Source organism: Dysidea avara, chromosome 4 (genome assembly GCF_963678975.1).
Source record: "Dysidea avara chromosome 4, odDysAvar1.4, whole genome shotgun sequence".
Lineage (NCBI taxonomy): Eukaryota > Metazoa > Porifera > Demospongiae > Dictyoceratida > Dysideidae > Dysidea > Dysidea avara.
The window spans coordinates 22,800,829-22,945,007 of record NC_089275.1 but is presented as its reverse complement, the minus strand read 5'-3'; the positions used below and the strand labels follow the sequence as shown (position 1 = coordinate 22,945,007).

The window sequence follows — 144,179 nt, the reverse complement described above, 5'->3', positions numbered from 1 at the left end:
CATGATCGCAGTAGCTAAGCTAACTAGGCAACTGTAGTAATGTGCTATGCTTATATGTTTATCACACAGGTGTAAACGATGTGCATGGTTCTAGTAGTACCTGTCCTATTATGCCAACTACTCTAATGGAGTACACTATAGCTCTAAAGGATGATCATTTTGAAAGCAAGAATTTCAAAAAAAAAAAAAGATTGCCGGGTAGACATTTTATTTCAGTGACCCATTGTGTTTCCTCACTTTCCTACATCAATTCCAGACATAATTTCAGTACTACACAGACTATTCAGTATATAACACTTGCAGTGTAGGGGCTATGTTAGAGGATGTATTGCAATATTTTACAATTTATAAGTAGATGCTACTATCAGTATCCTATCTCACAGTGATATGGAAGTGAATGCATTTGATCTGATTCAGTTTGCAGTGTGGTTGTAAACAAAGATGTACAGAAGTCCTTTCCACTCTTAAGGCTTATGACAATATGGCTAAAATGAAATGAATTGGTTGAACAGTATCCATTGGCCAAGTAACTACTGAGTGTAACTACAACATACCACTGCAATTCAAAACACATCTACACATTACATAATACGGTACTGCCCAAGCACAACTTTGCACTTGCAATTTTGCTCGAGATTTCAAAATCGCTAATTAAAAGGCGTGACAACTGTTTTTCTCGCAATTCTCGTGAGCAAAACAGCTGCCACGCTATCTCGCGAGCGAAACAGTTGCCACACCCCTAAATAGCGAATTTTAAAATCTCGAGCAAAGTTGTGCATGCGAGCGAGTGCGATGTTGCTCTTGGGCAGTACCGTATACATACAGCTTTTAATATGTCAAGCAAACCTCCATCCAAAAGTGTAAGCATGTTCAGAGTCAATACTGAACAGTCCACTAGAAACTGATCCACTAAATAGTCCCACACCACTGGAAATATAATTAGCCAGTCCTAAATTTCCTCTAATATGACTAGGTGACATCTCTGAGACATAAACTGGTCCAATAACTGAATACAATCCTATGTATGCATGTACAACATATTACATAACTGACACACAGTGTACTGTTGGCTAGCCAAGGCAGCGTAATTATTGAAGTGGCATAGTATAATTATGGTACAGTCAAGATGAACTATCGAATGGTGCAAACCGTTAATTGTTGTGGTTAGAGTTATAAAGTGTTATTGAAAGTGATGGGTTCAAATTATTGCCCCACCATCTCCAGTATAGCCTCTGGAGCACTTCATCAATGGAAACTACTGAAGTGAAATATTGTTCTTACTTTTAAGAAGAAACATAACTTATATCACTCGAGGTATATACATAAGTATGAATCATGTGATATTCTACTAATGAGCAATAAGCATATTGGAATGCACTGGTGTTTGCACTTAATATTCATAGCACTGTGCACTAGGATGCAACCATACACATTAGGAATTGATCAGCTTACCATTGGGTAATCAAGCAGCAAATCATGTGATTTATTAATTACACAATGGAGGTCAGGTCCTAAGTGGTTGTAATTCACTTTCAGTTGCTTAATTGTGATGATGGGTGATTAAGTACTCTATACACAATGTGAGTTACATGCAGTGTTGGGAGTAACGCGTTACGTAATATTATTACTTTTGTGGTAACAAAGTAATATAACGAAATACGCTATGAAAACAGGTAATAAAACGCAAGATACTTTACTTACAAACGTAACACGTTACCTAAGTAATATAATTACTGTAACGAGTCTAATATGATGTAATATTATTACTAAAAGTAACGAAGTCACTAATCTCGTTAGTAATCCTCTGAGTAATGCCTAACCACAACGAAGTAACGAGGCCTACTGAATGAAGCTTATTCACCAGCTTCTTACTTATAACCAAGATTTGCACATTGTCCAACAACGCAATCATGTCACATGATAAGGTGGTAGTTTCACACGTGACAGCTTAAGGCTGTGGACACAAAGTAATATAATATGTAATATTATACAGTTACTTTATTTTATGGGTAATATGTAACTAGTTACTTTTACAAAGTAACTTGCCCAACACTGGTTACATGCATGCACTAATTTTCTGGGCAGCACTGAAACAATGATATTAATTGACCTTTATACTAGAGTGGGTCTATGGCAACCATATTGGCTACTTTGTTTTGAGTATAGTCAGGTTTGTGTTGAGCCAGGGATGTTATGTTGGACATAGGCGTGGCTGCTTCAAGTTGTAACAAGACTCTGCAAAGATTGAATTGAAGATGATCGTAATAGTAATAGCTATATAAATTAAGATTTTACACAATCACATTTAGCGTAGTTAGCTGGAGAGATAGAATTTACTGTGGAAACAACAGTATACATACACGTAGCTGGCTGCTAGCTAGTATACTAATATAGTCATGCAGCCCATGCTTAGTGTAGGATATTCTTTACACAAGTATAGAAATGTATATTATGTATAGCCCTACATGTGGATATGTATACTTGAAATGACAAGGAGAAAACATCCTGACCACCTGGCAGACTCCTGTAAGCGTTCGAGCGTTAATCAGATGGCTGCAGGTTCAAGGCTTCCCAGGTCCAGTCATGGATTTTTTCACCTTTTCAAACACACTTTATGTAACAACTTTAAAGAGGCTGTAGGACCAGGTGTCCTACAGACCTTGCCTTAATCAATACAATACATAATGCCTACAACAACAAGGGCTTTGGCTTAACAGGTTGCTATCCGGTAGTTGGATATCTGATTGGATTTACTCACACTTATTAGTTATTACCCATACATTTAATTCCTCCTCAGTCATACATAGCCAAGTCTGAAGGTGGGGATTAAATGTCCACTAGTAGCTATAGCTATAGGTGTAGATAACCCCCCTTGTTTCATTGCTTTTGATTTGTACATGTGCAAAAAATCAATACCCAGGAAAACAGATATCATTGTGACACCAGCTTAGTAAAACTTCCCTTTAATTTTTGATCTGCATGAAACAGCTAATGATGTAGTCTACAACACTATACTAAACACATACCGAGTGCCAGTCCAGCGATGGCTCGTCCAACCACCAGACAGAACTTAGAGAATGATGTTGCCATTATGATGGCTCCCACTCCATACAACACAGCAGTACACATCATCATTTTCCAACGACCAAACTTGTCACTCAACCATCCAGCAATGGCTGCTCCAATGGTAGCTCCTCCCAGTAGCATACTAACAATAATCTCATGCCATAACACATTCAGGTCATAGTGATCATCAATTAGTAACATTGCTCCAGCCATAATGGAGATATGATATCCCCACAGTAAGCAGCCCAAGGAGGCACTGGCCACAATTGCACCAATGTATTTAGTCTGAAGTGTCGTAATTGACGTTGAGTTTCTAGATGAAAAATCTTTGGACCGGACTAAATCACGAATGTCTGCGTCTACAGGTGGTAGCGGCATTTCTGCGGAGTTCTCAGACTTCTCAAGGTATTCAACTAACGAAGTTTCTTCCTCATTTGCTGTAATATCAGAATATCACTAGTCCATCAAATGACATTCAGTTGGCTGATGCTCGGGCTGATGGCTAGTACCTAGTTAGTCTCGCGCAAGGCCTCGCGTGCCAGACGGTTTGTTTGCCGCCCCCACACAAACCGTCTGGCACGCGAGACTAGTACCTAGTCTCGTGCCTAGCCGGGCTCGCGCTAATGTACAAGCACGAGACAATTTCGAGGTGGAAAATTTTCGCTGATTTCGCAGTTTTGGGGGTTACCAGGGAAATTTTTAATTAGACCTCCATAATTATACATTTTGGTGGCATGGGGCCCGCTGCTACAACAGTTTTTAGGAAGCTTGCTTCAATGTTGGCTGAGAAGCGCAGCATTAATTACAGCAAATGCTTATTCTGGCTGCGATGTAGGGCGAGATGTAGGGTTTGTTTTTCATTGTTAAGATCTGCAGTGATGTGTTTGAGGCGTCATCGCTCTTGAATTGGCCGTCCATCAACAACTAATTATATATAATATTGATCTGGCCTACTCCGAGGGTCGCTTGGAGTCTGGCGGCCTTGTTTGATTGCTGGTATTTCCAGCTGTCCAGCACTTTAACACCTAGTGCTGGGGGTGGTGGCAAGGACAGTCCATCTAGCCCGGGAAAAAAAAAATTATACATTTTGGGAGTGTTTGCAAATTCATAACTTTGACCCCCTAAATCCTCATACACTGCACTACCTCTGTCCCTGTAGTCGGTGTGTTACTGACCATTTCTCGATTAGCTAACTACACACTGTTTTTACAATTTATCGTGTGATCTTTTTTTAATCATCTTACAATTACTACTTTTGGCTGTAGGCACAAGCCTACAGACCTTTAGTACACCATATGTATTGTCATCTTGTATCTGTGTTTGTACCTGAGCTCATACTTGTGTGTGTGTGTGTACTATAAAGCATTAAATAAATTATACTACTGAAAAATCTGCGAAAATCTTATTTTTAGTAAACATTGCTCAAAAAATTTGCCCCTTGAAATATTTAGGCTATAACGGTAACTCCATAGATAAGTTCATACTATCATAAGTTTATACTATCATAAGTTCATCCTCCGTGTGGTGAAGTCTGATGTTTTGGAGGCTGCAGGCTGTCGCAGCTTTGTGCTGGTCACAGTGTAGCCGTATAATGCTTAGATTTCATCTAACCAACAACAAGTTTGTACCTTGATTATCATGGGCATGCCGGGATTTTTCCGGTGCTGATGTCAGGGCCTAATTACATAGCTAGTACCATAGCTAAAATTATGTATAGAAATGACTTTTATTTACATGTGAGGGATGACAGTAGCTATATACATGTGAGGGATGACAGTAGCTATAGGATGATAGCGGTGAGGGATGACAGTGGCTATAGGTAGATAATCTATAAGTTGAGCTGGATCCTGAAAAACACAGCTAAAAATGAAAAGTGATTTTTTTCTCGTGAGAATTAACATTTCAGCTAACAGATGATTAAAGGTGATAGTAAAGGTGTTGATAACAGATACATGTGGTTTGGCTCATTACAAGTTCAGGAGAGGGCCGTAATATACACTGTACTATAATGGCTTCCCTATAGGAGATGTATTGTGAATATTTAGATCGACTGTAAATATTGTGTCAGACATTTGAACAAAATATTTAGAATTTTTTTTAGTGGGTCAAGCAGTACTACAGATTAGCCAAATTTCAAGATCATGTGTAATTTCATCAGGAGCTTATAAACATTGAATTCAGCACTGTTGGGTTCCTGATTGAAATCATGAGTTATTAAATGTTTTGAGGATCCAGCTGTCACCCGGCCTATTATTATCAGTGACTGCTCTATTAGAGTATCTTAATTCTTAATCTAGCTTGACCAGTTTGGAAACCTTAGTAACCGCAACTGATTATCACACTGGATTTTATCCCACCTTAAACAGAAGAAACACAAGGCATGCACTGACACAACAATTGGCTGATTGAATGTGTCATTCTTAAGTATAATGACATTAGCAAATGTATCAAATACACAGGCTTATTAAGCAGTAGTGTGACTTTTCTTCATAATAATAATTATAATGCATGTGTATACCTATTGGTATCATCACCAAAATAATATTGGAAGCTATCAAATAATAAGATGGTTGAATAGTATTGGTGCATTATTTTCATAATAGTAAAGAAAATTCTGTAAACTGTCATCAACACATTGTGCAAACTAATGTTATGTGTTTATCAATGATCATGTGACATCATACAACATCACAATGTGTCAGAAGGCAGAGAAGTAATGTCTAGTGAGGAAGTTCTAATGGAGGCTAATACAACTATGTCTAATAGACCAGAGGGGAAGCTGGACATTACAATGTCATAATTATACCCTTCGTTTGCAGTCTACCAGAAGATGTTCTTGCTCTTGGTAATAGCCTCTTTGATGGTTGTTTCATCTTCAATGGTCATCTTTGCCATACTAAAAGATAAGAAGCTGAGGCTACTGGATTGTTAGTCTCAGACCTGTTGTTAATTAGCTCAATTCAGTTTCACTATGTACCTAGCTAGTATGTACATGATAAACCTTGAGGTGTGGGTGTACCAGTAGTGTTGTTATTGTCAAGGATTACTACACTGATGGCTGTCTCACTGATTGTCTATATTGCGTGGTGAGTATTGTACGTCCATTTTCTTACAAGACAAAGAAGATAATAGCAATGATAGTAGCGCTATGGGTAGTAGCTTGCTGTGAACCATCATCTGATCATCTCTGGCAGCCTTTATTGCTGCACTTGGCATTCATACAGTATCCATCTTCAGCTTTGTTGATGTGGTATCCTTTGTACTACTTCTGTCGGTATCTGCCTATTGGCGCCACAAGATCATCAAATCAAACCAGTTTATCCATGGTGCTAAAGAGTGGCTTCAGATAGGAAGAAGGCTGTGACTGGCCGTCAGAGCAGGTAGCATTAATGGAGCAGGTAAAGCCTCTGTGCTAATTACTGGGGAAATTGATGGATTATTTTGATCATCACTCTTGGTGTTGTGAATATAATATAGTACATCTTCACCAGTAACACAATTTCTTTGTCCAACAAATAGCTGGTCTTGGTCTGGTGTACTGTCAAGTGCTTTGGGTTGTACAATAAGGAAATACGAGAAAAGATACCTGCTTGTTATCCTAAGTAATTATTGTATTAAATGCAAGACCATGACTTGGACAGTATATGTCCCTGTATCATATCCATGTGTTCAACATTAATATATATGTATGGTTGTTCATTTATTTAATTGATGTATTATATAGAACAAAAAAAATTAAAGTGGAAGCTGAGAATATGGAATAGCAGAGTAATGTCTTCGACTGAATTTATGCAAGCTACTGAAGTACATCTACTTATAGCATTTACCCTCTTTGACTTGTAAAAATTCTACTATAGAGTATATGCTAAACACTGGTACAGAAACTATTCAATCACACTGCAAGCTAACTGGTCTACTAGTATAAATACACCCACACCATTTTCTAAGTTAGTTAGAGACCACTCACTCAGATCTTTGTGATTTTAAAAAGCCCCGGCTTTAAAATCATGAAGATCCTCATGGTAGGTCTGCAGAGTAATTACTTAGAAGGGTTTGGCAAGGAGAGGTGCACCAGATTAGTATAGGTACAATAAAGCAGGAGATCTGAGGGCTACCAAAGGTGGTATTTTTGATGTCCAGTAGATCAATGAAAAATTACTATCTAATGCTTTATAATGAGCCTAATGAAAGCTGTCACATAAAGGACCATGCATGCATGTACATTTTATTAGCAAAAAAATAAAAACCCTAGCTTATGATAAAAGAGGGCACAGCATACTGGTACCTCTCCTATTACCAGATAGCACACAATGAACAGTGTATTAGTACAACAATGTTATGATGAAAAAGACTTTCATGAATTATTTGATCACCAACTGACACGACTATTATATACACAAATGCAGGTAGTACACAAATGAACAAATGAACTGCTACAAAAATGAAACCAAAAAAATCTGTATAATCTTTTGCTGTATAGAAGTGAAAAAAGTAGCACAGAATGTATTAATTATATAATTCATGAAATCAGTGCTAAGAATCTGCGGAAGTACTTGTAGTTATCATACCAGCATGAATGAGTTCACTATGCTTTCTAGCTTGCTCTAGGATTGCAGAAGTGGAAAGACTATTAGAGTCATTACTACTACTACTGCTGGCACTATTCAGTGTATCTAAGTCACAGGCAGCACCCTGAGGTGTTGCTACATTATAATTTTTCTTTTTACATTGCTCTTCTCTAAATTGTCTATTTCTATCTTCTACAACCATTCCCTGTAATCTGTTACTGGTGGGACCTTCTTGCTGATAGCGGCTGGACTTGAGTACTGGAGGTTGCCAGCTCTCTGGCTCGCCATCTTGTTTTCCGAATAGTTCTGGTCTTGGGAAATGTGTATACCCCATGTAAACATGTCTCATTGGTACGCCACCTTGTACGCTATTGTTATTATTCTGGTTGGATGATAGTCTAAACAATGAGTCCTGTGGTTTTGCTGCTGCTCCGACTTGAGCACCACCAAACAATGTTGACTTGCCAAACTGTGATGGTTGTTGAAGATGATGATGTGTTGGCCAGAGACTGGCATGACCTAATGGATGAGTAGGAGCTCCAAGCTGCTGTGCTGGGTTAGCATGGATGCCATGTGGTAAGCCAGTAGAATATTGCTGCTTCTGATGTTGCTGCTGCTGTTGTTGCCAGAACTGCAACGCCTGCTGTTGATTCTGATCATACCCATACGCAGCCTGTGCCAGGTAATGCTCATGGGACATCATAGCTGGTCCACCCATCATGTACTGCTGTAGATGTGCAGGGCTGACATGTTGAGTGGCATGGGCATGCATAAGTGGGGAAGCCCCAGCTGTTAGACCACTGTGGCCATGACTGAGATGGTGTCCTGCTGCTCCAGGCATTGTATCACTTCTCTGACCAAGATGAGATGAGCTTAAACCAGCTGCAGCAGCAGCTACAGCAGCAGACTGTCTGTCTTGTTGATTCTTCTGTAGGGGGTTAGTGGATTGGCTGGAACCACCACTAGGAGAAAAGTATGGATAGTGACTAGGCCAAGGATAGTGTGGTGGATACTTGTATGAAGAGGCTGGCTGTTGCTGGGGCTGCTGAGGTGTGGGTAGTGATGGCAGATAAGACTGGTATGGATTAGGATAAGCATATGATTTTTCTGCTTCCTTTTGCTGTGCTTGGTGTTGCTGCTGTTGATTGGAAAACTGCTGCAAAAATCGTGCATCATACGTAGACGATGGCTGGTTAGCTGAAGCAGGCAAAGTGCCTGTAGGTGGTGGTGGAGGTAAATGGTGTAATGTCTGGTGTTTAGGGGCTTGCTTATGTAATAATTCACTCTCTTGTGGTGGCTGCTGCGGTTGAGGGTTGGCTGTTCGCATTGACAAATCAGACAATGTTGGTGTATGGGGAGTAGCAGGTTGTGACTGATTAGCAGTTGGCTGGAACTGTGATGAACTAGACATTCCCCTGAGATGATCTTGAATAGAAAAAGGCTGTGTGCCAGTGGATGGATTATCGTCTACTTCTTCTTCCTCTTGTTGCAAGTGTCCAGGTGGTTTCATGAAAGCATCAGTGGAAACAGCAGGGGTTTGATGTGGGGAAGACAACAATTGTGTGACATCAGTGGGAGAGCCAACATCAATGGCAGAGGAGAGATTTCGGCGTCTAGCCGATTGTGGTTCATTTATGGGACTCCTAAATGATGGCTGCTCATCAAAAGTGGTAGACCGATCAGTGATTTGTTGATTACTATTACTACCTGGTGAACTAAACACCTCTTGATTTTGGTGACTCTGGTTCAACTCTTTGCTCCAGTTATCTTGATCAGACTTTTCCTGCATGTCAAAAGATCTTAGCTCACCTTGCTGAGCCATTTCGGCAGCTCGCAGTAGCTCTTCAGTACGTGAAAACAAACTTTTAGATGGGGCTTCCCATCTTGGCCTATTGTGAGGTGGTGGAACCATGTTGTGCACTTCTGGGGAAGTGGGGGGCGATGTGTGACTGTCAATACGATTTCGACTTTGATCATGACTGTCTTGTTCAGAACTTGCACTAAAGTGTCTCAGGTTCTTATTAGTAGCTTGACTGCTTGAACTATTAGAGTCACTATCACTGTCTGAATTGTCACTGGAAGAACTCTGCTCTTCTTCTTCTTCACGAATATTGTCTTCACGAAAATCAACATCGTCTCGATTTCTTGTTTGTTGTCTTGATCTAGTTTTACTTGCTGTTACGCCTGCTTTAGAAGTCTTGGCTGTCGATTTTACATCCTTTGATGGACTATTGGGAGAATTGAAATTCATGAGTCTCTTATGTTGTGGTAATTTGTGTAAGTAGCCAGCTTTGCTGGCAAACTGTTCATGATAGCGGATGATAGACTTATGTGTTTTGGTCATAACAGCTTTAGATGCTTCATTGGCGAGATGAGTGGAGAACACATACACAGCTTTACACTTGGCATTGCGAGTAAACCTTCCACCCTTCTGTGAGGCAGACTGCCACAGTGGCTCTACAGAAAGAAATCCGATAACATTAAATAAACATCTGTTCCACTAGTATTAATAAACTCTTACAATAACACACCCAGCCCCAATATACAGAAGACTTGTGACATGAATGGCAGTACTATAAGACTTGAGATTATTATCACTACAGACTGTTCTAGTATAACATGCATCACAATGTGGTGGCAGGTATGGCATTACAGTAAACTATCTATATGTATGTGTAATGTGTGTTAGTCAGAAAATTCCCATTGGCTTGGTAACCCTTACATATACAGAGAACATATTGCTCCAACTGCTATGCACACAATTACAATGGAACCTCAATCATCAAAATCACCATGCAGGAACCACCTAGTGTTGGGACAAACGAAGTCCTTAACTTAACAGCAAAAATTTAAGGTACTATAATAATGATGTACAAAAAAATGTGCAAAGCATTCAACTATCATTCTTATAGAAAATTCTAATAGAACAACCACGTTCCATTGTAATTATAAGAGTACAATACTGAAACTTAATAATATTATCAAACCTTCTCTTTTTCTTCTATGTCTTCGAGATCTTGAAGAAGAAAATGGGAACCGATTCTTCTTTGGTGCTGGTTTAGAGACAGGCAAAATAGCAGCAATGTCATCATCATCCACGGGTGCACTTGCTGTTGGTTGAGGTGTTCGCTTCTTTCGACCTGACGTGGCGTTGGCAGCCTTCTGATTAGCCATCTGGGCCTTCTCCAACATCTGGTGCAACTTAGTAACTCTCTCTCTCACAGCAACACACTTTCGCTTCTGCCGTGAAGTGGTATCTGGTGATTTCTCTTCCTGAAATTCTTCACCAGTGATTTCATTTAGGACAGAAAAGTCAAGTGCCTCAGGGTTTATGCCACTCAATTCATCAATATCCAGTTTAGGATCTTTGCATGTCTTGTGTGCAGCTAATAAGGCTGCCTTTGCCTTACGTGACATGGATCCTTGTAATGAATGGTCTTCATTTGGTAGCTTGCGCTTCCTACCTGACTTGTTCTGTTCCTACAAGCAGTAAAAAACGCATGACATTACTACATGAAATTACACATAATTGGGAATACATATTACTTTTTGAAACACTGTTACACATGCATTACTATGTGACTTCATCATAAGGAACAACACTTGTACCAAACAACAACACAAAAATTAAGAAAACTATATGTTCTGTACACAATAACTACCTAGATGTGGTACAATGCACACACTGAGTTATGCATAACACAGACTACGCATGCACGCACACATGCACGTACTCACACAAGCAGGTACACACACTAAGGACTCACTTCATCTAATTCTTGTGGTGATGGCACATCAGCTAAAGCCTCTAATGAGATGCTGACAACAGCTGATTTGAGTGCCCCCTTTGCCGTTTCATTTGTTGCCTTTCCTTTCTTGCCTCTTTGAGTTGCTGGTGTTTTAGTTGGTTTACTCTCTTCCTCTGTTCCAAGTGACTCATCAGCAGCTGCAGATTTCTTCTTGTTTGGTCCTCTTTTTCTTTTTGCAGCTTGGGTCACTTCCTGTTCACCTTCTTCTTCTTTGGCTCCTTTTCTTTTCCGAGTTACAGCCGTTGGTGGTTTAGCGGATGTATCATTAGCTGATGTCATTGTCTTGTCCACAGTAGGCTCAGTTCCATCTGCTTGTACAGGTTTCTTTGCACGGCTTCTCTTTTTTGTAGCTGGTTTGGTGGTCTCATCTTTGTGTTCCACAGTCTGTTGCATTGCAGTGGTTGTTTCATCACCAGTATTGGGTAGCTGATCCACTAAACCTTTGTGTGATGCTGATAAAAGTGTTTTGTCTTCTTTACCACCTGATTCAGTAGACAAAGAAGTATCATTCTCAGTTCTTGTAATAAGTGCAGTCTGCAAGTCCATCTTGACAATCTTGTGTTCATATTTTTCGGTCAAATTTTTCACTGATGCAGGGTCGATATCTGCTAGTGATGAGGCCTTCACTTCATACACACCAGACGGGCCTTGCGCTACAGCACGAAGCATCATCTGTTGCATGTGTGGTGCACCTGATGCTGCAGTCCCCCCAGCTGCATTCAACAGCATGCCAGTTCTGCCAGCTACAGCTAACCCACCATACATAGCTGGAACAGTCATTTTTGACTGTGAAGTACTAGTGGTACTACTTCCAGTAGAGCTAATGGTTGTTGTTGCTGATGTTGTTGTGGCCTGTTTATGCTGTTGGATCACTCCATGTTGTTCTTTAGCATACTGCGACTGTTGTACCAATTGTATTGGAACAAGACTGCTTGCACCAACCTCCTCTGTTTCCTTAGTTTTCTCCAGTGTAGTAGTAGAAGTGATGGTGGTAGCAGTAACAGATGTGGTGGTTGTATCAGACGATGACTGCTGTGTGCCCATTGCTGCAGCAGCTGAAGCTTGTGCAGCTGCTACTCGGTATGCATGCGCCCCTCGTGGAATATACAACGGGGAAGAGTATTTGAATCCAGCTGCTGATGTAGGTGTTGTGGAATGATGTTTCATATGATGTTGATCTTTGCTCCCCTTTTGGAAATCCTCACTCACACTGCTACTGCTAGATCTCTTTCCTTTTGAACTCTTGGTAGTCAGTGGCTTGTTTAATTCATACTGTTGCATTGCTGGCATGGGAACATGTACTTGTTGCATTGCTGGCATGGGAACATGTACTTGTTGTTGCTTTTGTGATGTGCTGGTGCTACTGGTTGTGTCACTTTCTTTTGTCTTTTCATCGGTATTTTCTGCAGATGTTGTTGTTGTTTTCGGTTGTTGTTGTTGCTGTATGGCAACCGCTCCACCACTCAATGCTGCAAGTTGCTGCGGAGCAATCGCAACCTGAGTAGAGCCTCCTGGTTGGACAACAGTCTGTGCTGGAATAGCAACCATCATTCCGTTGGGCTGCTGAAAGAACAGGTAGCCAGTCTGAATTTGAGCACCACTTGGCATGGCATACAACTGCTGTTGACCACCTGCGTTCACAACAGCATATTGCATTTGTTGCGTAGACATAGCCGTTGGAGTTGCAACAGATGACTGAACAGTCGTAGACACTGAAGAAGTTGCTGCTGACTTGGACGAGGCAGTGGCAGTAGAAGTAATAATCTTTTCTTTGGTATTACTAGGTGTAGAGGTGGATGCCATAGAAGATGCAGCAGTAGCTGCAATAGCATAATACTGGTAAGGGTTCATTATTACACTGCCTGAAGCAGTAGTCGATGCTACAGGAGTTGATGCAGAAGAGGACACCATACTTGTGGAGACACTAGCAATAGAAGTGACTGATGAATGTCTTGACTTCTCAACTGATACTGTCGGCGTAGCTTGTATAACAGAATGAGTTGTTACAGAAGATGGTGTACTTCTTTTAATACTCTCTTCGTCTTTAATAGCAGCAGACAAGTTAGACACTAATGGAGATTCACGGTCAGTTTTTGGTTGTTCAGAATTAGTAGTTGTAGTTGTTATCGGTGTGCTACTTTGGCTATTTGTCTTGGAGGGGTCAACTTGAGGCATCGGCCCAGGAATGATAGCTCCTAACTGACCGAGTCCCATACTATACAAGGCTTGTTGCGGTTGATGTTGGATTATGTATTGCTGTTGTTGATATGGGACGGTGACTTGTGGTGATGCGGATCGACTTGAGTTGGCACTTGAGATCTGCTTCACTACTTTAGTAGGAGCCTGCGTAACAACAGTAGCAACGGCTGATGTAGAAACCACAGTGGTAGCTGCTGTAGTAATTTCTGTGGCGGCAACAGCAGCAGCAAGCTGCTTCTGGATGTTACCGGTGAAGTTCTGTATTGCTGCTGATGATGTATAGGACATTTGATGTTGAGACTGTTTCATTGCCGCATCACCAGAGATTTTACTTCTCCGTCTCTGCAATAACAATAGTATAAACATGAGTTATTTCAATGGCAAACATATGACAATATAGAATATCAAGCGCCCAAATTTTAATTAAGAAAACCCTTGATCTGACTGTTCTATTAGAGTATTTGGTCAATAGGTGTACGTTCTATTAACCAAACACTATTGTAACTGGCACACATATGTTTAGATAATGGACATCCTACTGTATAAATAAACATATTCAATTGTTCATGGTCAATATAGGAACAACACATAATTATGTATGCAGGTGTGCATCTATTAGAAACACAACTCTTACCTGTACAGCTTGGTGTACTCGATGTATGTAGTGCTCCTTGATGTGCTTCACTAACTCGAGATCATCATCTGAACCACTGGACCGTAGGCTTCTAAAATAAATGATATGTATTAGTTATACCATGTGCCATCATGATTTTCCTGATATGTACCCCCATACCCTCAGGCTACAACTGATATGTACCATGCTTTTGCAGGCTAATAGCCCATGGTGGTGACAAATCACCCAGGGAAACCACTGGATTTATTATATAGACATCCTTATAAAATTCAATTATGGGTTAGCAGCAAGCAAGCTGAAGTAACGTTGCAATTATGTTGTTAACAAGAATCGGAAAATCCTACAGATATCATGGAAAAAGTTCAATTAAACGATTGCACTAGTGCTGAAACAATTATTCGGTTATTTGACTAATCGGTCGGTATGACACTATTCGATTTGTTAAGACACTATTTGAATATTCGTTAGCACTTTATACACTGTGATCAGATGGATAAAGCCAGTCTTGAAACTTTAGATTCTGAAAAAGTGGCATATTTATGCTGTAAAGTTTCTGTTTTAGAAGAAATGGAAATACCTCTTAGACTTTACCTTGCTCCCTAACAAAGGTTTCAGCACTTATTGGGCACAAATACATGTTTAAAGAATAATCGAATATTCGGTCGTTTTGTTCACAACTATTCAAATGGTAAAAATTGCTATTCGTTTCAGTACTAGATTGCACAAGTGCTTCAAAGGTGCTGCATTGTTGAAAGAAGCTTAATCAACATTTAGAGGTATGGTATGCTTCGCTGTAGAGTGGCTATCTTGTGCTGCTTAAAAGTGGATGTGGTCTATACTACAAAATGCAGTGAATGTACATGAATAGGCTAACATTTCTGAACTTATAGGGTGGCAAGCGTGACAAATTACCTCCGTTTGATAGCTATAGGATGCAAAATCAGATGCATGGTTATGGTTTTCATCACTTGAGTGACCGGTCTCACATCAAGGCCATGGTACATTTGATACGTACCCTGAACTTTGAAGTAAGGTGGCTTCATGGTAAGTTATGACCTGCTTGTGGTTGCTATATATTGCAAGTGTGATATGCAGGTACAAGCAAGTCTTCTCATGTCTGGACTGACTGAAACAACATAATACAGATAGGCAGGCAGACAGACACACCACCACATGTACATGTAGGGGGGATCACTTAGTCAAATACACCAGACTAATATGACAACATGCACCAACACACACAAGATACCAACACACACCAAAAACATAGACCACACAAATATGAATGTACTCACTTTAATTTGGCTAACCACTTGTTCATAGAGTTGCATATTGGAGCCAAGGAAGCCATACTACAACAAGAATAACAGTATGATGATACCACAATGTGGTACACACTGACTATGGCCACTAAGTGTATAATAACCATATACTAACTTTCCCACACAGTATACTGCTGCACCCTTAACTTCCAGATTTATTATCTAGAAGTCTTCCTTTGATGCATATTCAGCACTGAACTACACTATATAACGAAAGAAATGTCTACACCTCCATGTTATATGCTTTTAAGCAAAAATTCCTCTGAGGATAACATACATGTAATGACAAATGCCTATTGATACACTACAGTACTCCTTACTATGCCCATACATATATACATACACTATTGGCTATTGATACATGCAACTGTCATATGTGCCAACACTATAGTACGTTCATGTTGGGCTGAACCCTCAAAAACATTTAATAACTCATGGATGCAATTACACACGATCTTGAAATTTGGCTCATTTGTAGTACTGCTTGACCCGCTAAAAATATTTCTAAATCTTTTTGTTCAAATGTTTGACACAATATTTATGGCCAATCAAAATTTTCACGATACATTTCCTATGGGGAAGCCATATAAGTACAATGTCCATTACAGCCCTTTCCCAAGCTTGTAATGGAGCCAAACCGTACGTATCTGTTGTTGACACCTTTGCTGTTACCAATAATCATCTGCTTGGCTGAAATGTTAACTCTGTTTAGAAAAAATCTACTTTTAATTTTTAGCTGTTTTTCAGGACTCAGCTCAACGTGAACATACTATATAAGAAAATCAGGACTCACTTTTCAGGTGTCACAATAAAGTCAGTGGTGGTCTGATAAAGGTTCTTACCTGTGGAACATAGCAATATGCTGGTACTTGTATGCAAAAAGATGTTAGTTAAGTGATAACAAACTACAATAGTATATTTTAAGGGTGGACTGGACTACTGGACTGACATATTTTTAGTTTTTACACATTCTGAGGTTGGTTTTATGAGTCTTGCTAGCTAAGGGCTTTCAGAAAACTTGTAGTCTGCCACTAAAATGATGAGTGTGAAGAGTGGGGTAAGAAAAAAAACTGACTTCTCACTACTTGTTATGCTCTACAGCATTTATACGCTTCTTAGTATTGTGTTTTGGAGATAGTAATAAATAGCAATACTGAGCTAACCAAAAATCATTTTACTATATTTGTTCTACCTATGATGCACTGTATTCTTGAAGTACATAGCTCAGACCCCTCCTAAGACAATCTATTGTAGCTGAATTTGTTCCTCATGAAATATACTAACTCATTGCACAACTGTCGAGTTTTTCTGCTATCATGATTAGTTCTTACATGTGCTGGTTGGCGTACTATAATATGTGACCAAATTCATTAGCATTGTACAAGCTTCCTACTATCTCCAAGACATTATCGTTGGTTAACCATAACTAGTACATTCCCTACAGCATATTGATAAGGAGTATAGGTATATGTACTGTAGAAGAACATATAAATAGAGGTAAGGTCAGTTTTTACTTACTCCACTCCTCACACTCATCATTTTAATAGCAGACTGGAAGGCCCTTGGCTAGCAGGACTCAATAAAACCAACCTCAGAATGTGTAAAAGCCAAAAATATGTCAGTCCAGTAGTCCAGTCCAGTGATTAGTTACACCCATATTTTAAGCTACTACTATACTTCTCCAATTCATATTCTGTGGATATTATTTCTGGGAAGCCCATCAAATGCAATAACTTCACACTTATCAACAACTGGTTTAGTGATGCAGATGTTTATCACATGATCATAATGATTGGGGATGATTTCAACAATGAGCCTTATCTGAAATTACGTCACAGACATAAAAATGGCTGCTACGGTGTGGGGAAGTTTGTAAAATTTGTATGGGCGGCTATGGGAAGAAAATTTTTGAATGGCAATATCTCAGCCAAGAAGGAAGATATCAAACTCTAACTAGCAGGTATGGCTACAAGACATTACAATAAATATGTTAAAGCGATTTTTGGTTGATTTTCAAAATAACGCTAGATTCCTATTGTTTCAGCTAATTTATAACTATACCTGCTAGGTTAGAACTCGATATCTTCCATCTTGGCTGAGATATTGCAGTTCAAAAAATTTCTTCTTGTAGTCGCCCATACAAATTTTATGAACGTCCCCACACCACATCGGCCATTTTTATGTCTGTGACATAATTTCGGATAAGGCTCATGTTCTAACAGCACCAGAAGTGTTGAGTGAATGTCAGGTCTATTCTGTGTGTGTGCGCGTGCATGCGGTATACATGTTTGTATAGTGTGTGTGTGTTCTGTATGTGCTACCAATCTCCTAGTGGTGGACCTGTTAGCACACCACATGTTAGTGGTGTAGCTAATGGCAGCATCACCGTCTCTAACTGTGTGGTGAAAACAGAGAGTATCTGCACTATCATCAAGCAAATAGGGCTTACATCATGTATGCACAAAGGCTCATAATTGGGTAACTCAGTGTTCTTCTGGTTCCACAAATATTTGGGGGTGCATATGAATAGGTATGTGCTCACTATGTACTACATGCATGCATGTGTGTATTGTGTATGTGCGTGCACCTTTGAGCAGTGTAGCTTAGTGTCTATATGTGTGCATGAGCACACACACCTGCATGAACTGGTATGCCAAAGGGACAGTCTTCAGCATGATAGATAATAAATTTGATCAGCCCACTGGTGGTCAATGTGGTGGAAGCATAACATTACCACAAAGGAAACTGTATACCACAATTGAAAATTACATACCATATACAGGTTTTAAATACATTTTCAAAACCTTACAGGATGGAAGCTTAGCCAAGCTGTTACTTCGGCGTCAGTTATTTGAAACAAAATAAAAACACAAAACCTTACCAAAAAAAATAATAAATACTGAAAACAAAATAAAAATTATAAAAATCTAGAAAAATAAAATAAAAATTATAAAATCACAGAATAAAATACAAACACCAAAACTAAATAACAGCTGGTGCAGTCTTCCTTTTATATTACTTGGTGGTATTCAAAGATTTGATGGATTTACTGTCTCTACTCACACGTGCAGCTAGTGCTTTCATCACTTTTACTCAATAGTACACATTTAACAAGCAGCTACTTCACTTAATGGTAAACCAAGACAAGGTGTCCACATTATGTAACACATCTAGGACTCAATAAAGTTTGCATAGCCTAATCTTTGATTTATCCATGTACAGTACATTACAATAATGACACTACACGCCAAGCTTACCTCCATCATACCAGTAGACATTACCATGAGAATCTCCACCAACTCTCTCCAACGAAAACTAATGGGACAGCAAAAACATAACATTACCATCTCTGTATGTATATGAGTACCACATGGACCTATCCATACATCACACGAACACATACACACACTACAATGCAATCTCTGATATAACATTCGTCCAGACAAGTACATCACAAGAAGTAATTTACAATTATGCAACAAGAATTGGCTAACATAAAATACACAACACTTTTTAATAAAATAAGCAAATCTCAACTACTACTATATCTGTCCGCTCAATTGTTTTGTCTACTGTTAGCACTTTTATTGTGTGGACTCCTACGCAATTAGTGGATAAATGAAAGAGCTCTGTGATGTTCTGGATAACATATAAAGTTTCAGAAGCCATTACATGTACCACAAAAATGTACACACTATTTGATTAAATCTTGAAATTAATCCCTAGACCACATCATAAGACACAAAACACTGGTTGGAATAGTACTTGCAAATACTGAACAACATGTCCAGCTTCCGAGATCTATTGGTATATTCCATATAAAAATACAGTGAGCAATGGGAAGACTTGGAAAACACACACACACACACGCACACGCACGCACACACACCTACCTTATCCTTTGTCAATCCTTTGTGTAATGGACTATCCAAGTTGTCACCACTAGCACTGCCAGTCTCCATTGAAGTACTAGATGTCCTAAAATCTCCCCCAGGTGTCAACTGTACCAGTCGACCAGCAATCTTCTCTACAGCACCACTAGCCCGAAGGCTCTCTGGCTGCTCATTGCCGGATGACTCACTTGGTACCTTGTTAGCAGTTTCACTGGTGGCAATCACAGGCCTATAATTGGCCATGGTAGTTGCGGTTTGTGCTGAACCAGACATGCTGGGTATGCCGCCGCTGGAGGGATGATACTTGGATAAGTATTGTGCCTTTTCTGATAGGCCTTGAAACTGTAGACTTTGTATCTTCACTGCCTCTGCAACCTTCTGGAGGTCATTTTGGGTAGCAGCTCTCTGAGCTTCTTTGCTACTGAATTCTTGCACAATTTGACTTTTGTATTGCTGTAGATAATGTCCAATGGTGTCTGTTTGACCCACACTAGTGCTGGCAATAACACTTGTGCTCCCCTGGTCAATAGACTTGCTGGTGTTGCTATCATTACCCAATGACCTCCACGTCTCCATTGAATCAGCTGGAATAGGCCTGGGTGGCATCCTGGTTGCTTGTGATTTCGCTGGAGTCTCTTCGGCTTTGTGTGCCTGATCTTCAGTCACCTTTGGCTGTTCTGGCTGGCTCTCCTCTTGTATTACATCTTTATCAAACTGCTGGCCAATTTCAGATACCTCTTGATGCTGCTGCTGCTGCTGCTGCTTGTTAAATTCACTTTCAACCTTGGAGATTGTAACATCTTCACTAATATCTTCACTATGTTCTTTGACTGTACTGGTGTCCTTTTCTGGCTCAGCTGGTAAAGCAGAGTTCACCTCCCCTGTAGAAACCACATTGGTGTTCATTTCAGCAACAACAGTGATCTCTATTCGATCCTCTTGGCTGCTACTGGATGAAGATGATTGATTGTCATCAGAGTCAGAATCAGATGATGAACTATCACTTGATTCATCACTGTCTTCAGATTCACCACCTGTTACAGTGGAAATGTCAGTCATGGGCTGCACTTCTTGTTGTAAACCGCTAGCATCTTCTTCAGCTACACGTTCAACATCTAACTCTTCAGTGGCAGAACTAGCTGTATCAGGATCCCCTTGTCCCACTGTCTCCGCCTCAACAATGCTAGAATGAACTTGGCTAAACTCTACGGCATTGCTAGTGTCTTCTGTAGTCACTGGGCCTGAAGGCTCCACTGCTTCACCTGTGTTACTAGAAATATTATCGTCTTGAATGATCTCCATAGGAACATTGTCTTCAGTGGGAGGAGAGGTGACATTAGCATTTGAAGGGTGAGAATCAAGCAGGACATCACTGTCATTGATAATTTCTGGATTAACACTGTCTGCTGGTTTCTCACTGACTTGGTCATCTTGGATTTCTTCATCACTCAAACTAGAATCTACTGGCTCCTTAAACTTGGATTCCACCTGCTCTAATTCAGATTCTCCTTGTTCCAGATTAGGTTCCATACTGGATTCCCCAGGCTCTAGACCAGATTCCGCAGGCTTGTTACTAGATTCTGCAGGCCCCAGTCCAGATTCTACACTGTTCAAACCAGATTCTTCAGGTTGTAAACTGGATTCTACAGGTTCAATACTGGATTCTTCAGGTTGTAAACTGGATTCTACAGGTTCAAAACTGGATTCTTCAGGCTGTAAACTGGATTCTAAAGGCTCAAAATTGGATTCTTCAGGTTGTAAACTGGATTCTACAGGTTCAATACTGGATTCTTCAGGTTGTAAACTGGATTCTACAGGTTCAAAACTGGATTCTTCAGGCTGTAAACTGGATTCTACAGGCTCAAAATTGGATTCTTCAGGCTGTAAACTGGATTCTACAGGCTCAAAATTGGATTCTTCAGGTTGTAAACTGGATTCTCTATGCTCCAAATTATCAGTAATCTCCGCACAGGATACTTCAGCTGGTGATGATGAACGCCTACCAACATTATCAACAACTGGTTGTTCAACTGTATGCTCTGATGTACTGGCTGCCTCATTACATGTTTGTTCATTATCATCATCACACTTAAAACTTTCACTAACAGTTTCCTGTGGCTCTGTATCTTCCATTGCTTCATTGTCATCCATGCTCACTTCATTTAGTGACTCCTCTTCTTTGGGACTAGTTTCTTCAGCATCCCTTTCATGGCTCACTTCTGGTGCTATGTCAACCATTAAAGGGACAGCTTCATTAGTCATATTATCTTCTGTTTCTGAATGTGGCAAGTTGCCACTTGTTGTGGTTGATTCTACAGGCTCCAATGATTCAGTTTGTGCTTCAGCTGTTAACAGACTGGTGCCGCTTGACTCAGTTACAACACCAGGTGATGTTGTTATAGCATCTTGTGGCTGCATGTCACAGCTTGTTACATTATCAACTGCAATTGGATCCACTTCTTGATTGTGTGTTTCCATTTCAGGGTCAAATGTCACATCACTTGCCTCTGGTAAATCTCTGTTCATTTCATCAGCTGCAGTATTGGTGTCCTCAGACAAGCTCATCTTACTAGTGTCCTTTTGTAGTTCTTCTACCCCTTGTTCTGTCTCCATTTCAGAAATAAGCGGTAAATCACCTCCTTGATCACAAGATACAGCCTCTAGATCATGTGAGTCAGCCTCTTGATTATAAAATCTAGCCTCTTGATTGTAAGATTCAACATCTTGATGGAGACATTCAGCCTCACGATCATAAGATTCATCTTCTTGATCATGTGTTTTAGCATTTTGATTAAAATACTCAGTCACTAAATCCTCTGTTTCAGACTTTTGATAGTTAGACTCAGCTTCTTGATCTTGAGATCCAGCCTCTTGATTTAGAGGTTCAGCATTTCGAGATTGAACCTCTTGATCATCAAATCTAGCCTCTTGATTGTGAGATTCAACATCTTGATGGAGACATTCAGCCTCACGATCATAAGATTCAGCTTCTTGATCATGTGTTTTAGCATTTTGATTAAAAGACTCAGTCACTAAATCCTCTGTTTCAGACTTTTGATAGTTAGATTCAGCTTTTTGATCTTGAGATCCAGCCTCTTGATTTAGAGATTCAGCATTTCGAGATTGAACCTCTTGATCTTCAAATCTAGCTTCTGGATTGTGAGATGCAACACCTTGATCAAGACATTCAGCCCCTTGACCATGAGATTCAGCCGTAAGATCATGAGATTCAGCCTCCTGATTGCAAGGTTCATCCTCTTGATTTAGAGATCCAGCCTCTAGATTTTCAAATCTAGCTTTTTGATCATAAGATTCAGCATCTTGATTGAGACATTGCGTCTCTTGATCAAGAGATATAGCTGCTTGATTGTGTGATGTAGCTTCAACTTTTTGATCACCCAACTCAACCTCATGATTATCAGATTTGGCTACTTGATCGGCCTCTTGATCAACAAATCTAGTTTCTTGATGATGCGCTTCAGCTTCTTCAGACTCAACTATTTGATCACTGAACTCAGCCTCTTGATCATGAGATGCGGTCTCTTGATCAAGAGATTCAGCCTCTTGATATTTAGATTCAATTTCTTGATTATGAAGCCCAGCCTGTTGATTGTGTGGTACAGCTTCAGGTGACTTTTCATCAGACTCCAACTGGTGTGTTGACTCAGGAAGGTCCTGAGATAATAGATGATCACTTGTTTTGACACTGTCAACAACTTGTGAAGACACAGCACCATTAATTCCTCTGTCAGGTGACTTCTGGACTACTACACTTTGGGACACTTCTGAGTCATTCACAGGTTGAAAGTGGCTATCTTCTAGTGGCAGTGATGACACTGAGGCATCCATCTGCTCAGAAGCTTCATGTTCTGGTTGCTCTGCAATAGTAACATCATCTGATACACTTTTAGCTGCTGCGTCATTTTCCAATTCACCAATAACTTCCTCCTCCTTGGTAGTATCCATACTAGCTTCACCTGTTGTAGTCGTAGGTTCTGCTGACATGGAGTCTCTTTCTATTCGCTCAAACGGTTCTATCCCCTCCATTGAAGACAGTTCATCATCAGAATCTGTTAGTTGATCATCATCCTCACCCTGCGCTGCTGCTGTTGATGAGTCTGGCACTTTAGTAGTGATGTTACACTGCATGTCACCACTCATTGTTGACCCTTGTACTACAGTATCTAGAGGTGTGATATCGGATGTACTTTCTTCAATAGTATCACTACTACACTTCATTGTAACATCATCCTCATCCTTCATTTTTACTTCAGGTGGTTGTTCTGTTGGTTCTGACAGTTGTTCAGCTAATTCAGTTTGTGGTTCAGGTTCACAGGGTGTTTGAGGTGATCCAACCTGGAGGTCAGAGGACTCCATCTCCACTACAGGTGATACAACTTGCTCTGACAATTTGGTTTGTGACTCAGATGGTCTAGGCTCAGGTGATATTACTTGTGGCTCAGGTGATCTAACTTGCGGCTCAGGTGATCTTACTCGCGGCTCAGGTGATCTTACTCGCAGCTCAGGCGATCTTACTTGCGGCTCAGGTGATCTTACTTGCGGTTCAGGTGATATTACTTGCGGCTCAGGTGACTTTATTTGTGGCTCGGGTGATTTTATTTGTGGCTCGGGTGATTTTACTTGCAGCTCAGGTGATTTTACTTGCGGCTCAGGTGATCTTACTTGTGGCTCAGGTGATCTTACTTGTGGCTCAGGTGATTTTACTTGCTGCTCAGGTGATCTTACTTGCTGCTCAGATGATCTCACTTGTGGCTCGGGTGATCTCAATTGTGGCTTAGGTGATCTTACTTGCGGCTCCAGTGACGTACTTCTTGTTTGATGTGATTCAACTAGTGGCTCCTTATTAACTTGATCAGGTAGACCCTCCTCAGGTAATGTGTCCACCACATGTTCTTCTAATACAATATCACCAGCAGCAGCAGTCTCATCTGGTAACTCATCCAGGGAACTAAGTGATGCAGAAGATGGAGTACTTGCAGTAGAGACAGCTGGTGAATGTGGGGCAGGTAACAAGTCTTGTACAGTCTCACTAACATCATTATTGGTATCATCACCTTTCTCAGATTCATCTGGTGATCCAGGGTAATCAACTAAGCCTAACTTTGGTAGTTCATGTACCTCACCAGTCTCAGTGTTAACATCAGCATCATTGTTCTTTGTAGACACAACAGGGCTTGATACATCAGTGGGAGAAGTTACAACATCATCACCACTAGGATCATCTTGTCTACTCACTTGTACAGTACCAGTAGTGTCCGGTAATTCAGGCATAGTCTTATCTGCTGATGATTTAGGGCTAGTAGTGACGTTCTCATGAGAGCTAGCTACAGTAGCATCATCATCATCATCTGGATGTGATAAACTCACTGACTCTTCCATAGGTTCTGGTTTATGGGACACTTCAGTTTGACTTGGTGATGTCACATCCATTGATTCAGGCTGCACTGTAGTTTCTATGTCACTCATCTGTTCATAAGATAAACCCACAGATGCATTTTGCAATTCCTCACACTGCAGTTCTGATGTGGTACTCTCACTCTCCATGGGAGTTTCCCCATCGGCTGGCTCACATGATTCACTACAAGAAGACCCTGCAGCTATATTATTATTGGATGATTGTTTTAGTACAGAAGAGTCTTCATGCAATTGAATACTTGTAGGCATTTGTTGGTCTTCGGGAAACATTTCATCTTCAGGCGATTTTACTGCACTGGCCTCTTCTGATGAAGATTCAACTATGTCTTCTTCGTCGTCAAAATGTTGTTGTAATTTAGTAGCAGAAACAGATTCTGTCACTTCCTCTTCAAAGCCTGGGGAATCCGCCTTGTTTTGAACTCTAGAGTTACACACATCCTTAAGTTCTGTTTGATGGTTTATTGAGCCAGTAGTACTATCCACTGTTGTGGCAACATTGTTTGGTGATGATGTATGCACAGATCTTGGTAATGCTTCATTCAGCATACTATCAGCTGTGTTAGTTACTCTATCGTCTTGAGTAGTTTTTAAATCTGGCTGTTCTCCGTCCATGTCACTGGCAATACTACTATGCTCGCCATCCTTGGATAATGCACTTGGCGATGGCATGGCATCGTCTGAAGGTACATCAGATACAGAGCTGACAATCAGTGATTTACTAGCATGAACTTCAATAGATGCTCCACTGGTATCACTGCCAACAAAAGAGTCTTCCTCCACAGCCATCGTTGATTCATTTACAAACTGTTCGTTAGTTGTAGTAATGTCTGTATCATTTCTCATTGTTTGTTCAGTATGACATACAACATCGTGAGATGACTCTAAAGGTTTAGTAGAATAATCCTCACTAGTACTAGAGGATGGTAGTTCATCTAAACTGTGTGATTGTGTTGATGGCAAAACATTGCTGGAAACATGGGGCAGTATTGTAGACTCGCAACTGCTAACTGCATGGTGGGCATTATTTAGAGTTACATAATCTGTATCAGTTTTTTCATTGATTTCATGAGGGGAAGTAGTTTCACTAGGGTCTGTGGTGGTTGTAGGTGCTGTAAGATCCTCACTGTTCGTAGAGTAGTCATGAACAGCAGTGTCTGATGAAGGAGAAACAACATCATGCTGTTCTGTTGAGCTTCCTTGGTCCTCCATAGAAACCACAGGCAAGTTTGAAGGGGATTCTGTTGTAGTAGAAACTTGTCCTACTTGGGGACCCTCAGCAGTAGAAGATTTAGCTGGTGACAATTCTGAAACTTCCATACACTCATCACTCTTATCACTACTTCCCTCTTGTTCACTAGTGTTTGAAGTCTCTTTAACAACCTCAGCTTCAAAGGAACTGTGACTCTCCTCCTCCACAGCTGAAACAGTCTCATCAGCCACATCTGGCTCTTGTTCATGGGAACCACTTGATCTCTCTCCACACCTGTTGTTTGAAAATACCACATCTTCATTGATAGACTCTTCATTGTTATTCACATCATTGGTGTCTTGGCTGGCTTCCATTACACAGCTTGTTGTGGTGCTGGCATCTCCATCAGTGTTAGTGGGCACTTTGGAGGTACCTTAAAAGGCATGTGCTTGTAAGGGTTCACAACGTGAATAGTTTTGGCATACCTGCAGTGAATTTACTGATGAGTCCACCATCAACTTCGTCTGTACTGCCAGCTTGCTCTGGGGCACTTTCCATCACCCCAGAACAATCCTGCACACTTTATGGTCCTAGCACAATATGAAATGATTACATTTTACAAGATCATTCAGTGTTTTTTTTTACATCTACACAGCAACAAACATGAAAACTACACAAAAGTTTTCGGTTGTATACCTTCTAATAAACAGTAGAAGTACTTGGCTATAAAGTACACCCCTTTATTGAAAACATCCACTTACTGTACGACAAAAAACAGTTTCGCGTGAGCGAACAGCCACGTTATCTTTTTTTAAACACTCGATATTTGAAAAGCCTTTAACAAAGATAATATCCTTAATCAAATCTTAATAAGTTGTCTTTAATCAATACGCACAAACACAGATTTAGTTTTCTTATATTTTGGTGAAAAACCGCGCAAGCACGCGGCCTGTTACTTGACCAGGATTTTTCGTACTTTTTCAAGTGTAGAAGAAGAGCGCCGTCAATATTTCGGCCATTACAGTACCAAATAAAGACCCCTATACTCACTCACAATATTTTCCAGAGTTCGGCTAAACTGTAAACGCCATCAACCACAAACTGGTTTCCTGCATCGTCAACCGGTTTCCGCTCGAAAATAATAAAATTGTTAAATTTTTGTGGTTCCGTTTGTACAACAACGCCAATCTTGACAAGGCTAGTGCAGTCTACTAGAGTAGTTTATTCATTGGTTTCGACTTTTCTGGATTGATAAGTTACGCTGTTGATCCTGCAAAGATGCCGAAATTTAATACTAAAACGATTGAGACGATTCTGGACCCCGTCGCACAACAGGTAAGTGTGTTCACGGTCCAGTTAGTATTGTGCAGATTTCTCTGCTCGCCCGAGTAAGATCTGGTGTTCTGCACTCGTGTGCTGGGGCAGTAGCCACGATGCAAGCAAACTATTATCTGAAATATACAGATGTAAGGCATTTTCTTCCCGGTAGTCAATAAATTCAGGCTTATAAAACGTTTCTCCACCACGTACATGCTCTAATTCGCCGTTCACTCCAAGATAAGAATTGTTTAGATATTTACTTGTGAAATTAGGTGGCGTGCGCGTTTGCAGATGATGATCGGCGACGTAGATTGCGCGAGATCTACAGTTTTTGCGCGTGTTTTGGTATTGGCGCATAGTAAGGCATTAAACAGCTCTAGCTACAGGGGAATTGTATTGTTTTCAGTTACAAGGCTTGTTTTGCAATAAATTAGCAAAAGTGCGAAAATTATGTAATTTTTTTCATTTCCATGGTTATTAAAATTAGAGGCTTACAATTGCTAGCTAATTGCTAATTCAGACAAATATATAAATCTAACAAAAATGATCATCTTTTTTAATTGGATAACTAGTTTACTTAACTGTGCCAGCCCAGTTTTGCTGTGGTTAATTATTGAGGTAATGCTGCTACTACAGACAATTATTACTACCCTATGAATGACCTTCAATTAGTGAATGTAATTCTAGCTATTTGAAATATTTACAGTTACGATTAATGGAATTTTGATTGATTTAATTGCTTGTAGCATGCTACATAGCTATACATGGTGTGGAAATATTCAGATTTTTTTTATTGAAACCAGCATTTGCTCCATGGAGAATTTGTAGAAATTAATTTAAAATATAAGAAAATTTGTGTGTATATGTTTATGAAAATGATGATGAAGTGTCCTTATTAGGATTTCAGAGGACAATTAAGCGTCCTGATTATCAAAGTGCCCACCTCTACTGCACCAATGTTTTTGAAAGAGTTCATGGGTGCTTAACTTCTATTTTTTTACAGGTCAGTCAGCTAATGATCCTATATGAGGAGGCGCAAGGTGGAAGAGTGACTGGGGACCTCTCACAACTCCTTGAAGCCGTTGGATTAGCAGTACAGAATCTAGTCCAAGTTAGTATATAGTTTACTAGCTGTAATTATATTGAAAGAGCTGACCATAACATGTTGTCAATCCTGATTGAATTTTGGTGCTATTAATGTGTCAATTACTAATCCATTGTGTTGTAAAACAAGTCTACAACTTGCTCTCTGCTTCATTGCTATATATGGTCATCTCTTCTTTCTAGTATGTAAGCATTATTTGCTCCAGTAGTTTTGTATTTGCTGGTATCCTGGTACTGCTGCTTGACATTTCTGTTGTATGAGGTTGTGTGATATTAAGAGTATTCATGATTGTGGCTTAGCACATGAATATTGTAGTATGGTAGGACCCTAATGACTGGTATGTATGTAACAGATTAGCTAACATATTTGGGGGTTACTATATACATAGTGTTAATGTATGCTGTGCATGCATGTGTGTAGATAGTACACACACACACACACGCACACACACACACGCACACACACACACGCACACACACACGCACACACACACGCAAGCATGCAGAACAGACACACAGATACACACACTCACACAGATGGACAGACGTATACGTACACTACTATATGCTACTGTGTGTAAGATACTGATTGCTCACTAGGTTGGTAAGAGTATGTTACAGAGCAGCAAGGATGAAATTCTCAAGAAAGAGATGCCTCCAGCTATAGACAGAGTGGAGGGTGCTGCTACAGATCTGTCTGAGTCAGGGAAGGGCCTCAAGCTTTCTCCGGAGAGTACTGAACATCAGAAACTATTGTTAAATGGCGCCAGAGGTTAGTGAGATAGCTAATACTGGTAATTGCACTTTATGCTTGATGTGACAAAACAAGTTGATGCTATGCTACCTCTAAAAGCCTGTAAATACTACCCCTTGAATAAATCAACTCCTTATAAATTAATGCACATAACATGCTATTAGTTATTGTAACTTTGTTTTGTAACAATACAGCTGCAATACATGCGCCGCATTAATATTAAACATATTTCGTAATTTATCAGTTTGTTGCTATGCATCGCTAAGGAAGCGTTACTCGAGCAAACCACTTTAAACCACAAATTACGCTCAAAAGTATCTTCTTAACTGTTTCATGTTTTCATGCACAAATTCTCTACACAAAGGCTCATGCATATGGCTGTACTTAATTTTCGTTCGCGTACAAAAGGGACATGCCCCCTTTCAACTTGAAAAGATACCTCATTCCTGATAGCTTACAAGCCTGTTACAGCATGTAGGCTAGCCCCTACTGAACTGTTTTACTTTTCAGTTACCGTCCACATCCCCTTCAAGTAAACATGATGAAAACAGAAAGTTAAGTTTTAATATAGTATGTAAGCAGCCTATATTTATTAAATGAATATTTGTTTTTTGTAGCTAAAAGCCTCTTTGCTCATGTGCTTGTATGTGGACAAACACGCATTCACACAGACACACAGTTTTTGCCATACCAATTTCAGGAAATCAGGCAAGTACCCACAGCCGGCCCGAAGGCCGTGGGTGCACGTCTGGTGTAAAAACATGATAGAAAATATATCATATGATGTATAGACGACAAAAGTGTTTGGTATTTGAGCAACATGTAAGTGGATATTGAGGTAAATATTAAATATGAGTTTAGCACAACATTACGCATGTACTGTATATATGTATTTTAACAAATTTAGGTTTGCTCAATGGTGTTGCTGACATGTTGGTGTCCTATGATGAATCTGAAGTCCGTAAGATCATCAAGAGTTGTCGAGGGGTGCAGGAATACCTGAAGGTTGCTGAGGTAGTACAAAGTATGGAAGACCTGGTGACATTCACAAAGAACCTCACCCCCGGTTGTGCTGCCATGACAAAGGCTGTAGAAGGACGAAGTGAAGATCTCACAAACAGGTAATATTAAAGGAATGTTCGGTATGGCACAAACTTCCAGGTTTTGTCATAGTTTATAAAACATGGTGATATGATCATGTACAAGTTGTGTATAAGGAATGTATCAAAGTTTATATACTGGACAGATGTGGTCATGGATCATACGTTTCAATAAAAAAAAATGGAAGCATCTGAGATTATTTTATTCGGTCACTGACTAGCAAGGTGTGAAGTACTGTCATACAGTATAATATTATCAAGAGTAAACAGTCTCCATTATTTACTCTTGGTATTATCCACAGTTGAATTGATGAGGTCATCGAGGTGTTTACTTGTGAGAGATGTACTCACAGCTGTTTCCAGCACCTAACACTGTTGTTAATTGTATCATGCCATAATTGTGAAGTTTGCTACAGCTAGGTTGGGTTGTTCAGAAGTGCATGCATCTATGCTCCAGCTAATTTGCACATTCACCTACTCAGTGCTTATTTACTTTCTGTCAGGGATCATGCTGCGATGCTTGATGAAGAGGTGGATAGCTTTAAGACACTGACAGCTCTCCTGTTATCCTCGATGAAGTCATTTGTCACTTTCAGGAAGCAGGGACAGAAAGGTGCTGATGAAGCTCAGGAGAATCGTAACTATTATGTACAAGCAATGGTGGACTCCATTGAGGAGATGATCAGAGTATTACAACTGTTGGAAGAGCACGAAGACTTGATTGGTCAGTTTTGTGATCTACACTTGTCACATTACAACATGTATTGCACACAGACACTTGTAGCTACTAGCTAGAAGGTGTACACAAGTCTGTATGTGTGTGTTACTACAGAGTTTTGTACCTACATATCTACGTATGTACATACAAACCCCTTACATGCACATGCATAGATGATATATACATGTGTAGCTGTGTATACATGTGGTGTTGCACACACACGTGCGTGCGTGCGTGCGTACATTCGTGTTCATATTACATGCATACATGCTCAATTATCATGTGGTGAATACACATGAGTACAGTTGAGTAGTTAGATGTGTCTGTGTATAGGTTCCCCTGCTGGTAGGGCACCTGGAGCACTGCCGGGATCATTTGAAGCTAAACTGCAACAGGCTATGAGGGCAGTGGCTGAATATGGTGAGGATATGTATGTGCATGCGAGCATGTGCGTGTTTGAAGCTATTTTGTAATATGTGACCGGATCTGCCAGAACTCCATATGTTAGTGCATTTTTCTAATTCCATTTTATTAAATTTTTGTTTATCCACATAGCCAAAGGAATGGCCAACTGAAGTTTCGGCTCTAGAAGCCAAGAGCTTTTGAAGTTACAGTGCTACAAACAGTGCTGGGAGTAACACGTTACATAAGTAACACATTACGTAATAATATTACTTTTGTGGTAACGAAGTAATATAACGAAATATGCTATAAAAACAGGTAATATAACTCAAGTTACTTTACTTGCAAATGTAGCACGTTACTTAAGTAATGAAGTTACTGTAATGAGTCTAGTATTACGTAATATTATTACTTTAAGTAACGAAGTTACTAATCTTGTTTTGAGTAACGCCTAGCCACTACAAAGTAACGAGGCCTACTGAATGAAGCTTATTCACCAGTTTCTTGCTTATAACCAAGATTTGCACATTGTCCAACAACGCAATCATGTAGGTGGTAGTTTCACACGTGACAGCTTAAGGCTGTGGACACAAAGTAATATAATATGTAATATTATTATAGTTACTTTATTATATGGGTAATATGTAACTGTAACTAAATAGTTCAGTTGTAAATAATATGTAATATATAACGAGTTACATTTTAAAAGTAACTGTCCAACACTGACTACAAAGTGGCAACAGCAGAAAAATTGATTCTACAGTGACGATATGGAAAATAAACTACAGGTGTTTAAATAGACAGTCATTACTTTCGAATGCAGTCCTATACCAAGTTTACCATCGGATTCTCCATTAACAGGCGAATACATTGCTTGGTAAGTTTGCCTTTATTCCTACATGCTGAGTGAAGGCAAAAACGTGAGGAAAAAATGATGACGAACCGCTCATCCAATGTAAAGAAAACTAATGCTCATATTGTCTCTCTCCTTAGGAGTACTGACACGAAACAAAGATTTTCGAACTCCTCTTGCATTGGGGATCACGATGCTACCATGGTTTTTGCTGTTATCACCTTCCTTCATCGTGAAACGAGCACTCAAAATTTTATGAAATTTTTTTCCGATTTTGTAAATATTTTACCCATTGCGTTTATTGCATTCTACTGTAAAATTAGACTTGCACTAACATGGGATTCTTGCAGATCCGGTCACATGGTGATACCCTTCTCTCATGAAATGTTGTGGTGTAAAAATTTGCGATGATATTTGGTAGACTTTAATAGATTAACCCAGCATTATGACTTGTCATTAGGACAGTGCACATGGTGTAACGGCTTGTTTGCGTGCCTCCTGTTACTTCAGTAGCACTTAGAAAATATAGTGTGGTTGTTGTAAAATAAAAATGGAGGACTGCATCTGCTGTTGCTGAGGTAGGTTTGGGGTTTTTCTTAAAGGAAAGTCAAAAGTTACGAAGTAACAGCCTGACTAAGCCTCCAGTGAAATAGAGGTTTCAAAATGTATTTAAAACCTATATGATACCAATAATATTTAATTGTGGTTCTCAGTTTACAGTATATCATTACATGTGTAGCTTATATGGAATGGCATGTTAACCAGTTTGTGTAGCTGAAGTCTTGTATGTGTTAGATGGTGTGAGCCTTGTAGGGATGGAAGTACTGTATGACCTTTACATACTGAGTGTGCATCAGTATTTGATCAATCCCTGTTTGGATTGACACTTAACATTCACTCAGTACAACTTGATAGTTACATATTACTGGAAGACTGGCTGCCCTCATTTCTTGATATTTACAGTGTATACCTACTGTTGGTTTGAGTTCCATTCGAACACTTCTGTCCATGCCGCGAATTATTCCATGTCAGTTTTTAAAGTGTGAAGTCACTGTCACACTACAATAGTAGTAGTACAGCTTAACTGAAGAAGTGTTTTAGCTTTACCTCACATGTAATGTAAAACTTGCAATGCGGACAGAACTATGCATATGGAAATAAAATCAACAGTATGTTGTATCTATATATCTACTTTAGATATGCTTCTCTCAGCATACACCCAGTGTTTTCTATTAAAGCAGTGAGTATGTGAGAAATGAAGGACCGTATTAAACATTTAAGATTTGCTCTGAACAAGTTCCTGAAGGCAGTGTGTGGTAACTGTACTGTTGGCTTCCTAAGATACCTTAAGGTCACATCATTAATATATCGTCATAAAATACAACCTATAATGTATAAAGCTGACTGAGTATCCTGTCATGTTGCTTACTCACCAGAGTTAGCTTGTTTCAATGCATTCCATGCTCAAATGAAGCACTTTGCTGTTTGGACTGGGAGATCATCATTTTGAGCTCACGCATGCTTCCATTTGTTCTCCACAGTGTATTAGAGACCTTGGTGCGTTCTATTATAAACCACACATCCACAAACATCAATACTACAGGTTTTTGCAATTGAATTCGTCGCCTTTGCAATTGAATTCGTCCCGTTTGCAATTGAATTCGTCCCATTTGCAATTGAATTCGTCGGTTTTGCAATTGAATTCGTCGGTTTTGCAGTTGAATTCGTCGGTTTTGCAATTGAATTCGTCGGTTTTGCAGTTGAATTAGTCGGTTTTGCAATAGAATTCGTCGCGTTTGCATTACAATTCGTCATAAACAAAACAGCTCCAAGAAACCAACCCATTCATTAAGAGATGAACTATTTATGCCTTGGAGAGTTACACTTGAGACACTAGAAGGTAATTGAAGAAGCTGATAGCTATCTGACAAGTTAATTAGCTTGCTCGCAAGTGACCACACCCATCGCGAATGGAGCAGTAGAGTTTGGAATGTTGCTGGAGAGGCCGTAGAGGAAGAATTATTGCCTTATAAAGAGTTGTTTACTACTGTTGTACTTGAACAAGTTCTTGTAGCAGCTGCTACATCATGTTTTCGTGTTTGCTCCAGCTGCCATTCTTGTTACTGATGAATTTAACTGCAAAACCAATGAATTCAATTGCAAAACCGACGAATTCAATTGCAAACGGGACGAATTCAATTGCAAAACCGACGAATTCAATTGCAAACGGGACGAATTCAATTGCAAAAGCGACGAACTCAATTGCAAACGGGATGAATTCAATTGCAAAGTCGTCGAATTCAATTGCAAAAACCTGTAACATGGTTTAGCACTGGTATAGAATTCCTTGGGACTCTTAAAGGAGAGTGTTTTGCATATTAGTGAGCAGGTATATGCTAGGGTAAATGAATTTGCATACGTATTTCCATCTGTGTTACTTCATAGTAGTTTACACATTCCAGATTATCTCCACCTGTTTTTAAAGCATAAAGTGCTGGCTTGCAAAACTGCCAAAGTTACAGTACTAGCCATGAGCCTTTTTCATAGCTGAAAGAAATAATGAAGATGTGCAAACTGTATCATACAGTACGCTAGTGCTGGATGGTAGGGATCATGGAGGTTTGGGCTTTCTTGCCTCAAAATATCTAGCATCACTTTTCCCTCACAACAGCTTAGCAGTATTGGTTAATCCCATAAATGTCTTCAGAGTGACCCCAAACCCTTCCTAAAAGTTTCTATGAAATTTTGAAGAAAGTTTATGTAGCTGAATGTTCTAATAACTGTCTGACTGCCTAATATCTTTAGCCAAGCATAATTCAACCAAAGATTCCGTTGCTACTGGATTGATTGCAGAAGCACTTCACTTACTGCTGTTTGTTTGCAATACTGTGCAGCAGGCAGAACGTATTGTTGAAAATGAATTGGAATGGTCCTTCACGTGACACTTCTTGGTAATTAATAGGTGGGGCACATATTCAATTGCTTGTCTGGCATCATTCTTTCCTTTGATGTGGTTCACCAGTAATGAATTATGTGATTGCAAGAGAAAGTAAACAAACAAGCGTTTTGAAATTAGAACCGAGTATATAGGAGGACAAAAAGGCTCTGTCATAGCGTGTATTACATAACTAAGGGAGTCTATGCATCTACTCCCACCACTGGCAGATGTGCATGAGATATTAATCCTGCCAGGCAGAGAAGCGATTCAGGAAAGTGTAACAGTGATACCTTTGTTTAACCCAGCTTTGTAAACAAACCGAACAAATCTTACTTCAGAGAAGCGTAATGAAGTGTGAACTTCGATAGCGTGAAGCACTGCAGGCAACAACTCTGTTCCATCTCAATTACGCACTTCTCTACCTCTATCTGTTATTCAAAAACATCCAAGAAATAAATTTACAGACCTACTTCAACCATGTACTGTTGATATACGGTCCCTTTAACAAGTGTTCTTGAGTGTTATTCACCACAAGACAAATGTAGATTAACCATCTCCCATGGGCTTGTAACTGGCTGCAGTGCAAGTGTTTCAAACTAAATCGAATCTAGCTATACATGGACACTTCTATCCCTTTATGACATCTCATGAGCACTAAAGTTTCTTTGTCTGATGCACAAATGCACTAAAATGTGTTATATCTACAAAACAAAACAAAATCTGACTAAATCACATGCACCAACCTATCCCACTAGTAGCAAGGGTTGATAATAGTCAAAGTGTATTTTACTATTTCAGTGGACCTTTAAATAAGGTCAGTGAACATTAGTACATATGTAAAATAAATTGCAAAGGTGACTACATGTATCTTATATAAAATGCAAAATGGAGGACTGCATCGGCTGTTGCTAAAGTAGGTCGGTTTTTTCTCCACGTGAAAATCAAAGTTACGAAGTAACAGCCTGACTAAGCCTCCAGTAATATAGAGGTTTCAAAATGTATTTAAAACCTATATGACACCAATAATATTTAATTGTGGTTCTCATAGTATATCCATACATCTGTGGCTTATATGGAATGGCATGTTTACCAGTTTGTGTAGCTGTGAAAACAAAGCCTAAGTCACAGTTTGATATTCTATATAGAGGCATGTCCACACGACAAAAATAATGCGAATTGAATCCGCATTGATTCGAATTATTCGCGTCCACACGGAATGCGCATTAGGGTGATTCGAATTGAAAGTGGATTACACGAATCCACCTCCACAGGTGGTTTGAATACAAATTGGCTGCGAATCAGGATTAGCTACGTCATAATAATGCAGCACGTGAGGGCTTGACACATTTGCGCGTGACCTTTGTAAACAACACAGGATAGAAATACAGAAGCGCTCGGTGTGATAAAAGCGCAGGGACGTATGGAAGCAGTGTTTCATCATCGTATCTAGCCCTTAGAGTTTGAAAGAACAACGGTCCCATACCCATCACGCACCATCAGCAGTTTTTCGTATTCTATTCGTAGAAATCCTTCTGGTACGTTATAAACAAAAGTATAAGCATTACTACAAGCTATTCCTTTCAGTCTATCGTTAAACTCACTGCTCTCTTGGTTGGTGCAAATGAGTGTTTTCTCAACCGTTTAATTATCCGTTTATCACACTAGTAAATTCAATAATGCGCATTACGCGATAATGCGTGTGGACACGTTCAATTCGGATTCAATACGCATTGCCTGAATGCGTTTTGCATCTCATTCCTAATTCGAATTCGTGTGGACATGCCTTATAATTCTGAAGGCGTGAATACTTTACCTGACTGGCTTTATAGCATTAACCATAAATCCTACACTACTTGCCTCATAGGAATAGCACATTGCTTTGCACCCTCTACGTGCCTAAAGATTGATCAAGGCTGTACTCTAGAAACTATATGTAAATAATGTTAACCCTTAAACCCGCATAGATTTAACTTTTGATACACAGCAACATTAATTAAATGGTGTAACTTGGCTCTTCACCTTAAAACTACATGTTGATTAAAGGTCTGTTCACTGGGCAACTTGGAGAAGTTTAAATTAGCACTGTAACTACAAAGGCTTACTTGTTATGAAGTGTTGAACGACAGCAACCTGCATTTCCATGATTTAATATTCTTGCCTTAAGTTGCCACATGCTTTATTTTGATTGTGGGTTTAATCACGTGGACAGTTTAACAGCAGGCTCAGGTTTCCAATATATCAACAGTGCAAGGACAAAAAGAATGTGGTTCCTTATATTCTTATTCATGTGTGTCTCCTACATGCAACACTAGTTACTCAGTTTCATGACCACTGGAATATTCATTACGATGCTGCTTTTAGAAGCACACATGTAAATCACCCCTGTAAATTTGGAGGATCAGGAAGGAGTTGAAAAAGTTGATACTGAACACTGTTGTCTGTTGAGTGCATAAAATGCCTGAAGCTAGCATGCAAAATACCACTAATGCCTTGAGATGATCAAGGAAGGCAACTCCCTGTTGGTTTAAATTGCTTGAGTATCAACAGTTAATTAATGGTTCAAGCAAAATGGTGATTCAAAGTTAAAGCGAGTGTGCAACATGTGTGTCCTTTACATCTGAAAGGCAAAATGGAGGACTGCATCTGCTGTTGCTGAGGTAGGTTTAGCTTTTTCTCGGACGAAAATTCAAGGTTACGAAGTAACAGCCTGACAGCCTCCAGTAAAATAGAGGTTTCAGAATGTATTTAATACCTATATGAGACCAATAATATTTAATTGTGGTTCTCAGTTTACAGTATATCCATTACATGTGTAGCTTATATGGAATGGCATGTTAACAAGTTTGTATAGCTGTAAAAAACAAACATTATCTAGTCCACAAATATGGCACAGTTTGATAGCTGTGTGTATTGTATAATTCTGAAGGTGTGAATGCTTTACCTGACTGGCCTTATGGCATTGACCATAAAACCTACACTACTTGCCTCACAGGAATAGCAAATTGCTTTGTACCCTCTGCACGCATAAAAATTAATCAAGACTGTGCTCTAGAAACCACATGTAGAGAATGTTAATCCTTAAACCCACATAGATTTAACTTGTGGGTAATGTGCATTTACACCAAATGGCGTTACTTGGCTCTTCAGCTTAAAACTATCCATTGATTGAAAGTCTGTTCACTGGGAAACTTGGAGAAGATTAAATGAACACTGTTGGATAATTTACTGTTGTACTCCACATTGTCAACAGTACACTCTGTACTTGCCACTCTGTCAATCCTGCTCGGATTGATGCTCAAAACAAAGCACCTGTCAACTATTTTTACTATCAGGTTGTACCTCATTTCTTTATAGTATATTGTTTTTTGGTGTTCATAGAGCATATTTAAATATTTACCCTATTGCCACCCAACACCTTGTTTGAAATACAAGTGTAACAAGTTTCTGAGAATAGTATAAATACTTTTACCAATGAAAACTGTCTTCATAGATACATCATTAATAAATTGTGAAAACCAAATTTATATCCTAATCGTCATTCACCATTTTCCGGTTAAAGAGCAATTTGCTGTTTGTATACACTGTAATTCATACTCGTTTCAGTGTAAATTGGTTGATGAGACCATATAACAATGGCAGTTTTTGCTTTTTGTGATAAAATGTTCGTGGTGTATGTATTAGTGGAAATTCAGGGGGAAAGACGTGCTGAAATGTGGACACTACAGCTGTTTGCAAGTCCCATCTTGTTGGTGTGCATATGATATGTATTGCTCAAACACAACTTTGTCTGAATACTCGTGAGCGAAACAGATGCCGCACCCTTTTATTAGCAAGTTTTTAATTGCTCACACTCTCGCAAGACTATGTTGCATTTGAGCAGTACTGTACATTATGATCCCTAAAAACAGGCTCACTTATAAGGACGCTTCAGCATGGTTCCCATGCTGTAAGAGGCTAAAAATTAATATATGTGACCAGCTGTAGCTAAGTAAATCACTTTGAAAAGTTTACTTTGCTATTGAAACAAACTGAGCAAAAATATGTGTGCCATGTATAAATTTTTAATTGCTTTGGTATGCAGTGAAACGAAGCTCAAATCAACAAAACCTATACGCCATCAGATTTGCCTTTTCATTGAAAACGCCTTTTATTGGAGAGTAAGAAAATCTTTGTTTTGTGCTTGACATGTGAACTATGAATGCTTATTTACAAATAAAATTTATCGTCATCATTTCTTTGTTGGAGTGGCCTTCTTCTTTGTCCACATGGAGAAGTGCAGGGACTTGCCTGTCTGGTCAACAGATTGAGCCCGATCTCACCTTCATAACTTGAGTTATGATTAGTTTCTTGCTGTTCCAACTGTCCAATGCTATATCTCCAAGACTATTATTCATCATAAAAGACTGAGACTTCGGCTATCCACTCCTTTGTTACTATAGATACAGAGAAGCAATAAAATGGAATTTGAGGAATGTGCAAAACCGACTGGTTTTTATTCAGCTGGTTGCATAATTATTTTGCAAAATGGAGGACTGCATCTGCCGTTGCTATTGTTTGCAATTTGTAGGTTCCCTGACGAAAGCTCAAAGTTACGAAGTAACAGCATGACTAAGCCTCCATACATGTAGTGGTTTACAAATGTATTTAAAACCTGTTTGTTGCCAGTAATATTCAATTGTGGTTTTGCAATGTACTCTGTTTACAGTACATTAATCCTTGTATGGAATGGTATGTAAACCATTTTTATGATCTAACATTTCAGTTTTAAAAGTAGGTACAGTATATGGATCCAAGGGTTCTCAATCATGGTGTTGTGTGTGTGTTGTGTGTGCTACCATCCATGCATGTATTAGCATAAAAACATATCCTGTGTGTACAGTTACACCAAGAGTTTGTAATGTTAAGGCTTATTAACGACAAAGATGGTATGTTTATTTAGCCAGGTAAGCTTTCCTCTTATACTCTTTTCACCACACTTTTCAATTAATACCGTAGAGGGTTTAAGAGTCATAGAAAAAAACAAAATAGAGGACTGCATCTGCTGTCGCTAAAGTCTGTGGTTTATCTCAGGATGCCTGACTAAGCCTCCAGTAATATAGAGGTTTCAAAATACCTATATGACACCAGTAATATGTAACTGTGGTTCTCAAAGTATCGGTTTACATGTCATTCCACATGGGATTGTATGGTGACCACAATAATGATTTGTAAGAGCTGTCACTTGAGTATTACAACTTGGTTGGCATACGTTTTACATAACAAGTAAAATAGCCGTACTGCTTTACACACACACAGATTGATTCATAGCTGACAGACACTGTACAAATTGATTTTTCTGTTGCTGCTACTTTGTAACTCCAAACGTTATTGGTATATGAGGCTGAAACTTTGACAGAGCATGCATTTGGCTAAGTAGATGATAAAAATTTAATAAACAGGAATTCGAAAAATACGCGATTGTGTTGATTTTTGCAGATCTGGTCACATTGGTGACTGCTTGTGTTTGCATAATTGAAGTCTACATCTACTGTTGCTTTTAATTTTTTTTAATATCTGAGGATTTTATTACCAGTCCTGCCAACTAATACTATGTGCACACCTTACAGTGAGATTTGTGGCCTCCTCTAAGGTTACAGTCAGAAGACTCTAACTGAACGGTCACTTGTAAAGTTGGATTACTTACTGTGTACGCATGTGTGTAGTGTTTCAACTTACTTGGTGCTACTTGTAGCCTTACTTATGTGACATGTCACAATGTACAACTTTTACTAGCCACAACGATGGTATGCACAATAAAGCTTGGACACATGCAGACGTTCCTGGCAAGTAAAGTGTTTCTCAAGTACCAATTTTACTAATCAGTTACCAAATCATTGATGAATGTCCAAGTTTACTTTCAGTGTTTCTTTCTGCCCTAATTCCTATGTACTTTTCTACCGTGTAATATTTTGTACCTTAAGCATGTTTGTTTAGAGGGAAGGGATTAGAAGTGGGACTATAGATTTTGTCATATCTACTAAAGCTGAAGTTGTTAAGGTTACGGAATAGTTTTAAATGCGTGGGCAGAACAAATTACAAAACCTGCTTTAAACCAAGCAGGGATAAATAATTTCAACAACTGTGTAGTGTTAGCAATACAACTAATTGTGCTTGTTAGTTTTTACCACAGAACAATGACTGTTTTTGGGTGTGTGGTCCACAATAGAGCGATGTTTTATAAAAACGGGCTGCCAAAAACCAGACTAACAGATTACTGAATCCTTATAATTTCAACACAAGTGACTAAACAACTAAAATATCTAGGTCCTGTGGAAGCAATTTTTAAAGTTACTGATTGTATAGACGTTTTGTTGAACTTTTAGTAGTTTTTTCGAGTGAAACAAGCTCTTTGAAGGCTTGTATCTGAGTCACTGGGAAGAAACACGCCAAAAACGCTTCCACAGAACCTAATAAATTTAATACACAGTATCACTATGCCCCAGAAATTCCAATAGAGCCTACAGCTTTTGCTTTTGCTGTATTTGGCGGTGGAAAACATGGTAGTGGCAGCTGGAGCTGAGCGATGTATGGGCTGGCTTACTTGTGTTACTACAACAAATTGTAGTGTTCCACCTGCCTCAAACTACACTGTAGCTACATAAAAACATTAAATATGAAGGGCTTCACCTTCATTTAAAACTTTTCACGCTGCTAGACTGGTTTTATGGGCTTCTCAAAAAGTATTGATAGGTATTCAAAATTTTGAATGATTGCCCGTGACTATACCGTAACCTTAATATTGTGTGACCGTCTCAGCAAAACCCAACTTGTTTGCACAACTTCCGATTTTTTTTCTCAGCATTATCTGCAGTGTCCAAGGAATGGATCACTGAAGTTTCAGTTTCAGCCTTCTGTGGGGAATAGTTTTGGAATTATAGTACTAGAAAATAGAAAGAGAAAGACAATCGATTTGTACAGCAACTATACGTACAGGTGCTGTACATTCACAGCCATAACTTCCGTTAGCATTAGTCTACAACATCGCAATTTAGCTTAAATGTTCACCATGGGTTGGCAAATCATTCAAGGTATAGTGTTCACCCTGTAGTCACTTATGCATATGGTTGTGAAGGCGGTTTAGTTGAAGAAATGATGATGGTCTTGTTTACATTTACTGCATCGTAAACAAACTCATGTGACATGCATACCATTAGGGCTACAGAAACGAAACAAAGATCTTTTTCCATGGGCAGGCGAGTATGTTTTAATTGATTTGAGTGTTTCTTCTCTGAGTAATGGCCCGATAAAAACTTGCATATTTTTTCTTTGTAGCATGCATAATTTTACGATTTAAAAAAATCTTAATATGCATGCTTGTGCGAACAAGTCAGATTTTCGCTGAGACAGTCACATATGTGTTGTGTACATTTTACATTGTGAAAAAAATGTCCCCTGAAAAACACATATAAAAGTATTTCAAATGTATACATCAACAAAATGGAGGACTGCATACAAATTTTGTTGATTCAAACCCAAATTGAAAGACAGAACGAAGGAACAGCATGACTAAACCTCCACTCTTATAGTGGTTTGAAAGTGTATTTGAAACCTGTTGTGTGAACAGTAGGTGGTTTCTAATTCAGCCATGAAATAACTTGGTATGGTTTCAACAATTAACCACTTGAGGTTTCTCTTGCCACAGGCATCATTTTGTGTAAACCAAGGTCTAAATTTTAATTTGGATTAAGGCACTTGTTTGTAAATTGACGTTTTGGTTGGTACCTCCAGTGTTGGGCAAGTTATTTTGTAAAAGTAACTAGTTACATATTACATATTACTTGCAACTGAACTATTTAGTTACAGTTACATATTACCCATAAAATAAAGTAACTGTAATAATATTACATATTATATTACTTTGTGTCCACAGCCTTAAGCTGTCACGTGTGAAACTACCACCTTATCACGTGACATGATTGCGCTGTTGGACAATATGCAAATTTTGGTTATAAGTAAGAAGCTGGTGAATAAGCTTCATTCAGTAGGCCTCGTTACTTCGCTGTGGCTAGGTATTACTCAGAGGATAACTAACGAGATTAGTAACTTCGTTACTTGTAGTAATAATATTACGTAATATTAGATTTGTTACAGTAACTATATTACTTAGGTAACGCGTTACATTTGTAAGTAAAGTAGCTTGCGTTATATTACCTGTTTTTATAGCGTATTTCGTTATATTACTTTGTTACCACAAAAGTAATAATATTACGTAACGCGTTACATAAGTAGCGCGTTACTCCCAACACTGGGTACCTCAGTGTTATACAGGCTCCACTGTACTAGTACTGTTTCTCTATACTAGGGAGGACACCAGAAGGCAACAAGGCTAGTATAATAGCCATCACTAATTTGGTGGAGGAGGCCAGGTCACTAGCTAAGAGTCTCAACCCGAAGGATCGGACAGAGATTGAGAAATTGTGTGATGAAATTGACAAGTTGAAAAATGAATTAGCAAATGAGGTAAACTATAATGATTTTTGAAATGTTGTTGGTGCTTGTTTCTGTGTAAACCGGTGTATCATGTGATACTATCATGATGTATCTTATACAAGTATAAGCAATTTTAAACTAGAATAGGGACAACATAGTACCATGATAAAAAGTACTGAAACAAGCTGGATTGGAGCGGTATGTAATGTCCAATTGCTGTGAACAAAAAGAAGCAAATATCCCTACTGTGCATTTCATCTCCACAGCACAGTAGGGATATTTGCTTCTTATTGCTTTACAGCAATTGGACATTACATACTCATGGTACTACATTGTCTACATTGATACCAATATAAAGTTAGTATGGTGTTTGCGTGGATAGTTAGCTAGAGGGGATGTTTTTATGGTGATGTAACTGATATTGTACAGAGAAGTCATTGTAAATATGTCACTTTTAGTTGTGTTGTACTGTCTCTTGTAAGCAAACAGCTATTGAGTATGTGACATATACAGTATATTTTCATACACAGACTGATGATATGAGGAGGGAGGCACTGAAGATCGAACTGAGTGAAAAACTCAATGAGCTGGAGCACAAGATGAGGAAGGCGATGGCCTGGAAGGTATGCATGTTTGGTACAAATGAAGTATTGTTATGATCTGTCTTGTGTGTTCAGGTTGCCGAAGACTTCAAGACACCACTGGGTCCACTGAATGCATTAACTGATGCTGCTAGTAAACCATTAGGTGTGTGTGTGACTGTGTCTCTGTGTGTCTGTGTAGTGTAGTGTGCACTTGTGTAATGATGTCTTTTACTATGTAGTCAGTATGGTTCAGATGTTTATACATTGTAGTAAGCTGATTCTTGTACCTGTAGATGCTCCTAATAGGGAGCAGAACTACTCCAAGTGTGTGTCAGACTTTAAACAACATGCTGCCAACATGACCACAACAGCAACAGCTGTGGCCAAGTCTGGTGTGATCAGTGATAAGAGACAACTGGAGGCCATCACTCGTACTGTGAATAAAGTATGTGTATGTATTCAGTAGTATATGTGGTTTATGTGTACGTGTGTGTGCAGCGCATGAATACGGCTACTGTAGCACACATGTCACTCATTGTGAATTGTTGCGTACATATACTGTGTTTGTTGCAGGTTAAAAATCAGGCACCGCAAGTTGTCTTAGCTTCCAGAATGTTGTTTGAAAACCCTGATAGTGAGGTATGTAATGTACACAGTGTACTATGTACATTATGTGTGTGTTTGAGCGTGAGAGAATATTTAGTTCTTTAAATGTTGTCTGTTACACAATCCTAGGAAGCTAAAAAACATTATGATACAGTTAAGGAGGAATACGAGAAACAAGTGAAGAAGTTAACCAAACTGATGGATGAAACTGCAGACACTGTAGAGTTCCTAGCAGCATCAGGTACAGTGGACTATCTACACAGTATAATACTGTACAGATGTGTTGTGGTATAAGCTACCAAGATTGCGTGATATTTAAATTGTTAAGTGGTGTGTGTCTCATTCAGAGGATCTTATTAGAGCTGAGCTAGACCAGTCACAAGTTGTAGTGAGGAGTGATCCACAAGTTAGTGTGTAATTGTTGACTGTACATTTTGTTGGTATAGTGGAACCTTCACTAACTGAAATGCTTTACTTTTGTAAAATTCCACGCAGTCTCAAATACTTACAGTAGACCTAACTAAACACAATTTGGACATTTGATAACTGAGTTTCCACTGTAGTTGTTACTTTAGTATTGGTCCTTTTTAATGTGTACTTACTTGTTTGCAGGCTGCCTTTCAACATGTTGCAAATGCTGCACATCTTTCTAATCGTGTTGTTGCCTTCACACAAGTTGAGGTGGAAAATAATGAAGATGAGGAAGATAAGAAGGCACTACTGGAGAGCAAAGAACAAGTCACTGTTGGTAAGGAATTGTACCGTGACTGTTGTAATGAAATGGCTGGATGTATTCTAGGGGAAATTGCTCATTATCCAAACGTCCCAAATTATTTGAGTACCAAAAGCGGCTATTCAATTAGAGTATTTTGTCTCTAGCGTGTGTTTCTTTGAATCAATAGGCATAACATGTATCCAAACAAATTCACTTATCTGAACACTTTTGTCTGACTCTAGAAACAAAGGTGTTTAGATAACACTGCATGGCAATTCATCCATTTATCTGTTTGATTTAACATTTATATACTTAAACCATTATCCTGTGTGATGGATACACTAGATATTTGCTAGATGTTTAATCTAACAAAAAAGTGTACAAACATTTTGCACACTTTTTCAATGGGTGTGTGTTCTATTAGAGTAAAATTACTATGGTCAGTGTATTAAAATGGTTACATATTATATGACAACATTTAATATGTGTGGAAAAGAAATTCACATTACAACATGTGTGTAATTCAGGATATGGTGATCTATATCTTTACTATTATCTCAATAGCTATTGCTCCGATGATACAATCTGCTAGAGCAGCCATCACTAATACTGGAAATGAACAAGCACAAGTGGAATTCTCCCAGAAATCCGACAATGTAAGTATTGCATGTTCTATTACAGTGTTATCATTGTTGTCCCTCACTACGTACTGTGTATACTTTTAGTGGCTCACTGTGGTTGTATGAGCCACTAGTTAACTTATTTTATCACATTAGATTTTTAGATTAATGATATACAGATTAACTGATTGTGCAACAACTTACAGGCAGTGAACAACTTCATTATGCTTAACTGGCGAACCTCAGGATTAGACCTTTGGTTAGGGTTGGGTTCAGCCTTGGTGTCTTCTACACCGGGCATGGTGCATTCAACATCCTTCTTGACTTGCAGCTATAGAGTGAAAAAGAAGAGACGTTGGGCAGCGGCAGCTGAATGGTGGACTAGTTGTGGTCCTGGGTCAGGGGTCTGGCTAGTTTTTATTTTATTTATTTAAAAAATCATTTCTACGTGTTTTGTCAGATTTTGGCCAATTATTGCCAATGGCCTTAATTTACAACTACTGCTTAACTGCTGTACATCTAATCTAATACCATCTACTGTTCTTTTTCACAGTTGGTATCAGCAGTACATAATGTTAAGGAACTAGTGGAGAGGCAACGACGACCACCAACTCCTCCCCCACCACCAGAAGAAGAAGGTAACTGTATTGTTGTAACTATAGTGTGTATGTCCTCACAGATCTAAGAGTGGCAATAATGACTGTTCAATTAGAGTATTTTCCAATGTGTATTGTACTAGAGTAACTGAACACTATATATAATGAATGATGCTCTAACGTGATTTGATGAAAGTTTGAGGACAGGATCCACTGTGATCAGCTGTACATTTTATAGTTATAACATGGGCACGAGTGATTTGCCCGATATGTATGCCCAAAGCCCGAAGGCTGCAGGTATACATATCAGGCAAATCACGAGTGCCCATGTTACAGCTAATATATAACACTTCTGTTTCAGGCTGATAGCCTTGATGCCAATACAAGTGTAACCACTGTATTCGTTTTATGTGCATGCCTGAAAGATTCGATTATGGTTTGGCAGCAAGTAACGTTGTAGCTATGATCATTATAATAAACGGATGAGTCCTACGGATATCACGGAAAAGTCAAGTAGGCAAGTGTTTTAATGCTTTAACGTTATGTAAAGACTAATCACAACGTATACTAAAGTGGGTAAGCTTCGTTATAGAGTGGTTAACTTGTGTTGTCCGTAATGTGGGCGTGTCCGCATTCAGTAACATGCCAAAACAATTGTGAATGTACTGTAAGACTAGTTCTCACCTTTAAGTAACATTTTCCAACTTGTAGAACTGCAAGGATACTGAAATGCCTTCATTTGAGTGCTTCTTGTGGCAACACTTCAGTTTGTGATAATCATCACGTGAGCATTAATTTATTCCCACAATTGATTTCGGTCTAAGCTTATATAAAACAAACAGAGGGGAGCACCACAACCTCATCCACATCAAAGCCATGCTTGCTTTGATGAAAGTGGCTTACTCTTTTAGAAGTGCAACCACTTTCTTGGGATACATTTCGAGTGTACATTTTGATGTTTCCCTGTAAAGAGGTATACATGGCAAATGTATCCTCTGGAATTCCTTTGATCTGAGGTGTCAAATTGTTACATATACAGTATGTGTGCGTACTATGTTTTTGTTAGTACTGTATATGTGTAGACGATATTGCAGTAAATGTGGCCTGCCTGACATTCATTCAGTTTCTTAATTTATCTGCATGGTGGGGATTGGTTTCATCAAACATACTGTCATCTTCTACTGATATCAGTGTGGTACCAATGTAGCTACTTGTCTTCAAATATCCTAACAACATCATGGTACTTTATTACTGATGATGTGTTAACGTCCTCTAGCTCCTCCAAGACCTCCCTCACCACAAGAAGCTGTTCCTGCCAGACCACCCTCACCTGATGACATCATGGAAATAGCTCCAACTTTAGAAAGTGCCAACCCCATTGGAGTGAGTCATGAATTGAGCTCTTAATTGTAATTTGTATTAAGGATCTGTGTTATGTACATTTCTTGTATGTTCTATTAGAGTAGTTGGATTGATGTATTGGATTGATGTATTGGGTTCCCTTTTTGTACAAACCCTTTAAGGACCACAGTAATTTATACAGTGCCTACCCTGAAAACCCGCAAGTTTTATGAAATTTGCGCATTCTATTAATTAGCAAGTTTGTAGCATCACCAAAACCGCTGGAAATAGTAAGGGCTTATACAAACTGTAGTACAGATTTGCCTATCAATAATAAGCAGAACTATCTAAGTTATAAGTGTGTAGAAGTTACCATTTTCAACTAACAAAGCGATTTGTTAACACCGGTGATGATCTGTCTTCTTTGCGATGCGATCTATTGCAAGCCATCGATTTTACTCCTTTTAAAGAATTCCATCACGTGATTATATCATTAGATGCATCTCTAAATGAAGAAGTTTATTTTAGCTCAATACCAGCAACAAGGCGAAAGTTATGGATGGATTTGTACAAGTTTAGTTTTATTGTTGTGTAAATATAATATACTTAAAATTAGAAGGTTAGTTCTTTCTACATAGTTTCACGTAATATATTGGCATTGTATATCAAAAGAGTTGCATATTAATGGCGAATATAATTTCAAGCTCATAGCTTTAATTACTATTGAGTTACAGCCTTTTGTTTACATCCTATACACTTGGACGTAATATTACGGCAGCGGTCCTTACATCATTGTTGTTACCATGTATGTTGGGAAATAGTGTCTATACAGCCAGTAAAGGATATTTTTACAGTATCTGTTAATCTAATTTTTTTACAAATATCCTCTGATTGTTCTGTTAAACACAGCGTATCAACAGTGCATATAATATTTTAGCATGATTTAATGGTTTACTGTTTACTATACTGTTAGTGGTGATATCGTTCTTGCTAGTTTGCAGCTTATCAACTTCATCAAGATGCTAAGAACTGGGAGGAGAAGGATAATGATATGGTGTCTGCTGCCAAGAGGATGGCTAGGTTGATGATGCAGATGGCTAAGTTCACAAGGTCTGTGTGTGTGTGTGTGTGTAGTTTAACTTATCATATTCTTTCAAGCTTGACTAATGCTATGGTACAATTGAGCATGTGCTTGCTAATGCTAAACATGCTACAGTTTTGTATGTGCATATGATTGGAATAAACTTCCAATTAAATCACACTAATGTATTAATACAGAGGTGAAGAAGGTGGTGTCCATTCAAAGAAGGAGTTGATCATGACTGCAAGAATGATTGTTAAGGAGAGTGAAGCAGTCACTAAAATGGCCAAGAAAGTTGCAGCAGTATGTACTGACAAGAGGATGAAAACAGTGAGTCATTATTTAGTGTATTTGTTACTGTGTCTTCAACAACCACACGTGTACAGGCTCTACTTCAAATAGTGGACAAGTTACCTACAATTGGCACACAGTTGAAAATTATTGCATCTGTGAAAGCTACTACTCAAGGAGGAGATGGTTAGTGATTGTAGTATGTGTATGTGTGTATGAAACCTCCTGCTTTTTGTATAACTTCCTTTTGGAAAAGTGCATACTCAAGTTAACATGATGTAAAATGATGAAGTAGTCTAGCCCAGGCTGAACTGTATCTTATTAGTTTTATTATTTTTATTTGATAGACTCCACTTTGTAGGTTGCATCCAAATTGATCCTTGTAGTACATATGTAACAAGTAGTCCTTTCTGTGTATCCCATACAGTGGGGTCTAAGTATGATACAGGGGCGGATCCAGGACCTGGCAAGGGGAGGGGCACAAACAGGCAAGTTGTAGGTGGTTAGGAGAGCCAGATCCTGTTGTTAGTTGCTGTATTTTGAAGCAGCAAATAATACACCTCTTAGTAGTATCTCATTGTTGATTTTTACCATTTAGGCCTTTGCAGATAGTTGTGAAGTCTTTAAAGCAGTTTAAAAGGCTCTGAATGTCTTAAACAACAGCAACACGATAATTATTTTTAGAGGCGCTTAGTATGCACGAAGGTGCTGGGTGACAATTTCATAGCTAGTTTGACTTTGGTTTGCTTTAGTTTCAGGTGAATTTGTAATAAATGCTAGTAAAATGTGCATATTTTCATGAGTTTTATAAGCTGATCTTGTCCTGGCATAAGGTTTGTGTTTTAATCAGAAGTATGGCTCCTCCACAAGGTGGGGCATTTGCCCCAAATGCCCCATCCTGGATCCGCCATTGTGATGCAGGTGACATTGGTACTCTGAATCTGGAATTCAGATGAAAGACTCTATAATATGATGTGCCGTGTAATCATATATACACACATACCTTTTTGTGTGCCATGTTTTGTTGGCATATGCTAGTATTATTTTGAGATCAACCAGTTATGTATGCCATATCATTTAATTTTAGATGAAGCTGCAGATAAAGAAGCTAGTGAAATGTTAACTGGCAATGCACAAAATTTAATGCAAGCTGTATCAGAGGTATGTGTTTGTGCGTGCGTGCGTGTGTGTGTGTGTTTGCGTACGTGCGTGTGTTGTTTGTGTGGGTGTGCCTGTAATAGCATCATACATCAGAGTTTACATTATTCATTAACAGTTTGTTCTTTCTAATAATCACTTCTTCAATTTTTGCAGGTTCTGTTTTCTACTGAGGCAGCCACAATCAGAGTTAGTCCAGAGAACAGAACAGCACTAGGCTTGAAATGGGTCAAGACTTACTAATCACTGACAGTATATCAGATTAAATCTTCTATCAATCCAATTATTTTGTAGACTTGATATATTCTGTACATCTTATGTACATTCGTATAGATGTAGTGTATAATTAATTCTAGAAAAATTATAGTTGTCAATGTGTAGTCAAAAGTTTGGGATGGGCTGGAGCTAAACAAATATGCATTCTGTTCACAATGTAAATATTATGCACATATTGATGTATTTTGTGAAGATAATGTACGTAGCTGTAACTCTTCTCAAACAATATTTCTATTAGTTTCCCACACTATCATTTTCCTTGTCACATCACTATTTAGCAACTTCTGAAAAAATTGTATTCAGGATCATGTGAGCTAGCTAAATGATGTGCAAAAAAATTCCCTTTTGCAAGAATCTTGCATGGAAATTGTCCCTTTTCTTCTTCTAAGTTACTTGCAAGTCATTTTTCTCCTGGGACCAATATTGCTATATGTCCGATTATCAAATCAGTTTGTTAGGAATGTATAATGCATGCATACACTATTCAAGCTGCTATGAGATAACTATTTAATGAACATAGTGTACAGCAAGCATTTAACTTAGAACTTAGCATTTATATTAAGACCATTGAACTACATGTCAACATGTACTTATGTCAAATTGTATTGCTGTAGAAGAAGACACTAGTTATTTCTCTCAGCTGGTATTAATTCTGCTGTTGCACTTGCTTTTGAACTACGGTACATAGCATTTTGTTCTCCTCATGATCAGTGTCAACATCATCATCTACTACTGCCAGTTTTTCTATTATTGGTATTAATTTTACTTTAATCTGTAAAGTAGCTGATAATGGATCATGGTTGGATATATCATCCTGATTTGGTTTATCTAATTGAACTTAAAATTCCTAATTTTTCCTAAACTTGCAGAAATAAAAAGCAAATAAACAAGGAAGGTGATCTACAGCTGCAGCTATACTAGTAAACACTATTAAAGCTGCTATATATTAATAATCATCTAGTTAGGCAGTTATTACATGTATTGTGTACAGCAAGCATTTAACTTTGCACTTTTTAAGGACCAATTATTGAGTGTGTATACAATTAAGATGTAGCTCAGCTCTCACTACTGGAAGCCTGATCTTTGTCAGTTGCTATAGAAGAACTGGATTGATTCTCGGCTGATATTAATTTTGGCTGGTCTTTTGAACTAATTAGCATTTTGTTCTCGTCATGATCAGTAGCTGAGTCGTCATCTACTGCTGCCAGCTTTCCTGTTTTGGGTGTTTGCTCTTTTATTTCAATCTGTAAAGTAGCTGATAATGGATCATGGTTGGATACTTTATCAAGTGTTTTCATATTCTTATTTGGTTTACCTTTAATGTATCCTGCTCCATTTATAGCTAATTCTGCTTTGACATCTGTTAATCTTATAAGTGTTCTGTTTCCTACTTTCCGAGACAGAAAAAAATCTATTTTGCCAGCACTTTCTCTGTGGCAGGTTTCAGTATAGTCCAATATGACAAATCCTAGTTCCTCAACTTCCTCAGAGAGTCTAATGTCCTTCTTACAAGACTTTATTGGAATATTTTCTTTCTCACAGGCGACTAATGGGATAGTAACATCTAAGATATGTGTATTGAAATCACCAGCTAACAAGACAGGATAACCAGTTTTGTCACTAAGTAGTGCAAGGAACTTGCATGTCAGTAGAGCCATCTTAAATGAAACATTCTTTTCGCCTTTGTATTTATTGTGCAAACAAGCAACAATAAATTCTGAGTTCTTTGTCCCTTCCACTGCCAAAGTAATAAAACATAACCGTTTGCTTTCATTCACCAAAACAAATATTGGCGAAGATTCTATGTAGGATTCTGATTGATTTTCAGTTATAGGTCCTGATCGACAATCATCTTTCATTTCTATGTAGCATGATCTAAGGTGATCCTCGTCAATTGGCAAAACTTCAAGTTTATCATCACTTGTGTCACATATCACATAATTGACAGTGGTTGAAGAGACTGGCTCAATTGCTACACAAGCTATTGTATAGTTCTCAACTGGCTGTAATTTCAAGTATTTCTTAAATAACCATTTTGTTGGTAACCATGGAACTTCCTGGAGGAATATAAGGTCTGCTGACTTAGAATTTAAATAATTGTTAACAGTTTTCTTACGTGGTTTTGTTTTCGCTTCTCCTTTGATGTTCCAGCATACTACTTTAAAAGTAAAACACTGGGAACTTGACTCTACCTCATCTGTACTACCTTTGGAACTACATATGATGCTCATCATGTGCTGAGGTATCCCTGCAGTTGGTGGTAAATTCTTTGAGTGGTCATGTGGAGCTACTAGTGGCCTCTCTATCTTGATAGCTGCAAACCGTTTACCATTTTCATCCACAAGAACTAAATTCTTTTGAAAATTATCAAGGTATAATGTTAACTTGCGTTCATTCAAACACTCATTTATTTGTTTACGTGTGCTGTACAATGCTTCAGATTCTGGCAGTTGTAATAGCTTTGCTAATTTGTCCAATTCTTGTTTCTTAATATGCTTTGAATATATATTACATATTTCCATATAGCGCTTCAGTAGAGACCGAGGATGTGCCATTGCTGTCATCATCATCACCATAATAATCATTATAATCAACCTTGTCATCACTAAAATCAACCTTTTTACTTTCTGTGTTTTCCCTCACTTTTTTCATTATTGTTCTCTCATAGGTCTATAGTAGGATAGTACTTACCCTTACACTGCCGGGCTGGCATTAATATCCTTGAGACCCTAGGCACACTCAATTTAGGGGGTCCCTCATTTCAACATACTGCCGAGATTAAAGACTATTCTTGTGTAGCTAAGTGCTGGATAAAAGCTATTCATACTTTACCATGGTTTGCAAATACCTAGAAGTGCTTACCGTATATGGCTGTGTAGAAAGAAGTGTAATGCATTTGGCTATATATAGCTCTGGGACCTTAGGCAAGTCGCTTCAGTACTCAGCCAGGCCGGCTCTCCTCATTTTCCCTGGATTCCAGTCATCTGTGTTCCTAGTGAATTTTTCAGATAAATGAAGTCCATTCAATTCAAGTACAGTGTTCTGTCCAGTTACTCTAAATAGAACAGATAGCACACAACCAATTGAACTAATCTAACCGAACAGTAATTTTCACATTTGTACATATAATTGGAGTGCTCAAATAACAGAGCTCCAGATAACAATCCATTTTACTGTACTTTAACGCTGAGGTCAGCTCAATCAGCAGCTATTTTGTTATAAAAGACAGCAGGGCAATAAAAGGTTTAATAGTGTTGCTAGCTGTATTAACCAGGTAGTTTAACCAGGTAGTTTAACCAGGTAGTTTAACCATGTGAAGTGGAGCCAAAATGGCTGGAATTCAGTTGTTTACTGATATTCAGAGATATGAAGTACATAATATGATACATGTTCTGTAGTGATCATATGAAGATATGTACTAATATTACACCATGTAGGTATTCAGAAGTATAACTTATGTAGTTATGGAATTACTTCACAAAATGTGTTAAATGGTATTGTGTCATTCAAGTAGTCAGCAGATATTATGGTGCTCCATTCTCACATGCACAAAAAGAAAAGCCTTAGTTGCCAAATTGAACGAACTGTTTTAATAGTGAATATCTGCAAACCACATGGAAGTTTTTGATTTGTATACACTTCCATGAGCTTAATACCAAACTCTTTGCCCACTACATACAACCTTTCAAGTATAGGTGATGTGGGTGTGCAACTGGAAAGTCCCTCGGGGTAGGGCACCTCCTATTCCAAATTTGAGTGCCATCACTAAGATGGATATCTTCAAAGTTCATTTTGTTTTCTTCCTGTTTTTCTTCTTAATCTTCTATCTTATTGTAATTCTTTTGCACACTTTAAGAAAAACTGTAATAACTCATAATTATTATGCATTTGTCAATGTACTTCAAATTTGGAGTGCAGTGAGCATAATACAGCACATTTACAGTCCAATTATTAAACAGATCAGATAAAGAACAAGAGAGCTACGCATGATTTTTCTAAATTACAAAAAGCAATTTGTTGTCATACCTACAAGATAAACTGCTTGACAGAATAGCTTGAAAGTTTAGTCTGCATAAGTCTCCCTGTAGAAAATTCAATAGCAGCTACATACAGTACGTAGAGAGTTCAGTTACATAACAAGTTACCCAGTAGAGAGTTTAGCTATGTTACAGCTAACCCAGTAGATCAAGTTACACTGTAGAAATTTCAGCTACATTGAAAGTTTCCTCGTAGATATTTCAGCTATACATTACAGGTCTGGAGTTCAGCTGCATAAAAAGTCATCCAGGAGAGAGTTCAGTTATGTTACAAACCTCCCTGTAAAGGGTTCATGCTACAAGTCTCCCTGTGGAGAGTTCAGCCACATAACAAGTCACCCAGTAGAGAGTTATACATGAAGTAATTATTATAGTGTAAATCTTTTGTGGTTTGAAAGAAATCAAGATGATGGTCATGGATCAAAATTCCAACCATAAGTAACAGGCGTGCAGTCTAGTTTCATATAATTTTGTTGGTACTGCTAGCAGACAATCCGCTAAAAGGAATGAGCTGAAAATTGTAATGTAAGTGGATTAATCACTGCAGAAGAGTCTTTCAGTTGTTGAGAAGAAATCAGATTAAAAACAACAGAGTTATAATCTGAAAACCAATAATGTGTAACCAGCAACAGTGCAATTGTCAGTTATCCTATTAGAGCATTCAGCTACATTACAAGATACCCAGTAGAGAGTTCAGCTACATTACAAGATACCCAGTAGAGAGTTCAGCTACATTACAGCTAACCCAGTAGAGAGTGCAGCTATGTCAAGTCAGCTATAGAAGAGCTCAACCACATTACAAGTCACTCAGTAGAAACAATTAGATGTCTAGCTGTAATTTATATAATTACTATCTCCCTGTAGAGAGTTCAGCTACATTACAAGTCACTCAGTAGAAACGTCAGCTACATTAAAGGTCTAAAAAGTTTAGCTACATTGCAATCTTTCTGTAGAGAGAATTCAGCTACATAACAAGTCACCCATGCAGTAGAGATTTCAGTTACATTAGCTCACCTAGTAGAGAGTAGCTACATTACAACTCTCCTGTACAGAGAGTTGACAGTTCAGCCACAATACAAGTCAGCCAGCAGAGAGTTTAGCTACTTACAAGTCACCCTGTGGAGAGTTCAGCTACACTGCAAGTCTCCCTCAGAGGTACATTAGTGTCACATAGCCAGACATTATATAGTTAAGTCACTTAGTTGAGAGTTCAGTCAGTCACATTACAGTTCAGCTATGCAACAAGTTTTCTTGTAGAGAGTTCAGTTACAGTAGGAGCCAGTCTGTAGGAGAGTTCAGCTACATTAAAATCTACATTACAAGTCCCCCTGTAGAGAGTTCAACTATGCAATAGTAGAGAGTTCAGCAGCATTACAAGTCAACCAAGTTCTGGTTTTGGGACTAATAGCTACCTATTTTAAAAATTGATATCTACAGGGAGGTTTGGCAAGGGGTGCAAAATATCTGAATACCATTAGTGGTCTGCATTGGTCAAGAGTTATACAGCCGTGAGTAACTAGCAGAGTTGTAACTAACTATATAATTACTTTTAAAGTAGTTAGTAATATGATGCTTTGTAACTAAGTTACAATAGTAACTTCAGTGTAACTATTGGTAATTATAGCCTTTCCAATTGCATGTACTTGACAATCCATAACTTGACTTGTGAGTATGGTACCAGCCTGAAATTTGGTCACTTTACACTCCTAACGTAACATAGCACTATTTCTGGATACAATGGATTAAACACTTGACGAGTTATGACTCGTCAAACTTGGAAATTTGGAAAGACTATAAGACCCCTTTTCGAAGATCTAGTCACATTAAGTAGACACATTCTGTGTATTGTTCTCCATGATTTAACTTAAGTAACAGACATAGCAACAATTGAAACTGAGCTGAAATGGCTGTAGAATATATTATTTTCAGTGCACATAAGTACTGTATTCTTTTCTTCCCTTGCTGATGCATATTTGAGCAAAATAATCATTACAAAATCTAACAAACAAGCATTTTGAAAATAACTGGTAACCAAAGTACTTAGCTACCTTTTAAAAGAAACTGTAACTAATAAAAGTAACTAATAACTAGTTACTTTTTAGAAGTAACTATCCCAACTCTGGTAATTACCATGTGTATCTCATTTGCAAAATATTTCTAGTAGGCTAAATGTTCCCATGGTGCTACTACTCAGTAACTGTGGAGGATTCTTAACAGTGGTGTATGTAGTGGCTGTTCTATTAGAGTATTTGACTGACTGCTCTATTAGCGTATTACGGTCTTGTATTAGTGTTATTTTGGGAGGGGAAGGGGATATGTCCTCCCTGGGATTTGCCACTGATCTGTACTAAAAACAGCCAAGGTGTGAAAAAGTGTGGCCTACAAAGCCAGGGTTATGTTAAGGTTGCCACCTTTGATTTCACATCCCTGGCCTTTTTGTGGGCTGCATCCTTTTTTCACAAATTATTATTATGCACAGATTATTTCTAATGCCTGGATACAATAACCAAAAATGGAGTCAAGTCAAATGACGTCTCAAGATATGACAAGTACTCAGACTTTTGCAACAGAGAAATTGACTAGCTACTTCTACCACTCCAAAGTTATATAGCTTCCAATTATTATAAGTATAAGGAAAAAATAAGAATTTTAAGTGTTCGATTAGGAATCATATGTATGGAAATAAAATACACAACTAAAATGTGAAATTCATGTGATCAAAGAAAGCAAGTACTGTGATTGATCTCATATCAAAAGCTGTGTTATTCTAATACAACAGTCATGCAAGAGATACACTTTAATAAAACTGTCACCTATCAAGCCTAATTAGAAATTTCAAAAGATTTGAGCACAGTAGGGTTAATTTTGAGCATTATTCAACATTCAATTTGGTTTCAAAGAATGTTCGGCTCAGGTCCACTCATCGTTGTGATCCCTGCTCAAATAGTTCATCATTTTGTTTATTAAGTGTTTGGTATATAAAGCTTAATATTTGTCACCCAGCCTATCTGTGTTGTGTTTGCAAATTGGACAAAAACTGTGATCTTATTTATTTATATAAATGTTTTTCAACAGACAGAATTAAATAGTTTAAAGCATGTACATGATCATTTTACAGGTAAGTGTGTTAAAGGTCTACCAGTATCCTGTACTGGTGGCCAAGTTAATTAAGCATAGTATAAAAATAATTAATTATTGTAGATAAACAACAAGCAGGAGCTCATAAGCACTGCAAGGTGTATACACAAGTAATCAAAATTTGGCACAGTGGGTGATTTTACATGGGCACAGAAAAGAGTATGTACACGGATTAATAGATACAAAATTTTGCTCAAAGTAGTCATAAAAATAATTGATCAGAGTACAGTAGTACTTAGCTATCTTACCTTTTTAAAGCAAAGCAATTTTTGTGGCAATGCGAACAGAACTATTAGACTTATCAGTGGAATATATAGGTAATATTAGAACTGTCAGGCTGCTAATTTGTGTTGCTTACTATTAAAAGCAATAGTTAATGATTTTTGTATGAAAATAATGCTAATTATGCTTTAAACTTATTTCTTAATCAAATCATTGTAGCTACATAGCTAAAGCCTGCAAATGTTTGTAAATTCTTTCCTGGGCAGATCAGCTGAGCTGCCTGCCTGTAATATTAAAATAAATAAAAGTACATTGATGCACTCACGCTGATTCTTGCTTGCCAACAAATTTGCTTGCTACTGATGTCAATTTCAGTAGGGATTTCCTGAAACCTCTGGAAAACTCCCTTGGAACGCCCCTGATAGAAATATTATTTTAGTATTTTAGGTGGAAGATAGCTAGTTACATTTAACTTAAATAAAGCGCTTCATGTTCAGAAGCAGTTTCATTATGATACGAACCCAATAAAACCATTAGTTGAAAGTGTAAGTTGTATACATGATCACAAATTCTTGTGAAAACATTGTGGTTGCATTCATACTATACATTGCACTATGTGTGTATGTTCTGGATACTGCATGGCTGATATACAGCACTATTATCAAAGAAAAAAATGATTTTTGTCTGAAATTTATAAGTATACTTGTAGAAAATTGTAACGTTGTAGTTATGTACATACTGGTATTATAATTGTGTGCAGTCAAGTAGCTAATTGGGCAAGGTCTAAAGTTTAATTCCAGTTGCTCTTGTTGTTTTGAACAGTTGCTCTTGTTGTTTCACCATTCTGTACAATAATAATGTCTGTGATTAAATTCATTTGGATATTAGGTGTACAGATGTGAACTTAATACTGCATGGTCACTTACATAAAACAATACATAGCTATACATATGGGAAAGCCATATTGCTAATGTTGGTACATTGGCTTCAGTAAAGGGATTCATGTGATTAAAGTTTATATGTACTAGATGGCAGTAGTTTAAAAATAATCTACACGTGCGTACATGCATGCACATAGCACACATATATGCATGCATGTGCTGTGCATACCTATACAGACTGTATACACATGCCTATACCTGTTGGATCACTAGGTCACCTTTTATTGGAATGGTAGCTACAATATATATGCTCTAGAATAATGACTGTAAGGAAAAAGAAACTCTTTAGATCTGCCGGAGTGAACATCAAATAAATAAATAAAAAGCATGCAATGAAACAATTAAGGGAGGTTATCTAGTAGATAATAACAACAACATTTCCCTACTTAGGTGGTCTCCCCAAAATTGGCTCCGAGTGTGGTGCTTGGCTGGAATCTGGGTGGCCTGTGGATCAAGTCATGATGGGGTTGGCTTTTTTCAGCCCTTCTAGGTATTTGTCTCGTTTCACTTTAGGATATTTAGCTCAAAGATTTTTGCTTAGGCTCCTAGGCTATGGGTAAACACCTCGTACAGGCTCTGCCTTCTGTGTACACCCTCCAGTACTGGTAAAGTAGATAATACCAATCTACATATGTACTACAGTAGTTGACATTTTTGATTATTTTACATATTTATTATGGCTTTACAGCACAAGTACTGAAAGCCTGTAGGTCACCAGTTTTTAATTCCTACTTCAGTCAGTGTATATAAATGCTAAAATAGGAATTAAATGCCCACTAGTACAGCTGAAGGTGTAGATGACCTCCCTTGTTCAACCCTACTCAAATTTACAATTTCTTACATGTGCATACCGCATCAAAAAAGGCATTAGCCAGATATAATTATAAAAAGCCATTTACTGTGCACCCTAACTATCAATTGCTGGAAAGCGATGTGGCAAATCTATTTCACTTTTCCTACCCAATTTTATGACATTATAAATGTAGAACATTAAGAGAAGTGCCTCTGCAATCAATACAGTTACTATGGAAATTGTTAGTAAACACATTCTCCAAATATCAATTATGGAGAAGTAGAGTGGCCAGTTCTGTATCTCTTTCAGCTATGTTCTACCCATTATGCAGTTAAAAATGAAGAAAGTATGGTTGTTGAAGGGTGATACTTGGAAAAAAATGGTATAAAGATAAATTTGGTATCATTAGATGCAGAATTTTCTGGAGAACAACATATCCAAAATCCTCTAAAATCCCCTTTGGGAAAAAAAACGTTATGGACGTTTGAAGTTTTATGCTAATATAGTGCAACAAGGCATTAACATCCAAGATTTTAAATTTCATGTTTCTAATTATAACTTGAGATGTACACCACATATAGATACATATATAGATACATATACACCACATATAGATACACCACATACACCACATAGATACATATACACCACATATAGATACATATACACCATATAGATACATATACACCACCACATATATTCTGTTTTTTGTACATGGTTATGCTCATGTATCTGTACTTATTTGTACACAGGTTACCATGACAACAACCACCGTTATCTCACAATTTGTATATTAATTTATAGTTTTTTTCATATCTAGTTTTACGTATAATAGCTATATTTTTGAGTTTGGTAATAATTTTGTGGTACGTAGATGAAAACTCTCATTAGGCCCACCAGGTCAGTCAGTAGGCCATTTAAAAAAGAATGTTTTAAAAGTAAGCTACGGTCATTTTTGTGATTTGCATAAGGTTTCATAAAAATATTTCTACTTCAAAAATATTTTGCATACATTTCTGGAAGAAAATGGACATTGCTAAAATCTGTAGAAGTGGTTTTTGTAAATTTCTTTTTAGTATTTTGTTTAATGACATTGTGAACTCATGTTACAGGTTCAAACCACAATTTATGTATAAAAGTGTGTTCTGACACTGTAAATGTATATCCACAGTAAAGCTGCAAATTACACAATACTATTGGGCAGTGCACCACATTAAAGCATAATAAACAAAGTAGTGCATATGAATACTTTAGGTTTAAGGAAGAAAACCCATCCCTCCTGGAGGAAGACTGAGTATGGCCCCGACTAGACATTGGGTGACCTGCAGTTCGAATCCTGGGGTTGGAGGGATTTTTTCCTTACTTTGGCTCCTTTTCTGTTACACCTTATCAGTTATAAGTCATTAAGTCTAAGTCCTTGAAATTAGGTTAGGTAATCCTAAGGCTGCAGTACATGTTGCTGCAGACCTTCAGTGCTGGTCACTGTAAAGTGTTAATAATAATGTGTATATAGACACAGAGGCAAATATTTTGCCGTTAGGGTACAATGGACAAGGAATAATTCACTCTTAGATACCTCTTAGATACAATGATCAAGACTATACAAGTACAATTCCTAGTGTGAATAAAGAGCAGTACTTATAAATCCACCAGGTATAAAGGCCAGGTCTATAGTAGGAATCTATTATTTCCATATCCTTTACCACTAGAACTGTGCTCTAGTTTACTGTGGCATTTTTGGTGGATATTTTGCATTCAAATAATCAAACTATTCTGTAAGGCCTTAGTGATCTTCTGTTTCTCATCAGCATCCACTTGTATTTTCTTTGCCACAAATATTTTCCCATTATTAAAGATGTAGCCAACCATTATTTGTCTGAATATCAAAAAGATTGAGCATGTGAAGTTAAGTTTTAAGATTACTGCACTTATATACCAGCCATTTACCGTAGTATTGAAATCCTTAAGGATTGTGCAGTGAATCTTCTAACATTAATTTTATGTTAGTAAAATTCTGTAATCACAAAGGACACAAAGTAAAAAATGAGTAGTGAATACTGTGGCAAATAGTAAACGTCACTGGACATTTTAGTGACTGTCACTAAGAATTCCCAGTGACGTTCACTATTTACCACAGTATTCACTACTCATTTTTTACTGTGCAACTATACATAGCTACATCTGAAGTAGACCATAGTACTGTGGTGTTGTGTGCTGCTTTTAGATCAGTTATACAGTGATACAGAGAGTTGGGGTATCGTAATAAGCCTATAGCTATGTTATAGCAGTATTGACCCACATGTCCATTTTCTGATGAAAAACAGAAACTCACCAAATAATGCATGACCTAATAATGCTACTCCAATATTTTAAATTATTTTTCTTCCAATAATAAAATTAATATGATAAGGCATGTTTATATTGATCTTTGTTGAAAATCAACTACGATACTTCACCTTGTGGATGTTAACTTGTGATCAGCCTCACAAAGAAGCAAATAAAGTGTATAAGCCCTAAGGTAGCCATATATAGGCTGGCTGCTGGGGTCTCACTAAATATTATGGTGGAAAGTATGAAAGTATTGATGTTGAGGTTGAGGTATTTAAATTGCAGGTTCACTTGAAGGTTACATACTGGAATGAGCTCATAAATGCTTACTAAGCTGTGCCATGCTTTAATGCATTTGTAATAATAGACATGTACACAGTTCAATCTAAGTGCAAACTGTCATACTTATGGTGTACATGTGGCAGTTTCAAAAAAGTTAAATTATGTCATAACAGTGGTCAATCATGGATTTACAGCTTGAGTGGGGAGAATATTGTAAAAGGCTAAAAGATTATTGATAAAGAAATTGTTACTGAGAAAGCATGGTACTACTTATACCAAGAGTATATCTCTTGCTTATACATAACAATTTACATTGAAAACGATAATTAGCTATATGTATACAAACTGCAACAAAACAAGCATGCATCTGTACAGTTCTGAATTACCTAAAAGTGAATTTGTTTAATTTACATAGAATTTTATGTACATAAGGTTAAGGTTAGCTATTTTTTATAAACTCAATAGCTAATTCATGCTCCTATATAGTAAATTCTCATTAAAAATCAAATGACTACAAAAAATTCTGAAAAGATATTTCAGAGGATTTTGGATATGTCATTAATGACACCAAATTTATTATGATATCATTTTGCTTCTTATCATCCAGAACAATACATGTTTATCTTCTTCCAGAAACATATTATGTAAAAATTGTTTGAGTACGTAAAATGGCCAAAACTTAATTTTAAAATAATTTTTTAAAATGGGCTACTGACTGAATTGTTGGGCGGCTTAATGGAGTTTTCATCTATACCACAAAATTATTACCAAACTCAAAAGTAGCTTTTATACATAAAACTAGATATGGATAACAGCTTTAAAAAAAGTAAATTAATATATATATATATATATATATACAAATCGCAAGATGATTGTGGTTGTTGTCTTGGTAACCGGTGTACAAATAAGTACAGATACATTAATTAGCATAACCATGTACAAAAAGCAGAATTAAGGGTGCTCTGTACAGTCCGCTTATATGGCTTCCAATGATATTTAATTTGTTCTATAACTTACAAATGGCATTAGCAAATGTTCTGTACTTTTTTACTGGATATAAGTTGACACTAGTACACAGTTTAGTCCAAACCCAACTGCTAAATTTGCTTTAGAACATGAGTTACAGATTTTCCCTTTATACTACAACTAGTCCTACAGTTTACGCAGAAGAGCCTTGATACTTTTATGATACACTATGCTAAACAGCACAAACCATTGTGCACTTTTATTTTTGTCTTTTAGCTTCTCAATCATCACATATTTATCTTTTTTTCGGGTTGACACTCCCAGAAATCCTTTTCTTTACTTTCATGTTATTCATCATCTGAACTTGTTATTTAAAAATGGCAAACGCTCTTCTTTGGCAAAATTACTAAAGTGGCTTGTGTGAAAATTTCATGTCTATTGGTCTAAAAATGATGGAGTAGTTCTAATTTAAGTGAGAGGGTGCACAATAGCAAGATGCATGTGCTTGTTGCTATGGGATACCTAATTTACAGGTACTAAAATGTGTCAACATGTCGCAGACTAATTAAGTGACCATAATATTTCTTTTAGTGCAAAACAGACTATGTCTTGGAAAGCCTTGTATGAACTGTACAGAGCACTCTTAAGATATGTGATGTACATCTCAAGTTATAATCAGAAAATTAGATTTTTTGGAGGTTAGCTAATGCCTTGTTGCACTATATTAGCATAAAGCTTCAAATGTCCATAACTTTTTTCCCCAAAGGCGATTTTAGAGGATTTTGGATATGTTGTTCTCCAGAAAATTCTGCATCTAATGATACCAATTTTATCTTTATACCATTTTTTTCCGGGTGTGGTCATTTTTTAACCTTCAGCAACTGTACTATGTGTCTGCAATCAATTTAGTCACCACTAACATTACAGAGCAACCAACTGCACTGAAGGTATACCATGTGCGTTACCCAGAATCACCACCTATGCCATAGTGGAAAAAGAAATGGTACACAAAGGAGGACAAAGATAAGTCCATGATGCATGCACTGTAGCTACTGCAGATAACAAAAGGCACATATCAGGTTGAAACAATGTTGAACAGCAAAGAAATCGCCTCATCCATATATAGTTGCATGTGTTATGCTTGGTTGAAGATACCAATTAGTCAGGCAGTCAGACAGTTATGTATGTAGCAGTTAAATAAGACTTTACAAAAAGCTTGTTGGAAGAGTTTGAGGTCACTCTGAAGACATTGGAAGGACTTAGGGTGAAGAAAAGCCCAGATCCCTATAATACTGCATAACTTATTATGACAATAATCACACATGAATAATGTAACTGGATCTGTGGTCACACCAAACAGTAAGCGGTTACATGTACTTAATAAGATCCTGATGGGTATTAATTATGACCAACTTCTGTCATAGTACTAACTGTTAGTGTGCATGTCATAAATTCAGCTGTCTGGAACACTCTCCTCTTGCTAAGGAAATATACAACTCATCAATACAAGGTAGTGGGTACACTTCGGTCTTCAGAGCTCTGTGGTTAACTGTGTCAACAACAAATCGGTACTGATTCATTGGATATGACAGAAATATGTTTGTCTATGTTTAATATAGCTATAATTAAGTGCAAGTTTATATCATCAGAGCTCATGCAATCCTGGTAATACTTATGTAATGAACATAACCATTAGTTTCATTTAAATAATGGAATATCAGAAATAATAATTATACAAAATGCGCCCAACACAAAGGAAGTTTCTGAATTCAATATTATCTACATGCAGTCTATCTATAGTCAGAAATATATACACGAAATAATTTACACATGACATACATGTAACTAAATTATAGTTTAACGTATTTTACTGCAGTAAGTTTTTTGAACAACGCTAATTTTATCATAGATCTACCTACTTCTTGCAACATGCAGTTAGAGAAATCAACATGTTCCAAAGAAGTGTTACTAGTTATGATGGCAGCCACACAATTGGCACTTATGTTGGAAATTTTATTGTAACTGATAATAAATGTTTTCAGTGTCTCGATGCTTGATAGTGAAGCAGTAATAGTTATCATCGCAAAATCATGAAGGTTACAATTGCACAAGTTGATGTATTGTAGAGATTCAGTTCCATTGATGACAGATGCCACTTTAGTGGCAACATTGTTAGTAATACTATTATTGCTAAGATTTAAATGTGTTAGTTTCATGTTGTTGCTTACAGACTTAAATAAATGTATGAAGTCTTCTTCTGACAGATTACACCCAGACAGATCTAAATACGCAAGATATTTAGTTGCTGAAAAATGTTTGCAAGTGTTGCAGCAACTGATGAACTTATAGTATTAAAACTTATATCTAAGCATTGTAATGGAACCTTATTATTCCTTAATACTGATTTGGATATTATTTCCATTCCTTTTTCAGACAAATCACAAGAACTTATTTCAAGTGCAGTTATAGAAGCACTTGAAGCAATGACATCACAAATTTTGGATGCTGTTTGATCAGATATTGCATTACAACTTACATTCAAGCAATGCAAAACATTACGTTCACACAAAGTGCCTAATACCCAACCAAATTCCTGCTCTTGAAGTTTACAATTGCAAAGGTTCAAGTAATTAAGGCCAAGATTTTTGCTAAGAGATGATGCTAAGTCTTCAGCAATGTCTGTGCTCATTGTATTTTCAGCTAAATCTAGATGCTTTAAATTAGAAGTTGAACCAAGAGATTCACTAATTTCAATAAATCCTTTCTCAGTAAGATTACAGTTAGACAAATCCAGGTAGTTCAATAATGTGTTGGAAATTAATGCAGATGCTATTTTGTAAGCGCTATTGTCATCCACAGTGTTGTGGCTAATGTCAAGATGAGTTAGAGAGGACACTTTTTCCAGACCATCAGCTATAACTACTGCACTTTGTTCAGACAAACCGCATGAAGCAATTACCAGATAGTTCAGGTTGCGATTGACCACAATCATTTCACTAATCACAATAGCAACACAGTAGGGTATTTTGTTGTTGCTGAAATCCAAACTTTTTAAACAGTCACAACTTTTTAGTGAATTTGCAATTGCAAGAAATCCTTGTTCCGATATATCACAATGCTGTAGGTACAAATGTTTCAGCACTTGGTTGCTGATTATCCCTGATGCTAGCCAACTGGCTACTTTATAACTAATAGAATTAAAACTTATGTCCAATAAGGTGATACTACTCTCACTAAACTGTGAACAGTTAAATATATATTCCATACCAATGTCTTGAAATGAACAATTTGATATTTTAAAACACCTAAGTAGATTACACCTTAGAATACCTGGACCAATGTCTTTTATAGTTTTATTATCAAATGTGTTGCCGCTAATATCAAGGTGTTCAATAGACGAATAGTTTTTAACAGCATTGATGATGGGCCAGGAATGCTCCGCTGTTGAAGTACACGATGCAAAATTTACATGATTTACACAACTATTAATACCCAGCACCGCAAATAAATTTCTTGTTTCATCAGTAAACTCATTCCCACTGATGTCTAGGTGCTGTAATGATGATACATGTTGCAGTGCATAACAAATATTCTTAATGCTTTCTTTTTGCATCTTGCAGTTGCTCAACACCATATGTGTAATATTCCTACATGCACAAGATAAGCATTTAACTACTTGGTCAGTGATAGTATTGAAACTTAGATTAATAAATTGTAATGAAGGTAGTTTTGAAAGTGACTGCACTATTTCCAATAATCCCTTTTCTGTTACCATGCATTTACTCAGATCTACATGACTTAATTCAGTATTTGCTTTAAGTACCTTGGATAATTGGATAGATGAAGCAGTATCTAAAATGTTATTGCTTAAATCAAGGAAATGTAAAGATGTAGTTTTCTTTAAAGCATTAACAATATGATGCAATCCTAGTGTCTGTGACTTGCAATTTGATAGCTTCAAACAAGAAAGCAAGCAATTGTTTGTTATTACAAGTGAGAGTTGCTTAGCGCACTCATTAGTTATGTAATTATCACTGAGGTCACAATGTCTTAGTGACTCGATCATCCTAAGGGATCCAATAATCGCAAGCATTCCTTGTTCTTTTAGTTCACAATGACTTAAACATAAATGTTCTAGACTGGTATTACAGTATATGACTGATGCAAGTAATTTAGCTGTCTTATTGGATACAACAATAGAGCTAATAGAAATGTATCTCAGCATCAAAGAATGTTGTAAGGAGCTTAGTATTCTAATAACACTTTGTTCATCTATGGTGTTGTTTATGAATTCAACAGATTCCAGTGATCCTCCAGAAGTAATGCTATTACTTATCTGACCTGCTTCCTGATCAGAAATATCACAGTATGCAAACCTGAGGTGACGTAAGGGTGTACAAAAATGCAACTCCTGCACAACATGTATACAACATTCGAGTTCATCATTGGTGTTTGATTGTAATCCATTTTTCTCAACTATAACATTTGTTATTGTATGTATAGAGTGAGTCTGTACTATGTCAAGCAGTGAAACTTTACTTGCAGCACTAGAATCATTTCGAATAGGCAAAATTGCTTTTGAAGACTGCATGATTTCTCTTCCATGTTCTAAGATTTGGTTAGAAACTGCATAAAGCTTGAAGGTATGTTTCTGTAAGGGTGTAGATAAGAAACCATTGCTATTGTGAACAATCATACCACTAGTTGAAGTAAGGACTTGCAATTTCAATGAATAGGTCTCAAAAATGTCTTGCTGCACCAAGGAAGTAAAAGCCTGTCTGACCTTATACTGATTAATGTCATTACCAGTGATAATCAATTGCTCTGTTTTCCAGTATAAGATCATTTGACCAATGGCTTTCAAGGATAATGATGTTAAATGATTACAAGAAAGATTGAGCTGTAGAACAGTCACATCATAGTGCATGCCTCCTTCTGGACACAAGGCACAGCACCCGTCATCTCCAATATTACATTCTGATAAATTAATGGATTTCCAGTACCTTTTGGAAGAAGATATAATGTGTCCTAATTCTGTAAGAATTGAATTAGACATAGCACAGTTTATAAACTCCAAGGAATTTATTTCTTCTTCACAGCTTGCTAATGCTTCAGTAAGTTGCTGACAGACAGGCTTAAACATTAACAGCTTTTTACCTACAAACATAAATGTTTTGTCTTCTGTTTTGTTGGCTTTGAACTCAGAAATATCTTCAGAGGTTTGAATCGTTAAAAATTGTCCTTTGTCTAAAACCAAGAAACATTTACTAGTATCATCTATACACATGTCGTTGTTATGAAGCACAAGACAGCGTACTACTGCTTTGTCTGATAATCTGTTAAAATCCTTTATTACCTCTTCAGTGATACAACAGTTAACAAAATAAACATATGCACAGTTTACAAAATTCCATGCCTGATCCTGATCTGTAAATATTATTATTAGTGGAACATGTGAACTAAAATTATGAAGCTTATTAGGTGATTGAATATTGGAAGCAACTGCATCATTCAATTTTTGGCAATCCAAGTTATTATGAGAAACCACCAGTTTTTCTATAGTGCAGTGATGAAGAATTTCAACAAGGGGATTAATGGAGGAACTAGTTAATGCATTATTTGAGAGGTCTAATATCTTTAAGTGCAATGGTACTTCTTTGTTTGACACATATCTGAACAAAACCTTGCAGCAACTGTCTTCAATAAGGTTTCTTGAAAAGTCAATGAAATGTAGGCTGTCTGAACATTTAGCTAGAATAACATTTAATATCCCATCATATAAGTTATAACAATCTGTTACCTTTAATGCACAAATATCAGATGACGGACAGTGTAAAACGAGGCATTTAATTTGTTTCCCACAAGTATTGTAGGCTAACAGTTTAGTATGTGATATGAATACGATTTGTATCTTCCCTATGGTCTTATAAGTACCTGTGATTTTCTTCAACCTGATTGCAATTTCTGAAGCAACATCATCTGTAAGACCAATTTCAACTAAACTGAATGTAGATATTTTTACTTTTATTAAGAATGGCACTACTGTATTATTAAAATTCTCTGAAGAAACATTATTTGCAAGAACAAGACTGCGAACTGGTATTTGCTTATGCAACGGATAGTTCAAGATGTTGTCATCAATATGACAGTTTATCAAATACATGCTACAAAACATGCCATTTACTAAATGTGTATTCAAATGTTTTGTACCATTGATCACAATCAAGGGTTGTTTATGAACGAAATTACATACTCTTGTATACCGTGAATATATTTCAGAAAGCAGAGCAGTCCTTAAGGCATCATCGGGTATATTATTATAGGAAATGTTGTATTCATCTACCAGACAGCAGTGAAGTGATTTTATTATATCAGGTATAGATAATGCTGTTATATTGTTGTTTGACAAATTCAACAATTTAATAACAACTGTACTTCTTTTACGAGAAGCATGATTGCATAATATTTCAAAACCTTTATCACCAATTCTACACTGTGATAACTGGACTGCTTCCCAATACTGTTCGCTACTGCCTATAATATCACCTAAAACACCTAATGCTTCACATGTTAGAAAGCAGTTTGTTATTTGAAGTACCGACAAGAATTTCTGGACTGTATTTAAGACATGGTTAATCATACTGTGATGTGCTCCAAAGATCAATAGCTTATTGTCAGATAGGAAGATATAATCAACATTGTTTCTACAATTTCCATCATTATTTTCTACTTGGTTAAGTGGGAGTTGAAATGCTAGCTGATAACTGCCAATTTCTCTATTGTGCAATCTAGTGTCAAACACACTTACTTTCAGCCTGGGGTTATGTTTAAGCAATTCTTTAACATCACCATCTTTAATTCTGGAATTCCAAATGTAAAGTGCACGGATACAATTAAATGCATTGGCATTGTATAAATCCGTCAAAATTTCATTAGATCTAACATTAATAATGTACACTGATTCTTCAGTATAACCTTCGTGACTTGAAGGCAACAAATCACTACTGGTTATGTTAGTGGTATCTAAAGTGTTGTTTATGATAGCTAAAGGTGTATGAAAGTTGCAATTACTGTTGTTGATTACACAACTAAAAAGTTCTTTTGAAACAATTTCATTGCTTAAGTTGTTGTTTGAAATTATTAGCCGCTGAACTTTCAAATGAAGGACTAATTTGCAAATGTTAGAGAGTGAGGATGGTGTTATGAAATTACTTGAAATATCTAACACATTGACTTTGTACATATTTAGCTGGTTAAGATACAATTCTATAAATATATCGAAAAAACCACAGCCTTCAATATAACATTCTGACAAGTTTAAAACTTCCCATTGTTTGTTAGATGATCTGGTTAAGAAGAAACCAAGAGTGTGTATGTCCTTGGGTAATAAAACTTGGCCACTAAGATCAATTTTCCTCTCATGAATAAAGCTTCCAACTTGCTCACACATTGTATTATTGCCTGCCTCCAAGAAACACTGAAACAAGTGGAGGCACTTAATTTTATCATCAATTGTATCTTGTGATATGCCCTTAGTACCAAAAAGCCTACTGAACAGTAAGAATCGGTTTCCAGATAAGTAGTGTTTTAAGGCAATAGAATTACCTCCAGTTAACCCACAATACATAATCCATGTATTAAGGTATCTGCTATTCCAAAAATTTCCACGCATAATTTTCTCTTGCTCTAAAGTAGATGATGAAGCTATGTGAAATGCTGCTAAAAATTCTTGAAGAGAAAAATGCAAGAAATGAAATGAAATCTGTTCACAATTGTCTACAAAGCTGAAGTATTTCACAGCCTTCAACAAACCCATGCCATTTAAATTCTTTGAAAGTAGGTGTGATTTTGTGGTCACATCTGAGCTGTTAAATACAATTTTATCCTTTCCAAGAAGGTCGAATGCTAGTTTTGATAGTTCACTTAATAGTTTTGCATGCTCTACTGGCATTTCAAACAATGAATTTATGTTAAGTAGCATATTTTCTTTTTTTAAAAAGTATCTCGAAATCGTCATACAGATAAATTGGTTATTAATTTCAGTCTGAGTTTTTGGCAGCTCGGATTGAATTGATTTGGAAAACAAGCACAATAATATAGTCAGGTTTAATGGAATGTAACATAAGCTATTGATAAATGAATTTGACTCTAAATATCCTAATAGTTCATCAATTTTAGTAGGGTTATCTTGTAAAGCTTGATAAATGTATCTTTTTCGATCTTCTTTGGTAAATCCTAAAACTTCAATTCTACATTCTGTCTTTTGGTGGAGATGTGTAGATGCTATTGGTCGAGAAGTAATCACAATATCACAACATGGTAAGACTTTGCGATTAATAATGTGTGCAATAAATGACTCTTCTCTGAGTGTTTCTGGTAGCTCATCGTAACCATCAAACACAAATAAGAGATCCTTACCAGAAGTATTAATCAGATATTTAGAGAAAACTTCTACCATCCTACTTTGCTGACAATTACATGTAATATATTTAGCAAACTCAGCAAAAGAGGTAAGCTTTTGCACACTAGGATCACGTAAAAATATTAAAACCAGGACTTTTTTATGCTTTAGTATTGTACCATTTGCCCAAAGAAATGCAATTTCTCTGGACAATACTGTTTTGCCGATTCCTGGTGCACCCTCAATTAGTATTATATATGGTATTGACTTGCTTTTGTCTGAATACGCAGGAAATATATCAACAATATTGTTGGTATATTTACAGCTTGCAAAATACGAAGCTTCTTGCTTAGTAGCAACCGCTCCTTCTATGCAATTATTTGGTAATGTAATTTCTCCCTTGTGCATTTGGTTTGCAATGGAAATCACAGCTTGTTTTGTGGTAACTTTCTCTTTATGATGTATAAGTGCAACAGTAGTGTACACTTCAGGTTTATATGGTGGCCAGTCATCATCACTGACCTCAAACCGCTTTGTTATATACAAGCTTTGTAAGACACTGGACACTTCAGGTAGTATGAACTCTAAACTATTGCATGGAACCGCATCAGCTGCAGGTATCTGTTCAATGGCTGAGAATACCTTATTCCAAGATGGACTGATATCTTCATCAAGCCACCGCTCCCACACTTCATTGCAGCAATCTTCGGCTCTGTGATAATTATCATGATCTATGATGTCTAATGTACCATGTGAAAGCCCTAAGGATGTCCCAATTGTTTTCCAGTTAGCAGCATATACAGGAGTTACAAGATTTTGCAAATCTTTTGATTTAGGTTTGGCTGCAGACTCTACATTTAAAGAGAATGAGATACATATGTAAATACTGTAGCACACTCAAATATACACTTAAACACATTAAACCACTTAACAATCTCTCTAAATACAATGTCTGAGCAATATTCAGTAGCATTAGAAGCTAGCTCTGTATTAAATAAAGTTGGCTCACCAATCTGATTAAAATTTTAGAATATAAGATAAAAAAATATTTTGATGACCATGCCACTGTGCATCACCTTCATCACCAATCATATCTTAAGTTGTGTAAAATGATTTTGCTATGTCCAAGACAAAATTATAAATTTGATAATGAAAAATCATTCTATAATGCAGAGCAGACAAAACTTCAGTATGTGTGTGGACACTGCAATGGTGGATCCAGAATGAGGCATTTGTGGCAAATGAGTCCCTTTCGTTTTGTCTTACAGCACAAGACTATAATTATACAAAGCTTTTACAGAATAGCGGTAATAATAGAGAGGAAAGTAGGGGCATTCTATATGTAGTGCCCCCACAGCCCTGCTGAGTAAGTTAATCACAAAAATAAAAACAATTGACAGAGCAGTCAATAACTTTATACAATGATAGCAATTTCATCTGTTTGATTGAATTTGAAGATCTTAAAAAAAAATACAGGTTGCTAACATACCTTCTACATACACCTCCACACTGATTTACTACAATGCAATTAGTTTGGGCATATATACTGCAAGGTGGCATGTGCATGGTAATGCCAAATAAAACAATTAGGGACCTGCCGATTATGCTCATTATTTTACCTATTATGCTATGTTCAAAATTCTGCCTATTATGCTTAAATAATAATGCTCAATATTTACCTATTATGCTCCGCGGCAAATTATGCTCGATATTTATACCTCAGTTCCCATGTTTCTTGTACTTTATGGGAAAACAGTAAGTTGCTGAAGTACAGACTCTAAGTCCTTACTTGTCAAAATTCAGGTCACAGAAAAGATTGATATATTCTAATAGAACAGTCAACTGTCTGATTATTCTCTGACTGTTCTATTAGAGTGTATCAATCTTTTTCTGTGATATATATGTATTTTGACAAGCAAGAATTTATGATAATGCACAAGTGTTCTGCCTATTATACTAGCATTATGCTCAATGTTTTCAGGCATGCATAATCACCAGGTCCCTAAAAACAATAAAGCAATAGATATAATGAGGAAGTTTCTACTGCCAAAATGCTACATTTCTGAGCAATAAAGTCTAAAAAATAATGTTCTTTAGTTTGGTTGTGCAACATACTTTTGTGAGTCATGATATAAGCAGCAAATTGTACAATACTATTCATTACAAGTGCCACCAAATTCTGTATGTATTTCATGGGTCAAGACAAAACCATAGTAGTAGTTCTGCCTCACTTTTCTGAGATCCTCTGATAATTTCCAAGTTCAAATGCTCCATCCTATATGTCACATGAAGTTGTCAATAACCTGTGTAGACATTTGTGTAAAACCAAAGTGTAGTTGTAAGTATTATTGTGCATGTAACATCTTTCATTTATGAGAAATACGTGGCTAATTGAAGTTACTTACTGTACATATAGACACACTTTATTTTGAAAGAATTATGACAGCATCACTACAAGTGGCAGTGGATAGCAGATTAGTAATATGAGCTGCATAGCACAGGTTTGCATATTTGTAGAACACTAATGTTACTGTGTAATAGCTATATGAATCTTTGTGAGCATGCACTTTATTACATGCCAAATAGTATCATCCATGGCAGGATGAGGCAGTGTTTGGATATTAACATGTATAGTCGATAACTAGTATGTACATGGACAATATACGTGTGGTTGATTATTGGTGTCGGTGGCTGATAATATGTGTTTTGCATGGTTTCAGTGTAGCACACAGAGCATGCATTTAAATAAATCAGTCTACAAAAATTACTTTACTGCCATTGGAAGCCCAAGGACCACTAAAAAACTAGAAGTTTGTAGGATACTCCCATGGTGAGTTATGACTTGAGGGGCCAAACTTGGCAGATAATCAGTTGCAAAAAAGTGTATTAAAAAGTGTAAGGAAAAAATTTGGTTTATATTTGAGTAGGGAACATAGATATAAAAGCAATGAAACAAGGGAGGTCATCTACAGACTACACCAGCAGCTATACTAGAGTGGACATTTAATCCCTACTTCTCTATAAGAATTAAATGTCCACTTGTATAGCTGCAGGTAGATGACCTACATTATTTCATTGCTGTTCTAGGGTCCCTACTCAAATATAAATTCTATAAGTATACATGCATGTGCTTTATTAGAGATACGATTTTATGTCATGCTACTTTAATATACAATTTAAAGTACATACAAAGCTTTTAGTTCAGCAACCAGATGAACATATATAACCAGGAGCTTATTGAGTCCAGATTGGATAAGTTCCTGACAATGTACAATTTATGATTAATATTTCAGAAGCTCTTGATCAACCTTATAATCTGGATAATTAATTGATTATTCAATATAAACTGCTTTAAAATTTATTTATCAACTAACAAGCAGTGTAAAGTTCCATGAGATTTATTATAAGACACAATAAAGCAGCTGCAGTGTATAATACATACCAGTACATTTTATCAGAGTAATCAGTGTTTCCTACACTATACATACATTACATATGTGATGTACCTGCACAGACAAATCTTCAATTATGAAAAATGTGTACCATTGAATTCTACACTGTATCAAACTTGCTTGATCACCACAAACAATACAACTAAGCACACTTTAAGCAGCATAGGCTTTTAAAGAATTCAAAAGAAATCCCACAAACGTGCATATGGTTTTAATTTCAATCATATCTTTCATTCTGCAACTTACAACAGACATGCACAGAAGGTATGCATGACTTCCGATATATTTATGCCATTGAATGCTAGTCAACTGTTGAAGCACAACACAGGTTGTCTAGTAACAATCTTATGGTAGATGTATCATCATAAAGTGGACATCAATCAATACTGTACACTGAAACAGGCTATAACTAGCTAGCTACAATACCTACACTGAAAAAAAAAGAGTTATGGCAACACTTTCGGTGTCATAATAGTGAATCAAGACACACGGTAGTGTGTCGTGCGGCCCAAGAAGCCGGCGCGCCACACCGTGAGTATATTGACAGGAAGAACGAAAACGTCATTTTCACACCTTTGTATCTCGGTGATCACTTATCTGATTGGAACCAAATTTGCTACACAGTTGCCCGCCAGCCAAGGGAGTCTACATTCCAAATTTGAAGGAAATCGCTCCAGCCATTTCCGAGATACGAGCTGCCAAAGTTTCGTTTTTTTTCTTCGTTTTTTTTTCTTCTTCGTCTTTTCGCACACTTGCAAAAATTGCTGTAACAAGCAAACGCGTACTCCGATCGCCTTGAAATTTGGCACACAGAAAGGGAGTCCAAAGGCGAATCCTAGCATCAAATTTGGTACAAATCCGATGAATGGTTCAGGAGTTATGACCGATTATTCGCGTAAAGCAAGATCGATTTGTTGTCACGCCTACAGGGTAAACCGCTTCATGGAATGAGTTGAAAATTGCTATGTAGTTGGAGTAACCATCGTAGGAGTGCCTTTTGGTGGTTTGAAAGGAATCGAGATAAAGACCACGGAGATATGACACAAAACCCAACCTGTGTCACAATTACGCGATCGATTTTTATGAATAAAAAAGTATTAGTTTTCACGTCTACTAGGCAAACCGCTTAGAGCAATGAGCTGAAAATCGGTGTATAGCTGGAATAATCTTAATTGAAAGTCCTTGCAGTAGTACAGAAGAATCGGATTACAAACCACTGAGTTATGATTCGAAAGCCAACTCCGTGTAGCAAATGCGAGATCGAGATACTCTAATAGAACAGTCACCCTAATAGAGCATTCGGATAATTTATTTATTCCATTATAGAATTTTATTACATCACAAGTTATTCTGTAGGGAGTTCAGCTGCAAACAGTTAATCTTATAGACAGTTCAGCAAGAAGACAGTCACCATGTGGAGAGTTAAGCAAATATATCACTATAGAGATTCAGAACATCACAAGTCACGCTGAAGAAAGTTCAGATATAAACAAGTCATGCACTGTGTAGAGAATTCAGCTACAATTAAGTCACTCTCTACAGAATTCAGTTACACAGAATTCAGCTACACACAAGTCACTGTGGAGAGAGTTCAGCTACAAACAAATTACCTTTTAGAGTGATCAGCTACAAACAAAACACTTTGCAGGGTGTTCAGCTGCAACAAATCAACCTTTAGAGCGATCAGCAATGAACAAATCAACACAATTCTACCTGTAGAGAGATAAGCTAGAAACAAATCACCCTGTAGAGAGTTCAGCTACAAAAAAATCACCCTGTAGAGACATCAGCTAGAAACTAGACACAATGTAAGGAGTTCAGCTACAAGCAATCACCCTGTAGAGATTTCAGCTAAAACAAATCAACCTGCAGAGAGGTCAGCTACAGACAAATCACCTTATAGAGAGTTCAGCTACAAACAGATTACATGTAGAGAGATCGGCTACAAACAAATCAACCTGCAGAGAGATCAGCTACACACAAATCAACTTGTAGAGAGATCAGCTACAAACAAATCACCCTGTAGGGAGATCAGCTAGAAACTACACACAATGTAAGGAGTTCAGCTACAAACAAATCACCCTGTAGAGAGTTCAGCTAAAACAAATCAACCTGCAGAGAGATCAGCTACAAACAAATCACCTTATGGATAGTTCAGCTACAAACAAATTACCTTGTAGAGAGATCGGCTACAAACAAATCAACCTGCAGAGAGATCAGCTAGAAACAAATCACCCTGTAGAGAGTTCAGTTACAAGCAAAACACCCTGTAGAGAGTTCAGCAACAAAGAAACCACCATGTAGAGAGTTCAGCTGCAAACAAATCACCTTATAGAGAGTTCAGCTACAAACAAATCACCCTGTAGAGAGATCAGCTAGAAACTAGACACAATGTAAGGAGTTCAGCTACAAGCAAATCACCCTTTAGTGAATTCAGCTACAAACAAATCAACCTGCAGTGAGATCACCTACAAAAAAGCACCTTGTACAGAGTTCAGCTACAAACAAATTACCCTGTAGAGAGATCGGCTACAAACAAATCAACCTGTAGAAAGATCAGCTACACACAAATCAACTTGTAGAGAGTTCAGCTAAAACAAATCAACCTGCAGAGAGATCAGCTACAAATAAATCACTTTATAGACAGTTCAGCTACAAACAAATTACCTTGTAGAGAGATTGGCTGCAAATTAATCAACCTGCAGAGAGATCAGCTATACACAAATCAACTTGTAGAGAGATCAGCTAGAAACTAGATACAATGCAAGGAGTTCAGCTACAAGCAAAATCACCCTTTAGTGAGTTCAGCTACAAACAAATCAACCTGCAGTGAGATCACCCACAAAAACGCACTTGTACAGAGTTCAGTTACGAACAAATTACCCTGTAGAGAGATCAGGTAGAAGAATTCACCTTGTAGAGAGTTCAGCAACTAGGGACCCGCCGATTATGCTCATAATTTTACCTATTATGCTATGCTGCACTGCTCAAAAATTTACCTATTATGCTTAAATTTATGCTCAATACTTACCCATTATGCTCAAATTATGCCCAATTATTTATGCCTCAGTTCTCATTCTCTGCTAATAATTTCCAATTTATGGATAAATAATAAGTGGCTGAAGCACAAACTTACTTGTCAAAATGCATATCACAGAAAAGATCAATATACTCTAATAGAACAGTCAGCTATGTGATTGTTCTATTAGAGTTACTGACTGTTCTATTAGAGTATATCGATCTTTCTGTGATAGCTATTTTGATAAGCAAGAATTCATACTATTACACAAATATTCTACCTATTATGCTAGCATTATGCTCAATGCTTTCAGACACCTATTACGCTCATAATTATGCCAGCATAATCGGCGGGTCCCTATCAGCAACAAAGAAACCACCATGTAGAGAGTTCAGCTGCAAACAAATCACCCAGTAGAAAGATCAGCTAGAAGAAGTTACCTTGTAGAGAGATCAGTTACAAAGAAACCATCATATAGAGAGTTCAGCTACAAAGAAATTACCCCGTAGAGAGTTCAGCTAGAAGAAGTCACCTTGTAAAGAGTTCAGCTACAAAGAAATCATCATGTACAGAGTTTAGCTACAAAGAAACCACCTGTACAGAATTCAACTACAAACAAATAACCCTGTATAGAGATCAGCTAGAAGAAGTTATCTTGTAGATAGTTCAGTTACAACAATTCACCCTGTAGAAAGATCAGCTAGAAGAAGTCACCTTGTAGAGTGTTCAGTTACAAAGAAACCATCATGTAGAAAGTTCAGCTGCAAACAAATCACTCTGTAGAGAATTCAGCTACAATAAAACCGCCATGTAGAGAGTTCAGCCTCATACAAACCACCTTGTAGAGAATTCAACTACAACAAATCACCCTGTAGAGAAGAAGTTACCTTGTAGAGAGTTCAGCTACAAAGAAACCATAATGTAGGGAGTTCAGCTACAAAGAAACCACCATGTAGAGAGTTTAGCTGCAAACAAATCACCTGCAGAGAGTTCAGCTAGAAACAAATCACCCCGTAGAGAGATCAGCTGGACGAAGTCACCTTGTAGAGAGTTCAGCTACAAAGAAACCATCATGTAGACAGTTCAGCTGCAAACAAATCACCCTGCAGAGAGTTCAGCTACAAAAAAATCACCCTGTAGAGAGTTCAGCTAGACGAAGTCACCTTATAGAGAGTTCAGCTACAAAGAAACCATCATGTAGAGAGTTCGGCTACAAAGACACCACCATGTATAGAGTTTAGCTGCAAACAAATCACCTGTAGAGAGTTCAGCTAGAAACAAAATACCCTGTAGAGAGACTAGCTAGAAGAAGTTACCTTGTAGAGAGTTCAGCTACAAAGAAACCATCCTGTATATAGTTCAGCTACATTTCAAGTCACCCAGTAGAGAGATCAGCTGCAAAAAAATATCCTGTGGGGCATAATGGGCATGTAATAAATATATGTATATAATTTGTATAATTACTAATAAAATCAAAAATAATTGAAGTACTAAAATTCTTCTTTAAGTTCTTTTCTTCTTCCTGTAGTAAAGAAAAAAACACATGGGTTAAAAAAGCCCCAAAGCCAGCCATAGGCCGGCTTTGCAGTATACAAATACAAAAAGAAGTGATATCTAATCAAAAACAGCCAAGCTGTAAAAAAAGGTGCGGCCCCCAAAAAGGCCATGGTGAAAAAAGATGTGAAATCCAAGGTGGTGGCCAAGAAATGGCTGTGATGGTAGGTTAATGGTTACATTTTAATAACGACAATTCAGGTTAATTTTGTGCCGCTTGGTCTTGGCACCAAATTCACCTGAATTGTTGTTATTAAAATGTAACCATTAACCTACCATCACAGCCATTTCTTGGCCGCCACCTTGGATTTCACATCTTTTTTCACCATGGCCTTTTTGGGGGCCGCACCTTTTTTTACAGCTTGGCTGTTTTTGATTAGATATACTTTACAGCATAGCAATGTGTATATACAATACTAATAAGTGGGTAGCTAAGAATAATGTGAATAGGCACATACAAGCTATATAAGAATTCCAGGGGTGGGAGTTTCCTCAGGCTCTAGAAACTCCCTATGAAGTTTTAACTTGCAATGTGGGCTTGCAAGGTATGCCTTTATAAAGATTGAAATAAGATTGATTGTTTATTATACTCTCAGCATTCGGACTAGCCATTCTTCCATGCCAGAGTTGACATGTACAACATACAATAATACAGATACACACACTAAAACCAAAAACATGACACATGACATAACTACAACAGCAACAACAACAACAACAAAAAATATATATATATATAAAAGAAACAACAATACAATTAAAACAAAACAATAACATACAAGCTAGAGGAAAGTTTTACAAAAAATAATTAACCAGCAATCATAAAATCAAATAAATAGTCAGCAAAAACATTTGGGCTAGACTCTGTCAAATCAGCTGGAAGACTGTTCCACCACATAATTGCCTGTCCTCTAAAAAACTTCTTAGAACAAGATAATTTATGGCAATAAACACTGGCAAAGCTAGGTGAAGTTCTAGTATGATATCGATGCTGAGTGCCAAACTGTAATGAAAAATACAATAACAGACAGTGGTCCTTAAGAAACTGTTGGTGCATTGCCAGAAATGATCAATATTGAATATATAGTAGATTCACATGACAGCCATCCAAGCTTAGAATGGTAGGTGGAGACATGGTTGTATTTTTGCAAGCAAAACACAACACGAACAGCTTGATTGTGAAAATGAAAAAGATGGCTTATCAAATATGAACTTAATGAAGGACCCCACACAGGCAGAGCATAATTTAGTTGGGATAAAACTAAGGACTCCACCAGCATTTGTAAAAAAATGCACTGAAAGCTCCTTTTGATGACAATTAATCAAATACAGATAGTAAGCCATCTTCTTACAAATGTTAGCTACCTGGAATTTCCAAGTAAGTGTGTGGTCAATGATCAAGCCCAAATAGTTTTGTTTAGTAACAGCCCTCAAAGGAACACCATCCAAGGGAAACTGTAGGACTTTCATCACACTTTCGCTTACATGCCGAAACCACATAACACTAATTGACTTGGATACATTGAACTTCATTCTACTGTCCCTAATCCACCTAAATCATCTCACAATATACTCTGAATATGTTCATAACTATCACCACAACAGACAAAACAAGTATCATCAGCAAATTGTAACAATGTTTCATGTTGTACTTGAAGAGGTATAGCATTGATGTAAACTAAAAACAGCAGTGGCCCTGCCCTAAAACGAAGCACCACAAACACCCAAAATATGGAGGCACTGTTTCATGATCCAGTGAATCAAAAGCCTTGTGCAGCTTGAGAAAAGCAGCACAAACTACTTCCCCACCATCCAGAGAGTTAACAAATAAATCAAATGAGCATACAACCACTCCAACAGAATGCAAACAATCACAGCAGAATACAATTTCAAATGAATATTATATAATTATACAACGACCACGAGTGCTCTGCCTGATATAAACGCATGAGCCTGAGGGCCGTCAGGCCCGAAGGCAAGTGCGTTTATACAGGCAGAGCACGAGTGCACGTTGTATAACTGTTATGTACCATTCACCTAATAGGTGGGGAGAGTCTCACCAGACAGCTGTAACACTTATAAAGGCCAGGTTTCTAACATCGATTGTGGTAACCAAGCCTGATGTTGTGATGACGTTCCCCCTGCAGTACTGCAGCCACCTGAGATGTTGAAAGCTAGTACGCTATGGGTTATATCACTAACCTGCATTCGCTGTTCCACTCTCATCATGTAGTGCTCAGCATGCCAGCGTGCCATATAGACTAAGCACCAGACTAATCGCCATATTGATTCTCTCGAGCGAAAAAAGTAGCTAAATAGACGGTTTAAGTAACGAAGTGTATATTTAGCTGGTACCGGTTTGCAAACACTAACGGCTATTGTGCCAGCACTAGTAGGTTGCCCCGAGTATTCAACTTTAGGGCACACGTCTAGTAGGTTGCCCCAAGCATTCAACTTTAGGGGATGCGAAAAGTAGTTCCTTAGCGTTAGGGGTAGGCTAGGGTTCAGCTTTGGTTTCTTCTTCACTCTTGTTATATATAGAAGTCACTTCAGTCGGATGTTTATAACGTAGAAACTAAATAATGTGACTAGCTGCAGCACCGGTGGTATAATCGTTACAAACATTGCTTATGAGTACGGATGTCCGGGTTCGAACCCTCGCTTAGACAACTTTTTTTTTCGCTTTCTTAGGTTTTTTGTACAAGTTTTTTTTAATGCACGTAACATTCTAAGTATTATACCCTCCACTGCCGGCAAAATAGCCGGCAAAACAGTGTAACCGGTACCGGCTCTATATAACCTGCCTTTAAGTAAACAAAACCTAACTACTAAACGATACTAGTCTAATTCTTACTATTCACACTGGCTAAACTCGAATCTGGTGGCATGACAAAACTGGTTACCACAATCGAATGTAAAGGTTAGTATTATTTAGAATATATTTGTTTTATTGAGTCATTGTCGAAGTGGACTACAGTTTAATCTGGGCTAAGGTGGCACCAGACTAGTAAGGTGTATAAGTACGTTTATATATATGTAGACTAGAGTTGTGGCCACCCGCGTTGGCTTTTTCAATCACCATTGGCTGCTTGTAAACATTATACGTATTGGTGACGTTATGGCCCACAATCGACCTTTACATGTCAGGCTATAAAAGAATTCGAGTGATCTGTGTAGTGTCTTTCCACCTATTAGGTGAGGTGTCGTAGTGGTCTTCGCCACCGGCACTTGTGCTATGCTGCACAAAACCGCAGCCAGTGCAATATCTGTATATTGCACTGCGGTGGGTGCATTATAACTTATAATGCACTCGTTGTGGTCTACAAAACCACAACCAGTGCGTTATAAGTTATAATGCACTCGCTGCTATAAGTTATAATGCACTCGCTGCGGTCTGCAGCAGTGCAATATACAAATTATGGCACTGGCGGTGCCTTTGAACTGCCCACGCAGAGTGGTACATTAAAGAGCCATAATTTGTATATTGCACTGCTGCAGACCGCAGCGAGTGCATTATAACTTATAACGCACTGGTTGCGGTTTTGTAGACCACAATGAGTGCATTATAATTCATAAATGGCTCAGACCACGAAGTGGTTGCATGCTATTTAGAATTGTATGAAGAAGGTGAAGTTGAACATATCAACGGTGTTTGACCAGTTTTCTTAAAATAACAGCTATGTTTACAGCTCAAAAAAAAATTTTTTTAATAAATAAAATCTATATAGTCCCACAATCGAACCCACCAATTGACCTTTGATTAGCTTGAGAAAACCTACAAGGGTGGGTGGGTGGGACCGTTGATATGTTCAACTTCACCTTCTTCATACAATTCTAAATAGCATGCAACCACTTCGTGGTCTGAGCCATTTATGAATTATATTTCAGAAGGCTCAGTCTCTCATATCAACGGTGTTGTTTGTAGCTGAATTGGACAGAACTGCTCTACCATATGACGGATTGTCAGATGGTTTATAATAAAATTTCTGAAACACTGACTCAGAACTCCAGTCAGCTGCCTTAAGAATGTCATTGGTGGTAATGCCAACTTTTGCAGCTGCAGAGGAAGATGCACCTCTGGTGGAATGTGCTGAAAATATTGCAGTGTCTATCCCAGCTGCAGTTAACACAGCTTTAAGCCAACGAGCCACTGAGCTGGAAGTCACAGCCTTGTATGGCTTGATGAAAGAGATAAACAACCTTGGCTCATTGTCACGGATGGGCTTGGTTCTATCCTCGTATGCTTTAAGAGTCATTACTGGGCACAATGTAGGATTTTCAGGTAAGGAAGGAAAAAAGAAATGAGCTATCTGTGAACCTTGCCTGGATTGCTTTGCTAACACATTAGGATAGAAACACACACCATCTGGTTTGTGTACTCTTCTTTTCAAGTCTAGCTGAGATAAATCTGCTGATCGTGAAGGGCGTGTAAGGGCAAGCAACATGGCTAATTTCCATGATAGGTCTTTCAAGGGCAGGGATTGATTTTCTCCCAGACCTTCTAGATAATTCAGCACAGTCTGGACATTCCACGTGCTAGTATATCTAGGTAGTGGAGGCCTATCATGGAAGATTCCCTTCAGTAGTCTGGATATTAGTGGGTGTTGTCCCACATTATAACCATCTACTTTCTCATGTACTGACGAAATGGCAGATCTATAGGAATTTATTGAACTGTATTGGTACCCTTCTGCACACAGCTGTGCCAAGAAATTGGCAACATTGGTTACAGGTCCAGAAAATGGATTGAAAGACCGTTCAACACACCAGCTATGCCATTTTCCAAACAGTGAGTCATAGGACTTGTTTGTTTTGGTCCTCCATGACTTGAGGAGCAGTGCTGTAGCTTCTTCTGAAAGGTTCTGACTTCGGAACTTATTCCTGAGATGTGCCATACGGCTAACTGAGGAAGAAGTGGCATGGGATCTACGCTGATTGGCTTCCTCGGTGTTGGAATGATTAACCGAGGATGGTCTATCAACATGTTCAGAAGTGTTGGAAACCATGGTTGTGCCTTCCAGACAGGAGCTACTAGCACTACTTGAGTCTGTTGGGATTGTACTTGTGCAAGTACCCGGCCCACCAGATTCCATGGGGGATTCGCATAGCACTTCATGGCAGTCCAGTCCTGGAGGAATGCATCTGTTGCCAGTGCATAAGGATCTGGCCGCCAGCTGAAGTAGTGTGGGCACTGGGTGGACAGTCTGGATGCAAACAGGTCCATGTCTAGGGGTCCATAGAGGGTGGTGATTTTCTGGAATATCACAGGGTTCAATTTCCAGTCTGTCCTGTCCAACATTTCCCGAGACTCTGTGTCGGCTATTGTGTTCAGTGCACCTGGCAAGTGTACTGCTGTAATGTGGATATTCCTTTCCAGGCACCACATCCACAGGTTCCTTGTGAGCATCACCAATTCCCTGGAGACTGTTCCTCCCAGGTTGTTTATGTAGGCTACTGCTGTGGTGTTGTCGATTCTCAGTAGGATGGATATTGAGGTCTTGGACTTTGCAAAGGTTTTGGTTGCCAGAGTCGCTGCAAGCAGTTCGAGGCAATTGATGTGCATCGACCGTTCCTGCTGGGACCAAGGTCCCCCTGTTCTCTGTCTGGAGCAGTGGGCACCCCATCCCTCCAGGGATGCATCGGATTCGATCACTAGATCTATATCCCTTTGTACAAGTGTCTTGCCATTCCACCTGCACATGTTGCTGTCCCACCATTCCAGCTCCTCCAGACACTCTTGTGTCAGAGGAACTTGTGCTTCGTAGCATTGAGAGCTCTGCTCCAATGTGTTGGTTAGAGCCATTTGTAGGTAGCGATAAAACAGGGGCCCTGGAGGAAGGACACAATTTGTAGCATTCATCTTGCCCAGTAGTTGTGCAAGCATGCGGGCTGAGACTGATTTTTGCCTTGCTAGTTTGCGAGCCTCTGCTCGAATCTGTTTGATTTTGATTGGAGGAAGCCTGATCTCCATTGCTACTGAGTCCACAGACAGGCCCAGAAATTCTATCACCTGAGCTGGATTCAGTACTGATTTCTTGGTGTTTACAATAAATCCCAGACATTGCAGGAGGTATAGCATTCCAGTCACCTGGTCTAGGATCAGGTCCCTGGACTCTGCCAGAATTAGTATGTCGTCGATGTAGGCTAATAGCCGTACACCTCTTTCCCTGAGAATGGCAAGTGCTGGTTTTAGGGTTTTTGTAAACACCCAAGGAGCTGAGGATAGGCCGAAGGGTAGGCAGTTGAATTGGTAGGCCCTCTCTTTGAAAATGAACCTGAGGAACTTTCTGTGGCTTGGGTGAATGGGTATTGAGAAAAAGGCGTCCTTTAGATCTATTTTGGCTAACCAGTCCCCCTGTCGCAGGATGTCTTTCAATGTATGGATGCCCTCCATCTTGAAATGTTCCTTGTTTACAAAGTTGTTTAGAGATTTGAGATTTATTACTGGGCGTTTCCCTCCATCTTTCTTGGGAACAAGAAAGAGGTTCGAATAAAATCCTGGTTGCTTTACCGGTACTATCTCCCCTATTGCCCCCTTCTGTAGTAACTCGGTTACCTCCTCTGATATCAGGTGAGTCTGCTCTGCAGAGTATTGAGGACAGTGAGGTATTACAGGTTGATGTGGCATTGAGGAGAAATCTATCAGATAACCCTGGATTGCATTTAGGACCCACCAGTCCTGTGTTACCCTCAACCAGTTTGGTTGGTAATGAACTAGTCTCCCTGCTGGGGGATGGTTTACTAGTGGGGGAATTATGCCCAGGCATGCTAGGTGATTTTTCAACGTACTTTTGAAATCTATTATCAGAAAATTTTGAACATCTGTATGCGTCAAAGGGTTCATTTGTTCCACTGGGGCCTCTGCCCTTGCATGGGACGTCTGTATCCTCGGCCACTGTGATTTCCTCCCCTTCTTGGCCTCTGGCTGTACTGGTATCCCCCCCTGCTGTTGGGGGGGACATTTCGAAAAAACTGATGCTTGTTGTCCTTGTGTCCAGGGAGGTGGAATCTCATGGCCTTGACTTGGTCCACCAGCTCTTTGGACTTCTGAGCAAAGGCTGGCCCAAATAAGGATGGGGCAGCATCAATGAAGTTGTCATCCTCTTCAGTTAAAGGGAGGAGTGCTTTGTTCATCTGAGTGATGATCTTAGTCCTCCTCATGTGGTTAATTCTGGCATTTGCATTGCCAACCAGTTCAATGGCTGCCTTTGCAGCATTAACCGCCTGTCTGTGTGTGACATTGTCACCTTTGGCGTCAGCCTCAACAATGGCAGTGAGAGGTGCCATGGCATCTAGTACAGCGCTTTGAATTGACCCCAGTTCTCTATCTGATGCCTTTGCAGTCTGGGAAACCTCCGGTTTCATGTAGGCATCAAGCACTGATGTCCTTGTGGCTGGGACTTTGGGAAGGGCATAGGTGTTTCTAGTTGTCAGCCGATTTGCACTTTCCAATCTCTTGGAGCATTTCTCTTTCAAGAAGGCTGCTGTCTCACCAGTGACTTCTGCCAGTCTGGTTGGTGGAGCAGTCTTGGCAGTGCGAGTCTCAGTATCTGACTCATGAAAGACTACTTGTTCTTCATAGTCTGGGTCGTCTGACAGATCTTCCCAGTTCCTAAACTTTGACACTGGGCTAGGTGTTCTACTCCGAGAACGAGATCTGGAGTGTCTTGTTCCACACCGGGAACGTGAATGACCCCTCCTCTGTGATCGCGAGTAGCTCCTACTCCGGGATCGTGATTTGCCGTCTCTATGGCCTGTTCTACTCCGAGAGCGTGCCTTACTTGGGGAGCGTGTTATTCCACTTTCTCTGCTCCGAGAGCGTGGTGATCCTCTACTCCGAGAGGGAGATCTGCTCCGGGAACGGGAGACACGTGGAGAATATCCTCCTCTACTCCGAGAGCGGGATCTACGCCCTCTCCGAGGACTGTTAGATCTGGTTCTACTGGTTCTACTTCGAGAACGGTGGCGTCTCTCGCGGCTTCTGGAGCGACGAGACGATTTATTCTTCTTTGATTTTCGTCGTTTGATCGAGTTCACATCTTCCCACAGTGATTGAAACTGGTCAGACAGTTTCTGAAGCGTCGCATTGATGTCAGTCATCGTTGAAAGTAGACCGCGTCGTTCTTGAGCTGTCACACGTGTTCTAGCTAAGAAAAAGGTCGATTGGTGGGTTCGATTGTGGGACTATATAGATTTTATTTATAAAAAAATTTTTTTTTGAGCTGTAAACATAGCTGTTATTTTAAGAAAACTGGTCAAACACCGTTGATATGAGAGACTGAGTCTTCTGAAATATAAGTTATAATGCACCGACCGCAGTGCAATATACAGATATTGCACTGGCTGCGGTTTTGTGCAGCATAGCACAAGTGCCGGTGGCGAAGACCACTACGACACCTCACCTGATAGGTGGAAAGACACTTCACAGATCACTCGAATTCTTTTATAGCCTGACATGTAAAGGTCGATTGTGGGCCATAACGTCACCAATACGTATAATGTTTACAAGCAGCCAATGGCGATCGAAAAAGCCAACGCGGGTGGCCACAACTCTAGTCTACATATATATAAACGTACTTATACACCTTACTAGTCTGGTGCCATCTTAGCCCAGATTAAACTGTAGTCCACTTCAACAATGACTCAATAAAACAAATATATTCTAAATAATACTAACCTTTACGTTCGATTGTGGTAACCAGTTTTGTCATGCCACCAGATTTGTGTTTAGCCAGTGTGAATGGTAAGAATTAGACTAGTATCGTTTAGTAGTTGGGTTTTGTTTACTTAAAACGTCTATTTAGCTACTTTTTTTCGCTCGAGGGAATCACTATGGCGATTAGTCTGGCGCTTAGTCTATATGGCGATTGAGTGATCACGCTGGTATGTTGAGCACTACATAATGAGAGTCGAACAGCGAATGCAGGTTAGTGATATAACCCATAGCGTACTAGCTTTCAATATCTAGGTGGCTGCAGTACTGCAGGGTGAACGTCATCGCAACGTCCGGCTTGGTTACCCACAATCGATGTTAGAAACCTGGCCTTTATAAGTGTTACAGCTGTCTTGTGAGACTCTCCCCACCTATTAGGTGAGTAGTACATAACAGTTATACAACGTGCACTCGTGCTCTGCCTGTATAAACGCACTTGCCTTCGGGCCTAACGGCCTTCAGGCTCGTGCGTTTATATCAGGCAGAGCACTCGTGGCCGTTGTATAACTATATAATAAACAAATGTAAGACTAAACTGAAATTCAAATAAGAAATTAGCAGTTAAATTTTAGTTAAATTGGAATGTATTTTGGTCACCATTCAATATATATACCTGACCAGCCATGTAGCATAAAGTTAATTTTACAAAGACTTAAGAGGAAACTGACCATGTATTGAAATAGTTTACACTATCCATGAAATTTTGAATCTAGTAAATTTGGAGCATTTTTATGTTAAAAATCTGCCAGTGGCTGGTATGCCCCCAGCACCTATAATTCACTATATACCAAATCTAGAAACCACCTTGGAAAAACATGGATATGCCCTTGCATACTGTATATATGATACTATATGGCATACCACTGAACCGGCACTATATATGTGCTTATGCCTTATAAGTTATGTACACATACGCACTGTACATCAATTAACAGTTGTGGATCATTATGTTTTGTAATTAATATATGTGACGGAAAATCACCCTTATTGTCATGCCTGAAACAATTAGAATTTTTGAAACTAGCATGGTGTAGCAGAAAGCACTATTCAAATATGTAATTCTAAAATTTTTTTTGTAATTCAAGGTATCTATGGTTTATTCTACCCTTAACTGGGTAGGAATTTTAACTCATAATGCTGTGTTTCAGAATCAAATATTAAATTCAATGTGTTGAATGTGCCCGTAAGTGTGATATTCCAAAATTCGGTCACACAGATTTAATCTTACAAATAATTATTTTTTGCATGTACCTCCGATGTACAATGTTATTGTTAATATGCAACAGAGGTAAATGCAAAACAATTATTATGCATTGCATGGATTGATACATGTAAAAATTAGTTATTTACAAGATTAATGCGCAACTAAAGGCATATAGAAATTTCTCCATATAAGCACACAGTTTGTTATAATTACAACAGTAGAGACTAGAATCTCTTAAAACAACTGCTTGTGCAGGAGTCATATATACTGAAATACATTAATTGTTACTTCCACTTGCTCAGTTATTACATTACTACTGTGCAATATAACTCCGTATAATGTTATGTATAAACCCATACAACTTCACAAACTGTGTGCAGCTATAACTAAGCGTGTCAAAGTGTTAGCTATGTACATATATTCACCGTGAAAGTGTTTGTACTAGTCAGTCAGTTCAGAAGCCTTTAGTTGGACATAATATGAATTAATTAATTCTGCTAGTTCACCGCCACACTTTTCTATTATCATTTGGCCATTTTGCCACAAAAGATTTTCTTCAATATTACATGCACTTCTTCCAAAGTTTACCTTACTGTCCATTATTTTATGAATCTGATGTTGTAAAATAGTTTTACTGCCACCCTTTGTCAAGGTTATAAGTGTTTCAGCTTCTGCTACTGTTGATTCATATTTACTTTTGATCTTGTGATATTCTTTGTAGTGACTTTCCATAATCACATGTTCTTGTGAGACTAAATGGTGCTCATTTCCCAACTCATTAATATTAACATCACAAATTGGACAGTGGTCTGACTGAATTGTTGTGTCAACAACAGAATCAGTTGCTAGGGGAATGTCTCTATAAAATTGCATTTCTTCAACTGGAAAATGTTCTTCATTAGTGGTTGTAGCTTGAAAGGCCATTGTATCATAATCAGTATCATCTATTTGTTCAAAGTCTGTATAATATCCCATTTCTGTCACTGTATAGTCTTCATCACTGATGTCATCTTGAAAGGATGTTGTATTATAATTAACAGTAGTAACATAATCTGTTAGCTCAAAATCTGTATGAGGTTCCATTTCTGTTGCCTCATAGTCATATTCATCCATGGTTGTATCTTGGAAAGCACTCTCTGTTTCATACCCATGTGTGTATGGACCAACATATTGCCCATCATATGTCATTGGATAATATTGACCAGGCTGTACTCCAGGCATTGGCAAATATGGAGCAATCATTGGTGTACCATATGGTATCATTGGTACCATGGATACAGGAGGAATCATTGTAATTTGAGGAGATTGGAAGAATTTTAAACTGTGTTGATGATATGCATTGTATGAAGTTGCATTAAGTGGTTGTGTTAGCACAGAGGAAGATAAAACTGCACTGTTAGTAGCAGTAGGAAACTGCTCAATATTACTGAGTTGCTGACTAGAATATTTAGTGGACTCACATGGCACATCATTAGCATTAAACATGGTTGCATCACTTTCTCTTTCATCGTTTGTGTGAAAGTATCGACTGCCTGTTGTTGAGGGTGGCATAATTGAACTTTCAGTTATGACATCAACAGTATGTTCACTGTCTGCTGTAGGTGGAATAATAGACAGGGACGTGGATAGTGCAGCTGGTGCATCAATGAAATCTTGGTTAATGGGTAACTGCAACACTGAATGTGATGATTCATGCATCTCCTTATGATTAGCTTTAAACTTATCATATGAGTTTAATGGATGAGAAACTGTGGCTTCCAAGGATGTGGGTGCTGTGTTTGGCACACTTGTAATAGTGTCGACACATGGTTGAGTAGTCACATTCGGTTCTGGAAGTGTATCATGGATAATGTGTACATTAGTATCAGTAGTATGCTCTGCCTGATCATTGGCATGTGGTTTACTCAATGGTTTTTCAACTTTATAATGTTTGGTTGTTCCAATCTTCCCAAGAGATTCCTGATTTTGTTTCATTGTAGTCTCATTTTTGGTCCGCCACTTATTACTACATTGCTGTTGATACTGGGTATTGGGGTACTGACCACTTTGCCATCGTGTATTGCATACTTGCTGCATACCTTCTAATTCTTGAATCTGTATGCTCTTAAAAATTATCTTTACGTTCTTGCTATCAAATTGAAGGCTTACCAAAGAGTGCTTATAACGTTGTTGAATCTTAAACAATATAGAAAATATACATTGAATATAGTTGGAATTCGTTATCCTAGTTGTTGACAGCTGCTTGACAATATCATGCAATTCTGGAAAGAAATCATTTAATTGCAATGCATTTTTCTTCAAAACTAAGTTGAGTATCTTACATAGAATTTGGTAAACCTTTTGTCGATTACTGGGGTGCATTATAGGGTATAGATTTCCAAACAGGCACAAGCACAACTCCAGACACCGTTTGAATCCATTGTTAATCACAGTAGCAGAAAGCAAAGCAGCATACCTCAAAGCATTAAATGATTGTACCACACGACCTAAAAGAAGCCATAAAGTTTCCTGCAGCAGATATCTTGCAGAGTCAAATACTTTTTCCATATATACACTTTCAGCACTTGTATTGGTTATTGAATTTAGAAGTGTATATTTTCCAGCAACAATAGCATCAAACACAGTTAAAGTATGTTCATATGATTCTGGTAGCAACACATGCAGATTTCTCTTGACATTAGTAACCTTTAATGATCCTAAAAGACCAGTGCACACCACTTCCAGTACAGATATTAAATTCAGTACTTTTAGTTTAGGCTTTATTGACTCTGTCTTTACTATTGAAAATAGTAATCTACGAATTACACCTTCAGCAAAACCCATAAAATTGCCGTTTTCCAGCTGCCGACAACAGCGTAGCCATTTGAAAAATTCATGGGAGTATCCAGACTCTGTTTGTGCAAGTACGCCTGGAATTTCATCATGTTCCTTTGATTTCTCATCTTTATGCTTCTGCTTTTTGCCTTTTTTCTTTTCAGTTTTACATCGCTGATCACTGATTTCTTCCTTTATTGTGTTGTTTTCTTTCAATTCTGTTTCTTTCTGCTTTACTTTAGTCCATTTTGCTTCTTCTTCCTCCAAACATCTTTCTAATTCATACTTAAGACTACAATTAGTCAATTTACAAATACGCCAATTGAATAGAAAAGCATTGATGTTACCTTTTATTTTGCTGCTAAATTCCATCTTAGATTGTAAACATTTGCAAACACTTCTAGATCTTTTCACCATTTCAACTTCTTTTCTAGAAAAAGGTAAGTAATAACTCCACTGTGGAGAAAAAATACTAACTATCCTATCACTTCCATAGTTTAACAATGACTCCCAGTCATCAATTCCTATTAAATTACAGTCTCGCATGCTGTTACTGTTGTGAGAACTTGCAACTTCAACTAGTTTTATGCAACAATGAAGATACTCTTGTATATTACCAACTCTGCAACAAGTCTCTGCAAAATTTCTCTTGTCAGATTTTTTGTCAATAATTAAATTCAATTGTGTATATTTATCAGAATTAAGTATTTTATACAGAACTGTTTCTAATTCCAGTTCCTTCCAATTATCAACTATAACACAAAAATGTTTTGTAATCATATTATTTAAAACATGTTGATTAAATTGTATCATACCATCGCAATCTCGAGATTTACAACATTTTGATAGCCTTCGCATTGCAAAATATTGGGATGGAGATGAAAAGTAGATGTCTTCAGACTGTTCAAGTTGATAAAACTTCCTACATTTTGAAAGCTGCAAATTTTTTGTCAACTTTCCAGAAGATTTTATTTCATTTAAGATGTCTTGTGCATATTGCATGCAATCTGTAATGACACCAATCTTTTCCAAAGTAGCAGTGATTTCGACCTTCTTTAAGTCAAAGTTTGGCTCCCTGAATTTGAAGGCTGCATTTAAAGCTTCAATGGCACCAAAATGATTATTTGCATGCTTAAACCTTTGGCATACATTGAAACACTCGGTTGGATCCTCTCTTAGTATTGCACACATTAACCATACTAGTAGTTGTGTATCTACAGAGGATAATTTTGCACCTGCCTTTTCAAGATTGTTGGCATCTTCAAGTTTACATTCTTTCACATAGTCTTCTTTACCTTGTAGCTTTTGTTTCACAGCATGTAAAAGGAAGTCACAGTGAGTTGAACTGTCTCCTAGCTTTTCAGCTACTTCTGCACCCCTTTCAAATAATTCCCAACCTTTAAATAATCTATATATCTCACTGTAATTCTTTTCAGCAATTAAAAGTTCTAAAGCTTCATCTTTTAAATTTGCCCTTTTCAACAGGCTTACTTTATCTCTAGATTCAGTAAAAAATTCTGTGCAACCTTTTGCTTTTCCAACTTTATTATTCCTTAAATAGAATTCTGCTGTTCGTTGGGCAATAACATTAATTGAACACCCGGGATCAAGAGGCAAGCTGTTCTCACCATTTGTGTAGTCCATAGCAAGTTTGAGGGCTTCAGGGAGCAAATTTCCTTGTGGATCTAGTAACAGGGACTTAATAGCTTTGTCTACTTTACCCTGTTTTTTATATAAATCAGCAGCAGCTTGAAATTGACCATCCCGTTGATAGGCTTTAATTGCATCATCAACCTGTAACAATGCATAATCCTTCTAAAAGGAAATATAATGTTGGGCCAATGTGCAACCAATAACATCCATACAATGTGCTTCATAAGCATGCATTTGTACTGTAACTATAAATAGATCAAGACACACAGTAGTGTGTTGTATGGTCCAAGAAGCCGGTGAACCACACCAGGGTTATATAAAAATATATGATTTTCACAGGTAAATATGTAACTTGGTGATCCCGCGATCGGAACCAATTTTGCTGTAGAGATGCCCGGCAGTCCACATACCAAATTTGAAGGAAATTTCCCCAGCCATTTTTGAGATACGAGCAGCCAAAGATTCATATTTTTCTTCTACTACTACTTGTCTTCACATGCTTTGCAAATCTGCCATAAACACAAATGTGCACTCCAATTAAGCTCAAATTTGGCACACTTAAAAGGGGTTATTAAAGCAAATCTCAGTATTGATTTTGGTGGAAATCCAATCAAGATTCACCAGTTATGACCAATTATTTGTGTAAAATAAGATTAAATTTCTATCACACCTACAGGGTAAACCGCTTTTTAAAATTGGTCTGTAGCTAGATTAACCATTTTAGTAGAGCCTTTTGGTGACTTGAAAGAAATCAAGTCTTGGATTAAGTCCACAAAGATACAATGCAAAAACCAACAGTGTGTAACAATCACGAGATCGAGTTTTATTAATAAAAAACATTGCAAACTGCTTATAGGAATGAGCTGAAAATCGGTGTATAGCGTGGATTAATCGTTGTAGAATAACATTTCAGTGATTTAGAAGAATTCATCATGTCATACTACAAAAACCAACCAGTCTATGTACATGTAACAAATGCTTGATCAAACTTTAATAGTGCAGTCACCTTATTACATTTAGTTAGCAGCAAGTCATCCTGTAAAGAATTCAGCTATAACAAGTGACCATAGAGAGTTCAGAGCTACAAAGAAGTCATTCTGTAAAGAGTTCAGCTGCATACGCTGATGTCACCCTGTAGGGAGTTTAATTATGTTACAAGTAGAGAGTTCAGCTACAAAACAATCACCCTGTGGTAAGTTAAAAGTCACCTCATAGAGAGGTCAGCTACATCAAGTCACCATGTGAGTTCAGCCACAAAAGTCACCTTGTAGAGAGATGAGCTATATACAGTTTATCAAGTCACCACATAGAGAGCTCAGCCACAAAAAAATCACCCTGTGAAATTTCAGCTACGGACAAGATCAGGTCACTATGTAGAGTTCAGCCACAAACAAGTCACCCTGTAAGAGTTTAGCTATTGTAAGTTACAAGCAGGGGCGGAGGAAGTAGTTGATATGAGGGGGGGCTGGGCTGACCCATACTTATGGAAACGATCTACATTGTCTCTGGTTTGATAAGGTGAGACCAAAAAAAAAAACGTCACAGCCAGCTGAGAATAGCTGCCCATCTCACCAGCTATGCATTTATAGCTGATAAACTACATAAAATCCCTACATAGCTCACTACACACTGCTCTAATACTGTGACTGCTTTATTAGAGTGACTGCTCTATTAGAGTATCTCGATTTTTATCGCGGTTTTCAGCCCCACAATAATTTCGGCGTTATATCATTCTGAGGGGGGCTTCAGCCCCCTAGCCCCCCCTTTCCGCCGCCTATGGTTACAAGTCACCCTGTAGAGAGTTGCAAAACAATATGTACATATCAACATACAAAATACGTTTTTAAAAAATACACACATAATCAAATGCAAATTCTTTATCTTCTTCCTGTAGCAAAGAAAAAGATACGTAAAAAGAAAGATTCAAAAAGCTGGCCCTCTGGCCAGTTTAGGTATATGAGTGATATAAAGTGATATCTAATGCCTATCATTTTAAATTAATATTCACATGCAAGTGTAAGGTTTTACAAGCTACCGAAGTGCAATAATTATATGTTAGTTTGTTGCTAATTAATATGGACCTACAGTAGGTAGGGAATAATTTTTGTACTTTACATGATAATTTTGCTCCCCTTGTTTAAGTACTATTTTTTTTGTAGTAATCATATACACTTGCTAACCACATTAGGGATCATGGAGGTTTGGGTTTTTCTGGCCAAAAATATCACCCAAAAACTAGCTTCATATTACCTTCCTGCAGTATTGGTTATTAGCCCAATAGTGCTTTCAGTACTACCTTAAATGCTTCCAATACACTACTATTAAAAAAATACTCATGGAATTTTCTACTGCCTGCCTGCTTGGACACAAAACAGATAAAGGTAAGTGCAATTGTTTATGCAAAGTTTTAAATCCTGCTTTATATGTTAATTTTATTGATAGCTTTGTTCCACATAAAGGCACTCTCTTTATAGCTAAGCTAGTGTGAGTCAAGATAGAATTTACAGGGGTGTACGCAGGAATTTTGAAAAGGGATTCCACTACAGCTGAGTGACTGCTATATTAGGTTGTCTGACTGCTTTATTTGAGTATCTCAATCTTCTAACCAAAATCATAATTCTGAACAATACTACAAGTGTTGCTATCATATAAGAAACTATTATTAAACTAAGATAAAAGTTGTCCTGTTCCATGATAGATCAGTGTTCCAGATTCTGGAACCCCAAAGTTTCAATTTCTTATAATGCTTCAAGTAGTGTGAAAAATCCTAAAGGGTTTCCTGTAACCCCTGGAAACACCCTCCTGGGTACGCCCCTGATTTATGCAGCAACAATTGCAAAATACATACTTATGTTAAACAAATACACCAACCACAAAAAACCTTTTGACATATGTACATACTGTATGCAAGGAAATTTTGACGTAAGAAAAATTTGACGAATTCAGACTTCAGCAGATTTGATGAATATAACGTTGATGAAAATCAAGAAATTGTAGGCAAAACCTGTACTTTTAAGGGTGCTTATAAACATTTGACGAATTTAAATTTGACGAATTAAACTGATTCATCAAATTTTTTGACGTCAAAATTTCCTTGCGTACGGTAATATACAAAAAATCCTTAAGTTTACCATTTTCTGTATGGCATTTTCTTACTTTATCAAGTTTGATAAATAATAAAGCTGCTAAGCCATACTCACTGGCATTGAATAACCATGATGCTGCCTTTTCAATCCATTTTATAGACAATTGTAAATCAAAGCAATTCAAAAAATTCATTGCAGCTCTTAAGAAGTAATTTTTCATTTCTGTAACATGACGTTTGTTTCTTGATTGCTTTCCCTCATGTATATTATAGTAAGCTTTGGCTTCTTGGACCAAATCTTCCATTCCGGCTTTCTTGTAACAAAAGATTGCTGCCTCCCACTTATTTTTTTCTCTGTAATAGTCACCTTTTTGTTTCCATTCTGCAGTGGAAGATTTTTTTGTAAAGACCGTCTCCCCCCCACTTCCATCACTAGTAAAGGATGCTGATAATACTCTTACTAAACCGCGTTTCTGAAAATAATAAAACATTGCTGACCGTTTGTCAGGGTTAGAATCATATATCCAAAGGTTGCATCTAGCCCTTGTCAAAGCCGTATACAGTAGCTTCAACTCTGAATTGAGCATTTTATGTTTGCACTCGTCAAATTGTATTGGTTGAGGTTTATAAGCACTTTCTTTACTGCATATCAGCTTTGGGTGATCTTCAAGGTACTTGACTACCACCCGCCATTCCTCATCAGCCTGAAAAAGTAAATAATCAAATCTACATAATCTTTATATGCATGCACACTATGCAGGCACAGATACAAGAACTCAAACAAACTATAGGTAGCAACAAAATTAACTGAGTCTTGTTACATTGCGACTCAAGCTTTCTTGCATGGTGGTAATTTCAACATAATAAATTACATTGCTTAATTGTAATATTGATTTTAAATGTTATAATTCGTTACACTCTGGCATAATATGCAGCTTTCTAAATATTTTATTTCAGATTAACAATTTTTATTCAATTACTACAGTTCATTCATGGTAGGTATAAAGTTATTTTAGTACTACTAGCACTGCACTACTGATCCATGCCCTATGACACTGCTTTCAAAGCAAATTTGACCAATGCATAAGAAGGAAGGTACCTAAGCCTTTAAATAGGTCCGTATTTAAATTTTTTACTACATATAATGTTCCCAGCATATACACAATAAAGCTATGTGATAATAGTGAAACCTATATCTCAATAAGAGACAGCCATTTTATCTTGATAATTGATATTATCTCAATAATGATGTGACATCATAGGACTATTTTGTAAACAAAATATTATTTTACATAATTGTTTTGCTGACATAATGGATGTTAAGTCAGAAATTTTATCACTTTCCCAACTAGTTTGACACCTTCCACAATTTTTTCATCTGACTGTGGTTGATTTACAATAATTATATGGATTATGAAGATTTACTATTACGTATCTCAATAAGCAAATTTGTTATCTTAAGGTACCTAGATAATTTTTATCTACATTATCTCACAGGATGTGTTTTTTTGGAAGTTCCTATTAAAACCCACATTCTTCATGCTTGTTTTCCACACTTTATAACCTAGATAAACTCCATTTACTTGATTTATACATACTTGAATAGAAACATTTATACATGATTGCTCTTACAACTACTACTTGTTACATAAACATACTTTGGAATCAAAGAAGAAATCATATAACAAAACATCATCAAATTCTAGGCCTTTTGATTCAAATACAGTCAACACAATGGCATCCAACTCTTTGCGGAGTTTCTTTTTAACACCATCAAATTGAACAATAATGGCTTGCTTGGCACCAAACTCGATGGCAGATGCTTCTCTCTCATTTCCTGTTAGTAACAGAGAAAGATCACTGTAGTTACAGGACAATAACAATACTGGCTTGGGTCCTGGAAACATTCCTTGATCACTGGGGAGTTTGTCAAGAGATGACCCAAAGAAGTGCATCAACAAGTCAATCACGCTTGCAGCAAGTTGTAGAATACCGGAATGTGACCGAAAATTCTGAGTTAATGTATGCAATTTAGGAACCTTAATTTTAACTTTCTGCCCTTTAGAAGTATCCACGTGTTTACTGATGTAATGAAACACTGATCGCAGGTCACTGAACCTAAAGGATACACCTCTCATGATGCTCTGGGCAGTGTCTCCAGTTAGGAAAAGTCCATTAGGCCATCGACAACATTGTAAGAGTAATGTCAACTCTGCTTGAGTAAAGTCTTGTACTTCATCAATGTAGAACTGATGGATACACCAGTTGATGTCATCAAGCTTTGAGAGCCGCTGAAACAAATTGAAAACCAATTCACACTCATCAAAACAGTTATTCCATCTTTTTATCTGTTCATATTTTTCAAATAGTTTGTAAACTAGGTGTTTCTTGTCAGCAAAATTTGGTGCCATCTTGTGGCCAAGATTCTGATATTCATCAAGTGACAGATAACCATTAGCAGTTTGCAGTGCCTGAAATGAGCCCTTGATAAAGGACCTGATTTCCATCCAAACAAGAAGGGGGCTAATCTGTGTGCTATCACAAATGCGCTTTGTCACCTGTGGCCACAACACATCACAAAAGAAATCAGCATCTATCTTTTGCCAAGTTTTGCGTCTAACAGTGATGTGCTGCAACTGCTCACCAGTATCTATATTACTGTCACTATTATCTAACTCCTCCATCATGGTTAAATCTTCAGTATTCCCATCACAACTGTATTCGATTTCAATTGCCAGAGAGCCATCTGGATTTCGAGGAAAGAATGGAGTATCGTCATCAAGTGAATTATCTAACAACTGAAGCCATTCATAAGTAGTGAGAAACAAAGGGTATGCATACGGATTTAAATCTTGTAAAGAATGTAGATGGCATTTTTTTTCAAACTTCAAGTGTCCTTGTAATTTGTCAACAGTGTGTGCCATATCATAAAACTTTTCCTTAAATTCAGTACAGAGAACATTGTTCTTAGTGATAAAAACTTGCTGAAGATGATCAAAAGTAATGTATTTAACAGGCTTTGGTTCATTGCTTAATACGTTATCACTATCAGATTCTGCATTTAATTCCTTAGGAAAATTGTCTGTGTGTTCTTTGCAAAATTCATAAGCACCTTCATCTGCCTCATCAAATTTTGGTCTAGGTATCTCACTATCCATACCTTCTGTCAATACAGCTGTGTTAGTATCACAGTTTGAAGCTGGTGTATCATCCTCATTACTTAAACGACGTGATGCATCATTAGATACTTCATCATGTTGGGTAAAATCATCAGTGTCATCTTCAAACTTGTTTTCATCTTCATCTTCAGTATTAGTGTTTAGCTTATACTTTATTAATGCTTCTCGTGGAATGCAGGGATCAGTGGCAGTTTCCCAGTAGCACTTAAACTGGTTCCACAACCTGTACAAACAACATGTAGTCTTACCCGTACCACTTCGACCCAGTAGGAGAATGGACTCTGAATGGTCTAAATTGATAATCTCATTTTCTTTGGGCCATCCCTTAAAAGGAAAATCCATTCTAGACTTTTGTGTTAAAATGCTTTTAACAAATTCATTAGAAAATGAATAAAATGTTACAACATTGTATTCATTATCTTTAGCACTCGCAGGTGGGTGATAAGAATAGCTGGTATCATGCTGATTCTCATCAATTACATCATAAAGGTGAGGTATTTTTTCTCGTGTAGCTTGTTCACCTGGGATACTGGACAATTTGCGACAAACTAAATTCTTTTTGATAACACTTTCTAAACCTTTCACATTTGACTTTTCTATCTGCTTAATACATGTATCCAATTTGTCATGATCTAGCACCAAACTCCATATTCTGATTACATCTGAGTATACCTCTGTTGGTAGATCATTATGACAATGGGTTGGCTTTGAGGAGCAGCGTGGAGAGAATGTCATGGCTTTTTCCCATATAATTCGCATTGATTTGTTTATGCGCAATTCAAAAAGCTTATCAGTACCAACCAATGGTTTACAAAACTTATAATGCCATTCTCCTTCTGCTAGACGATGAATCTTAGAAAAAACTAACTTTCTAAAATTTTCATCTTGTTCTGCTAATTCCTTCCAAAAAGTTTCAGTGCACTCCACTTCCCAAGCACAGTCTTCAAATGATACTGTTTCTTGAGCCAGTTTATTTCCATCAAAGACAGCATTAGTGGCTCCGTAAGTAGCAGTGACTATGTTAGTAGCAGCAGGGTTGTTGTTTATCTCATTGGTGGTGGCTACAGTTTTGGAAATGTCTCTTTGAGAAGTAGTGGTCATATCAGTGGTGGTTACTACATTGATGGTGGCGGTTACGGTGGCTACATCAGCAGTGGTGGCTACATTAGGGGCAATAGCAACATCAGTCAAGGTAGATACATCAGTGGTATCAATGGTTGTGATGATGTCTGCATGAGAGTTTGCATCTGTATTAATGGTGGTAGACACATCCTTAGCATTAGGTTTAATGTGTTTAACAGAAACTTTATCATTTGCATCCATTTTCAACTCAGAATCTTCATCTGACTGAAACAATGTTTGGTCAGTAATGCAACATATCTTTTCAACTTTAATTTTTAGTTTTTTTAGTCGTTGAACACTAGTCATTTCAGAATCATCATCATTGTCTTCAGCAGCTTTAGTACCAGATGGCTGTGTGTCTTTCATTGCATCATCATTTGTAAGCTGAATACTTTTGTTGCTACTAATGTTGTGATCTGCTTGATTTTTACTTGTATCAGTAGTTGGGGTACTAACCATCACCTTCTCTGTTTTACATTCTAAAATACTTTTTAATTTTTTTCGTTTGCGATTACAGCACTGCAGAGCAGTTTTTCCATATTCATTTTTAGTACTCAAGTCAAAAGGATATCTAATAAGTACTTTAAGGACTGCTTCACTGAACTCAGTGTTAACAGAAACTACTAAATGGTGAGGTAGTTGACCTTTGTCATCAACCAGTTTTGGAGGAAGTTGCTTGTAGGAGTCAAGTACGTTTTGAAGAATACTCATTTTATCTGCAACAAAAGTATACAGTACATACAAGTGTAAAAAATGATATAGATAGAATGCACTGACAAAGTTTCTGTGATTTAATAATTGATCTCTGTATGCACATATATATATTATACTGCTATCTTGTCCACATTATCCTTGTGTAGGTTTCTAAATTTGAATAAGGACAGCACATTCTACAACCTTGTTAGATACAACTACACTGTAGTTTAATGCAGGACAGTTTATTTGGTGAATAATCTATTAAGTTACAATTAGTGAAATGCTGCCAGTGAAGGACAAAGACCAAGAATTGTTCTGACACTGTCAGCAAAGATGATCAATTGTAGCAAACTATCTAATTGTGAAATAGGTTATTTAATTTGTTGACAGTGTTATAATAGAGTCCCCAAAGTAGTTTTGTACTACAAAATAAGGTATGTAGCAGAAAGGCCACATTAACTACTAGTTTTTCATATGCACTGCATATGTGACCGGATTTGCGAAAAGGTACCTTTTTCACACACAAAATTTGACCCATTTTTTTGGACTTTAAAGCTTCATAATTTTTGATCATGGCATATAATTGCTTGAAATTTTCAAAGAATGTAACTACAGTATTTGGCTACATTTTGATACTAAAAGCAAGTTAATTGGTATGAGGAGTTAAATGTTACATCATTTAGTTTGCTGGAATGTCAAATGTGTGGAAAAGGTACCTTTTCGCAAATCCGGTCACATATAGTAATGCAATTAAGTAGGTGAATTTTTACAGAATATATGATAGTACTGTATCAAGACACACGGTAGTGTGTCGTGTGGCCAAGAAAGCCGGCAACTACACCGTGAGTATATTTACAGGAAGAAAGAAAACAGCTTTTCATGCGTGCATAACTCCATGGCCCCTTCTCCAAAGCACACCATTTTTGCATTATAGCTGTCCCCCAAGTAGGGTACGCCACACAGCAAATTTGATTAAATTCACAACAGCCATTTGTGAGATATGGGTGTTCAAAATTTTGTTTTAATTTCTTTGTTTTTTCTTCTTATGCCATACGGGGGGGGGGGGGGGGGGGGCTATGGGGGCTTCGATTTCTTTTTGCATACTTTGCAAAAATTGCTATAAAATGCAAACGTGTAACTCGATTGCCTCGATCTTTGGCACAAATGAAGAGTGTGTAATGGTGGATTCACGTACCAAGTTTGATGAGAATCTGAGCAATATTCAAGGATTTATGAGCATTTATTCACGTAAAAAAAACCAAACTTCTATCACGGCTACAGGGTAAACCAAGTAAAGAAATAGCTTGAAAATTGGTGCGTAGATAGGCTGATCATTGTAGCAGTGCTGTTTGTTAGTTTGAATAGCAATAGAGTTACAGCGACAAAGTTATAAAGCAAAAACTAAGCAAGTGTAAAATCAAAGGATCGAGATACTCTAATAGAGCAGTCACCATGAGGTAAAAAAGGTATGCAAAAAATGTCGAAAAAAAGCTTACCAGAGTTCGAACCAGGGACCTCCATACCTAACACCTGCATCCTTAACCACTGAACCACTGCTACCTTGACTGATCACCTCACTTAATTTCTGCTTTATAAATGATATTCTAGTTGAAATCTGCTTATAATCAAACATTTGTAATTTCATAGATCTACCAATAGAAGTACTAGATTGTTCTAGAACATTCTATGTATGTTCTATTAGAAGTACTCAAAAATGTGAACTCTATTAGAGTATTACAATAATATTATCAAATATTGAATTAAATCATGCAATGAAATACATGTATAAGTCTGTCTTCAATAAGCATCAATGTATCTACATACAAAAGAAGAAATGTCAGTAAAAACAAACCTCAAAGTCAGTCATAGGCTGGTTTTGGGGCCTTATAAAGTACAAAAAGAAGTGAAATCCACACAAAAACAGCCAAGCTATGAAAAAATGGTGCGGCCTTAAAAAGCCTGGGTGAAAAAGGTTGTGAAATCAAAGGTGGCGGCCAAGAAATGGCTGCAATGATGTTAATGCTAAAAAAATTTAATAATGGCTGTGTGCATTGTTAAAATTTACTAGCATTAACATCATTGCAGCCATTTCTTGGCCGCCATGCACTTTTGATTTCACAACTTTTTTCACCAGGCTTTTTTAGGCCGCACCATTTTTTCATAGCTTGGCTGTTTTTGTGTGGATATTAGGAATCATGGAGGTTTGGCCAAAAATATCACCCAAAACTAACTTCACAATACCATCCTGGTGCCTTGGCAGCATTTGTTAGGTATCAAAAGTGCCTTCAGCACAACCCTAAATGGTTCCAATAGGTAGCTTCAAATTTAAAAAAAAAATCAATGGAATGTTCTACTGACTGACTAACTACCTGCCTGATGCTTTCAGCCAAGCGTAACTCGATAATGGCTAAGGCTACAGGCTTGATTTTTTCACTGTTTGACGTTGCTTCATTCCTAGATGTGCCTTTTGGCATACTGCAGTATGTAAAATACATGCATCATGGACTTACCTTTGTCCTCCTTTGTGAGTTTGTGTCTCATTTCTTTTCACTGACTGCCCAAAGTGTTGATTCGCGGCAGTGTGATGCATGGCTTCCCATTTGTAAATGGGAATTGTCCATATTTTCCGCAGTGACTGGATTGTTTACAGAGGTGTTCTTCATTTGTAGCACTGTGTAATGGGTTGAACATAGCTGAAAGTGAAGCATAATAGCCACTTCACTTTCAAGTCAATAACTGATAGCTGGGGCACGGGTTCAGACGAAACATTAACTCTGGTGCCATCCTTTCTTTTGATGTAGTATGTGCTGATTCACCAGTCATAATAATGTTACAAAAAAGTAAACAAACAAGTATAAGGAAAAATTAAGAAATTTTAAGTTTGATTAGGGATCATAGAAACCATGACTGAATTAGGGATTGTTCACTAGTATATCTGCAGGTGTAAGCGACCTCCCTTGTTTCCCTACTTATTTTCTATGATCTCTAATCGAACTCAAAATTCCTAAATTTTTCTTATACTTAACTCGGTAGTTGAATTACATGACTCAGAATGAAACTTACCAGTCTGCTCTAGCTATTATCACTAACTTCAAGAAGTAATTTACTATTATATTAAAAAAAATTAATTTAAAAGTGAAGTAGGGATCCAAGCAATAAAAAGTAGTGAAACATGAGAAGAACGATGGTATTACAGCATAGATCGGTGGGAAAATCCCTACAATGGCATGTTATAAAAATCATTTTTTGTTCAATTCCGGAGTAGGGATTTTTCCACTGAGCTGTGCATTGCATGAAGAAGGACAAAGACAGCCTAACTGAAGATAACAGGCACAGTAGTTGGAACCCCAAAAGGCACACCCCACTGGTGAATTAGTTATTGTGGTGTAAAATAGTGGCTGTGTGCTGCTTCATTTGGCCTCCAGCCTTGTAATGCGGTCAGGCAGGCAGGTGGGCAGGCTGAAGGCAGGCTGGCAGGCAGTCGGACGAAAATTCAAGTTTCAGAGATTTTAAACTATATCTGGCCACCTGTATGTGTTTTCTTGTTTTTAGACATTAGATTTTTTTTTGGGGGGGGGATCCCTACTTAAAGTGCACTAGCATACCGTTTGATAACTGCTTTCAGCAACCAATAGTACAAATATCATTAATGCGGTATGAAAAACTGCAACACAGTCATGGATGAGACATTAAGGCCTATGTATATCCATATAGTAGTGGACAAATTTACATGTGAACATAGAGGGAGCTCACGTAAATGTAGGTAGGCTCTAGCGGAGATGCAGTAAAAGTACCAAAACAAAAATTTTATCAACATTTGAATTCACAATATGTAGTATACATGTTTACCTCCTACTTTAGCCATAGCAGTACATATCCAACTGAAATAGTATACCCAGAAATTTTCGTGGTACGCAATTTTCACGGTTTTCACGGTCAGTAAAGCTAGCTACCGTGAAATTTTATCGTGTGAAAATTTATGTGTGTCCTACAAACTTCAACTCACCTTACTAATAAACTAATAAATCAGTGTGGCTCCTGGTGTGTGTGTGATAGTGTTGTAGGCATATGTGAACTCCACATATGCTCACAAACCGTATCACACTTTCAGATTTTAAAGTGGGCGTGGCTCACGAATGAAGCTGACCTACTGCAAGACTACCGGTATGTCTTGTACAGAGATTGCCGCTATTGTGCTACTTGGTTTAGACATGCTTTAGCAATCTGTACGATGATTGAAGTAAATTTTCAATGTGCAGACCCTTCGTAGCTGTGTAGTTGAGAACAAAAATTTCAAATCGAGCAACAGCAATCCATGAAATTTAAAATGCAAAATTCTGGGATTAGAGGCATCCTTGAAATTTAAAACGTGAAAATCCTGACTAAGGACAAAACCGTGAAATATACACACCGCGAAAATTTCTGTGTATACGGTATACCATTGTACAAATGTTTATTTTTATTTAATTGCACTATTCCCTAGATACGGTATGTCACTCTTGAGTTGATTATATGTTTATATGTTTGTGTACAATTAACTGGTAGCCTAAGAAAGAGAATAAAACAGTAACTTAAGTACCTTTTATATGCAAAGTAATTGTTGTGGCAACATGAACAGGAGTTGTAGACTTGTCAGTAATATGAGTGATATCAGCACCGTATTCAATTAACAAAGCTGCTAATTCATAGTGTTCACTCTTAAAGGCAACAGTCAGTGATGCATTGAGCTCATCTTTAATATCAGCAATTGTTCCTTTGCATTCAATGATACCTTTCAATGCCTTTATGGAATAATCAGTTACTCCAGCCTTTAACTTTATTAATTTTGTGATTAGGTTAGTGATATCAACAGCACTTGTATCTGCATTATATTTTAGTAAAATCAAAACTCTTGTGAACATGTTATTTTCCAGCAGAAAATTAAGTGGACACTGTCCTTTGCTATTCTTGACATTGACACTTCCACCATTCTTTAATAACTTTTTAAACAGAGATTTTATTTTACTGTCATCTTTCCATTTTAGCACAGACCATATGTCATTAGGAGAAAACTTTCCACCTTGACTGATGCAGTAGTTTACAAACTGACCATGCCATTCCTTGGAAATCGCCAGAGAAAGTAGATGATCATATTGAACAACCCCTAGAACTTTCTCAGCAATAAAAAGTGTTGATACGGATTTGTTGTATATGTGTATAGAAACTTCAATGGCAGCCTCATCAGGAACAGTTCCATGGTTAATCAATGCTACCACCAAGTTCCATTGTAGTCCTAGTTTCATCAGTGCAGATAGTTCTTTTATACAAAATGTAGAACATTTTTGTATTGCGATACCACATTTTATGTTTGGGATTGGTATGCTGCACTGCTTTAACAGTAAAACTTCCAAGTGAATGAAGTTAAATTGTGGTTGACATATCAATTTTTCTAGCATTGGTGTATATGTTTCAAGCACTTCAGGAACCACAGGGTTATGTCCTATATGTGTTAGGGATATACGTTGACTTTATACTGTACATGGTACATACATTATACTAAGTAGGTGTAATATTTGCTAAACATAAACATCGGAACAAGACATTTGTATGGAGGAGAGTAACTATACCTAGATAACATTACTGTGTTATGTAACACCTCACAATTGGTCTTTTCACATAAAAGTTCAATGTTTAACACTAATGATCAATGATTTTCTACCATTAATAGGGATATTTGTACCTGGAAAGCTGATTGTTTGTCCGTCTACCTTCCTTTGCTGTCATCCATGTTTCTCACAAGCTTATGCATTGAAACTGTTTTTGCACCAAAGAAAGTGCTCGTCATCTCCAGATAGAGAATGAGACTTTAATGCCATATTTATTTGTTGTCTCATTTTTGTGCCCCATTTCTCTTGCATCCAATGAAATTTTTTAATTCATCGGTGAAGTGGCAGCCAGCGGCTTTGTGAGTTAACAATCACGTTATCCTAAGATCATCTATAATTTCACATCATGTCTCAGTTGACAACAAGGTAGTTGATTGTACATGGTCTTTACATACTGTAGGTGCATGACTGCTCTATTAGAGTATCTTGATTTTCATACTTAATACATTTTCACATTAAAAAACTCTTCCATTTACTCATATCTGTAAAACAATTTCAATTATTTTTTTGTAGGACGTTTGGGCAATAGGCATGACAAAAATAATTACACTTGAAAGTTGTGAGTAATTTGCAAACAGCTAACATGAGTAGTGCTGATTTTGAAGTATAGTAGCAAGAAGAAAAGGAGACAAATCTAAAGTCATGTGTATAGGATGGACTGTTTGTAGATGAATTCTCTACTGGGTGACTAACTTGTAGCTGAACTCTCTTATCTAGGTGACAACTGAACTCAAATAGGATGTCAGGGCATGCAGTGAAATTACTCTAACTAACCAATCATTTAAAAAACCCTGTATTTACTCCTGGAAGGATATGCATATCCACTTACCAACACCCACTGCTAATATGAAGTACTTGCAATATGTGGTAATATCCTCCTCAAGTGAGTAAGATGTATGATAGTTGGTAAGTGCTTCTTTACAATGCATTGGTGAATAGCTACATGCTTCTGCTAACCGATAATGACCCTATATAAATTATAGATACAACTATTGTACATTCATGTATTCTTTAAAACAATGACATTACAGTATGCATAATAAATATAATTATTTATACAGAAATTACAAATGACATACATTCATGCTTCACATTCTTTAAATTCTGATCAGTTACCAAATAACTATTGTGTACAAAACATTAGCACATATAGAAAATTCCTATACAGTGTACACTGTAACCTCAGTTATCTGGACCCCACTCATCTTAACCAAACTACAGAAATGACTGCTCTATTAGAGTATTTTTGTAGTGACTGTTCTGTTGATAATACTGAAACTTTTCAAAAAGGTTATTTATACACAGTTTCACAAATATGGACTTTACAGACTTATAGACCACCCAGGGTCCCAAGGGGTTCGGAGAACTAAGGTTCCACTGTACATAATAGTTACCATACCACAAAGGATCCTCAAATGTGTTATTAATGTATGAGAATTGGAATTTTAGTATTTGAATGCAGTAAAACTCCAAACCAGTAGTGCAGTTCCTAAGGAGCCACACCAGCTGGGATGTGGAATTCTTCTGCATTCAATCTGTGCCTGTACATAAACAGCATGACATCTCAGCTGTAGGGTTTATTATATGCATAGACATAACAATGTCATACATTTACTACCTAACTGAACTAGAGCAATTGGAGAAACATACTATAGTACTGCATGTTAGAGTAATTAATAAGAGAGGTTGTCTAACTCCAGTATGAGCCATCAAAAATGACAGCCATAAGTCTTTCTGGATATTATAGTAAATTCACGTCTATGATATAAGTGCTGATTGAATAAGTTAACACTTTAGAAGCTTGGTGACTTTGAGTAGCCCCTTGAAAGTCACTGTATGCAAGCTAAATCATATTAACACCCTTTCTGTAAATTCAAGGGAAACCCGTGGACTTGTAGCTGTCATTTTGATGGCCCACACTGGAGTTAGACATTTTATTTAAAATTTACTCTTGATTAAGGCAATACCGCATGAGTGCATGGAAATATAGCACAAGGGGGGGATGTTGTGAGGCTAATATAGCACGAGGCAAAGCCAAGTGCTGTATTTTTGTACATACAACCATAGGCAGTGCTTTAAGTGCTATATTGTACTTCCTGGTCATTTTGCTTGGAGTGTTCATCTCGAGTGCCCAAACCGCTTCAATTTTCAGTGATCAAACCATCACTAAGTGTTCATGTTAGCTATTTCTACTCATAGAACTAACTGATAGGATCATACTGTTGGAGTGGGATTGTTTGCTTACATAACTGTACTGCATAACTATACTGTGTGACGCAAGTGTACGTGGATAATTGGTACTATATGAAATATACAGTATGTGTTGGCACTTTGATTCTCCCATGCACAGTACAATATATTAGCACAAACCTATATTGACCAGAAACTAGCCGCACAATACATACACTTCATGGCACTTTGGCAGTATTGGTTAGGTATAATTCTAAAAGTTCCTTCAGTGTGACCAGAAGCGCTTGCTACAATTAAAAAAAAAAGATTATTCAATAAAATTTTCTGCTGACTGACTGACTGACTGACTGACTGATCTCTTCAGATCAGTGTAATTCAATAATGGTTAAGGTTATGGGCTTGATTTTTTTATTGTTAGACACTGACTGGTGCCTTTTTGGCATACCACAGTACGTACAATGCGCACATCATGGACATACGTTTGTCCTCCTTTGTGTCCTATATATTTCATTTTACTGACAGCCCAAGGCGTCAATTCATGGCAGCACAAAATGGCTTCCCTGTGACTGATTACTACATTTACAAAGGGAATCATTCCTACTTTCTGTAGAAACCAGGTTGATTGCAAAAGCGCTTCTCCTACTGTTCTTTATTTATAGCGCTGTGTAACATGCTGAACATAGTTGAAAGTGAAGTGTATTCATTTTCAGTAATTGATGATTGTAGTGTATTTAATATTAATTTTGCACACATGGATGTAAGTGCACGTGATTGTAGATTTGATAATAATGGAGTCGTTCCTCGTTTGGTTGTATCGCTCTAATCCTTAACAGTGGCAACGAGGATGGCTCATTCAGCAGTGAAGTTTGAACGCTACAAGGAGTCTGATGATATTGAGGACTATTTTAAAAGACTAGAAATGTTCTTTGCCATGACCAGCGTTAAAGTAGAGAAACAAGTTGTGCACTTGCTCACTGGTTTGGGCTCCCAGACTTATGCAACCCTGAAGAATTTGGTCACGCTCAAGGCTCCCAAAGACTGTACACTGGAGATGATTAAGGAAGCCTTAACCAAACACTTCAAACCAAAGCCACCAGTCATTGCAGAGCGATTCACCTTTCATAAACGAGACCAACTTCCCAGCAAGCCTGTCAATGAGTTTGTTATTCAGCTACGATGCCTAGCCCACACCTGCGACTTTGGCACATTTCTTTACGAAGCATTATGGGATAGATTGGTGTGTGGTTTACAGCATGGTAAGGCACAGAAGAAATTACTTGCTGAATCAGAGTTGATGTTACAGAAGGCACTGGATATACGTAGCTACGGCAGATGAAATGGCTGTTTTGGAGGGGCAGCAAAATGAAGAGTCTGATATCAATGTTGTGAGATACACCAAGCAATGCCAGTGCTGTGGAAACATGGCCACGTGTGCTGTCTTTGGCAGAGTCTATGCTACAAGTGCGGAAAGAGAGGCCATTATGCAAGTCATCAACTAAATTGCCAGCAGCTTCTGACAAGGCTGTCAAACAGGTGATACCTAATGTCGATAGCAGTCCCCCTTGACCACTAGTACAGTGTGAAGATGGCAGTAGCACTGATGACTTGAAACTGTGGACCATTACTGGGGGAGTGACACAAGGATACTATGTACATTTAAAGATAAATCATAATCCAGTCCGAATGGAATTAGATACTGGAGCAGTGGTATCAGTCATGTCAGAACAGCAGCAGAAGATTATGACAAATGGTGAGAGCCTGTCAAGCCGTACCAGGGTAGACCATTACAAGGTTATTCAGGACATGAAATGAAAGTAGTGGGGAAAGTGGATATAGACAGAATATGGAGCACAACCAGGGGCGGATCTAGAAATTTTCAGAGGGGGTTTCTGAATCTCTGGAATTGCAACAGCCTAGCTGTGCAAGTTGAAGACCACAAAAAAAAAAGAAAAGAAAAGGTCACTAATGCTGTGAAGGTGATTTCAAAGGTAAAAATATGAAGTTTTACCAATAGAAAAAGCCATAAAATAATACAGTATGTATAACTCTTTGTAATTTTTATCACCCAGACGAAACGTACCTGTGGCATGTTACATACTGATAGCCGCCCCCCACTGAGCAGGAACACAATGTACTTCTAGAGAAAGTTATGAGCAAGTTACAGGAGAGTGGAATACATTTACGAGAGGAGAAACGTCAAGAGCCAAGTTGAGTACTAGGCCACATGACCAATGTCAGTGGAATCCATCCAACTGAAGACAAGGTACGTGCCATAAAAGAACCACCAATACCACAGGACATCACACAATTAAGAGCCTTTGTTGGGTTACTTAATTATTATGGCAAATTTATTCCACAGATTGCTACTCATGTGGCCTAACTGTATAAATTGTTAGAGAAAAACAATAAGTGGGCTTGGACTGAGGAATTTTAAGACCTATAAAAAACTGTTAACAAGTGAGGTGGTACTTGTCAACTATGATGCCAAAAAGCCTATCAAACTGGCTTGTGATGCAAGCCCATATGGTCTGGGAGCTGTCCTTTCACATGTTTCAGATGATGGGGAACAGCTTGTAGCATTTGTACCTGCTCATTGAGTAAGGCTGAAAGGAATTACAGTCAAATAGAGAAAAAAGTGTTGGCTTTGGTGTTAAGAAATTTCACAATTATCTATTTGGCCAACATTTTACTCTATTAACAGACCACAAGCCATTGATGTTCATCCTAAACCCAAAGTTTGCCCTACCCCAATTTCTGCAGCCCGCATTCAGAGGTGGGTAATTTTTTTTTCAGCATATCAGTACTCCATTGAGTTCAAGAACACTAAAACACATGCAAATGCCGATAATCTCTCACGGCTACCAATTGAGGAGGAGGAGGACACCTCAGATAGTGTATTCAAGATTTCCCTTATTCACGGGTTGTCACTAACAGCAACAGATATTGCCACAGAAAAGACCCTGTGCATTCACAGGTGTACCAGTATGTTTTAGGGGGCTGGCCACAGAAGGGCGTAGGTGATATATATATATAGATATATATATATATTGAAGCCGTTTTATCAGAGAAGGAACCAGTTATCAACTGACCAAGGATGCTTACTGTGGGGAACTAGAGTTATCATTCTGGACTCATTAAGAAACCACCTGCTGAAAGAGTTGCACTACACACATCGGGGAATTGTAAAAATGAAGCTACTGGCTCATAGTTATACGTATGTGGTGGCCAGGGCTTGATCTTGATATTGAAAGAATTGTGAAGAGCTGCCAAGAATGTGCTATGCAGCGCAATTTACCTCCAGTGTCGCCACTTCATAGCTGGCCTTGGGCCAACATGCCTGACTACATATGTGACCGGATTTGCAAAAAGGTACCTTTTTCACACACAAAATTTGACCCATTTTTTGTACTTTACAACTTAATAACTTTTTAATCATTTCATGTAATCATCTGAACTTTTCCATGAGTGTAGCTGCAGTATCTGGCAACATATTGATACAAAGAGCAACTTAATCAGCATAAGAGGTAAACAGTTATGATATTTTGTTTGCTGGTATGTAAAATGTGTGGAAAAGGTACCTTTTCGCAAATCTGGTCACATATAAACTTTGCAGAAATTGAAGGTTTCCAGGTGCTGATCATTATTTATGTCCATTCTAAGTGGACTGAGGTAATACCCCTACGTCAGACAATGACATCAGCTACACTTCAGGCACTGCAGATCTACTTTTCTAATTTTGGGCTGCCAGAGGAGATAATGGGCCACAGTTCACGGCCACAGCAATTGCAGACTATTGTAACAACAAGGGAATTAAACATTCTCGTACTCCTTCCTATCACCTGGCATCCAATGGTGCAGCTTAGAGGTCTGTACAGGTAGTAAAGCAAACAATGAGAAAATGGGTGCAGTTGTACCACTGAAAGAACAGCTGGCAGAATTCTTACTGATTTATAGAACCACACCCCATGCAATGATGGAAAGGCATCCAGGCAAACTATTTTTATATTATAAACTCAGAATTCGTCTAACACTAATATTCCTTAACTAAACGCCTACAGTGGAACGCCATCATTGAAGCCATAAAGCAGCACATGATGGGAAGAAACCACTTGTAACGCTTATGGAAGGAAGAGGGGAGAAGGTGCTGGAACAAAACCAGAGGCGGTGAACAAAGTGGCATACTGGTGTCATACTTAGAAGGAAGAGTCCTAGTAAGAGCAGCAAAACAGTCTGTAAGTTATTGCCATGCTGATCTACTACTGTGAGCTGTTGGATGTACACAAGATGATGAGGAGCTTCAGCAAACAAATAGTTATGTACCAGAAGCTGATTTAGTCATTGATGACTTGACCAATGAGGATGTTGAAGCAGCCAATGAGCCAGCAAATGTAAGTGTGCCCTTGAGACGAAGTTCTCATAATACCCAACCTCCTAAACGCCTGATTGAAGAAATGGAGGGGAGGGACACTGACTTATCTTATTATTATTACTATGTATGGATTTGATTATGATTAATTGATTATGATTGTTTTGTGTAAGTGGGGAGGGATGTAGTGTATTTAATATTTGCACGCATGCATGTAAGTGCATTTGATTGTAGATTTGATAATAATGGCGTCGTTCCTTGTTTGGTTGTATCGCTCTAATCCTTAACAATGATTGGGACACAAAACCAATTATGATTATGTCAGGTACCATTCTTTCTTTTGATATCATAATTATGTTAAAAAAAAGCAAACAAACAAGTACAAGGAAAAATCAGTAATTTAATGTTCAATTAGAAAAAAAATAGTGAAACAAGAGAGGTTGTCTATACCTGCTGATATACTAGTGGAGATTTAATCCCTACTTGGCTATAGAATGAAGTAGGAATTAAATGTCCACTAGTACCGTATAACGGGAATGATTCGTGGAAGAAAACATTCGCGAATGATCGACTATTTCCTCATTCACGAGAAAACTTTCACGATTTATTGCATAAAGTAGTTAATAATTGGGCACGCACCCACAACGAATAAATCTTTTTTTCAATGGATAGTTAGGGAATGCTCGACTATATGGCTGACTCAGACATGTTACATACTACGCATACTAGTAGCCATGCATGATCACTGTTTCGCTGGAGAAGTAGGCATTCATGATTAGTCTTGCTTGGCCAGACCGCTTTTTCTCGACACAGCGCTTATCGATTGCATTATAAGCATTGATTGCATTATAAGTGCTGCGCCAAGAAAAAGCGGTCTGGCCACACGAGACTAATTCACGATAATGAGTGCGGACGATAGGCACACCTATAGCCTTGGGGGTGACACTAAAACCGAGGCTAAGACACGCCCTTCTGGCACAGTGAATCGCTGGGCTACAACTATATTTGCCCCATTTAGTAGCACTGATTTTTCCACTGTCACTGAAGTTTGCATCTCTGTTCGAATCACACACCGCGGTCCTAGCTGCGGTGCCTCACTGGCTATACCGTTACGTATATATAGCAGTTAGTGAGTGGCAAGGCGGGTAGCTACCCTCTTATGCACTCGTTACATGAATGCTACATCAACTGATCCATGAAAAAAACTTTTTAATTGTAGGAAAAATTTTGCAAGAAAACATTCGCGAATGTACCTAAAATCACGAAATTTGCGAAAGTTTTCTTCTGTGAATCATTCCCGTTATATGGTACATCAGTCTGTATAGGTGGCCTACCCTATTTCACTACTTTTCTCTATGAGTCAAATCTGACTTAAAATCTTACAGTTTCCTTGAACTTGTTAATTTAATAATGAAGTAGGGTTCCAGGGATTAGAAGTACTGAAACAAGATATATGAATTATGGTAGCTATTTCAACATATGTACTGTATAGCATTTTTTCCAAGGGGTAAAAATTTTTGTGATTTTCGTTTCTCCTTGAAATTTGCAGCTTGATGAAAATGACATTGTTTAACGCATAAAAAATACTGATGAAGCAAAAAATTACCCCTCAATCTTTGGATGGCGGCAATCCATTAAAAAATTTTACCCTCAAAAATAGCTATATGGTAGTTTTGTGGAAAAATCCCTGTATTGGTATTTTACCATCATCTGTTTAATGCCTAAAGTGTACTAGCTAACCATCACTCATATCTTGTTTCACTACTTTTATCACTGGAGTTCTACTAATGCCTAAAGTAGACATGTAATAGTTAACCATAATTCACATGTATTATCCTGTTTCACTACTTTTTATCACTGGAGTTCTACTTCATTTTAAATTAACATTTTTAATTGCAAAAGTTTGTTAACTTTTTTGTTATAATAGAGCTATGTGGCTGTGCCCGCTTTATTAGAGTTTCTCGATCTCACTGCTTATCTCGAGTGAGCTCTGCAATAGATTGAGGGGCATGGTTGCAAGTCTTGTTTTCTCCAGCAAAAATGCAGCCGGTTGCAGATAGATCATTAATGGGTTAGTCGCTGTGCTCTGAACGCTTGATTTTAAGGTGACGGTCAAGCGGATAATGGATGCCCTGGCTATATATTAGAAACTTTATAACTTATAAAGCCACTGTTGTGTAATAACCCACAAATATGCATGGTTAGATTAACAATGTGGGCATTCCTTGTACTAGCGCAATCACGGCAGTGCTGGGTGGTAATAATCCTTGCTAAGGTGCTTCATGTGTAGAAAATACATTGTAACAACCCCTCAGTACCAAGTTCTTGTAGAATAGAAACCTTCACAGAACACTTTGTTGAACACGCCACTGCAAAATCTGCATAGATTATGTCACAAGATATAGCTTGTGCATTCAAGTGCCCATTCTACCACTACACCTGCTAAGCAGGGTTTTTCCACAATGGCTTGTTGTAACCGGTCAAAATTTGAATGGCAGTCGTGGACAGGTTAAGGAATGTTTTCTCATATAACCACTGCACTGCAGTTAGGCATTTTAGCAATAGAGCTGCTTTTCCTGAGCATAGTGTGAGTTTTGTGCATTCTGTAGTGCCAGTGTTGATGATAATACGTAGGAACATGAACACTGTTAAGAATTATTATTGGTTACCAAAGGGGGGGGACGACTATTGCTTCGTATTTGTTTATAAACTCATTCAATTATGAAACAGTCTTATAACATAGTGCCAAAGATGAAATGGTCTTCATTACACAGCAGAAACATGCCTCCTTGTTGTTAGCCCTGGTAGAATTCCCCTGAACTCTGTGTAGAGAGAAAGATACAGCGTTTCAAAAAATGTTAATAACAATACTGGGCGACAGCTGACAGCTGCTTGACCACCACCTTAATAATGGAATTGATGTTAGATGCACCAAGACTATTCCGTAAAGGTGATTTTCATCACATATGATATTTCTGTAGTGCATTGACAATATTTTTGTGGGCACTGATCATTTTAGGGGGTGAACCCTATACAGTATGGTAGTACTGCTTAATGTTAAAGTTAATATCATGGATTTGAAAAACAATGTGTCACTCCTATATTTAAGAAGGATTCAAGATCTGTTACAGGCCCATTGCAGTTTTGCCTACTCTCTCACGTGTTTTTGAAAAGTTGTTAGTAACTCAACTGAGAATATGATCTTCATATTCCGAGGGAACAGTGAAGGGCTCTAGTACCTCAGATGCTGGTGTATTTTCTATTACTACAAGTACACAGAATAATTTGGAATTTTCAACTAGAGTAGGGACCATAGTATATCGATAAAAAGTACTGAAACAAGCTGGAGTAATGCACGATATTAAATCACAGTAAAACAATAAGAAGTGTTATATCCCTACTGCGTATTTCCAATTTGGTATCTTGAGTACAGTAGGGATATAACACTTCTTATTGTTTTACTGTGATTTAATATCGTGCACTACTCCAACTTGTTTCAGTACGTTTATCGATATGCTATGGTCCCTACTCTAGTTGAAAATTCCAGTGTACTTGTTTGTTAACTTTTTTTGTAAAATTGACTTGGTGAACCCACGCATAATAGAGCCACGTGCCCCAATTATCGTTTGAAAAGTGAAGTATCCATCACGCTTCGTTCTCAGCTATTCCCAACCCGTTACACAGCATTTCGGATCAAGAACTGTTCGAAAAGCACTCCTGCAATCCATGCATACCAAAGAAAGAAATGGTGCCACGCACCCCAGTTAAATCAATTATCGTCTGAAAAGTAAAGCATCCATTGCACTTCGTTGTCAGCTATGTTCAACCCGTTACACAGCAGTACGAATCAAGAACTGTTTGAAAAGCACCTCTGCTATCAAAATAGCCACTATGAAAAATATGGATGATTTCCCTTTCGAAGGGAAGCCATCATGTGCTACCGCCAAATCGACACTTTTCGCTGTCAGCAAAGATGAATGGGACACAAGGAGGACACTGGTAAGTCCAAGAAGAATGCATTGTACGTACAGCGGTATGCCAAAAGGCACCTCTCGGCCCGAAGTGACATCGAACAGTGAAAAAATCAAGCCCGTAGCCTTAGCTGTTATCGAGTTACACTTGTCTGAAGGCATCACTCAGTTACTTACTTACTTACTCAGTCAGTAGAAAATTCTGTTAAATAAATATATTTTTTAATTCTGTAGCAACTTATTGAAAGTGTTTCAGGTCGATCTGAAAGCTTGGTTTTACCTAACCAATACTGCCTCATCATCGTCTGGGAAAATTGAGACTGTTTTTTGGGTGACATTATTTTGTGGGCCACGCCTACTCCTTTGTGGTCCCTACTATACAGTACTATCGTACTGTATGATAGCTATTAATCAACAAGCTGAGGCGAGACTGGTAGCCTTAGATATTAAGGTGGCATTAGATAGTGAGGGCTGCTGGCTCACCTACAGTACTTTCTGTGATAAGGAATATAGTCTGTTTGAATCAAATCTATCCAATCGTTTTACCCAGGTAGTTACACCACTGGAGTCATCTGATTTATATAGTCTTTACTGCTGGAGTTCCACAGGGGGCTCTTTGGTCCCCTCTCGTATTCAATTTATATATTCACCAACTTTCCACTGTGGTAAAACATTGTCTGATTGTAGGATATGCAGATGACCACACTTTGGTTCTAGATAAATCTGACAATGTGATGACTTGGAGGCAATCTCTCAGTTTGGTAGGATTTCGTGAATCAGATTTGCCCCTACTAAAATGTTTTCATTATTGATTTCATTAAAATGTGATCATATACTAAACTCACATCCTCTGTTGATAATATCATTCCTGAAACTAGAAGTCTTAGGATTTAAGTTTGACTCTTTACTTACTTGGGAACCACAAATATCTGATATACTGGGCTGTGCTAAACAAAGGGCTGGCCAACTGTTCCCTATTAATAGAGCAGAATAAGTGTACTATATACAAATCTTGCTTGGATTCGGCCAATATAAGAATATGGCAATATTCTCTATTTGGGAGGTGTTAATACATTTATGTTGGCTTGATAATTTGCAGACCCACATTGAATGGACATGCTCATTTTGTATTTCAACACTCTCTCAACATTGAAATTATGGGATTGGTTTGCCATTTATTAGCTGGAGAGGGTCGTGGGAACCTACAGACTTACTGTCCACAGTTGTGTGATATTTCAACTCATCGCAGATCTCATCGTCTTCATTCCTGGGACCCAGCTGAGCATTTATGCTTTATCAACCCCTATAATTTTAAGACACTAGATAGATTCAAGTGCAGTTGGCTGGCTACAGCTGCTGATATCTGGAATGGGCTCCAGCTGACATGATTTTACAAGGAGAGGCCTCAGGCTGGCACACACTGTTTTAAAATACTTAAAGCATTTTTTGTATCACTTGACATTTTTTATGAGTATAGGTGTTGTGAGGTTTATTTCAGTAAAAATAAGAATGTTTTGAAAATGCAGATCATATTTCTACACCTTGTCTGTCATGCATTTGCACCAACTTTGTTTGCTGCGCAACATATGTTATCATGTGTTTGGTCACTTGAAACAGGGAATTTTAATCAAGGTTAGCTTTTTACCACAGCCTTGCCAGAGTGTTTGTTACATCAGCCTGAACTACCATACTAAGTTAACATCGAAATTGGTCGTGTGAGTTCCAGATAGCATTAAAACTTTTGTGTTTTACAGTGTAGTGATAGTGAAAATTCTATTAACTAAACTATTAAATTTACCATTACTGCTAGCACATATGTCCCTACAATTTCACTTGTATTAGTTCAAAACAAATTTTACAGTTACCTTCGCTGTAGGGTTATAGGCAATACTTTGATGAGCATTCTGGTAAGCCTCTTCTGGATTTCCCTGCCTGAGGTTCACTAATGACAAGTTTCCAAATATAATAGCAATTTCTTCTTTTAATGGTAATTTAGTTTCATCATCCAATGCTGTAAGCCTTTGAAATCCTGGTACCAAGCAATTTAATGCTTCATTGTAGCATTGTTTTGCAGCAATTAAGCTGTTGGATTTCATAACCTGTTTTCCTTCATCACGATATGTCTTTGATTTTTGAAGCTAATTAAGAGAAAAAGGGTATACATGGATTCACACACATAGTTAGTTACATATACCAAAAGAAGGCAATTCAGTAATAGTCATGTCACAGTTAAAGAATGAGACTCCTTTGTAATACAATATTGTACTCATCACATACATACTAAATAAATGTTGACTAGATTCAGTTCACATGTACTGTCATGGATGTATTACCCCTTTCATATGGTCACTTTAAATCAGGTTGAGCCCACATTCAACCCGTATGTTGTGTAAAATTTTGCATGATACTGTATGGATTTTTTTTGCGTCAATATTGCTTCACTGCATTACTTTAGGAGCATCCTGTATTGAGCCATTAATCATTCACTTTTCCATTCATGGTATTCAATGCTTGTATTCTATATGCATTCATCAGTTAAATATTTTTTAGACTGCCAGGTTATTCAAAGCATTTAAATATGCCATGAAAATTTTCTAGATAATCCAATTTTCTAAGATATTTAAACACAAGTCAAGATTTTTCAAAAGGCCTTAATGATACATTCATAGTTGTGTACCTAGAGACTGCCTATGTAATCACCTGGTAGATTATCACACATCTGAAAAATATTTTGATTATAGGTAAGCTGGCTACTTTGTGAGCGCAATTGGAAACAGTGGAAATTGAAAACTGAAACTGAAATAGGTAAAAATACACAAGTGGTTACCTCTCTACAAAGACCACCCCTAATATAAGACCAAACACAAATTTCAGGGTACAATCAAGACACACGGTAGTGTGTCGTGCAATTTTGCTTTAATTTCTTTCTTCATATTTCTTCATTGCCCCAGCCATTTTTGAGATACAAGGAGTCAAAGTTTTAGTTCATTTCCTTCTTCATTTCACACACTCCGCAAAATCCATCATAAAACACAAACATGCATTCCAATCAAGCTGCAACTTGGCACACTTAAAGGGCTCATTAAAGCAAATCTCAGTCCCAAAATTTGTGGGAATCCAATAGACAATCATGGAGTTATGACCAATTATTTGACAATCATGGAGTTATGACCAATTATTTGTATAAAATAATATCGAACTTCTGTCATGCACACAGGGTAAACCCCTTGAAGGAATGAGTTGAAAACTGCAATGTAGATTGAGTAACCATCGTAGGAGCGCTTTTTGGTGGTTTGAAAGGAATTGAGATAAAGACCATGGAGATATGACACAAAACCCAACCTGTGTCAACAAGCACACACACACACACACAATTATGTAATCAAATTTCATGAATAAAAAAAAAACTATTAGTTTTCACGCATACCAGGCAAACTGCTTAGAATTAAGAGAGAGTTTAAAACCACTAATGATGAAATAATCATCATAGAAACTCCTTGCAGTAGTATATAAGAATTGGAGTAAAAACCACTGAGTTATAATGCAAAATCCAACTACATGACTCTAATAGTACAATCACCCTATTAAAACATACAGTTTGTATACAGTTGAATTTACTTACATGATTGAAATAGTTAGTTCATCTGTCTTATTATTTCAATAATGATATAGCTATTTGATGCTGTTTCTGTTGTTCTTGTAAAAAAAAAAAAGCACAGGGAAAGAAGTGATATCCATTGCTACCAGCAAACTGGATGAGAGTTTAGCTACAAACAAATCACCCATATAGAGAGTTCAGCTACAAACAAACCACCTTCTAGACAGTTTAGCTACAAAAAAAATCACCATGTAGAGAGTTCATCTACAAACGAGTCACCTAGTATCACCCTGCAGAGAATTCAGCTAGAAAATGTCACCCGTGTAGAGAGTTCAGCTAACCGTGTAGGGAGTTCAGCTACAAGCAAATCATCCTGTAGAGAGTTCAGCTACAAACAAATCACCTTGTGGAGAGTTCAACTACAAACAAGCCATCATGTACAAAGATCAGTTAGAAACAAGTAACTTGCAGAGTTCAGATACAAACAAGTCACCCAATAGAGAGTTCGGCTACCCTGTAGTGAGTTCAGTTATAGACAAATCACCCTGTAGAGAGTTCAGCTACAAACAAGTCACCCTGTAGAGTTCAGCTACAAACAAATCATCCTGTGGGGAATTCAGCTACAAACACGTCACCCAGTAGATAATTCAGCTACAAACAAGTCACCAGTAGAGAGTTCAGCTACTATTGCAATTCAGGAACGTAGCCAGCCAATATTTGATGGTTGGGCATAACATCAACTTAACTACATACATGCAAGAAACACACTCACTTTCATGCAAAACATTATCAAAGAAAAATATGAAAAGTGTATGCACACATGGCCCACAGCTACTTATGTTATAGTGTAAACAAATGTTGCTTGCATGCATGCAAACATTTACTAGCTATATGCTATTCTATTAAACTTGTAGGGCAGGCATCCACCAACGATCGTCGTAGCCGAGCATCACGTGACATCAAACTGCTGAACCTACAAGAACCAACAATGTAAACAGTTCATCACATATTTACTACAATCAACTGGCAGTATAGCTTACAGACCAACAACCACAGCCGATATGTAATGCTTTTTCAACTAAATGCCACATGGCCCCAAATGAAGGCTGGGGGCGCTAATTTATTAACTATAATGAGTCTTATCACAAATATCTCCCACACTTAATAATTTTTGTATTAATTTAGATATATATATGCATAACACCTGTGCATTATAATCCGTCATTGATTCCTGCACAGTAATACTAGTAATAATATCAGCATGCCAAGAAAGCTTCGCCCCAGACTTTTAGCAGCCAATGTACATAACCACAACTCGGTTAATCAGTACAAATTGTGCACGTGACACTTTATAATGACTTGACCTTTTCTCCATTTCCAACTCCATTTGCATATGCCATTATTATCTAGAAGAGCACGTTTTCCTGTTTTCTTTCATCAGCAGTAAATTAGGCTATATGGTACTTTCCTTATCACACTTGACAAGTCCAAATCTTTTGCTGCCAGCACCATCCACACTGAATCCTACTGACGATTATCACTCTTTGTGACTTAGAGATACAGTAGAACAACTATAGTGTACCACGCTTCAACTTCATTTTAAATTTTGAATTTAAACTGCGCCAAGGAGCTCGGCATGTGCGTCTACATGAAGTGTAATTATAGGGACTTAATAGATCATGTGACACACCATCTATCTTGATCTCTTCTTTGAAGTCATGGTTCAACAAATGAGGTACACGTTTACGCTTTACAGTATTAAAGTACGGTTGTTTTGTGTGCTACTGTGAATCCTTGCGTGTATCTTAAGCTACTTGTGATGGTTGGGCAAAAGTTTGTGATGGTTGGGAAAATTTCCACCCATGCCCACCCTTGGCTACGCTCCTGTTGCAATTAAGTTATGTAATGAATTACTATAACTACATGTAGTAATAATAACTAGTTGCATAGTAATTTGTAATGAGGAATAACTGTCCAAAATTGTAATAAGTTGGAATCATTACATAGTTACATATTGTGTGCCTGTTCATAATTTGTATAATTTTAAAAAATTGTTGAAATTCACAACTGCTCTACTCCTTTCTCTTTCCTGTAGTAAAGAAAAAGGCAGGTAAAAAGAAGCCCCAAAGCTGGCCTATGGCCTGCTTTGGAGTATACAAATACAGAAAAGGTGGTATCTAATCCAAAACAGCCAAGCTGTAAAAAAGGGTGCTGCCTTCAAAAAGCCATTGTGAAAAAAGGTGTGAAATCCAAGTTGGCAGCCAAGAAATGGTGGTAGGTAAATGGCAAAAATTTTAATAATGATAATTCAGGTGAATTTGTTGCTGAGTCCTAGTACCATGGCTTTTTGGGGGTAGCCCCATTTTTTTACAGCTTGGCCGTTTTGGATTAGATCTTATAAACCCTGGTAAATTTAATGGCTGGCTATGGTAAATTTAAGTTTGGTACATAAATGTACCGTGGCCTTGATGTGGGAGCGGTACTGCAGATTTCCTTTCATAAGAATTCAGGCCGATATTGATTGTGAGAGTTTATTATTTAGTGTTGTACCAATTCCCACTTTTTAGACTAAACCGATATCCATTATTTTTTTGCCTATAGTTAACTGATACCTGATTGTAGGTCTCTACAAGTTACACTTGTGCATACTCCACTAAAAGTACAGCTTGTAAAGCCAATTCTGTGAGATTGTACACTTACCTCAACTTAAAGCTGCAAATCAGCAAGGCTCCAACCATTACTGTTTATATAGGGTTGGCTTTGTGGTTACCACTAACCTAAATAAGTATAGGTTATTGCACAAATCCAGGTATCTGTGCTATTTCAGAGACCTGAGGAATGGTTCACCCTCAGTGATTCTGAAGGTCTCTAAATAGCGCAGATACGTACCTGGATTTAGGCAATAATGGATTTAGACTATGGCTCATGTAGCTCTGGTTACCATCAGTAATGGCATGCAGCTTCCTGATTGAATTAGTGCTAAAATAACTCACTGGTACGCTTCCTAGATGAATACAGTCATCTTTGATGCAGCGATGTTTTCTAGCAACACCTTTACACTCTAGCAATGATTTCTGATGGCTGTTGTGACTGGAATCCAGCAAAACATGTGACACACATGACAAAAAAAATTGTCATGGGCATCTAACCAGTTTAGATACCTACTCACTGGTATCTATTGGATTTTAAATACTTAACATTGATAAGTGCATGACAATTGAGCTAGGTGCATAATATATGCCTGCTGATTTATTTTGTTTACAATTGTTCTAGGGTGGCTACCTTGCCAATAAGGCCATACCTATTGGATTTTATGTTGCACGGGCCCAACCAACTGTCTTTTTTCATGACCTGAAATGATACTGTAATCACGTGATATAGGATCACATGTGCCAAGATGGTACCGTATAGCTGGTAATTTTCGAAAGGTTTTTATTTTCGGATATTTCGAAGAGGCCCTTCTCTTCGAAAATAAATTCCCACGTTCGGTTGTTTTTCGAAAATAAATTCCCACAAGTGAAAGCAACCGTCCAACTTCGGTGATTTGTTCGTGTATTCCTCGAGTTTTAGCTCAGTATTGTTGATGATAATGGGTAGACTGTAACATTACTGTACCAATAACCAGAAAACAGGTGTTCCAGAATGGGAATTAGTGCCGTCTGCTCTAGAATCTATGGTAGGATAGCTAGCTATGATCGAACGTGATTGTACCAGTGAATTCACTCCACCCGAAACTCCCTCAGTCTTCTCTCCAGTCATAGGAATGGGGATTACTCCATCAATAAGTCAGTTTTCGGCAAACATTCACGCATCTTCATAGTTTGTGACACGAATTTCCGTTTATTTGAAATCCATCCGGACTTCGAAATATGCACTCTTCGAAATCAAAATCTTCCGAAAATCAGATTTTGCTTCTTGTGCGAAAATTTCTGTTTCGAAAATAACCCGCTATACGGTAAATCTTGAGTGAAAATCAGCTATGAGGATAATTTCTCTGGGGATTAAACTCTTTAAGGTCGAGCTTTAATGGTGAAGATACTTAAAATGAAGTAGTTCTTAGTACTCAAGAGGTTTGTTTCATTGTACAGTGTACAGTGATATTATGGTGTTGCAGAACACCCTATATGGTTCATGTAAGGCTTTTTGTAGTTATGGCTCTTTTTCTATGGTAAACTTCACTAATAATACTTGAATATTCTAATATGTTCTAATCAAGACACATGATAGTGTGTCGTGCGGCAAGTACAGCCAGTGCGGGCACGCGACAGACAAGTGTGTATTTTACAGGGAACCAAGAAAATGCCATTTTCAAGCTCGATAATGGCTGGACGGACATTAACCATTTTTGCTCTGGACACTCCCTCGGGATAGGGAACTTCCCATTACAAATTTGAGGTGAATCTGCCCATCCATCACTGAGATATGTGCCTTCAAAGTTCGTCTTATTTTCTCCATATTTTTCTGCTTTAATCTTTTTCTTTTTTGTCTCGTACACTTTAAATAATTCGTAATAACTCGCATGTGCTTTGGTCGATTTACTTAAAATCTGGATGGCAGTAAGAGCGTAATACTGTACATTTGCAGTCCAAGTTTGGTACAGATCAGACAAAGAACAAGGGAGTTATTTGTGATTTTTCAAAATTCCAAATGCGATTTGTTGTCACGCCTCCAGGGTAAACTGTTTGACAGAATAACTTGAAAATCGGTCTGTACATGGAGTAACTATCATAGTGCAAACCTTTTGTGGCTTGAAAGAAATTGCACTAACAGTAATGGAGTTATGACAAAAACACCAACCATGTGTAAAAATCGCATGATTGAGTTTTTTGTATTATTTACCATGCCTACCAGGCAAATAGCTAAAGGAATCAGCTGAAAATAGGTAGAGACAAAGGCGTAGGAACAGATTTCAGAGTGGGGAGGCCAATAGCTAGTTAACCATAAACTGATTCAACACCCATGCAGACACAGAGGGTCCCATTGATACAGCTCCTGTATACAGTTCATACGTGCGCTTATACAAAGGTATTGTAGAGTGTTATCTCTAGCTAATAGCCTTACACCTATACTGCATAGCTATTCCCTATCCTGCTAATAGCTGCTACGCTCCTCTACACTTACTGCAAGTGCTTGATGTATGTATATATCATGTGAGAAATCATGGTCACGTGAAGCTCTTCTCTTTATGCTAGCTTTACATACTTCACATTACAAGAATTACAACATTAGCAGTTGTTATATCCACAAAGTGAAACATCATTACCTTTAAGGAACTACAAAGCAGGATGTCTGCTCTAGCAAGTGTTGAGTGTAGATCAAGTGAATACCACACTGTGTTCATGGTTGGCCACTTTCATTTTCAGCATCCTTGTATGTTTCTGTTTCTCTTTAGATGTTGATAAATCAACTTCACCAAAGCCTTCATAATTTCTGGTTTAATTGTCGGTAGTCAGCAACTCCCACAAACTCGCACGCTACAGGAAGACTGCCCTCTTAGATATCATAACCACCCTCAATATGAATTAAATCTTTCCCACATCATATAATGCCAAGGATGTGGCACTTTTCTTTCTACTGTTTAAACTTCTCACTGCATGGGATCCAGGAAATATTTGAACAACAGATATCACGTGCAAGCATACAGGTAACAGAAATAAAATTACAGGCGCTTTTGTGTTTAACGCAGTAGACTACAATGAATGGCTTGACAGTTGTGGTGGACTGGTGATGCCACACCCCAGAGAGTGGCAGAGTGCTTGTGCGTGATGGTTGTATGGTTTCTCGTACGGAGGAGGTATGTATTTCTGTGTGTGAATATAGCTTTGGCTGATTGGCTACTTGGACAAAAAGTGGGCAAAACATGCTTTTGAAAATAGTATGGGGGCCATGGCCCCCCTGGTCCCAATGCCCTTGGGTAGAGAGGTAGAATAATTATTTTAGAATGATCTTTTATTAGACTATGGTATGGCTCATTTACAGGTTTACTAAATCACTTAGTCACCTGACATGCTCACTTAGTCACCTGACATGTTCACTTAATCACCTGACATATTCATTTAGTCACCTACACATGTTCACCTAGTCACCTGACATGTTCACTTAGTCACCTGACATATTCATTTAGTCACCTACACATGTTCACCTAGTCACCTGACATGTTCACTTAGTCACCTGACATATTCATTTAGTCACCTACACATGTTCACCTAGTCACCTGACATGTTCACTTAGTCACCTGACATATTCATTTAGTCACCTACACATGTTCACCTAGTCACCTGACATGTTCACTTAGTCACCTGACATATTCATTTAGTCACCTACACATGTTCACTTAGTCACCTGCCCTCAAGCAATTTTGTACATGATAAATAATTATAACACGAAAGCTGTACTTGATAATACTGTAATACTCTTTTCTCCGTGTTCTGCAAATAATTCTGGAAAACAGTAGACTAAGTGGCGTATCTTGACATTCTACTGTAGCTCTAGCAATTACTCTGGTTACCGGTCGAATAATTATTTTTGAGGGCGCTGTGAGGACTTCAGGAAGAAACCATTCTGCGTTGCTTTTTCACCCCACACTCATGCTCTGGCTATAAAGGTATGTACTTTAAACCATAGTCTAAATAAGTTAGACACCGCGACCAACAGGAACTAAGCGATTTAGTAACCCCTCAGGCCCTTAGTAGCGCCCTTGCTGCGCTCAGGACGCTACAGCCCCGGGGCATCAGGGTTACTAAATCTCTTAGTTCCCCTGGTCTTGGTGTCTAACTATATGTAGTTTACAAGGAATCAGATTAAAAACCACTGAGTTACACTACAAAAGTCAACTAGGTGTAACGAGTGTGCGATCAAGATACTCTAATAGTAGCCTGATTTTTAAATTTTGGAAAAACGGACATTTTATATACTCAATAGAGTATTGATTGCCGATCTCAGAAATATATAGTTTATTGGGTTGGAATTAGCTACTTTGGCATGTACAGTGCTTAAAAACTGAAAAAGGTACATTTTTTCTTCAGGATTCTCCATACATTTAAAGGAAAAAATGGCACAATTGAATTAGGAAGCATTTGGCAATCCAGACTGTCTTGAATTGGAATTGCTTCTAGCTGCAAGTTTGTACACGTAATGAGAGTAACTTTGGGTCTTATCGGATCTCAGTGATCTTTGTATGCTTTGTGGTGAGCAAATATGTTTCACCTACTGCACACTTCTCAATACAATGGTGTATACCCATAGGCAAGAGGCTATGTCAAGTAAGTAAAAACATCAAATTAACAACTTATAAAGGTAAACAACTAAAGTGGAGGTGTCACAATGATGCAACAATACTGGAGTTGTGATTTCAATTATGGCCTTGTTATGCGGATTTTGAAGTGGTTTATATTTTTGAGCTGATGACATAGCCATCAGAAAATTGTTGTGGAGCTGAAAATCAACAGTACGTTTTTTAAAGTTTCAAAATATTCTACATACATTACAAGGCTTGAAATGATTACAAAACAACACAAAACTTATTTATGTTTAACGTGCACGATAAACTAAGATTTTCATGATGATCAGAGTGTAGACGAACCCATGGAAATTTTCATCCTCATTGGAGCTTGGTTGACAGAGCAATCCTAAGTTAAACACGAGTTTTGTTATTTTGTGCCAGGTTTCTATTGGGGAATATAAGGAGAATTTTTTATTAAACAATCTCGGATACTGGAATGCCTACTAATAGAGTAGTCACCCTAATAGAGCAGTCAGCTAAGAAGTAAATAATTACTCTTTTAAAGCATTCATCTTATTGTAGAGCATTTAACACTGTTATAAGCCACACTGTATGTAAAAAAAGGTCACCCTGTAGAGAGATCAGCTAGAAACAAGTCAACAAGACATCCTGCAAAATGTTAAACCACATTTCAAATCACCCTGTAGAGTATTCAGCTAGAAACCAGTCACCCTAAAGAGTGTTCAACTATATTTCAAGTCACCCTGTTGAGAGTTCAGCAGGAAACAAGTTACCTTGTAGAGAGATCAGCTAGAAACAAGTCACCCTGTATAAAGATCAGCTCCATAATCATCCTGTAGAGAGACCAGCTGGAAACCGTGTAGAGAAATCAGCTAGAAAAACAAGGCATCCTGTAGAGAGATCAGCTGAAAACAAATCACCTTGTAGAGCTAGAAAGAAAACAAGCTACCCTGTGAAAATGATCAGCTAGAAACAAACAGAGACCAGCTAGAACAAATCACCCTGTAGAAAGATCAGCTAGAAACAAGTCACACAGACTGTCAGTAGAGAGATCAGCTAGAAGCAAATCTTTCAGTAGAAAGATCAGCTGGAAACAAATCACTTTGTAGACAGAAACAAATCACTTAGTAGAGAGATCAGCTAGAAACGAATCACTCTGTATAGAGATCAACTAGAAACAATTCACCCTGCAGAGAGTTCAGCTACATTTCAAGTCAGCCTATAGAAGAAACAAGCCGTCCTGTAGAGAGATCAGCTAGAAACAAGTCACTATGTATAGGCTCATAAATGGATAAGTGCTATGACAAGATTGACGCCTGGGTCTGGAAGTGAAGACTACTGTAAAAACAGCGTTAGGTATGAAAAATAACTGCTATATAAATGTAAAAGTGCTTTTTGAAAATGTCCGTGTCCATGTCCGCGTCTGACCGTATCCGCCTTTTCCAACTACCCAAGTTGATTCACAGTTTGATATTTGAAAAGGTCATGTGGGCAGGAGGTCGTTTTTCATTTCATAATTTTTTAAACATGAAAAACATTTAAAAAGTAGCTTCACACAGTAGCTAGCTACACATTTTAACAATAATTGCAAGCTTATTTGATTACGTCACTATTTATACTTACTCGTTTATGCATTCTCTCTTCAGAAATCCATTTATTGAAGGTTCTAACGAGTCCAGGCCGGGGATGATCATTACGTTTGTTACATACACCATGTTTCAATATACAAAAATGAGTTCAAGAGTGCAAGCAATGATTATCACATGAGAAATCATGAATTATAAAATTATTGCTCTACTGTATAGTAAAAAACTTTGGCAGCAAAAAACTTTGACGAATAGCATTCAATTCGCCAAAGTTTTTTTCGTCAATTATTTTAGATGGTCACACGAGCACATTGTTCTCGAATTGAGTAACTAGAACTTGAGATGGAAAAAAAAAACTTGAGATGAAGGTCAGCTCGTACAACCACGCAATAAAGATCGAGCTGACTTTGGAGATCTTAATCTTCCTAGGAATGTGTCCCACAGTTGTAAGCATTCCTTGGGATAGCATTTCCAACCGGCTTCCCGTTTGCACGTCAGTTAGTCCGTCATCTTGTGATGGATTTGGCCAAACATTTTGATATATGTGATAACCTCTGCTACTGGAGTTCACTGAGAAGCAAATACGGTTGCTCTGGAGATAGAGAAGCACACCTTTGCTAGCACGTTGTTAGATCAGTAGCTACAAAAGTACTGCTACAACAACGCTAGCTACTTATACACTTACTACACTACTTAACTGATGAGTTGACACCTTGTCGTTTTATCCTTACCGAGATCCTTACGTACCGTACAGTAAAAGCTTCGGCGAATATTATTTCAATTGCCAGTTTTTTTCTGCCAATTTTTTCAACATAGGGGTTTCGTCACATTTTTTACCGCCAAAGTTTTTTACTATACGGTATGGACTTTATCCACAATGACGATTATTTGGGGTACTAATGTACAGACGCCTATGGAGAAATTGTTTTGATCGATCATATTTCACTCGTGAAGCAAGATACCGAGGAGTAACAAACTGTGAATCAACTTGGCCTGGCTTTATCATTATCAAATCGACCTACCTACCCAGGTTTTGTTCGCGCAACATAAGATTCAGTAGGTACAGCGGATTTCTCTTGTGTTTGAATCTTCGTATTCCGTGTTGCATACGTGCCTTCACTTTCAAAGCCTGGCACGTGCACAATACGGGCTACGCAAAATTCAAACGCAAGAGAAATCCACTGTATGTCCTAATCAAATTAAGTCAGTAAATAACTCATAGCTACAGTGTATATAGCACACAGTCCTAGCTACAGGATCTAGGATCGCAATCATGAAAAATGTATGCCGTGAACTGAGGACTATACAGCCTACATGATTGAACACACTGATGCAGGGCTGTCAAGTTGAGCTAGTGACATTGAGTGAGATTTACCAAGCTACCATACTACTTTCAAAAATTCTAAGTAAATTACCATCTGAGACAAAAAAAAAAAAAAAGGTCTTAGAAAAATTTCGGACAAACAACACCAATTTAAGCTGTCAATTGCTTATAAAGTACCTCATTAACGCTCAAAAAGCTTAATAACCCTCAGTAAATACGTGCATAGTGTCACGTGAACGGCTAGTGAGGAGACTGCGTGAGTCACCATCGTTTGCGTGTGAAAAGACCCGAATGCGTGTGTCACAGGCCTAATGCGTGAGACTTGACAGGTCTGCTGATGGTAAAGTTGCATGGACTGAAACGCAGTACAAGGAGTAGTAGCAAAAGCAGCCGTTATAAAATTACAGTGTTAAGAGTGCGTGTTGCCAACAGACCATTGGTGTTTTCACCATAAATGAGTTATTATTACATAAACAACACCTACAAGTTGTTGTAAAGTGATCCAAGCTCGTTTTCGAGATTCCATCGTTGACCCAAAGTAGCTAGTGGCTAGTCCTAAGAAGTATAGATTAATTGTTAAGGCGTGGTCCTTTATCCGTGACTAAGCCTATTGTCTAAAAAGCGTATTGAACTGAAAGACTACAATGACGTCACAAGCAGTGTAGCACAAGATGGCCGCGTTAATTGGTAGTCTGGCGCTGCCGCCCTAATTGGCGCGTATGAAGAAATTGTTTTGATGTAACAGTCATATTTCAGCCAGGGAAGGAGATATCGAGCTCTAAGCAACAGGTATAGTCACAAGACAATACAATATCGTCATTGTGTCACGTGAGAGAAAAACCATCAACACTGATGAATAACAAATTAAAGTTATGTTACAAATAAATAGCTAACTAGTGAGTGAGTCCTCGGACACACACGACCACGGATAAGGCAATAAAATACCCCACGAGTGGATGTGGTAAGGGGAAAACACAAAAATCTTACACCGATTAATGAACGAGAACGGCTATTTTACCGGCACAAGTCCATCATTTACTGGACTATCAAACACACCAGTTGTATCTAGGCGAGCTAGGGTTGGTAAGCGTCCAGTATGCCCCGAGCATTCGACTTTAGGGCACGCGTCTAGTAGTTTGCCCCGAGCATTCAAGTTTAGGAGACGCGTCTAGTAGGTTGCCCCGAGCATTCAATGTTAGGGGACGCGAAAAGTAGTTATAGCGTTAGGGTTAAGTAGTCTCGCGTGGCCAGACCGCCATTTTTCGTGTATTGGGTGGGGAAAAAAAGTCTGGTGCAACTCCAATAGCTGTTTACTTCTGAGCCGTCCCTAGACACTGGGAATGCTAAGACACTGGGGATGCTAATTGAATAACACTGGCTGCAAAGGAGGTGCCAATGACGTCGGTAAACCAATGATGACGTGAAAATATTCGTATACACTCCTGGTCCGATTGTGAGTCTTGTTACACGATGAGAATGAACTTTCAAGATTCTATAAAAGACATATTGGAGCAAGTTAAGATTTGTTTAAAGGATAACAGTCGAAGCCATCTTGAGTTTACTTACTGACATCATTAGCACCTCCTTTGCGGCCAATGTTATTCAATTAGCGTCCCCAGTGTCTGGGGATGGCTCAGAAATAATCAGCTATTGGAGTTGCACCAGACCCTTTTTTACCCACCCAATACACGGAAAAAAAGTGGTCTGGCCATAAGGGTTAGGTCGGGTTCAGCTTTGGTTTCTTCTTCACTCTTCTTATATATGTATATAGAAGTCACTTCAGTTGCATGTTTATTGGTAGAAACTAAGGGAGGTGGATAACTGCAGCACTGGTGGTACAGTGGTTACGAGTATGACTATTGGTACGGACCCACCATAAACCCATGTTCGAGCCCCAGCTCAGTAAACTTTTTTTTCCTTTTTTTTACTTTCTTATGTTTTTTTGTCTAAGGTTTTTTTTTAATGCACGTGACTGCTGGCACTATATAACCTGCCAAAACTTCAAATATAAAAAAAGAACTGAAGTGGTCAGCATTCAAGATTCTCCCGACCATTCTGGGAAATCTCTTGCCAAAAATATTCTTGAAGAAGATATTGAAGCAGTGGCAGCCAAGTCAAAAATGTATCTGGCAGGAAGATTTAGCAATCTTAATCTCACTTTGAATAAAGTTAACACAGTTCTGAAATGATGACAAAGATAATGGCAAGTACAGTGACCTAAAATGCTTAGTTCAATTGTATCATAAAAACAAGGAAGTCCTAGACGATTGAATTCTGACTGAAGCTCCTGGTACTCTCTCTTTCCTTGTTTTCTATCCCTAGCAGAGTTGAGATGCTCTACTGAGTATAAGGGACATGTTAATTCTAACAAGACTATTGAGTTGTTTCCTTCATTGTAAAGAACAATGTCTGGTTGATATGGAGTAGTAAGTAGATAAGGAGGGATTGTTGTTTGTGGAGAGTCACTTGCACGCATACCAAGTAAGTCAGCATAAACTGAAACTGTGCTTAGTTCTGAAAAGAAATTAGTAAGTTCAGTAGTCAAACAGTGTAGAACTTTGTTATGGCAATATGTGAAGCAGCCCTGTGTCAAGGCACTGGGACATCCACCCAAAACATGAGCAGTGGTAGGCTGAGTGCAACCACATAGTGTGCACTTTGCCCCACATTGTATGTGCCAATGTTTTAAATTGGGAAGGGTGTCAGAGGCAGCATGGAGATTAATGAGAATTGATCTGGGTTGCATCCAAGCAACAATCTGTTCCAGGTTCTACAACAAGATTCAAGAGTCACAGAATTTTTTAGTTTACCTTGGACTGATATAGTGTGTTCTAATGGTTATCATAATATGAGCGTTCATCAGCTGCAGCTAATTTCTTTGCCTACAAATAAAGGTGACAAGCCATTGGAAGGGATGTTAATTGTGAATGTGCTTTAGACAAAATGGAATAGTCAGCATCTTGTGTTTGCAAATAAGCATTCCCCAAACGTAATTGCAAACCCAGTTCCTCATCACTGGAGGTACTAATACAGGATAGGGGGCTCAATTTTATCTGTCTTGACACTTGGGAAATGCTAGGGCAGCCCAGACCTGGATAGTAAAGGATAGCACAGGTAGCACTTCTTGGAAGGTTCAACCATTTCTTAAGATAATGAACAGTTATGTTATCCAATTTAGTAAATGGCCCCTTTAGTGATAGCATCTACTGATAGATGGAAGCGAAGGAGAGAAACAATGTAATTGTGGTAGAGCCAGAGCTTGTGTTCACCATGGATGGGTAACACATCAGTATCAGATAATAGTTGGGATAGTAAGATACACATTTTCTTATTAGCAGCAGGCACTTAAAGAAACTTCAAGAGACTTTCCTAGAAACTACTGAACTTACTTTGTTACTATGCTGTTAGTCTTGTGTGCTTTTCATCCGAAGTTGCTACAGACGGACACAAATTTAAGTGCATGGCTAGAAGTCCCACCAATCATGTGATCTTTGTACTCATTGTTTTTACGAAGTTGCTATTGTTCCAGCAGTCCACTAGATTTCTCTCACTATCAAACACATACACAATCTAGGGGTTGACATGCATCTAGTAGTATGTCCCCAGTATTCGACTTTGGGGCACGTGACCAGTAGTTTGACTCAAGTCTTGTACTTTAGGGCACGTACAAGTAGTTCACAGGCAAATGTAAGATTAGGTTAGGGTCGGGTTCAGCTTTGGTTTCTTCTTTGTCTTCAATATATCAATATATAAAAGTTACTCCACTCTGGCATATATAAGGTAGAAACTAAAGGAACTGGGTATCTGGGAGCCATGTAGCACAGTGGCTACGACTCTGGGCTCACACACTAGAGGTCCTGGGTTTGATTCCGGTTAAGTATTTTGTGTTTTTGTTGTTTTTTTTTTTTTTTCGTTTGAGAACCCTTTTTGTCTAAGTTTTATTTTTATTCACGTGACTGCTGGAACTATAGCAACAGCATTGTTTTTACTTACCCTGAGGGATTTTCTAACAGTGCTCCTAGGTGAGGAAGGCCGGAACTCAACTAGTAGGATAAGAGGTATGGGAGTAACTCAGTTATAGAGTGTGCCGCACATCCAACTATGATTTGCTGAAATGGGTCTTTGGATATTATCCTGCATGGTCCCCGGTGGGTTCACTGTTTTAATCCCAAACACTATCGCTTCCTGCACTGGTTGCATTAACTACTTGTTCTGATTGATATCTAAGTATGTCATGATCACCTCATTTCTAACTTAATAGGCAGTTCATATTTTTGTAATGCGATGCCTATAAACACTCAATACACTGAAGATATACATGAGACCACAAAAAATGTCAGTAAGGAACACAACCAGTAAAATGGTTGTAGTCATATTGGTGTTTGAACTAGTGGTGTGCAATATATCAAAAAAATATCGATATCACGATTATTTTTTGATATTGTAGATGCTGACTGTTTATCGTTATCGATATATTGAGATATTTTGATAAAGCATATTCAAAAATATCAGTTGCCCACACAATTAATCTGCCCGCACAGTCTAATATCGAAATCGCGATATTTTACTGATTATCAATTGATATCGTATTGAAATCAAAACCCTGATATTGCACCACTAGTTTGAACAGAGCCTGGTAGCTCAGTCCAGTGCATGACAACATCCCACAGCACGAAAGTTATTTAGAAAATTTTACATACAGTACTGCCCAGAGGCAATGTTACACTCACGAGCAGTTGACACTCGTGTAGTCCATTGTTAAACCGCGAGTTTCTTTGGCATGTGTGCGCTAGCTAACTCACCAAGTGTAGCCACAACACACGAGCTCCCTCCGATGGCTGCTCCAGTAATCGCGTGTCTTTGCACGTGATGTGTTTCAGTTGTGTGTCATGTCAAGTCATGGCCTGGATTTGAGCACTCACTAGGGATTGTAACGTTACCTCTGGGCGGTACTGTAATATTTCCTTTGAAGTCTGAGGTTACTAAATCCAAAAGAAACCTGTGGCAGGGTTACTAAATAGTTAGTAACCTATGGTCTTGCCAATGGTTGTTTACTACATTCATCAAACGAAAATCAGCAAAGCCAAAAACAAAATGTCGTCCTTACTGTCAGCTTACTTTCTGGATAAGACAGCCATCATTAGCGTTCCGATAGTCTAGGTGTTCAATACACCAATGTATAGCTGGCATGGTGTGGCACTGACACAATAAACTTGAAGAATAAATCTTGATACTAGCATGCACAGTTTGCTTCTTAATAGTTTTTTTTCTGGACAAGACAAGCATCATTTTGGCCCGGCACAATTGTCACGTAATGTTGTAGTGCAGTGTTACTGACACGATGAACTCGACTTAAGGATAAATCTCAATGCTACTATGCATAGTTTGCCATGTTCTTTCTTTCTTAACCTAGGAAAATTTTCTATATTACTCAGAGCGGGTTGACAATGTTTCTATGCTATGTAGAGTCGAGAACGATGTAGGCAAGGCTAATCACAAACTTAATTACCAAGGTCGCAATAGCTATAGTGTAAGCTATAAGTCTATATATAGTTCCAATTTACAAAGATACTTTTAGAATATAAACACAGATGCCTAACTTTGAATAGGATGACATCTGCACATCACCTATCAAAGAACAAACATAATTTAAACTATTAAAATGAAAGAGAAATTGGTTTACAGTGTTTACTATAAGGTATACAAACAAACTTTAATAGGTATACTAAACCACAAAGAAATATTGTTATATTGAAACACAAGAAAGTGATGCTCAACGTTCATGCTTCGATGCCTCTAACTTCATTGCACATGTATATGTGCTGTGTAATAGGTACATTCTTTGTAACAAATGGTATACAAGTTAAGTGTACCATAACTGGCCATGGTGTATTTTTGAAACAAACCATGACCAAGCAAGAAAATTCTATGATACACGAGTTTAATAGCTGAATGAAATCAATGCTCACAACAACAATACTACAATATAGCACAGATAAAGGTATGTATCATTTGTGAATTCATACACAGTGGAACCAATGAACCTAAACAGCATCTTTAAAAATTTTAAATTGTGACCATCTCAGCAAAAACCTGACTTTTCAGGACTGTTGTTTCCTCAACTGAAGTAAGCTATTTGACTGAACACACTGGTAACTAAATCGCTAGAAAAACGCGGTGGGCACGAGTAATATTCTCCTAGCAGACACCCGTTACAATCACTTATTAAGTGCATGCGCTTAACAAGCATAGTGTACTTCTCAAATAATTCCTCTGAAAATTATAAGCGCATGCGCTTAATAACCAGAGTGTATGGTATGGGTTGAAAATATGTTTGTATGTTAACTTTATTAGAATAAAGTAATGACACCTTTTCATTGACACACCTGCCTTTTAGATTACAAGGGAAATAAATAACTAGCTACAGTGAGGGTGAAAGCATTGTCAGAAACAAACTGGAGGAAAAGACTGTGGTGTTTTTAGCATTGCATTTGCAACTGCTATAGTCTTAGGGTTAAATCCCGGAAAGATAACATTTGCACAACCTGTAATGAGAGCCAACCTAAAGTCTGTATACTTGAAATATGAAATAACAATCCTTAAGTATATTTACCTGAAATCCCACAATAGTATAGTATCCCCATAATAAGTAACATTATATTGACCATAAACAAAACATTATAATATTATAACTAATCAACAGTGTAGCTTGGGTATCAACATACATTATGAATTTTGGAAAACCAGTCTTACTGTCATATGCGAAATAATTAGTTCACTGAAGGGCAGCTATAACTCCAGTTAAACTAGTTCACAGAATTTGTGTTAATACAAGTACTGAGTAGTGATGTTAATCGCTGTAAAGTTAAATGATAGGTCATAGCTTGTAGTAATCTATTCCTAAGACACTTTGGACGGCACTAAGGCAATAAGAAGTGTTGCAAACTATGCGGGCTATTGCTCAGTCAATCACATATAAGGCTAGTATTATAAGTAAATAAATAAACAAATCAGGGAGAGAGCAATGATAGATGCGGCATTCAAGACAATTGATTAATGACATGTGGATTGCTTACCATGCATTATTCCCCATGAAAGAGTCAAAATTGCATGGACAAGGCAGTAAACAGCCCAGGTAAATGGTATTGAGTCAGTTTATAACTAGAATGCTGCTTACTGAGATTATACGAATGTGTACATGAAGTCATGGCATATATGGATATATGGTAAGTGTAGCCACAATCCACAGTGTACCTATTACCTATATACTAGCTATTTAAAAAATCAAAGGGTTGATATAATATACATGCTACAAAAAGTAAGGAAACAAGCTCAAAAATGTTACAAATGAGAAATGATCCAGCAGTAAAAAGTAAGGAAACAAGGTTAGACAACTACTTGCTAAAATGAGACACACTTTAATGCCTACTTTTGGCTAGCGTCTTGAAATGAGACCATCAAATTAGCCAAAAGTAGGGATTAAAGTGTGTCTCATTTTAGCAAGTAGTTGTCTAATCTTGTTTCCTTACTTTTTACTACTGGATCATTTCTCATTTCAGCTGTAACATTTTTTAGTTTGTTTCCTTACTTTTTGTAGCATGTATATTATACCAATTCCTACTTCCTTTTAAAATTTTTATATTTTTAAATAGCTAGTTTGTTTACTTTTTTTTGTCTAGCTAGCTAGCTATACTATACTGTTTTTGTTTTCCACATAGTATAATTGTCACTTGAAGCAGCTATCTTATATAATAAGTGCCTCTAAAAATAAGTATCGTTTTGTCTTTTAAAGCTATTACAGTAACTGTTAAAGACTTCAGCCACATTTCTAATGCCCTAAATGTTGATGATTTTAAGTAAAACATCGCTGGAGAGTCCACCATTATAATAGTGGCACCCTCGTTTTTAGAAGTCAGGATCCCGAGGAGGATCCCCCCCTCAAAGACATTATTAGCTAGATACCTCACAAAGAAGGCTAAACTGGTAATTAAGACTATATAAAACGACTACCCCAGCGTTAATAAATGCTAGAGACAACTCCTTGGGTACTACACCCGTTCATCCTCATCTTACGCACACATTAAAATCACGTGTTTGGCTATTAAGCGCTGCAACTATTAATTATCCTTCGAGAAGAACAAAGAAGCAAATGAAACAGCATGGTGCAGTGGACAGAACGTAATTGGAACAACAGATTTGTGAATCCACCATCATTACCCTTGGCTGTCTGAAATTTCTGGAGCCGTACACCTAGCACTATTGGATCTTACAGCAGGCAGGCAGGCAGGCAGACGAAATGTAGGTGAATTTAGAAATTTTTAAAATTCACTGTACATCGAAACATTCGACTTTTTGCTTCGTTTACCCAAGGTACAGCATCATTATACCAGTACTAATGCATTCCAGGTGGTTTTTTTGGGATAAAACTTATTGCAAGGCCGTTTTTTAAGGTGCGAAAATCCACGAAACCTTATGATTTCTTGTCAACCCCTACTATACAGTAGTATCGTACTGTATGATATACACCACAATTTGCAGTGCGGATCAGTTGTATACCATACTGTGGCGTGTTCAGTCTCTACAAGTGTATAGTATATTAAACGAATCATTATGTTGTTTGTTTGACTTTTACAGCCGGCTGTTAATTGCTACTAATTCCTAAAAACAAATATTATTAGTGTTAGCTAGTACCTTTTCCTTGCTGGCTTCATGCATTCAACTTTTAATAAATTTGCTTTTGTCTTTTGCATGCTGTTACTGCTCCTTCCCAGGCTTGCTATTTCAGTTGTGCACTGTTTAGCGCTGTGTACTGTACATATGGAAATGCTATTGTCAGTATAGTGGAATAGAACAGGGAGGAGCAGCAGCAGAAGACAAACGAAAGGCTTGTTATCTACAGAAAACGCGGCGCTGTCAGAAAACAGATCATTATATACATGTAAATATTATTAGGGGATCACACACCTTAGTATCACATTATGCATGCAATGAACCACAATAGCTATACTCTGGGTATATCACTGCAAACACTATTATTATTGTGTACAATGACCAATCCTACACATGCCCGTACACTCTTTTAGTTACCGTGGTTTAAGCTTAAGTAATAGTGTGCACTGCAGAAGGCCAAGCCTACATGCACTGAATTGCCTTACCACAGCAGTTCTCAAGTAACCATAGGTGATTGAATTTAATCATAATCACTATCAAATCATGCACCAGGCTAGCTACTGCCAGGTGAAGTAAAGAAACAAAACTTTTGAATAGCTAGACTATAACTATATAGATACATACCATGAGTTCGTGATATAGCTGTAAGCTAGTCAGTTACCAGCTGGAGCTGGCTTACGGTTGTTAGTCATGACTGGAAAAGTATGCTGGACCTGTTTTTAATACTTGGGGCCAACTTTAATTTTTGTTGAATGACGTTTAGGTATTATCTCTAAAATTGGGGTTACTCGAGGAGTTACTGACGTCAAACTTATAGCTATAATAACAGCTACAAGTTCTTGTAAAGTAATCCAAGCTTCTTCAGATTCCATCATTGACTCAAAGTAGTGTCTGTAGTGACTTTTTCCCAAAGCAGTGCTATACACACTTCATGGATGAATTTCAAGGTGTGGGTCCTTTGTGCCCCCTCTTACTACATGCTGAAGTGGCAGGCGCCACCAGACTAGGTCACCCATTTTTGAAATTATATGAATGTCCATGTCAGAACAATATAAGAAACGTGTATAAGCATTTCTGTGTCACGTGACACTTCAATTATAGCATGCCTTCAGAAGTACTTGGCTTGCCTCTTCGTTTTGGTACTGAGTACTGACTTAATGTGGCAGTGAAGTCACGTGATGTCGCCGCTAGACTATCCAGTTTCTGTTCACAAATCATCAAATGATGGTAATTTTGTCCTTGCAGTCCTATTCTCCAGGGTGGCGCTTATCAATTAGAGCCCCTCCATTTTACACCTATCAAAGTTTTTGCCCCACCTACCCCCATGCGGGAAAGAAGGGGAAATAGGAGGGGATTTTATCCAACTCTAAGTCTAATTTCCCTACAAATTCCTTTCTTCATTAGTATCTTGATCCTTTCTTACAAAATCCTCCACACAGGTAAGTAGAATTTGAGGAAACGGGACGGGAACAGAAAGCAGAAACAGGAACGACCCACAGAAAATACCTGGTAAAGGTCATCAAGGGTCATCATGCAGTATACAGGTTTTGGATTTTGCAGCACAATGTTTCTTTGCAGCATTGTTTGGATCCTTTCGCTAAAACGATCGAAACAATCTAATAGAGCAGTCACCTGCATTAAAATACCCTGATAGAGCAGTCAAGAATGTTTTGTTAACTATCCCACCAGGGACCCACATTGATGGCCTGTGAATTGATGAGCTATAGCTGTCATAAATTAGGTATATAGACTAGCTAAATCATCAACATTGAAAGTTACTGTAGCTGCTCCCTTGAAACCTTACAAAGGATTCTAATTAACTGACAGTACCTGCATATAGATGTGGGAAGTTGTACTTGCAACCTCAGCCCTCAGGAATAAGTCACATGATAGGTATATGATATGTGTATAGGTGCATGGCTCCAATGAGGAGACTAGGGACAATAAGAACAGTCATGCATGGGGACTTCTCTTGGAGTTACTTCACTTGCAAGCATACCAGTGCTGCATATATACTCCCATCATGACTTCTTATCAGTAATGTGCAGTTTTCGAAGCCTATAATAGGCACTGTCGGTTAACTAGAATACTTTGTGAATCTCAGTTTTCATCAGTATTAATTTCAAGTCAATGTTTAACATTTTAAAATGTTTATGCCGGGTTTTCAAAGAAGTAGCTAACTTTCAATATTGATGATTTAGCTGGTCTATAATAATACCTAATCTATGACAGCTATAGTCCATTAATTCATAGGCCATCAATGTGGGTCCCTGGTGGGATAGTTAACAAAACATTCTTGACTGCTCTATTAGAGTATTTCAATGCAGGTGACTATTTTATTAGAGTGTTTCGATCGTTTTAATGAAAGGATCCAGACTCTACTGCAAAATAAACATTGTGCTGCAAAATTCAATTTGTCCCAACCTGTGTTATTGCATAATGACCTTTATCAGGGCATTTTCCATGGGTAGTTCCCATTTCCGTTCCTGTTTTTCTTGAATTCTACTTACCCCCCCCCCCCACCCCCACGCACACACACACACACCTGGGGCATATTTTTTATCTAATTCCCTCATTATACCCCTTTTTTGTGCGCATGGGGTAGATGGGGCAAAACTTTGATACAGTAGGTACATTATGTGATATGATAATTGTGTTCAAAGCACTTTATGTATTCACCAAAACCTGCAACCCCAGGCGCATGCTATAGCCAGCCTCAGGCAAGCTGTGGGCATATCTCTAAATTGTTTTATGTGTATGTACATTGTGTGTGTCCATGCTACCAACCTCCTCCATGCCACTCTGATGGTGTAGCTAATGGTAGCATCTCTTTCCCTGACCATGTGGTGGAGACCAGACAGGGTCACATTGCCCTTGAGTTGGCTTTGCAAGCCAACAACAGGGTTAACAGTAACACACAGGTCCCTGCTATTGTCCATGACTCA

At 37.9% G+C, this 144,179-nt stretch overlaps 8 protein-coding genes across 14 annotated transcripts in view; 1 reads left to right on the top strand and 7 right to left on the bottom strand.

Annotated features, from left to right (window-relative positions):
- Positions 1-3,634, bottom strand: part of LOC136253683 (proton myo-inositol cotransporter hmit-1.2-like) — a 6,975-nt gene extending 3,341 nt beyond the window's left edge. The window contains exons 1-2 of the mRNA XM_066046343.1: positions 3,027-3,634; positions 847-1,018 (exon numbers count right to left, since the gene is read on the bottom strand). Of these exons, the coding sequence (XP_065902415.1) occupies positions 847-1,018; positions 3,027-3,444 (590 nt within the window). The 5' untranslated portion in view covers positions 3,445-3,634. The remainder of the gene's footprint in view (positions 1-846; positions 1,019-3,026) is intronic.
- Positions 3,635-7,402: 3,768 nt separating this feature from the next.
- On the bottom strand, positions 7,403-27,266 carry LOC136254374 (serine-rich adhesin for platelets-like). Of its 5 annotated transcripts, XM_066047055.1 has the most exons (11): positions 27,171-27,266; positions 26,602-26,706; positions 19,492-26,549; positions 18,856-18,913; positions 16,392-16,440; positions 15,572-15,628; positions 14,277-14,367; positions 12,746-13,984; positions 11,402-12,715; positions 10,622-11,114; positions 7,403-10,091 (listed from the first exon to the last, which is right to left on the bottom strand). In XM_066047055.1, exons 2-11 carry the CDS (start codon positions 26,672-26,674, stop codon positions 7,600-7,602), a joined length of 12,924 nt encoding a protein of 4,307 aa, XP_065903127.1. In that variant the 5' UTR covers positions 26,675-26,706; positions 27,171-27,266; the 3' UTR covers positions 7,403-7,599. The 5 variants fall into 5 exon arrangements, with proteins under 5 accessions (XP_065903127.1, XP_065903122.1, XP_065903123.1 ...); XM_066047050.1 differs by having other exon boundaries at positions 11,402-13,984; XM_066047051.1 differs by having other exon boundaries at positions 11,402-13,984; positions 26,813-27,185.
- Positions 27,266-51,140, top strand: LOC136254377 (vinculin-like). Of its 3 annotated transcripts, XM_066047064.1 has the most exons (22): positions 27,269-27,451; positions 28,440-28,547; positions 29,141-29,312; positions 30,202-30,415; positions 30,898-31,118; positions 31,446-31,532; positions 43,647-43,804; positions 44,305-44,397; positions 44,452-44,521; positions 44,652-44,803; positions 44,932-44,997; positions 45,094-45,205; positions 45,312-45,370; positions 45,577-45,712; positions 46,244-46,335; positions 46,853-46,937; positions 48,172-48,278; positions 49,231-49,346; positions 49,515-49,647; positions 49,704-49,794; positions 50,696-50,769; positions 50,923-51,140. In XM_066047064.1, the coding sequence occupies exons 1-22, from the start codon at positions 27,395-27,397 to the stop codon at positions 51,007-51,009; spliced, it is 2,490 nt and encodes an 829-aa protein (XP_065903136.1). In that variant the 5' UTR covers positions 27,269-27,394; the 3' UTR covers positions 51,010-51,140. The 3 variants fall into 3 exon arrangements, with proteins under 3 accessions (XP_065903138.1, XP_065903136.1, XP_065903137.1); XM_066047065.1 differs by lacking the exons at positions 27,269-27,451; positions 28,440-28,547 and adding an exon at positions 29,805-30,132 and having other exon boundaries at positions 29,192-29,312; XM_066047066.1 differs by lacking the exons at positions 49,231-49,346; positions 49,515-49,647; positions 49,704-49,794; positions 50,696-50,769; positions 50,923-51,140 and adding an exon at positions 48,734-49,173 and having other exon boundaries at positions 27,266-27,451.
- Positions 51,141-51,986: 846 nt separating this feature from the next.
- LOC136254390 (uncharacterized) lies at positions 51,987-53,820 on the bottom strand. Its single transcript, XM_066047086.1, has 2 exons — positions 52,358-53,820; positions 51,987-52,286 (listed from the first exon to the last, which is right to left on the bottom strand). The coding sequence occupies exons 1-2, from the start codon at positions 53,643-53,645 to the stop codon at positions 52,282-52,284; spliced, it is 1,293 nt and encodes a 430-aa protein (XP_065903158.1). The 5' UTR covers positions 53,646-53,820; the 3' UTR covers positions 51,987-52,281.
- A 12,210-nt stretch (positions 53,821-66,030) lies between these two features.
- On the bottom strand, positions 66,031-69,036 carry LOC136253682 (protein NLRC5-like). Its single transcript, XM_066046342.1, has one exon. It carries the CDS (start codon positions 69,034-69,036, stop codon positions 66,031-66,033), a length of 3,006 nt encoding a protein of 1,001 aa, XP_065902414.1.
- A 15,032-nt stretch (positions 69,037-84,068) lies between these two features.
- LOC136253681 (uncharacterized) lies at positions 84,069-86,942 on the bottom strand. Its single transcript, XM_066046341.1, has 3 exons — positions 86,864-86,942; positions 84,906-86,814; positions 84,069-84,831 (listed from the first exon to the last, which is right to left on the bottom strand). Exons 1-3 carry the CDS (start codon positions 86,940-86,942, stop codon positions 84,069-84,071), a joined length of 2,751 nt encoding a protein of 916 aa, XP_065902413.1.
- Positions 86,943-90,533: 3,591 nt separating this feature from the next.
- On the bottom strand, positions 90,534-101,586 carry LOC136253680 (TPR and ankyrin repeat-containing protein 1-like). Its single transcript, XM_066046340.1, has 3 exons — positions 99,303-101,586; positions 97,716-98,348; positions 90,534-94,700 (listed from the first exon to the last, which is right to left on the bottom strand). The coding sequence occupies exons 1-3, from the start codon at positions 101,580-101,582 to the stop codon at positions 90,534-90,536; spliced, it is 7,080 nt and encodes a 2,359-aa protein (XP_065902412.1). The 5' UTR covers positions 101,583-101,586.
- Positions 101,587-107,486: 5,900 nt separating this feature from the next.
- On the bottom strand, positions 107,487-133,226 carry LOC136253679 (uncharacterized). The gene is made up of 5 exons (XM_066046339.1): positions 133,049-133,226; positions 120,679-120,951; positions 109,116-109,254; positions 107,574-108,120; positions 107,487-107,502 (listed from the first exon to the last, which is right to left on the bottom strand). Exons 1-5 carry the CDS (start codon positions 133,088-133,090, stop codon positions 107,487-107,489), a joined length of 1,017 nt encoding a protein of 338 aa, XP_065902411.1. The 5' UTR covers positions 133,091-133,226.
- Between the last annotated feature and the right edge of the window lie 10,953 nt (positions 133,227-144,179).

Coding starts and splice junctions, on each gene's coding strand:
- LOC136254374 (XM_066047050.1), bottom strand. CDS start 26,674: ATGGAAAGTGCCCCAGAGCAAGCTGGCAGTACAGACGAAGTTGATGGT. Junction 26,550..26,601: donor CATCAGTAAATTCACTGCAG/GTATGCCAAAAC, acceptor ATGCCTTTTAAG/GTACCTCCAAAGTGCCCACT. Junction 13,985..14,276: donor GAGTACACCAAGCTGTACAG/GTAAGAGTTGTG, acceptor TTGTTATTGCAG/AGACGGAGAAGTAAAATCTC.
- LOC136254377 (XM_066047064.1), top strand. CDS start 27,395: ATGCCGAAATTTAATACTAAAACGATTGAGACGATTCTGGACCCCGTC. Junction 28,548..29,140: donor CAGTACAGAATCTAGTCCAA/GTTAGTATATAG, acceptor ATTGCTCACTAG/GTTGGTAAGAGTATGTTACA. Junction 43,805..44,304: donor AAAATGAATTAGCAAATGAG/GTAAACTATAAT, acceptor TTTCATACACAG/ACTGATGATATGAGGAGGGA.
- LOC136254390 (XM_066047086.1), bottom strand. CDS start 53,645: ATGACAAGGTTGATTATAATGATTATTATGGTGATGATGATGACAGCA.
- LOC136253682 (XM_066046342.1), bottom strand. CDS start 69,036: ATGTGTATAGATGATACTAGTAAATGTTTCTTGGTTTTAGACAAAGGA.
- LOC136253681 (XM_066046341.1), bottom strand. CDS start 86,942: ATGCCTGGGCATAATTCCCCCACTAGTAAACCATCCCCCAGCAGGGAG. Junction 86,815..86,863: donor ACCAACCAAACTGGTTGAGG/GTAACACAGGAC, acceptor GTTATCTGATAG/ATTTCTCCTCAATGCCACAT. Junction 84,832..84,905: donor TCAATCCATTTTCTGGACCT/GTAACCAATGTT, acceptor AAATTCCTATAG/ATCTGCCATTTCGTCAGTAC.
- LOC136253680 (XM_066046340.1), bottom strand. CDS start 101,582: ATGCGAATTATATGGGAAAAAGCCATGACATTCTCTCCACGCTGCTCC. Junction 98,349..99,302: donor ATTTCTTCTTTGATTCCAAA/GTATGTTTATGT, acceptor TTACTTTTTCAG/GCTGATGAGGAATGGCGGGT. Junction 94,701..97,715: donor TATTTATCAAACTTGATAAA/GTAAGAAAATGC, acceptor GCATTGTTACAG/GTTGATGATGCAATTAAAGC.
- LOC136253679 (XM_066046339.1), bottom strand. CDS start 133,090: ATGGAATCTCGAAAACGAGCTTGGATCACTTTACAACAACTT. Junction 120,952..133,048: donor GGATCACTTTACAACAACTT/GTAGGTGTTGTT, acceptor TCTCTTAATTAG/CTTCAAAAATCAAAGACATA. Junction 108,121..109,115: donor CATATTAGCAGTGGGTGTTG/GTAAGTGGATAT, acceptor TAACACATATAG/GACATAACCCTGTGGTTCCT.